Below are 142,925 nucleotides of genomic sequence, written 5' to 3' on the forward strand. Positions count from 1 at the left end.
TGGTGACAAGAAATATCTATTTGTTGCTCCCATTTAATTTGGATCTTTTATCAAAACTTGTCCAATTCACAAATAGCTAGACACACACTTTTTAATCTTTTCATTCATAAAAAGAACGTAGCTATAAAGAGGAATAAAACTAAATACATAGTGCGTAGAAATATAATAATTTTTTTTTTATAAGATCATTAAATAAAAGATTATTTAAATAAAAAATATAATAACTCGAAATGATCCAAATCAATTGAATAGAAATAAATAAATATTCAAAAAAAGTACAGAAGAAGAAGGAGAATAAGTAAATAATCAATGATTATAAGAGAAATTAGGTTGTGGTTCATTCTCTAACCATACTATTATAGTCACATAAACATCAATAAACAGCGCCTTTGGATACTTTATTCCGTTTTGACTTAGAAAAATAAAACCTATACTTCATAGATGACTACATAGCTAGCTCAATATATAGCTACCTAAATAAACACTTTCCTTTGTTAAATTTTTTTTTTAAAAAAATTGTGATTTATGTAAAAAAAAATGTATAGAGGATAAGATATTGCACTCAAATTCTATATTGAGCATAAACTATGAAATAGGCTTATGTAAACAAAAACAGAAATTATACTAAAAAGAGTAATACAAGTATATATAATCTTACATGGGTGTCATTGTTATTGTTGGTGCTTTCATCAAGTCTATATTCATGCATAATCCAATCAGATTTCTGACCATGAGGAGCTCTTCCTTTGTAGAAAACAAGCGTCTTCCTCATCCCAATCCTTCTAGAGTTGCTGTATATCACCTTATCACGGCCAGTAGCCTTCCAAAACCCCGCCGCTGTGGCCCGGTTAGTCCTTGTCCCTGTAGGGTACTTCTTGTCTTTGTGACTAAAGAAGTACCAATCATTCTGTGGTGTAGTTCCTATCTTGCATTTTTCTAAAAGAAACAAAGAACATAATTATTTCACATCTTTTTCCGATATGGACTATACAACAAAGGCTTATATCAGCGGACCAACAATATTCGTACTAATTTAATTAAATAACATATGCGCATGCGTACAAAAATTCATACGTGCTTAATTATTAGAGAATGAAGGCGAAATTTAATTACATACCTTGAATATCCCAAGGTTCAAGCTTGTTGAGATCAACTTCAAGAATGACATCCAAGTCAATCTTCTCACTAGCAACCTTCTTCCTTAGATAATATTGCAAGAGTTCTTCTTCAGTCGGATGAAATCGAAAACCCGGAGGTACCCTTGATTCTCCATTTACAGATATGTTCATTTTCGTTCGCATTACCTAGCAAGAATACTTATTATTGCTAGAATAGTGGCCCAGCTAAAAAAAAAAGTACATAAAAGAATTTTTATTATTTTCTAAAAAAAAAAAAACAAAGGATTCTATCATAAGAAACTAATAAAAATTGAAGATTAAGATTTGTTTTGATGATTAAGATTGCAGCACTAATTAATGTTTATGGGATGATTATAGAGAGAAGAAGAGAGAAAATAAAGGGAGACAAAAAAATAGGAAAGGAGGTTGAAGGGTTGATAGAATGATTAATGTCAACCTTTGTGGTACCCGAACTGGGGCATAGAAAGGTCTATTATTTATATGTGAAAAGGTAGCTAGGGCATTATATAATATAAAGTCCAAAATGTACTACAGTTACTAGCTAACCACTTTACTATTTACTTAGTTCCATATGTTGCAAATGTATTCACAATATATTTAATTATATGATATAATTATGATATATGGACAAAAAATTTGATATCCTAGGTTATTACTATAGAAAAACAGTACAAGTATATATGTTGTATAATGTATAAAATAAAAGCTGATCTAAGTTAGTAATTTGTCTATTATAATGAATCCAAAATTTAAGATTATGTATACATATTATTATCAAAATAGATATATTAATTATTCAAGAGGGAAGTAATGCTAGCACAGTATGGTAGCATGAGACATAGAATATAATGTCACTTTATAAACTATGAATCAATTATGAAAGTCATCTTTTATCTAATAAAATATCAACTTTGTCTTACCATGCTATGCGAAAATACAACCATATTATTCATCATCTGTGCGCTTTTGACTACAAGCAGTAATACTAACCTCTTCGTCTCTTTGTACGGTTTAATTAAACTAATTAACTTTATTATATACTACCTCTATTAATTTTTAGTTGCAAAAAAAAAATAAAAAAAAAAAAAAAAAAAAATCTCGCAAATAATACCTTTTTATTGTAATTAAAAATTAACGGATTTAGTATATAAATATATACTTTGTATTAATAGAATTCAATAATAATAATAAATGACATATCTAGCTATAGAACATTTTAAATATATTAACAATAAAGCCTTTTTCCACATTTTTAGGAACAATATATTCAAATACAATAGTTAATAAGCTCGACTGCTCAAAAAAATGATTCCACGAAAAAGAGTTAATTTTTTTTTTTAGATAAATGTTAATCAGGGTTATTTAATTTGATTTACTAGCTACTAAGATAAACTATAGCATGAAAGTTCAAAATTAGTTCAAATAGGTTTTAATAAATAAAAATCAAGACGGTTAAAAAAAAAAAAATCAAGTAAAAAGCATGTCATAGTTCACCATTATTGGCTTTGTTATTAGAGGACCAAATCAACCAAAATCTTAAGCTAATGGTTAAAGTTCAAGAATATATTTTATAGGATTGATAATCTGATCAAAAAGATTATGACATGCAAGGTACGGTAGCTGCCGCCCTATTATTTTCAATTTTCATGTACTATATGAAATTATCAAATTATTCTCAATTGTAGTTGAATTGTGGGCCTTAATATTATCTCACCACTCTGACCTTGGAAATCACATGTATGAACACAGATAATGGATTAACCAATTTAAGCCAAGAGCAAGAGTAACTTATATTGTCACTCTATAGCAATAACGAACATGCATGATTTCAGGCATGTAATACACTATTATAATATTATTTTAAGTTGATAATATAAGTGGGTTAATATGGTTCAACTTTTTCCATTGAGTTCATTGCGTGTCCACTAAATTGAAGTGTATGTTATTACAATTAACTTGGTAAATGGTAATTATTGGTATCTCATCAGACATATTACACGTTTAGTTGTGAAAAAAAATGAATATATACATAACATACACAAATCATATATCTAAATGTTTTGAGAAAGTAAATAACTTCATATGTATAGGCTTATTTAAAAGAAAGATTAAACAAAGTCACTCAACGAAGAATTTGAAATAGAGAATTAAGTACTTCATTCGTAATATATAAGGAGTAATGAGTGAAGATTAGAGTTTTTATGATTTTAGAGGTATAAATTTGTCAAAATCTAATAACTATTTATTTTATTAAATACGGAGTACAATTTTCCGTTAATATGCTCAAATAATCAATTTTATCAAAGTAAATTCTTAAATGGACCTGGTTCACACTAATTTATTGTGGACCACTAACATTAGAGAAAGTATGGTTGTTTTATTAACAAAAAAAAGGGTCACTATAATTTTAAAAAAAGGTCACTATGTTGAAATAAAAATCATTTTGGTAATATATAGGCCTAAGTGGTTATTTTTGTAATGAAATATTTTATATACTGATCAATATGAATAATAAAGGCCACTATGCTAAAATTAGGGTAATAGCGTCGTATTTCAAGTTCACAATATTATTAAACGTTGTAGTAGTTTTAATAAAGGTTACTATGTTAAAAATAAGGTTACTATGTTAAAAATAATGGTCACTATATTCAAAATAATGTCAGTTGCGTGTGTATAGACCTCGGGTCCACAATAATATTATTATGGACCAGGTCCACGCAAGTAATAAAGAGATCACATTATTCATTTATAGATAAAAAAAATACTGTATACATAGTTACATACTACCTCTAGTGAAAAAAAAAAAAAAAAAAAAAAAAAAAAAAAAAAAAAAAAAAAAAAAAAAAAAACTTGCTACCAATACTTTGTTTCACAATTTATTTTGACTTTTTACACTATCTACTTTTTGGATTATGAATTTTGACTACACATTTTTACATATATAAAAATGAAATCTTTACATGTAAAGTATTGTTAAACTAGCCTCAATGAATGGTTATATATATACCTCGCTTTGACTATACCATCGCTTGCTCGTATATATTACCCTCGTTAAGTGAGGTATGAAATTAAATACAGTGAAAACATTCAATAAACTTATATTACGAAATAGATGAAGTGACAATTAGTAGGAAAATATGAAATATGAACACCAAAGAATGAAGATTTTTTTTTTTTTTTTTTTTTTTTTTTGACACAATCGAACGAAGATTTTAGACATGGTTATTTGTTTTAAAATTTTGCTGGTGGATTCCTTCCAGAAAGGGCCACCAACACCAAACGCTTTACACAAAATGTTGAAAAAAGAGATACAACACACTTAACAGTTACACTCTACACTGCTACAACTACTTGTTGGCTTGTTGCAACTGTTGGACGATTCTCGTTTTGGATTCCTTTTTTTGATGCCATATTATTATTATGCCCTAAAATAAGTTGCCTATTTATCATGCTTCAACCTTTTTTTTTTTCCCGATCTGCAGTGTCGATGTCATCTCAATTTGTTATTTTATTATATTTTCTTGGCCCAAATAAACCACATGTGCGTAACTATTGAGATAATATCAAATAATATATTTTTGGGAATTGTCTTATGGAATACTTCTTGTTAATATTGCAACAAGGAGGAAATTACGCATCCCAAAACACATTTTATATGTTAAATATCTATAATTGTGTAAGAGTAAAAATTATAAAAAGTTGATATTGTGAAAGTATTATATATGAGATGAATCCAACAAGATCCCACTTGGCTATATTTTGCTTAACATATAACTCATATTATATGGTCAAACAAGAGTGATGAATAGTGCAAAAAGTCCATTGTTGCAATATTCATAGAACGGAGGAAGTATTTGCTAGGAGATATTCTTGTATTTTTAGTCGATTTCTATCTTCCTATTATATTGTTAATTTAGGTGTTAGGAAATTATATTTCCATTGAATTTGCATCTCTCGTGTGTTTTACTACTATAGGAAGTGAGCGAAACTATTTGAATAGGGATAAGAAAATGAAATTCCCTGAGAAGTTCTAAGTTATTTGAAGAATGGAATTTTTAAGGACGTTTCACTTTACTTGTTGATATCACCTTAAATAATAAAATCTTTATTTCTCAAAAATACGTAATTTTCATGCATTTTTATTAAGACTTTGCATGTATACCAAACAATACTTGAGTGGAAAAAAAATATCATTAGGCAAAGAAAATATATGAAACTGATGAGCAAGTATTAGACGCATGTTAGTACAGTATAAAAAGTTTAAAACATTTAACAAATTAGTGGTTAGAATAAGAAAAAAAATGGAAAAACTAAAAAGGATGAAAACATATAGGGAAAAAAAAGGGACCACAAAAGGACGTTGTGGAAACAAGAATGTAGGACGAAGGGCGCTATCGTAACGGTGACTAGCAACCTTATGATATCTTGGGAAAGAGAGGCCTTTTCTTTTGTGAATATGAATTATGAATTGTGAATTGTGGGGTCTCTCTAAAGTTCCAATTACCTTTTCTCTTACCGCAACTACCGCAACAACAAGGAGATGATGGGTTGGGAGCCATTTTGCTTTCATTCAAGATATATTGTGGGGTCATACTTCTTCATTTTTTTTTAAAAAAAATAATTTTTTATGTCAATGGTAATTTTTAAAAGGAGATGCTTTCTTTTGTTTATAATTTAGAATTGCAATGTGAGTATGTGACAATTTCATATTTCTTCCATGTTTATATTAATTACATACGATAGATAAATTTTGTAAATTGTAGTTTAAAATTAAGGAATAGGCCAAAGGACTAAATCTAAAAACACTTATATATTTTTCTCGATATATGTATGCAAATATTTTGGATCATAGGCTTCCTGGTGAAAGCTTGTTTCAATAACTCTCCAATGTCTATTTTAAAGCTCATTTTGACAAGAAATAGTTTGAAACTGGAAGTTTTTGAATATAGGCTAACATAAAAAAAAAAAAATTCTATTTTCATTCTCTCTCTCTCTCTCTTTTTTTTTTTTTTTTTTTTTTTTTTTTTTTTTTTCCGGAAATTGTCACCTATTTTCATAGTTTTCTCAATTATTTGTAAAATCAAAGGGTAGAATCAAGGGGCAAGTAAAGCCAATTCAAGTCAAGTTGTAAGTACACTTATGAGATAGAGTTTGCGTTAGGGAGATAATTGTATCTCCTCTACTTCATTCACTCTTAGTTGTTCGTTCCTCCATGTAAACTAGTAAGAAAATATTCATATCCTTGCCCCATGGAGTAGATCATGTTGATCGAACCACGTACATCTATTTTCCATATTATGAAAAAAATGCATGTAAAAATGGTTACAAGTTGCTCCTAGCTGTATAGGAATGGAAATCAACTTTATCTTTAATATGGAAAGTTTGAGGTTGATGGTATAAAATGGGACTGCCTATCTACTGGGTGCAGTGTCTAGTCTAGCTATTAGCTATGCTATGCTTAATGCTTGCACACATGAAACATGAAAATAATATGCATGGCATCTTTCACTACTTTACTTGTTTGATTCTTTTGCGTTTCAATTCTTTCTTATTACGTTTGCGCTAATATTAGTGCAGCCGTTAAGCTATTTATTCTTACCTATAGAGTACAAATCGACCGACAGTTAACACAAACTATTAGATCAGATATTGCGTGTTATTACATGTTTATATTTGTTAATGGCATATATGATATATGGAGTGTTATTATGTTATAGACGAGAATTTTGAATACGCTTGCATGAAAATAGATGGGGTTTTGTGATAAGCAATGAGCTAATTGATGTCTGATCAATTCAAATGAGGATACTAATAATGCATATTCTCTTTGTTCTAGCTTGAAAGTTCGGTTTTTTTTTAATTATAATTATTATTATTATAGTAAGTGGGTGTAAAAAAATTAATTAAGAGAGTTGGAAACTTGGAATTAAAATCATAAGTAATACTTCTTCCGTTTCATATTAGATGACACGTTTCATTTTCATTAATTTAGGCAAGTTTGTCAACACATATTTTTTTATAATGCAAATATCTTTGACTACATATTATAAAAATAAATTTGATATTTAAAAAATAGATATTGAGATGAATCTAACAATAAGATCTCACATAACTATGTTTGTTTTCATACGAAATCACAAAACGAAGTCAAAGTTAGTTATGTGAATATATAATGCACAAAGTCAAACTGTGTCATTTAATTTGAAATGGAGGAATAAGTATAAGAATCAAGTGGATCAAGTTGTAGAAACTGAGATGAAAGGTATGCGGTTAGGATATAAGGTGATAAAAGCCTAAAAGGTAAGAATATGATTGACAAAAATGAACGGAGAGGATTTAGGGCTACTAATTAGCTTGGGTTACCAATCATGAATAGAATAGTTACCACTTCTTAAAAAAGAATGAGCTTGCAAGTTATAAATTGATGAATCGATAGGATTACTATTTTTACTCAATCTGTAATTTGTAATTTAATTTCATCATTTTCACGATTACCAATAATTATTTGATGAGGAAAATAATCACTTTTCATTATATGATAGAGTTAGTGGACAATTTGATATCATGTTAGTGGACCATCTCAACCAAAAGCCTAAAAGGTAAGAACCCGTGACCTTTGTGTCACGCTGGCTCTGATACCATGTTAGTGGACCATTTCAACCAAAAGCTTAAACTGATGGTTGAGACCCAGAAATATGTTATATACTCTATCATTATAAGACTGTCATCTAAACTTATAATATGTACTACCTCCGTTAAATGTTATTTGCAACTTTGGGGTATTATTTGTGAGATATAAAATATTCCAAAGTTGCACATAACATTTAACGGAGTTAGAGTCATTAGAGGGAACCTTAGCTAATTAGCTTGCCAATATATTAAAAAAAAAAAAAAAAAAAAAAAAAAAAAAGAAATGAGGGAACCTTACAGAGCCTTACCAAGAATACTCAGATAAAAAGGTTAGCTTTTCAGCCATGTTTATATTTAAGCTAAAAGTGTGAGTGGATGATATTTAAAGCTCCTTAACTAAAATGTAGAAAGATGAAACCAATAAAGTGTTTAATCTTTGAAAGACATAAATAATGTAATAAGACTGTACACATTACAAGTCTTTTTTTTTATCAGAAAAATTGGCAGTCAATTACATTAATCACTTTTTCTGGAAACACTAAAACAGTACTCGTATTAGACATACACATCTAGTTAATGAAGAACTTTTTGTGGTCACAATTATAATCATAGCATGCCCCCTTTTGCTAAAGAAATTTGCTTCTCATGGTTTCTGTTTAGCCTGATAATCGACTGATTAACCACTAAAGCTCTCTACTGCTAAATTTTTCACAAGATTATTATTTGCACCTAATCTTTCGGGCAAATCACAAGCCTATATTATCATCAATTTTTTTATTTTTTTCTTCAGTTTAATCATGCTGAACGTAAGGCATAAGATTAAAGCATAAAATCTTCCATGGCGGTAGCAACAATATAATGTTCACTATTTCTTAATAATCAACTTGTTTTTGGTGAAAATCTCACAAGTTGATTTTTTCTTATTGCTTTCATACCATAATTAATCTTACATGTTTTTCTTGTTAGTGTCAATATGAACATCAGTCTTTCATGTCAAATAATTCGTACTACCTCCGGTTCTTATTACTCGCAACAAAGGGTATTATTTGTGACTTTGTGAGATATAATATATTTCTTTATTGCTAGTAATAAGAAATCGGAGGTAGTATAATAATATATACTTCGTTACTCGTACTACATAATATATAGTCAAGTATGAATATCAAATAGTACTACGTAGTCTTAAAGTATGAATATCAATAGCACTACATATATAGTCTACGTATGAATATCATATCAGTATTACTCTAATGTCTAAAGAGATTGCGACTCGTACATCAAATCAACCACGCAAAAAGAATGTATATACACTGATTAATTGTATGCAGCCATTCTATATCTTGCGATAATGATTCATCATTTAGCTATAACATTATTCAATTTCATAATAATAATAAGTTAGAAAGAAGTATTTAATGAGCCATTTTATATTTGTCTTCAGATAAATACATAACATTCCCAATTTTGCAAGAAATCATGCAACAAACTAGAAACAGTATAGAAAATGATCGATTATATCGCATTCCAACTTCATAATAAGTTAGAAAGAAGAATCTAGTGAGCCAAATTTATTCTTTTTGTCGATCTACATATAGTATTTCCCGTTAATTATTAATGAATCGTACAATTCTTCATAATTATACGTTTATTTATGTAATAACGTAGATAATGCATGTTTGCATTACATAGACATGTAACAACCTCCTTCTACTTCATGATAATACGATGGAAAAAAGAGTAATGTGTCATTTAAGTTTTGTTTTCAAATAACATTTCTGTTATATTTTGATAAATGTTGTAATATTCATTCAACAACAAAATCTGTAGCTATAAACAAATTCAAGATTCTATATATTTGACGTGGGCCCTCGTCATTAATCTTCAAATTGTAATTAATCACTAATATACTGCTTCCTCCATCCTTAACAATACTGTGTAGGTCATTAGGTAGTCACTTTCAAATTTCAAGCTCCAAGTTTCTTCTTGTTTGTACTCCATACATTTGTCTGATACGAATTTTCTTACACTATCTAATCTTTATTAATTTATTTATGTACTCGGAATTAAACTTTTAAATCCTTATCGAAACTTATTTTTCTTTAAACTTATTTTTACATGACAAGAACAATATGATAGCATAGTAAATATTCCGTATGTAAAGAATATAGCAAATGATGGTTATGAAATTTTAATAAACCACTTTTGAAAAATAAACCATCAAATACTACCTATTTTTAAAATAAAAAGGGTATATTATTACTTTTAGACTCCAAAAATTTCAAAAAAAAATCTTCAAACACAACAAGCCTTGTTAATACCATAACCAAAACAGTATACGCCACGTACCTTCAAACAACGTTGTATCCAATAGCATGAGAACACATAATTCATAATTCCATTATCACTAATTATAATTTGAAAATGACATTAACCTTAATTACCTGTGCAGCAATAGACTACAGAGAAATCAATATGATTATAACAGGTTATAAAGGATATACAGCATAAGTATAGGAATGACTACTATCCCTTTTTGTACGATCATTCAAAACCGAGTAATCGAGTATGATCCCCAATAACAATAATTACTCGATTCATTGGAACAAGTGGCTCAACATCTGAAGCTTCAAACCTTCAATTCAAGTTTATGACTACCCCGTGCACTTGCTTGCTAGCAAGTGTCACTGCCGCCTCTCTTGCTAAGAAATATCAAGTATCCATATCAGATTACTGCACCAGAAGGCTAGATATCATTGATGAGCTCAAAGAGAGATATAAAGAAACCTAAACATGATCAACATCTACAAATGACACATTAGGAAAAAAAAAACAGCTATTTTTACCAAAAAGAAACTGTATAAGGTTCAAATAGGTGAAATACTAAAATGTGGGAAGTACACTGAGGGTCCTGTAGTCAGTTGGTCAGTTATTTCGTTCAAATACTCAAAAGAAGCGTAAGTTCAATACTTAAAAGATGCATTGCATGCAGTCAATGCTACTGAGTTTCTTAGAGCAAGCTAAAGGGATATTGAATAATACTCTGTACGACAATTATAATTGATCAGACCACATCTCCTCCCCCCCCCCCCCCCCCCCCGGGCCCAAAAAAAAATCAGAATAGATGGGGCATAAATTACCAGACAGTTTAGCGTTTATACTGAGGCAAGCCTGTTTGTCTAGCCAAAGATAATCAGCCTGTGGCTAAATGTAGCAACTCTACAAGATCGTCGAGGTGTACATCTAGAAGTTCTTTGCGATAGTGGGTAAGAATCGATAATTTGATACCATGCTAACCATACTTTAAACACTTTACAGTCTTTTTTTTTATTTTACCAATGTCACTGTCTCATTAAGGTTGAATATTTTGAGCTTTACAGCCAACAAGGCTGTGTACAATTGGGAAGCTGGAGTATGGGATAATAGAACCAACCCGTAGTCCCATACAAAAGAAATTTTCCGACAAACATACAAGGGTCCTATTTACTCCACTCAAGTAAAGGAACTTTCCCCACCACCAAATGTCCAAATGACAAGTAAAAGAAGGTCAAAATCATGAAAATCCACTTAAATCTTAATCCATCAGGTATACAGATAAAAAATTTAAGACATATGGACAAAATGACAAGATTAACAAAGGCAGAATTATGTTTAGGGATAGCAAGGTTACATGCCATATCAGATTTTGGGTTGGCACCGACTGCTACTCGGGCAACACCAATACACTAAAAGCTTATCAGTAAGATTTTACAAGTCAGATCAAACATGTTTACTTGCACTGGAGGCAACTATTATAGTGTTATCAAATCTTTAAACAGTCTTGAGCTGATTATTTCAACTCCAACTACTTGTCACTGAAAGCTTCCAGAAGCCTAAAACTACAATATAATGCTCTATGCAGCATGGTCATGCATGAAATTAACAAAAAGTGTAGGTTAAAAGTCACAGTAAAGAAGAAAGAGACAAGCAACAAAAAGAGACACTATAGAAACACACGCCCCTATGAAAATACGTCAACAAGATCAATCAGTTTTTTACTCTTGTAATTGGAGTTTGGTAGCCTGTAGGAAGGTGGTTGCTTAATGACATGCTAACAAGAAAGAATTCAGTTTGGTACTAAAAATACCTCCAATTTGTTTTTAGCTTCCTGATCAAATGCTTTACAAAGGATCTCATAACTCTTTCCCAATCCTACCTGCAAAAAACATAGTAAGGAGGTACTAGCTTTAAGTCTTAACCAGGATTAATTAAACAGCTAACTCTTGTAATAGATTTTTTTTTTTTTGAAACCATAATTCTTGTAATAGATTTACAGGAGTTAGGCGAAAAATCAGTAGCCATACCACTGGATCAACTCTTGATGGGGAAATACGTGATATACAATACCTGCAATGATAATTTGTAAGAAAATCAAGACGTGGAATACACATTTTAAGGAACAAAAATCTCACAATAAAAAAATATATATACTCTTTGTTGGCTTGCACCAGCACTCCAGCAGATATCTAGCTCAACATGCTCCTTGTTTCTAAGTTTCAATTTTTTCACCAAAGGGCCGCTAGATGTTACACTTCCATAAAAAAAAGCCTAAAAACTGTTTGACTGACCACAGGAAGCTCCACTTGTCTTGAGGCATTAGCCAGTCAGATAAGCAATTTCCAAAATATTGTGAGAAGCCTGACTTTCCAGCAATTATAACTTCTTACAATTTAAATTTCCCAAAATTAATGAATAACTTTTAGTATAGCTTCCTGTGGTTTTTCATTAATTGTTCATTGAGTAAAGATAAACTGTATATAAGTATAAAACTAACATGTGGCAAAGTGACAAAATTATTCTCAAACCAAGTAAAGATTGGTGTGTGGTCAGGTGAGAGAATTTTTTGTCTTTATATATTCTATTAGGAATTCGATAACAAATATACTCTTTCTTCCATCAAGATAAATCTGACCCCTTCCCCTGTTACCAAATACATATATCAGATATTATATGAAGTGAACATCTTTCTTATTGGCAGGTCCGGGAAAAAAATAGGAAAGGCAATTAAATTATATTTTTGCCGATTTTTGCCAAGGAACAGGACCTATAGCCATTTTTTTTTAAATCCACAGTTGCAAACTTGAAATCCTGTTACTAGAGAATTTCCTTTATATAAGCTTAGAAAATTAAATAAACAATTAAACCCGTCTTGCATTAACTCCTTTTTACAGTAATTAGCCTCAGCATTTCTAGTAATATAGATATAATATTATGTTGGTGGAGGTCACTAAGATACAATCTGTTGTAAAAAAAAATCACAGGTTGACAGGTTATTTGGGGTCATTAAACATTAATCACATTTACATAAACTGTCAAACATACCAAACAATCAGCGTACAAAACTTACCCTAGTTTACTAGTGTAGAAAAACATAGCTGACAAGTTTGCCTTTTGAACTGTAAGCATTAAAGCAGCCATACAATTCTGCACAAGTGAAAAAGATAGATGAAAGGTTATCTTAGCAAACCAATATTACATGATTAATTACCCAATAGATCATACTGGATTCGTTAAATATATAGACAAAACCATCCAACATTCAGCAGAAACCCCAAAACAGTATAGTTCAAGATCTGGAAACCCAGAAAAGTGCATAAATCACTCAAGTACATATGTAAGTAAGCTTCACAAAACCTTAAGTTTATTGAGATATACTTCGTATGTCATTTCAAATTCTTACTTCCTACACCATTGTGCACAGGGCAGCAAATAGACTCGCACTTTTAGCTGCTTGAGCTAGTATATGCATACTTCCTTTGATATTTAAAGTTTAATATTTACGTAGTACTTCATATTCGTTATTCTCATAATATTATAATTAAATTAACAGTCAGAAATAGAAGATGGAACTTGGAAGTAAATAAACCACCTTATGAGCAATAAGCTCTAGAAGTTGCATCAATAGCTTCCCAAGTCCTTTGCCTTGTATGCGTTGCTCAAGTTGCAACTCATATACATAGAGAACTGGAAGCTCCTCCTCCATTATAAAACGATAGTGCACAAATCCAACAACATCACCCTTGTGCTCATTTGTAGGCATCAATCTCTTCTTAGTATTGCTAAGCACAGTTGGAACTTCATAAACAAAAATGTAACGTGCCTCTGGAGCAACCATTTCTCTACATTTCACCTTTTCTTCTTTGGCCCATTCAGTTCCATAATATTGCTCCATGTTTTGCTGCATAAAAGTTTTAAAAAAAAATCATATTTTGTGCACAATATTCTGTACAGAATAGTAACATTTATAGTGCAGCTTTAGCCTACTTCCTTGTCATTTATTCACATAATGTCTTTAATATGACATGAATAGGTAATACGAAGGCACACTTGAGTGTTAATATAAGGTCATGGCTGAAATCTAGCAGGATTATTTATTTTCCTAACAAGCAAAATGAGGGGATAACATAAGAAAGCAAAAGGAGTCTACACCTTATATCATGTGATTATGTAATGCCGAAATAAATACAAGACACTGCAACACAGTAAGCAGAAAAGAAGTGCCATAGATATATTATGGTGATTACCTTTACCAATTTCTGAGCATACTGCTTCAAGGATCGAGATAACTTGGTCCCACGTGCTCCCTCCAAGCATAAACAGAGACCTTATAGATATAGATATGAAGACACCGATGAGAATCAAAAGTAAAGTTGACAATTTGCTCCATAATAATCTAAAGCTAATCTCAAAATCTACTTCCAAGAAACATCTAATTCTTCAGTATATATAGATTTCACATGAATTGTTCAACAGCACTAATAAACAGACAATGATCTCATTTTAACAAGACTACGCTCTGGAACCTCTCAAAAATAATTATTCTACCAAACATAGACATCAAAACCATAAATGTGCTGATGTGTTAGGATATACAATTTAAACATTGCAGTTGTAGCAAGTATGATTTTTCCAACTTTGATGTGTGTTATCCGAAAAAAAGATGATGATTTTATTTAACTTCTCTATCTCCCCTTGTTGACTTATTTAAATGGGCCTGGGCCGCACCCATCAAGGAGAAGTAGAGCTATCCACTTTTAAGCATAAGAGGAGCTACCCCAAAAAAATAGGCAATCGTAATTACTCGAGCTTATAAGTCAGTTATTATTATCTCTTCTCTTCTCCAAAGAGGGACAACTCACGATGTGAATTTTTTTTGGTGTTATGACGTGCATTTTTTTCATAAGCTCTAGTCACCCTCAGCTTACGAAGTACATCTTAAGTATCTTTAAACAATGTGCTTAATTAATTGCTCCATTGTGCAGAAATATTTTACTTAATTATGTAAACAGCCCAACACATAAAAAGCTATTTCTTCCAAGCGAAATGAGTGTTACTCTAGCATTCATATCACTAAATTAACAAAATCAGAAACCATAAATAAAGCAGAAAAACAGAGATCATGCAGGCTACCTACAGAAAAACAAAGGGTTATGCAGGACTGTAATACCTAACCAACCCATTCATTCCATGGATGAAAAGTCAGATTTGCATATCCAGGATCCTTTTATGTTAGCAAGATTGATGTCTAATACAAAAATTCATCCACTAATTCATCCAAAAATCCATCTTAGTGAATCACCACAAAAATAAATAAATAAACTCCTACAATTAGTCCTCACTCCTCAAACCTTAATCTCTATTGTTTGGAGGATAAGTCATGCCGTAACACAGCACAAGCATAGCTGAAGTTTTTTTTATCGTAAATTCCATATAAAGGACAGATTTTTGGATATAGAATCAGGCATGGAATGGGGTTTTGATTGTTGATTCACAGCAATACTACATAGCAAGCAGTAATGTGATGAACCCTCATTCAATCATTCCCTTCACTAAGAAACACAAATTTCAGCGGCAGAAAGGTAGAAGAAATTGCCTCAATTTATACCAGAGTTAAACAAATCCTGAAGTTCAAACAATGCCTCACTTTCTGTAGTTATTATTAGGTAACAGTTTTCAGGTCATTTGCAATTTGAAAACAGAAAACTCCTGTTCTTGTTCTGAAAGTTATATATTTCAGTAAGTTTCTACCCTCACTATCCAAACTACACTCACTACAAAACCTCTGTAATAATAGCTAGTCTAGGGTCTTAAGCCCCATGGAAAACCCTAATACATCCACATTCATAAGAATCACAAATACAGTAATCTTTTTATAACTCCAAAGCTGAAACAATATCCATCTCATTAAGAATCCCTCGAAATTATACCCTTGGAAAATACTAGCATCCAGTGTAACCAACACCAATCCAACTTCATCAATATTCAAACATTATATTATATACTATCTAAAATTTGATACATCCCCTCCTGGATCAAACCAATATTATTCGTGAGCGAATGCATAACTCCAAGCCAAGTAACTACAAGATCAACACATGAAGTTCACTCGATTTGGTATTTAAAATCATCCATACATCCTATTGCTTCTAGCCTTCTAGTATTCACTAACACATTGAGTTATTCAATTAAAATGCATCTCAAAACTATCTAAGCTATCAAAAATATACCAAGTATATTCTAGTCAATTTCCACCTCTTGTATTGTCTTCATGCAATTCAACTACAATGTTCAGCAATCAATAACAAACAGCAAATTAATTCTTTCAGTAATCCTTAAATTTCATCTACATTTTATTACTAAACTTATTCAAACAATTTGATTAAATTATTAGAACAAAATATGGAGAGATGAATGGTCACCTTGTTGATTATAATGGAGGAATTCAGGAAAAGAAGCAAGAGGGTCTTTCAGGAAAGAAGCTGCTTTGATCAACCCATTTACAATTCTCTTCTTCTCTAAAATCTACAAATTTATACAACACCCACCAAAAATCTGTAAGAAAATTATCACAAAAAAAATCCAAATTAAAAAAAAAAAAAAAAAAAAGTAATCTTTGATGAAAATTGTTCACCTCTTTCCTCTTCGTTGTTCTCTCCTTGTTTCTATAGATATCTACATTTTCTCTCTCCATAACAATGCCCAAAGCTTTGAATTTTTCCTACATTTGTATTCCATGTGAAGCAAGTTAATAATAATCGAAATCCATAAACCCTAATTTCATAATTCCTCGCTAATGCGAATGGTGATTGACAGAGAGAAGTATAATTGGTTCTTCGAAACCAATTGATTAATTTTGAATATCTGATTATTTCTTCATAGAACTCGATAGTCGATATTCACTACTCACTTCCGTATTACTGTAATTTAATTTTTCGGATTTATTTTTCTGATGAAATTGGAGCTGCACGGGAATATTAATAATGTGATTAATGTCAATAATGTACATTATATGAATTATCTTTAAAAAATGATAAAATATGGAGGTAGTGGGGTAGTTGAGAAAATAAAAAATTGTAAAAAGCAAAAGTAGTGGAGGAATAGAAGGAGAGAGACTATTGTGTTGGGTCCACTAATTGTGAGAAATGAATTAAATATTGTAAAAGTTTTCCATAAAATGAAATGGAGCAAGTATTTAAAAACGGCCGGAAAAGGAAAGTGGACCAAGTATTTAAAAACGGAGGGAGTACTTCACAAAATTAACAATGCGTCTTGTGTGTGGCTGCCGGCTGGCTACACCATGTAGGTGCTTTTAAAAGAAAAGGTAATTTTTATGAGTACACCCTATTATAATACCAAAATAACTCCTATAACACTAACGAAATAACCCTTATACATAGTAACACTAAGAGGCCGTTTGGTTGGGGTTAATAATCAAAGGGAATCGGAATGAACTGATATCATTCCCTTTGTTGTTGTTTGTTTGTCACTTTTTTTATTCCCTTTACCCATTTTTATTTTTGAGTTCACCCATTTTTAGTCTACATTGATTCCCCACCCCCCTAGACTTTCCCATTCCCTAGCCACCATACCCACCACCGTCTACTTGCCGGAAGTTGCCCAACCACCTCGCTGCTGACCCAGTCTCATCGCCAGAGCTCGCCGCGCTTCCCCCCACATCTCGCCGGAGACCGTGCACCTCCCCCACCTCTCCCCTCAAAAATACCTCCTCTCCCCGGAAAATCGTCCACCACCCACGCAACAACCTAGAAACACTATCCCTCCTCCGAAAAACGCCGGCCGACTAGCCCGCTAGGGTTTTGAGGATATGGGGAAGGTCGGCCGACGTTTTTCGGGGGAGGGATAGTGTTTCTAGGGTTGTTGCGTGGGTGGTGGACAATTTTCCGGGATTTTTGCGTGGGTGGTGGACGATTTTCCGGGGAGGGGAGGGACGGCGAGGGGAGGGGGAGGTGCGCCGAGGGATGAAGATTCCCGTCGAGGTTGTGGCTGGGCGGTGGGGTGGCTCGTGGTGGCTGGAAAAGTGAAGAAAGGGGGTTGTGCGGTGGTGGTGGTGATTCCCTATGTTTTTTGAAAACAAACAACATACTAGTTGGAAAGGGTTTCATTCCATTCTCCTACATTCCCTTTGTTCATTCCATTCCGATTCCCCTAGACGAACCAAACGGCCCCTAATTGATTAACTAACCCCTACAACCCGTATAGGGATAAGGATCTTATACTAATTTTATCTAGTTTAGTGGAATATATGTATGACAGCAAAACTAATTAAAAGCAATTTAATTTAATTTAAGTCCCCTTCAAAAAAAAAAAAACAAAAAAAAATTAATTTAAGTTTGTATTTAGCTTTATCTCTAACTATGAACAAGTATACAAGAAATAGTACTTGCTAATTGGGTTGATCATTTTGTTTGTAATTTCTAACAATTGACTCTTTAGAATCATTACCATTAAATTTTACTGAGTAGATATGCAGTTGATTAGTATAATTAGCTCCATCCCAATTAATTAACTTCTAAAGTGTTACTAATAAAAGATTTTGAAAAGGGTTTAGTTCATGATGATAAACCTAACAATCAATCATAATTAATTATGACATTGAAATTTGTTTCACTTTTGAAGCTTGACTTGACATTAGTTATGAGCTCAAGACGTAGGAATGATCCATAATTTTGTGTAGAGTAGTCTTTTTTTTTTCGGTAGACGACTCTTTCTTAATTTATGTATCTAAATTTCTTTCCTATTACAGGTATTTTGTAAAGATTCTTATATCCTATGCACGACACAAATTACCAATTTAATGTATTGTGTATATGTTTTAAAAGACTACACGACAACCCCTTAATATGTGATAATTTGTTTATTAATTTTGTTAATTGGGCCCTAAATTCATTTTTGTAAGGATACAAAACTCTGTACGATAACAGATAATTGAATAACCAATGTTAAAAACTAAAAATTGTTACTCGTAGCATACAATTAAAATTTCACAAATTCATATACGTAGGATTAAATTGAAATTGGATTATTATATACATAGGATCTTGTTGATTATTATTTATTTTATTTTGCTACAATTAAAATTTCCCAAATTCATATATGTTGGATTAAATTGAAATTGGATTATTATATACAGAGGATCTTGTTGATTATTATTTATTTCATTATAATATAATTGAGGTAATATATCCACATAAAAACAGAAAGAATATTATCCCCATAGTTGTGTAATCTTGGATTAAATGTATAAAACAATATTGATTGTGATCGTGCACTTTAGGTAATTTTAATTATTGCAATCTTTTTACTGATCACAATCATCACATACATAGTACTATCTTTTCTGATAATACAATTTGCTTTTTTATATTTGTCCCCTAATCCCCTTGATTTTCAATAATGCTAGTAGTTCTTTTTACTTTTATACTCCATGGTATCCACATACTCAAATTTGTCAACTAAAATGACAAAATTATATTAAAAAAAAATTAAATTTTTACATATTGAGCATATAAAGGTTAAAACTATATGGAACCCAAACACTAGAATACCTATTATTTTGAGGTAAGTATTAGAATTTTACATACATTTTAAAGTTTCATCTACCATCTAATGAGACATCATTATCAATTTATCAGATTTTACATTAGCAATCCATATAAAATAACCCTATAATATATAAATAAACCACTATAAATAACGACACATTAATTTTTCTCTTTTGAATTTAATTGTCACATACCTATACAAAATACAATATCAATATCATAAGAACTCGCCATGATTCTTCTACGCTTTCAATTGTATAAAAAAATCCTTTTTAAAAGTACATGTAAATCCATAAATCAAATTAAATAATAATTACTACAAAATTAATAGTAGTAATGTTGTATGTATTAATTTTCCTAACATCTAACCATTTGACATCGACAGACGTCTTACATAATAGTATGAAACAATTAAAATTAGAGATCATGTCATGTATAAAATTCAACTAGACACACTACACTGATCGGAATTATTAGGGGTGCTTGAACTCCCGGCAGACGACGACAACGACAGTGACGACGACGTTTTAGCACCACCATTGGTTGCATTCCCACTGCCACACTTAGCAACGGTCCTAACACTTTCGATCAATTGCTGAGTTTTATTATCCTGTGACAAAATCTCAGACAAATGCTCCGGGTTTATAACCAACCTTACCTTCCAAACACCGGAACCGTTATCATTCCTTGGGACAACATCCGTGTCTGGTTGATTCTTGTACACTACTCTTGTACCCGTCGTATCGACGGACATTCTGTACGGTGTCGATATGTTATAGTTACTTGTGTCGGTCTCTGTCGGGACAGAGGAGGGGAGGTTAAGAGGGAGGAGGTAGTAAAGTTGACCGGGGCAGAGGTTGTCATTGTGTAACATAGGAGGGTTGGAGGCAGGGTTCGGGTTAAGGAATATTCCGTGGTTTGGAAACTCTGAGGTTATTTGTTCAACTGTAATTGGTGAATACAATTCCATGATTCCACCTGTTGTTGTAACAACCTTAATCATAGTTTTTTGCTCTGTTGTCTTCGTGGCTTCGGCCTCGAGACGACGTTGTCGACGGTGGTGATAAACTGGTGTTGAGGTGGTGGTGTTGGTGTAGTAATCTTTGATTGCACACGCGCAATTTCCCATTTTTTTTTTGGGGTGAGAAAAATGTGTATGAAAGTGTTGTAGGATGAAAATGAAAGGAGGAAATGAGAAAGGTTTTAGAGTTAAATACTAAAATGAGTAATTAGCTGGCCGACACAAGAATCCTTTGCTTTGGCAAACAAAATTAAGATCGTATATTAGTAATTTATAATTATAGGTCTTGTCCATTAGCCATTGTGGCCCATTGAGTGATGTTTGGTTTTTGGGCCCACTTCTTTTTCTATGTTGGTTAAATGATAATCTCATATTCTCAGCTAATGCATATAAAAACTAATTAATTTAGATTAGAATTGGGTTATGCTCCAAATGGAAGATATCTCTTGGTCATTAATGCCTTTTTAAGGCTTTTAACAAGAGATTTACAATTAAGTTGGAACGACTTCCTTGCATGTTGATCATCCAAATATATATTATATGGCGTTGAAGTGGTATATGGAACCACTTTACTTGGGATCAAATATTTATCAGGCCCCCTCAATCTATCATTTTGATTATTATAATGGGTAATTAAGTAGTACAATAATTGTGGGATGATCTCATTCATACAATTGAGACATGGACTACCTATTTCTAGGTACATTCGCTTTTGGTGACTAAAATTGCTACTGTACCATTTATTAGCTGCCCAACAAAGTTGATTCACTCATTCCGCATTCGTGCAGATGTTTTTTACTGTATAATTTTATGTTAGTGGATGTTTTGCTTGACACCTACTTCTTCGTACAAGAACACCCCTTTAAAGAGGTCTCATCCTTTGCATTTAGACTTGTCAAAGGTTTTTTAGTGAAGTTAAAATTAAACTTATACAAGAATTGTTACAAATCATGCAATCGGATATTCGGGTGTATCGAAAATGATACGAAGTACTCTGCCATTTCGTATGTTACGAGAGATGGAAATATTTTAGCCCATTCAAATATTAAACAAAGGACTTCAAAAATATCGATCAAATACGAAAATAACTAACCGAAATAAGATTGAGTAATAGAATGTTGAGGTTGACGGCTTGAAGGTACAGGTGAGTCAAATAAGGAGAAGATAACGGTCAAAAGACAGAGATTAATAACGCATGGGTGGTACCAACTACTACGGTATTAACAATCAGCATGAACACATTGGTACAAAATTGACTAAACATCTCTAATTCGCTGAAAAAGCCACTAAAAAGGCCTTTTCCAGACTCCGTATATATGTTTTATGAGATTATCAGGGTCAGCAATAGCTATCATCTATGAAGTTTCCAACTCGTGCGAAGTGTCAGTGTGGAACTGTCGAATGTGGATCCCATTTTGCCGTGTCCAAAATATAAAGCTCTTTTATATGCAAAGGAAATGTTATATGCTCTCATCCAACATCTCTTATTCTGAAAATGACATATGCTAGACACATCTCTAACTATAGACTTCGAACTCATAGCCAATCAACAACGTATTCAGTATCAAGGAATGTTTCATGCTTCCAATTCAAATAATTAGAAAGAGTATTTTGGAAGAAAAGAAGCAACAGTAATGACTTCTGTAAAAAAACTTCCTGCTCGACAACTGCACGAAGCTGTGTGCAAGTTTTGTAATCTCGGGTGAGAGTTTGATCGATGTACAGCTTAGCTTTATAAGAGATAAGTAGGCACATAAAGCCGAGTTCCAGTCTCTAAACTCTACAGTTTCACACACAAGAATTGTGACAAAGCAACAACATATATCCAACGTTTACTCTAAGAATCAATAAGAAAAAGGTACATGTAGAGGAGGGCTAAGGTCAATGATTGATATTATTATAATCAGCACAAAGACTACTATGGAACATGAAAGTGGCCAAAGACTAAATTGTCTGGCAAAGTGTTGGCATCTGAATCTGAACAGATCTATTGAAAGCAAATAATGGTTTGAGAAATCAAAAAGGGATGGGAAGATGGGAGGCCAAGAGAGACCAGCAGAAGTATGCATCAGTCCACACTTGTATCATAAAGCGTGAGAATAAAACTGCAAAAGACAAGAAGACCTCTTAGCAGAAAAACAGGGCATTAACAAAAACAGACAACATGGCCTCTTAAGCACCATTATTTTCTTACATGAACCAGCAGTGCATGAACTTATTGACTATAGAACAAGGAACCCTCTATACCCACAACCAGGGGATCTAACTCATTTAAAATACACTGTCTAATTATTCTCACACATAATCATGAGCGAACAGAAGAAAAAACATGTATCCATGCTGTAGCAAAAGAATTCGAATTTTTTACTAGCCTGATCTACTGTTATATAAAGAGTGGTTATGAAGTTCCATCCAACTGAGTTATGTTCTAGGAACTTTAAAAGTTACAAGCATTGACACATTTGCCAATGCAAGCAAAGGGAGCAAAAATCATAAGGTTTCTAACAAGTCTTTATATTGAAAATTATGATAATATGCATAGTAAAGAACTTCTAACTTTCACTACTGGCATCTTCAGCTCAGAAAAATTTCTCATTATGAAATTTTCAATGTAGTACTCCAAAAAGGGGAAGAATATCTTTATTTGTACAGGAAACATCCTAAACATGTTGTCCCAACTATTACTTTATAAGATACAAAAGTCAACATTCTAATTTATACACCAGATATCGATCCAAGCTGAGAATCAATAGTAATAAAAAGCGGGGGAAGGATTGTGAAGGTAGATTCCCTACTTCAAGTAACTAATTATGAGAAACAAGCAAATCTGTAACAGACCCTCTAGAACCTTGTCTTTGATGAAATGGCAGTCTAACCTCAATATGTTTGGTTCGTTCATGAAGGGCAGTATGAACCAACTGCAATAGTGTGCACACCGATAATATATATATCTCCTGAAAAGGGGGAAGGGGAATTCCTCAAGTGAACCCATTTAACAGCACAAGTTTGGGTGTGTTACTATAACTCAACAATTCTCGTAGGTATGAACACTTGGCACTTCCTTCCTTCTCTATAATGAGGGCTCTTTTTGTAAACCAGCCAAGTTTAATACTTGGAGTCTTGGAGATGTACCCATGGTTGTCACGACTACCTCATTTCAGGTAACATAGGTTGGGGATGGTACCTTAGGAATCAAAATCACAACCTACAAGATTATAAGGGAATGTTATGTTGCTAACAGGATGTAATACTTTATTGGAATTTTTGCCCAACTCCTACAGAACAAAAGGAATTAGGCATAAAACTCACAAGCATTGACTAATTCCCAATTATATGACTCAGGGGTGGGATAGATAAGGGAATGTTATGTTGCTAACAGGATGTAATACTTTATTGGAATTTTTGCCCAACTCCTACAGAACAAAAGGAATTAGGCTAAAAACTCACAAGCATTGTCTAATTCCCAATTACGTGACTCAAGGGTGGGATAGATAAATCATGATATGCACTTTTCTATAAATTTTGCAACCTACACCTAGAAAAAAAAAAAAAAAAGAACACAAAGGATTACAAGAGTGGTAGTTTGCAATTTGACTTTGCCATGATTCTTCTTTAATAGAAACAATTCTACATCCAAAGTTGGCTTTGGAAGCACACGTTTACTCCAAGAAGCGTCAAGGCACCAATTCATGTGACCAGCTAAAATAACTAAGTCATGCCAGGTATGTGTATGCAAGGTGAAAGAGGAAAATCTTTCAAAAATTAAAGTAATCCAAGACTCTCTAATAAAGTTTGACAAACCAATAATGTTTGAGTTACTATTGTATCATGGTGTTTCCCAGACTCAAGCAAATACTATTGTATCATGGTGTTTCCATGGCATTTCAAGAGTACCCAAACTCCAACAACAAGCTGGAGAACTCAGTAAGCATTCAGTTAATATACTTGGTAGTTGGTACTGAATTACCTAACAGAAGAGTTTGAGCTGGCAGTAATCGAATACTTTGTACATTTCATGTCAGAAGACAGCAGCATACCCATTTTAAATACATCAAGAAAACCAATGGAGACTTATTTAAAGTAAAACTCTTGAATCTGAATTTATATCCAATTATTATCTACAAGTCCAAGAAACATAGCTTTAACAATCCACACTAACTTGTCCCAGCCTTCATCCTCCAAAATCCAAATGACAAAAAATAATCCCAAATTCCCAATGTTGGAGGGTTTGATGCTAACATTTAAAAATAATGAACGTGTCAATTATTTTAGGTGTACGAACTACAGCACATTCCTTAATGTACATAGGTGGATGAAGATTTGGCTTCAAAAATGCTGGATTTCATATTGCACAGAATATTAACACCTGTCTTTGCTCCAATATACACTCAGTATAAATCATCCTAAACATTCAAGACATTATCAAGCGAACCTTTTTAAAACAACCCTAATACCATGCAACTGGACCATATCTTTCCTTGAACGAGTACAACCAGATAGACCATCTCAACTGCTCCCTTAGTCCATATAATAATCATCAAAGAACAATCTTTTATTCACATACAAGGGATCATCAGTATCAGTCTATCAGGACTAGGAGTCTAGGACACGAGATGAAATGAGCGTCTAACATCCATTTTGCCAGCATCCATGCTTGCTCTCAACACACTTCCAATAAGCCTCACACAGTAGTCCAACCATAAATAGGACGCAAAACAACATGCTACTACAACTTATTCAGTTATTTGTATTTGCTAGCCAAATTCTTTTCCATAAGCTAATCCTAAGTTCATTTCCTCAGTTACAAGTCTTACAAGAGTTACAACTACGAGCACTTTCAAATAATATGGCAACAATTGGCGAAATAAGAAATCCAACAACGAGCATATAAAGTTCGAAATGCGCATTCACACATTGAAATAAAACATCCAACAAAGAATCATAAAACTTCAATTGCTTATTTATGCAATGCAACATGTAACAATCTTCAACTCAATTTATGATGACAATAAAAAAAATCACCATTTTCATATCATCATACTGTATAAAATAAACAATAACGATAATAATTCTACAATGATTAAAACTTACAAAATCAAAATCATTCCAAAACGACAGTAGCACCAAGCGCCTTCAATTTCTCAATAATAGCTTCACCTTCTTCCTTAGTAACCCCTTTCTTCACAAATGCAGGTGTTTTCTCAACCAAATCTTTTGCTTCCTTCAACCCCAATTCTGTAAAACTTCTCACCTCTTTAATCACCTTTAACTTCGCCCCTGCATCAAACTTCTCCAATTTCACATCGAAGATCGTCTTCTCCTTGGTCTCAGCCTCTGCACTGGGCTGGGCTGACCCAGATGAGCTTGGCCCAGCTGAAATTCCAGCTAACCCAGCATTCTTAAGGCCCATCTTCATCCCAAACAGAATAGAGTAATCGTGAAGTTCAACGGGATTGAGGGAAAGCAGCTCATTTGCGATTCGATCTAATTTCTGGGGTTTGGATTCAGTTGATGTAGAAAGAGAGTGGGTTGAGAGAGAAATTGATGGAATGAAGCGTTTGACTAGGTATTTTGATGGGATTCTGGTGATTACTGAACGCATTTTTCTTCTTTTGAGCTTTGAAAATGGAGGATGGAGAAATTGATTTCTGGGTTTGGTTTGATTTGATTTGATTTGATTTGGTTAGGGTTTATTACAGTGGAAAAACGAAAACTGTTGGGAGATTGAAGAAGACGAAAAAGAGTGGGTTTTTAAAATGGACAATAAAGCCCACCTAATAAAAGGCCAATCTTTGGGTTTGTAAATAGCCTACGGTCCATGATTTTTTATTGCTAGAATTAACAAAAAATCTTTGATCCTTTTGACATTTGTACACTATTTTTACACAATACTTCCTCCATTTTTTTAATTGTTGCAACAAACACTTTATCACGTTATTTAAGAAAAGTGGATCGCACATAATATAATACACTTAAAATGAGATTAAGAGGTTGTTACTCTTGTTAGGAGTATAATCAAGTGGCCCATGAGATTTAAATAAAGGTAATTATACGATTTTCACCATAGAAATCTTCCTTTTATTGTGTGTTGCAATAGTGACATTTTCATTTTAGAGAAGTGTTGTAACTATAAAGAAATGAAGGAAATACTGCTTTATCCATTGAGAACTGATAGGGTAATCATATTATCAGTTGATGTTACACTTTGTATTAACTTATTAAGCTCATAAAATAAAGTAAAGATTATAGAGTTATGCCAACTTCTTATGGGTGATATAAAAGATCTTTTCCCTCGCTTTGGTTTAATTTCCTCCTGTCTTATATATCAAGAAGTCAATTTTATTTCCTCTCGTCTTATATATTGAAAAGACGATTTTATTAACTCTCATATTATATATGGAGAAATCAATCGTACAACAGATTATGTTACACCCCTACGCCATTATATGTTCTAGAGCTATAAAGAAGTAGATTCAATAATTGATTGGCGCTAAATGGACTACTGTAGGGCTTTGTGGCTCCACATAGCGGGCCGCTTGTGCCCCTCATCCATTCGTGTAACCCATTGAAACAAATTACCCATCACAATTAAACTCCCTTATTTTTGAGATTAAAATATACATAATGTATGGTTGGTGCACCCGGGTGCACCATGCGCATGGTGCACCCGGAAAGAACATTAGGTATATTTAAAAGAACATGGGCGAAAAAAAGAACATTATAGATATTTATAAAGAACATGAACATAATATGTTCTTTAAATTTGATTATTATGTTCTTTGAGTTTGAAATATATGTTCTTTATATTATACAATATGTTCTTTAATGTATGTACATTTAAAAAAAAAATAAAAAAATTCACCCGAGTAACTAGAAAAAAGAACATGTTCTTTACTGTATTATCATGTTCTTTTTGTAAAGCCTTTATGTTCTTTGGCTAGAGGTGATCAAAGTTAGACTGACCCGACTTGATTTTGGACGGGTTTTGGGCAGAATTTTTTTGCCCCCAAATCGGGTCGGACCCAGCCCGTAAATTTAAATTTTTGGGCGAGTTTGGGATTGCGTTTTTATGCATTATTTTAGTTGATTTTTTTAACTCAACCCGAAAAGCCCGCACGGCCGGACCATTTTGGGCAGGTTTGGGCACAAAAACTTCAGCCCAAAACTTGGCCCGACTCGAGAAGTGAGCTGATTTTTTAACCTTGCCCCGGTCCATCCAATGATCACCTATATCTTTGTCAAACACGAACATGTTCTTTTTTGTCAAATATAATGTTCTTTTTCAAACACGTTCAACCACCCAAGTAACCATGAAAAATAACATGTTCTTTTTGTACAGACTTTATGTTCTTTGTAATGTCACGTTCTTGTCAAACACAAACATGTTCTTTTGTCAAACACATGTATGTTCTTTTTCAAATACTAGCATGTTCTTTTTTTTTTTCATGTTCTTTAAAATATGCTTAATGTTCTTTCCGGGTGCACCATGCGCATGGTGCACCCGGGTGCACTATACTATTTTCAAAATATACATAGTAGAGTAGTCAGTACTCAGTAGTGTCTATGACATTATATGTTTTTGTTAAATTAAAAATATTTGTTAAAATAGATTGTTTTTGTTAAATTAAAATTATTTTTGTTAAAATAAAAACATTGAAAGGAAGAGTTTCGTACAGGAATAGAAAATAAAAATTGTAAGAAAATCATTATTTCAGTTCTTTTAATTCTAAATTTTTGTTATTCAAAAAATTAATCTTACGGAGTATTATCCTTGTTTGACCCTCATGCCATTCAGTGGAATGCATGCCTGGTAACGTAAGCAGAGCGGACAACAACGTCAATGTTAAGTATTAAATTTTAAAAAATAAAGGTTTAATTCAAGAGTTTGAATTAATTGACAGTAAAATTATAATGAAGCATATTTAATTCCTCAAATTCGGTTTTATTACCGAGGGTACAGCTTTAATAAAAAAAAAAAAAAAAAATGGGAATTATGAAATACGCTTTCCTGATTGGCTTAAGAAGTACATGATTCATGGTTGAATTGATTAAAGCCACGAAATTTCCACTTCCTTCGATTGCTTCACTTCCCCACCACCTTTCCTCTCCAGTCTCCACACACTCACTTACGCTTAAAGCAATCCATACATGTATAAACAATACATTATTAAGCATTTGGAGCAATTTATCATACATATACAAGTGTTATCATATTATTAATCCCGATCACTTGCACAAATTCACAAATGTAATTAAAAATGCCACGTAAATTATAATATAATATAATACTACCTCCGCTACAGTTTATGTGCAACGATTTGACATTTTCCCTCTCTATTTTATGTCAAATCATTGCACATAACCTGTAACGGAGGTAGTAGGTACGATGTACATATTTTGTATAAGTTATTCGCCCTCTTGCTTGTAAATAGAGTAGTACCTTACATATACCCTAATTGACCATAATCGAATGTGAAAACGAAGGAAGAAATGATGGAGGTTGTTTAATAGGGAGACTCAGATCGCAATAAGTTAAACAAAGAGAAAGAAGAAGGGCATTAGGAAAAGAGGCACTAAATAGAAGGAAAATTGGGGCAGCGAAACTGGCAAAGTGCATGTGCAAAGGCAACTGACGTATCTGTCGTGTTTGGCTTTGTTGCCTCTTACTTACTGTATCCTTCTCTTGCTTCTTCCTTCCATTGTCACTCTATAATAAGTGTGGGGGCGTGCTCTGCCTCTGCCTTCTTCTTTCCCCCTTTTTTTATTTTTAATTTCTCCTTCTCACCTTTGCAGTCTTGCATGTGCATTATCACTTCTCTCTCAGCTCCATCAACCATTATATATCTTCCTAAATTATTCTATAATACCAACTACGGAGTACAATAAATACATACACTTTATGTAGGATCTTTTATCAAAATGGTTAATTTGACAAAAGTATTTACCAAAACGGCTAATTATAAAATTTAATTCCCAAGCTAGCTAAATTTATTGATTTGAAAGGATATTATTTATTTTTTATATTCTTTTGAACCCGTTCAATTCACTTTATGTTTTTTTTTTTGGTATTATTTAAAAAGAATTAGTTTTTTTTTTTGGTTTTGTTTAAATTCTAAGGCCACGGTTTAAAATATCCCATTAATTTGAACAATAACAATCAACCTAATATATATGCAACAATTCTCAATTTTTAAAAAACGTTACACAACATAAACAACCACTCAAAAAAATGATCCAAACTTCCAATCAACAAAAGAAAAAAAAATACAACTATTTTTTTTATCACATAAAGATAGAAATAAATTTATGTAAGTTTGATTTATCATACACATTAAACAAAAAATATTCATACTAGCCGACATTAAAAAAGAATATAAAATTAATAGACATGAAAAAGATAGCAATACCTTAAAATTTCTTATCGTCGTATAAATTTGCGGTAGTTTTGATAGAACAATACTACTTGAAATTCCAATTTTTTGTGATTGATATGATCAAGATGAAAAATTAGTGCTTTTAATTTATTTTATTTTATTTTTTGATCGAAATTAGGGTTCTGCGAGTCTGCGATTGTTTACGTTCTTAGTAGTTTTGTATATTGCTTAAATTTTCAACTTACAAAAATCTTTAAGTAAATAAAAATAAAACCAAAAAAACAAAGTTAAAAAATTAAAAAAAAAAAAAGAACTAAACCGGTTCAAAGGAAATAAGAAATAGATAAATTCATTCCAAGTTAATAAATTGGAAAAATTGCTCCCATTAATCTGAACTTTGCCTCGTCCGCCCAAATTAATCCCAACTTTCGTTTATTATCTATCACTCCCAACTTTAGGGGGTATTAATTTTTATTGCACCCAAATGACTTGGAACCGGTTGAAGAGGTCAATTTTGCTGACTTGTCATTAGTTGCACACGTGTCGCAACCTGATTGGTTCAAAAGTAAATAAAAAAAAAAAAACAAAACAAAAAAAAAATGAAAAAAAAAACTATACTAAACCACCCAATACCCAACGGCAGCCCGCAGCCAGCCACCCCCTTCCCCCGGAGCACCGGCCACCCAAAGCAACAGCCCCATGCCCCCACCATCTCTCTTCTCTCGCGCACCAAAGTAGGGGAAAGGAAAGGAACCCCCACGGTGGCAGAGGCCGCGCTCGCGACGAACATGGGCTGCTCTGTTCGAATTGTCGAACACTTGTTGAGGGCGGTTGCGGGTCATGGTGAAGCAGTGGGTTTCTAATTGGGGCTGCTGCGCGCGATTTGTGGTGATTTTGGTGATGATGGCTGGGAGCAGAGGTGGTGCGGTGGCCGTGAGAAGGGTTGATTGCGGTGGTGATTGCTAATAATAGGTGCAACGAGAACAGGGATGGGGAAGATTAGGTGGGTTTTTCAGGGTGGGGGAGTGGTGGGCGTCGTTTTCCGGCAGCGGTGGAGAGTTTTTTGGGGGTGGGGGCAATTTTCTGGCGGGGTGGGGGTGGGGGAGGGGTGTTTACCGGGATAGGGGTGGGGGGGCTGGGTTTGGTAATTTTTTTATTTTTTTTTAAATTTTTGTTTTTATTTTATTTTTCTTTTTTAAAAAAAAATTTTTGGACCTATCACGTGAGGACACGTGTCTGGTGACTTGCTATATCAGGTTAGATGACCGGTTGGGTGCAATAGAAATTAATACCCCCTAAAGTTGGGAGTGATAGATAATAAACGAAAGTTGGGATTAATTTGGGCGGACGAGGCAAAGTTCAGATTAATGGGAGCAATTTTTCCTAATAAATTAGCTAGTTTGGGAATTAAAATTTATAATTAGCTATTTTGGTAAATACTTTTGTTAAACTAGTCGTTTTGGTAAAACATCCCTTTATGTACAACCGGTTACATCTATATTTAATGTGTCTTCGCGACTAGTACGTGCTTTTCTAGGTTGAGACTTCATAAGTGATTTGTCATAATCATGCATGCTATTATTCAATTTGTTACATATGTTGCATTATTTTTTATTTAGTTAATTATACTTAGCTTCATCTTAATTTCGAACCAAAAGCACCTCACATTAAATTTGTTGTCTATAGGAAGTTTAAGAGATAACTATTTCCTATTAGTAACGTACAACCAGTTTATTTTGTAATTAATGCTTCTCTAGTTCCTAGGTAACACTCTTTTTCTCAGCTTTAGAGCAGACTGTATATATTCTAGACAGAGCTTTGTATCAAAAGCAGGGGGAATCGTCATATATCATCCCCAATTTTATCATGGTATCAAAGCCTAGGGTTTAAGATCCAATTTTTCTACCCTCAATTTTTTTTTTCTTTTTCTTCACATATTGAATTTCTAGGTTCCTTCTGTTCAACCTTTTTCACACAAGAGTTTTTATTTCATTTTTTTTCTCACAATGACGGGAGGCGAGACAAATGTGAAGGCACCAATGCTAATTCATGACCCCTCTTCAATTTATTATCTTCATCCTTCTGAAGGCACAGGTATGTCTATTACCAAGTATATTTTGAATGGAGATAATTATGATGTGTGGGCTTTGGCAGTCATGAATGGATTAGAGGGTAAGAACAAACAAGGTTTTATTAATGGTGAAATTGCTAAACCAATTGATGAAACATCACATGAATTTATTGCTTGGCGTTCAAATAATTCGACTATATGTGGCTGGTTGTTTAATTCTATTGACGTCTCTATCCAACCTAGTGTTGTTGGTCATAAAATAGCAATTGATATGTGGAATGATATCAAGGAACGTTATGCTGTCATGAATGGCCCTCGTATTCATCAACTGAAAACTGAGTATCATACACTTCGTCAAAAAGGCTTGACTGTTGTCAATTACTACAATAAATTCAAGTCTCTTTGGGATGCTTTATATGGTGTTGAAGATATAACTTGTGGTTGTAGTTGTGCTGCTGCTACTAAGATTCGACTTAGGGTCGAGCGTGACAAAACTCATGATTTTCTTATGGGTTTAGATGATGAGGAATTTCGTAGTATTCGAACTCAGATTTTAGGGATGGATCCTTTTCCTGTACTTAACCGTGCCTTCTCCTTAGTCACACAAGAGGAGAGACACAAAAATATTATTCGAGGTCGGGATGATAAGAATGATATTTTGAGCTTTGCTGTGCAATCTCCAACACCTGGTGTGGCTACTACTCAACCAAGGTTTGCACCCTTATCACAACCACCTCTAGCTCCTCTTACTTGTACTTATTGTGACAAAATCGGTCATGACTATGACCATTGCTTTGAGCGTCTTGGTTACCCAACAAGCACTCGTGGTCGTGGACGTGGTCGATGGGGCAGTCGTAGTCGAGGGGGAGGTCGAGGACAGCCAAGAAACAACAAGGCTAACACTCTACCAACGGCAAATGCTGCATCAGCGTCCAATGTAGCAGCACCCTCTTCTTTAGCTCCTGCTTTTACTCCAGACCAAGTGCAACGCATACTCCATCTCCTTGATTCACCCTCTGCATCAACTATGAATGGTAAGAAAATGTTTGATAATGGTATTTGGGTACTACATAGTGGGGCCTCCCACCACATGACAAGGACATTGGAATTTTTATTTGATTGTGTTGATTTAACTCATCAACCTGTGAACTTGCCAAATGGAATGCAGACAAATGCAATAAAGCAAGGGAGTGTTCATTTGAGTACAGAAATAGTACTCCACAATGTCTTATATGTCCCAAATATCAAATGCAATCTTATTTCTGTGGGAAAATTAGCTGTTGAATCTCCCTGTGTTGTGACTTTTACTGACAAATTGTGTGTGATTCAGGATTGCAATACGAGGACGTCGATTGGAATGGGTGAGCTTAGAAATGGGGTGTATTATTTCAAGTCTGTGGCACAAGAGGCTCGTGTTTGTGTGACTACTGCTGATACTACTTTGCTCCTTCATCAAAGGCTTGGACATCCTTCTAGTCAGACTATGTCTCTTATTTCTAGTTCTTGTAGAAATAGCAAAATTAAGAAAATGTTGGATGCTTGTGATGTTTGTTATCGAGCAAAACAAACTCGTACTATTTTTCCTATTAGTGATAATAAAAATTCGGAACTTTTTGGTTTGATTCATTGTGATCTTTGGGGTCCATATACAAAATCTTGTTCTACAGGTTCTCACTACTTTCTCACTATTGTTGATGATATTCTCACTGTTTTGGTCTATGTCGATGATATTTTGGTAGCTGGTAACAACTCAGCTCTTTGCTCGTCTTTTAAGCGGTATTTGAATGATTGTTTTAAGCTAAAAGACTTGGGTCCTCTTAAGTATTTTTTGGGTATTGAATGTGCTCGATCTTCGGAAGGAATGTTTTTGTCTCAACGCAAATATACGCTTGACATTCTTGCTGAAACTGGTTTAGGGTCTTGCAAACCAGTAGATACTCCATTACCTCAGAATCATAAGTTGGCTCTTGCTTCAGGTCCTCTGTATCAAGATCTTGCCAAATATCGACGTATCATTGGCCGCCTCATTTATCTCACCATCACTCGCCCAGACATCTCTTATTCTGTCCACATTCTATCTCAATTTATGCAATCTCCACTGCAAGAACATTACGAGGCAGCAATTCGAGTCTTGCGATACCTTAAAACTCATCCTGGTCAAGGTGTGTTCCTTAGTTCAGACAATGATTTGCAACTATATGCTTATTGTGACTCCGATTGGGCGAGTTGCCCTATTTCACGTCGTTCAATTTCGGGCTATTTTCTCACCCTCGGCACTTCTCCTATTTCGTGGAAGACAAAGAAGCAAGCAACCGTGTCCCGTTCTTCGGCGGAAGCAGAGTACCGTTCCATGGCTTTTACTTGTGCCGAGGTCAAATGGTTACGCTCCTTCCTCTCATGCTTAGGTGTTTTTCATCGTCAACCAGTTCGCTTGTTTTGTGACAACCAAGCTGCACTCCACATTGCTGCAAACCCTGTTTTTCACGAACGAACTAAGCACATTGAGATCGATTGTCATTTTGTTCGAGAGCTCTTGGTTGCCGGGGTTATTAGTACAGCTCATATACGGACTTCTCTTCAACTAGCTGACATCTTCACTAAGGCACTAGGGACTGATCAATTTTACTTTCTTATGTCCAAGTTGGGTGTTCGTGATCCTCACACTCCCACTTGAGAGGGAGTATAGGAAGTTTAAGAGATAACTATTTCCTATTAGTAACGTACAGCCAGTTTATTTTGTAATTAATGCTTCTCTAGTTCCTAGGTAACACTCTTTTTCTCAGCTTTAGAGCAGACTGTATATATTCTAGACAGAGCTTTGTATCAAAAGCAGGGGGAATCGTCATATATCATCCCCAATTTTATCATTGTCATATATGTTGCATGTGTAAGATTATTGCGAAAAATATATGCAAATACAAAGTATAACGTGAATCACGTAATAAAGAACATGTTTTTAAACCATTTAGCTATTAGGGTAAATATTAAATACAATTATTAACATTATTTCATTAAGATAACATAAAGTTGGGATGAGATTGCATTATTGATATAAATTGTCAGATGCATGATGTACAATACAAAGTACTTCGTATATGTTACAAACTTATCTACCTAGCTACACCAAAATCCATTCTCATTATCGTTATTTTATTATCATACTTTTATATCCTAGCCTCATTACACGCTCATGGTCATTTAAAAAGTGTTTTTACTACTCTTTTTTTCTTGAGTATTTATTTTTTTTTTATAAAAAGTGTTAAGAGTGTGAGAGTGAAAATACTGATCTTGAGCATACTACTACGTAACTACCTATAACCATAATCTAACAGAACAACCGTTTTCCACTGTCAAAACTCATAAATAGAATTAACTAAATTAATAATAATAATTACTGTACTAAACTCTTGTATGATTTATATTTCTTCTGTTCTAAGTACGGACTATGACTGATGAATCCTTTATTTTATACTAACTTTTCAGTATTAAAAACCAATAATTATGCCTTTTTATGAATGCATGCGCATCTATATAAAGATGATCAAATAACGTCTTAAAAAGTAAATCATGAAAAGATGAGCATAATACGAAAAATAGTCGTACATTAAACTTCCTAATCAACATTATCATATTGTCAGGAATTAGTACTAACAATAAACATTGAGAAATGAAAATCTCAAGTAGTTGCTTGGTTTGCTAATTAATAATAATGCACCCCAAATACATTTGTTCCGTTGTTCGTATGTCTGACCATCATGCAATCACTAAAAGGCGATCTTAAGTTATGTCACCTCGGACACAAATAATTTAACTAACGAAAATATTAGTAATTTAATTAAGGGTTTGTGCTTATGTGAAACACTAATAATTTGACTTCATTATAAGCTCTCCATTTAGGAGTTTTATTTCCTCTTTTCTTATATTCCCGTGTATGGAGTGTGTTATACTTTGATTTAAAATATAACTTGTTTTCAAGAATACGGGCTTATACATCATGTCGTGCATTCATCAGAATAACATGTAATTCAAAATCAAGGTCGAGAATCATTACCTACTAGGGTATGCTACTAATTTAAATGAAATTGTAATTAAACTCATTTAAAAGAACAAAAGTCAAAATTTATTTAGAAAGTATAAACGCATTTACCTAGCTAGTCTTTAGAATTCAACCTAGAATCCTAGATGTGAAATACATAGCTGCTCATGATCATGTATATTTATTTAATAAATATCGTCTCATAATATGAAACACAAAACGCACATATACTTTTTCATAGTGGTCATCATATTGGTCAATCAAGGCTATATTTATTAAGTACTCGTAGTACCATCCCTAGTATCAAAGAGAATATACGCCTGGCTAACAAGCTGCAAAGTACTTCAAATCAAGTAAAATGTGTGATGTCTATAGACCTACACTTTGTTTTGATTCATTATTTAATTTCATGCAGTAGATCGAGACCGATATCAGATGTGCCCATCAAAATTAAAAACTTGAAGCCGATATAGGCATTTAATTTAAGTAGTAATACTCATTCATATATTCATATATAAAATCCGTAGTCCGTAATATATTATAATTATTTGGCCTAATCGGATTACGGAGTAACTAACACTTTTTTTTCCGGTTCTACTAATTTCTACTCGATATCTTTTTTATTTGAATGAATTACAAAAGTGATTTTTTTTTTTTTTTTTTTTTTTTTTTACAATTTCCTAGATTTTTTTGCAAAGAATAGTTGACTAGAATAACACTTAGCATTACAACATTATTTAGTGTATGTTTTTATTTACTGTATGTTAGATTAAATAAAACTACAGAGTATAGATTAAAATGAATACGATCATTTCTAATAATTTATCGTGGTGACTTTGGACGAGGAGGTCGTGGATGGATCATTCTTGCAAGTAACCTGTGAGCTATTTTTCCCAAGAGTACTTCCACCGTCGGAAGTACTACGAAGGATTGAGGGCTTATTCATATTTACTTAATTCCAGTTCAGTTCAGTTCAGGTCGTTTAGCTCCTAATTTCCCTCTCTCATAAAATATTCATTTCAGCTCAGTTCAGTTCAGTTAAGCTCCAATCAGTTCAGTTCAACTCAATTCAGTAAATATAAACATGCCCTAACAAATACCGACTATACTAATAATTGAGTGTAAGACTCCTTAAGACATGAAGTATGCAGCCTAGCCGCAGGCCAATTAGCCGCCAATACAGCCGACAAAGAATGGAAAATCAGTTAAGAGAAAAAATAAAATACGAGTAAAATAAGAAATGAAAAGATGAAAAAAGGACCTGGAATTTTATGTATTTTACGAAGAAAAAATTCAAAAGGTTAAGGTTTGACCGATCTATCAGAGTCATACAGATACTAACAGTACTGTAGTAGACAATAGACAGTGCAATACCGTTATTTGTGGGTAGTGACAGTCATGATTCCTGGTTTTTACTACCTGGCGTTTCTTCTTTTTTTTTTTTTTTTTTTTTTTTTAATTACTGGTAAATCTCATTCTTCTCTTCTCATTTGACCACTTCATTATTCTTATAATTTTATTTACTGTTTCTTTTTTCTTTTTTCTTTTTTAATGTATTTAATTCATTTTTACTAAGATTAGTTTTTGTAGTACATACTAACACACTTTGTATATAATTAAGTGGGGATGAATTTTGATTGTATTGTAGTTTAAAATATTTAAACTTTTTATTTACTAAATTCGAATTTTGAAAATGACTATGAATGATGCATGGCAACATGTGTGTGGGCCTTTGTGTTTGTATCTATGTCTGTTCACGTTTGCATACCTTGTTTATATTAGTCCAATCATATTAGTATGTTACATAAGTTTCCTTTCAACAAAAAAACAAAACGAAGTACATAAGCTCCCATAAAATACAACTGCATAAATGATAGTTTAGTAGTGTCCTTATCTTTGCAATTTTTTTTCTTTTAAGTATAGTAAAATGTTGAAGTATATCCTACTAAATAACACATGTAAGAGTCTCACGTTGATAAAAGAAGAGAGAGTTAAAACACTTTATAAGACTAAGAGGCTACTTCTCCTACTGCCATATGGTTTTGGGTTGAAATCTCATTTGGATTTGTGAAGTGAACTTTCTCTTTTGGTTTGCGGGTTCGGCCCAAACTCATATTTAACGTAAAAGAAGTGATCTCACAGGTATTTATATAGTCATTCAATAGAAATGAAAATTAATAAATGTTGATGAATTGCCCAAGTTGAGAACCAACCAGTGAATTGTGCGCATCCTATCCACTGATATGACAATTCCACCTTCGCAACTTGCTTTTGATTATAAATAAAAACAGTTGTCCATTACATTTTAATAAATAGACTGATCATAAATCTATGCATCTATCTTACATGCAACAAAATTATACTAACGAAGCTAAGCTACATACACCGTATGTTATTAAGAAACTAAGGCATAAAATATGTTATCAAGAAACTAAGGCATAAAATTCGATCTGGTCATGCTTTGGAAATTTGCTTTTTGATCTGAACTCCATCAGTAACTACATGTTGCTATAAATTTGTACGAAGTCTCACAACAACAACAACAACAAAAAAAAAAATGTACGATGTATAGTATATAGTATGCGTATATTTTAGCTCTAATGGTTATTATAGTCATCTCTCACTTTACGATACTTAACTGTTATTCCGTAAAAAGTTCACAATAGGGTATACTCCTTAACCCTAGATTTGGATCTGATGAGCAATTGTGCGTAAATAAGCCATAAAAACATTAGTTGTACCACATAAATCTATCTGGATAATTAGATGACATTATTCTTCCTAATTTTTTGTTATATGGGATGGGATCCCACCTCCAAAAACTTTTATGTCGACCGGAATTAAATTATCAGAGTATCAATTGTCAAATAAATACAGTATCGTATACCAACTTAACCTGACCCATCTCTCTTGTGCTTTTTCCGTTAATGGAACCTCCCACTGCTGTGCTGCATCATAAACATACTTAGAATGCTTAATTAAGGTATTCATTATTTGTGCTTTTATTTTATTATAATTATATTTATAATTTATAATGGGAGTGATTATTGTATAATGGCCTAATGGGAGTGATTTTTTAATTAGTATTCCCTACGTAATATTACTAATAAGTAATAACCATATATATATATATAAAGCATTAACAGATCATATTGTAAACTATTGGACATTAAAAATTACATAAAAAAAAATAAAAATTAGGGGTGAAGTTTGAATACAGCGAAGCAAAAGACCCCTCATTACCCTTTACGCAGCTTTCGTGGTCTATAAATTTGTACAAAAAGTTGGGGTTTAGATTGTTGATAAAAGCAAATATGAAGAGGACTTCTTTAAACTTAATTATGCGACTACTTCGTAATTAGATAGTACAAGACTGTTTTCGAAATAAAAAAGATAGTACTTGTATAAGACAATTCTCGATTGAGTGGCTTCATATCACCGGTTCTCATATATATAAGTGATACAACTATCATTAATTCTCCAAATATTTATGATTGTATGAAGAATAACATAGTTAGGGCATGTTCTCGTATAATTATTTTCAATTTAGTTCATTTCAGCTCTAATAAGTTCAGTTCAGCTCTAATAAATTTAGTTCAATTCGATCAGCTCTTAATTTCCTTTTCTTATAAAATATTCAATTCAGTTCAGCTCTAATAAGTTCAGTTTAGCTCAGTTCAGTCAATGCGAACAAGCCTTTATTGATTACCTAGACTTCAACTCTATCTTTAAAAAGTTCTTAAGTTTGTCGTTATCTTAGAAAGAAAAATATTTTCTCCACATATTATTCCACTTGTTTGTTCATATTACTAAATTGAGTGTGATGTACTCCGTATTTCACATGTATGAGTAGTGTACACTTTGTAATCTTATTGGATACCCTCTAGAAGTTGTACTTTGTGTCCCTTCTCTTGACAAGCTAGATAATTTTTTTTCCCTTTCATATTCATACTTCATACATTAATGTACGAAACTAGCCATTTAAAATACTCCATAGTCCGTACATATGAAGTATGAAGATAGCAAAGATTCTATTGTAATTCACTATATTGGCAAATAGGCTAGAGATAAACACGAGTTAAAAAAATTTCCATATAAACCCTAAATTTAACAAAAATATACTTTATTCAATATGATTTTTATTTTTTAAAATTTCTTTCCAATATACTCCTATACTTTTTTTTATCAAAAATTCTAAAACTCCTATAAAAAAAAAAAACTATTCTTAAGTACTTCGAATCAATTGTAAATATATAGTAATAAATATGCAGTAACAATTTACCATATAAATCGAACTACCCGTATAAAATGAATATTTAAAAAGTCCGTTCAACTATAAAAATACCATACTCATTAAAAAAAATGAGTCGGATTTATATAGAAGAGCCCTAAAAGATATGAATAGACAAACACTCTTTAGGCTGAAGGTGAACCCCAATTGTTGTGGGATCCCAACCCATAATCCCATCTCATTAGTAGCTTTCTCGTCTTGAACAGTTATTCAATTTCCAGCCAGGCATTATCTCAATAACACCATAGTGCGCGCACCCCCTACCCCTACCCGTACCCCCTCCGCATCTCTCTCTGTCCATATTTTATATTTCCTTATATAAATACTCTTTTATTATCCCTCTTCTATTTTTCTCTCTTTCTCTTGTCCTCTCTAACCCTCTTTTTTAGTCTCCTCCTTCAACTAATACTACACACAGTAATGATTTTGTCATTAACAACTTCAATTACTTCATCGTTTCTATGGAATCTCAATCGTGATTCTCATAACAATAATCGGTAGCATCAACCCACCTCGCTCTATATTTATTTAATTATATTTTTCAAGGGTTTTGTTTGAATTGTTATTATGTCTCGACAACAACAACAACAGCAGCAAAGGCAATTTCATATGATGGGAGGAAATTATAATAATAATAATTATTACGGAGGAGGTTCGCAATGGATGAATAATGATACAACTTATACAAAAATATTCGTGGGTGGTTTAGCTTGGGAAACTCAAAGAGAAACCATGAGAAAATACTTCGACCAATTTGGTGAGATCTTGGAAGCAGTCGTCATCACTGATAAGTCTACTGGAAGATCTAAAGGCTATGGCTTTGTAAGATTCCCCTTTTTCTTTCAACCATTCATTCTCTTAATTTCTGTAATTTCAACTAGAGATGTGACAACTAAATCCGAACTGAACCCAGGGTTAGGGTAATAACTAATAAGCAATAGATTGTTTTATTTGTATATGATAGAAATATGATTGTGTTTGTTTAATTTTAGGTGACGTTTAAAGAGCCAGAAGCTGCGTTTAGGGCTTGTCAAAATCCATCACCGGTTATTGATGGAAGAAGAGCCAATTGCAACCTTGCTTCTCTTGGTGCTCAGAAGAATCGCCCACCAACTCCTCAACATGGTTTGCATTTTTTTTATATTTGTAACGATATAATTTTCTCTCTCTAAATTTGAAGTGGGTTTGGGTTTGGTTGGATGATTTTGACCAATTTCAATGCAAACTTAACTGCATAGAAAAAGGCCATCATATGATTTTGGACCACAATACATGTGCTTCGTACATGTACTTAACAGTATTATACAGTATGAGAATGTTTGCATAATAATAGAATTCTAGGAAGTAAACGTTGAAGAATTTGACTGTTTAAGACTGTTACTATTGCATTGTACAGTATTTGACTTTTTGTTAAACATGATTAACATAATTCCATGTGATGATATAATGATCATGATTAGATTAACTGAACCTTTTGGTTTTTTATTTAGATTTTAGAACATGCATGCAAGAAATTTGTAAGAATTTTACTTTAGTTTAATTAATTTCTATTTCATTTCCGGTTTGGTTTGGTTTGAATTCGTCGAATACAGTTGCAGGAGGAGGAAGGTTTAGACCATCATCAGGTTTATTGAATGCACCTGCATATCCAGGTTCATCTTCATCACCATACTTTCATCAGCCTTCTGCTCAACCGCCCTACCCTTATTCAGCTTATGGGTGAGTTATTATGTTAATTACTTAATAGTTTTATGCTTCTAATTATCTTTCCACGGAATTCTTAATAGATTAATAGGACATCCGTTTTTATTAAACATGAAAATCTTAATGGAACGAAGAGAATAATTAACAAAAATAAGTTACTTGTAATTGTATAGTAGCTGCATTGTATATATTGAAATAGGTGTTATACTCATTTGAGGGGTGAGCTTGTTATTGGATGAATAAATGATCAAAATAAAAATATCACGGCCCCCATTTCCAGATACCTCAATGGTACTGATGTTGGAGCCAATAAAAATACCCTGGCATGCAATTTTTTTTTTTTTAATTAAAAAATAAAGATTGGTCAAAGACCCAAACTACTGTATTTGACTGCATAATGGCTGGCAAAGTGTTGCTTCACAGAGAGAGGAATTGATGTGAATGGGCAAATGCTGTTTTCTTTAAAGTTACCATTATTGGAGTCTGTCTAATTCAATTTTTCTTTTCATTTTTACATTATACGAGTATAATTTCTAGCAAACCTTCAACTGTCTACGATTCCACATGTTATTCAAAAATCCACATTTACTTATTCAAAAATCCCACATTTACTAAGTACAAGTATTTTACTATAGTACGGAACTACGATATACAATGAATTGCACAATATTTAGCTGGCATTTAGAAATAACTTGAACAACTTAGTGATTTATTGTAATGTACAACGATTACATATGATATGTGGTGGTTTAAATTTGTTGTCCTAGATCAAATTTCAAAATTTACTAATCCAATATGTTTCACTTTGTTTTTTTGTCATTGATTATTTGCAGATTCACTGGGTATGCACATGATACAATGTACCATCATATGGTAAGTAGTACTAGCTGCATGCATTGTTCTATTGTATGTAATTTCTTTCACTTTTATTTTATTTGTCAAATTTTAATGTAATCTTTTGAGTCACAGAATTACTATGGTGTATATGGACAACAATTTACACCTTACTACCCAACAACCAGAGGAGGAGCAGCAGCAACAGGAGGTGGTTCGGGGGCAATAGGGTACTTTCCCAATTATTACCCATATTATGGACCATATGCCCAAAGTAGCCAAGGTCATGGTTTTGGAGTCCAATATCCTCAGATGGTACAACAATACCCTATATTACCCCGGCATCTCAACTCCGCCGGGATCTTATCACTTCCCTCTTCAACTATGGCTTTGCCAACGACTACTACTTCTGCAGGTACGTATGTAAATATTTTTTTTATCATTTTTACATCTTTCATAGGCAGTCGACCTTATTTTTGGGATTGATTAAGATTTTAATTATTACCAGTATGTTGTTTGCCTTCATCCATTTTCATTCTCTTTTGATTTTTTCAATTTCTATTGTGGTAAAAAATGATGTGGCTTGCCACATGGAACTACCGGTCAAATGGTTATGTTTGGAAATTTAGGTGGCTCCACATCATTTGTTGTGCATTCTGTACTTTAGAGCGCTAAAAATACATGGAGTATGACAATGGTCCTTTGTACCATATGAAATGATGTTTATGCCCTGCCTAAATGGTCAATGTTGGCTTAGTTTTTACTTTGGTCCCGAATATTAAGCTTAGGTCATTTTTTTCATCTTTTGAAAAAGTCTATTTCATTCTCTAAAGTACCTAGATCGGTAAAATAAGAACATATGGCAACATTAACATCCCTAATGACTAATTCAACTTAAGTATGGGCAGTATGGATATTTAACCCCTTATTATTCAATCCTAACTAATTATTTTCATAACTTTTAACTTCATAATAATTATTTTATGTTGGTATAGGAAAGGTAGTACCGAGTAATATCTCAACTTATAATATTGGGTGCAGGTGTGACAACAACCGTAGGGGTACCAGTTGTATCTACAGGTCATCCTCAAGCCATAACCACTGGAGCAACTACTGAACAAATCTCATCTACCTAGCAGTTGTCCAATGTTATAAACACTAACACATTTCGCCATTAGTCATGATATGTGCGACAGCAAGAGCTTCAAGAATGTATGATCGGATTTTGATCATCTAACACCATTGTGCGCGATCACTCTACCGATCAATAGCTAGTATTGTTACACGTCAGCATTCCGTTATCATACATGTTTCATTTTAAGAAATATAGTTAGTTGTAGGAGTCATTTAGGAACATTAGGAAGGATGGTTAGGAGGAAATTATATTGGTTAATTTATTTTTTTTAAGCATATTTTTATAAGGTTGGAATCACATATTGGCATTGGTTTCAACCTTGGATACTCCTATATATGCCATGGAATGCATACAGCATCTCTAGGGCATAATCTTGTTCATATGGTAGGAGCAGAATTTTTAATAGTTGGTTCAAAAGGTTGGTTTTATGACTTTTGAGCCAAGAATTTGTTGGTTTTAATTATTTTATTTATAGGTGAAATTGGGAGGGGGAGATAGGGCTCAAACTCCTTGCCAAATAGTCAGGGTAACCAATGTAGGGCCATTTAAGTCCTTGATTGATCCAATTGTATTGTTAATTGAAAAAAAAAAAGGACCAGCTTGGATGGTTTGTCTACTTTAAATTCTTGTAGCAATTCTTTTATTCGTTCAAATCTAATTTGTATTATTCATAGTTAATATACATTTCGTCGCATTAGCATATGATTGACATATTTCATAGTATGTACGAGTAATATTATCGTTCTTTCCTATTTGATTTTTTTCAAAAGTTAGTTGAGATTTACTCATTACACCCATGTTTTGTTCTCATCTTTAACCCTGATGCCCTAAAGCAATTTTAATTGAAGAAGAAGATTACAAAGTTAAATATAAAAGATAAAAGATGTTAATTATATGAGATTCTCATTTACGAACAAACTATACAAGTACATGAAACCCCTTTTTGGCTGTAAAACTCGACTTCCTTTTTTCTTGTTGCTGTGTAGGATAATTAATCTGTCTTCATGTATGACTTTGGTCTAGTCTTTGTCTCCTTTTTAAGGAGCTACCTGTAGAATGAAATTGGTATCCAAGGGATCTTTAAAATTAAATGTAAAATTTTCAGTGATGATCGATCTCTAATTATAAGTTGAGCATGCAAGTCTACATCATATGTAATGGTCATGATTCCATAGGATTCCTACCACACTTGACAAAGAGGTTTCTAGTGTAAAAAGGGAAAGTAAAGGTATGGTATGTAAGAATCCTAAGCATATAGTAGTATCACAACACAATATACACAATTCATGTATAACTTTTTTTACAAGCTCGTGTCAAAGTATCAAAATCCGACACATCTAGTATCGAATGTCAAATGATAAAGTATGTCATTACAAATTTATACGAAAATTAGATGCATAATTTTTGGCAGTTTGCTAATTGCTAATATTACTACTATTTTTACAAGTTGTTTTAAATTTTTTTATCAATGGCTATGATTGCGGGTAATTGGCACGATTGCACTCAAAATTGAATTGGTAAGGATTCCACCAACTTGACTGAGTTCCTTTTTAAGCACTACAAATAGCAAAGCTAGCTGTAGCTCATACCAAATTTCTTAAGTTTCACTTCATCCAAATGTATAACCGTTTGCCATCATTTGAATTTTGGTCAGCTAACATGTGAGATACTAGCCATTTTCTTTGCTTTTTAAACGTTACCATATCATTATTATTCAATATTCATCATGTTCCTTTTATTTTAATTTGTACGTTCTATCTTATAATTTCACAAATAAGACACCTTTGAAATTTTGAATGGAGCTAGATTTTCTAATTCACTAGGGGATTAAAAATCTATTTAAAGTTTTTTTTTTTTTTTTTTTTTTTTTTTTTTTTGAGAACAACCGGGCATATAATTCATTCAAAGCAAGCTTATCCATCAATACATAAGGTGCAATATCGGGGGGCTATGACTAACCCAGATTTGCTTATCACCAAAAGGGAAGAACCTAGCTAAAAGATTGTGCAACCATGTTGCCTTCACGTTTTACATGAACAAAGAAATGGAATTAAAGCTACAGCTAAGAGCTAGAATGTCTTCAAGGATGGAATCCAGCTCGGTAAAGATCTGATTTTTAATTCTTGATAGACACAACCGATATAGTAGTATACACATTTATTCATTTTGTTGGTTTAAAAAAAAAAATGTATTCATTTTGTTTTCGTAATTTTAATAGTTGTTTACAACGCCAACAGTTGAGAGATATATTATAGTAAGTCCACTTTCTCGTCCTATTTTTTAAATACTGTGAAAAAACACAAACTCAAATATATTATGTGGAGGAAATAGTTTCTAAGTTCTAATTAGTCGAGTAAAAAAAAAAAAAAACTCTTATCCCATTCCTTAATTAGTTTGGGATATACTTCCTTAGAATCCGTCCTTTATAAATCTTGGAATGGAACAATAACCCCCCATTTGTCTTACCAAAGAAATTTTTTATCAAAATCAAAAGGCAAGAATCAACACTTTTTAGGCCCAACCAATAAGTCCAACTGTTGTTTTTTGGTCCTAATTTGAGATACAATATTTCAACTGTTGGGCTCAATCTTTAAAGTTTTGTCATATGCCTGAAACCTCAAATTACGCCTATATATTAAGCCCATCCTAATTAATAGAGTTTAAAATGACCACTAATTGGACAAAAGCCCTGTTCTTCAAGGCTATAACGCCTTCTTTCAAACTAAAACAATTTTTCTATTTGTTTATAGATTTTAATTTTTTTTGCCCTATAATAAACAACAAAAATTTGATAATTGAATTATAATTAGATTTTTAAACTCTAACTAATTTGGACTCTGGCGATGCATTATATAATTAGAAGTAATCAAGAGCATAAAAATTAGAAGTAATCCAGAGCTTAAAAAGTTTTTGTAAATATAAATGGATTCCCTTTAGGTATTCTCCTTGGGTTCTCTCCAGGTTTCTCCGAGTTTTTTTAGCCTCTATTGTTAGATTTTTTTTTTATAGCTTTTTTGAAGGTTTTCTTCACTCTTCTCCTTTTCTCCGGTCTCTTTTCTCCTAGTCTCAATTGTAAATTTTTGGAGGGGCTTCACCAGTGTTTTTAATGGTGGTAATTAAGCCCCAAAAAACCTTTCAATTGCTTTCAATAAATGGATCCCATCTCTATGATAGTGTTTATTCTAGGTTTAATTTATGTGTTTCTTCATCTGCCAATTAAAGTTTGAAGATTTAGGATTTCACAATCTTCAAAAACATCTAGAAGGCTACATGAGTTTTTTCACCCAAATAATTATTCATCCGTGGATCTCAAGTCGAATTAGTGCTAACTCACAGATTGTATTGTTTCTGGTGAAGATTTTTTTTAAGGCAATCATTGATTGAATTTGCGATGTAACTAGTTCTAATATATGTGATTTGTACTTGTAATGGAATTTTAGATTTCCTAGGAATTGTTTGTAAGTGTCGTTTGACTATCTTTCATTAATGAAATCATTTTCTTCTGCAGGGATGAAAAAAAAATCGAGTAATTTTAAACTTGAATTCGCATATTCACTAGGGAGGGTATGTAATAAATGGATGAGAATAAGAATAGGGGGAAAATGACATTTTTGCCATTAATGAAAAGAATGAAATAATAATTTTAGTAAAGGTATAATTGTAAAATTGTTAGTTATTTATTCCCTATATATTCCCACCCACTATCCAAACAAAGTATTGACATATTTTTCATGTATTTTAATAAATTAATTCTCTGTTTCAAAAAAAAAAATTAAAAAATAAAAAAATAATAAATAAAAATTAAAAATTAAAAAATCAATTAATTCTCAATCTCATTCCCACCTTTTAATTCCCAAACTCCCATTCCCACAATCCAAACTCCCATTTGTCTCTTTCAGCCTTCCTCACTCTTTCCCTAAATTAGTTTCTTAGTTGCGGTCTCTAGTTTTTTCCCCCTTTTCTCACTCAGCCACCGCTCCTCCCTTACGGCCTCACCACCGCTTGTCCCTCACCACTCGTTTTTAGGTAAGGTTGATGATGAATCTGAAGTTTTTGATGAGCAAGATCTGATTTTTTATTATTTTTTTTTAATCTGTACGTCTTTTAATGTGACATTATTAGTGGGCAACGGTTTCTTTAGATTGTTATCAATTTTATTTCTGTCAATTGATCAATTTGATTTGATTATGAATAAGAATGGCCTGAAATTGGATTTCGAGTAGTTTCTTAGAGTTGCAGATTTGATGCTGTTGGTTCAATTGAGTAGAGTGATTTTATAAATAGATAATTGGTTGGAATTGATTGCGTTTATTAATTTGTCAATAGAAAGCATCATCGAATCGTTGTTTAATTTTATTGTCAGCTAATTAAATTAACCTTTTCTTGTCTATATATGTCATCAGATCATTAGTCACCCCTTTTCATTCCTTGTAACTAATCAGTGTACGTGTTTCTTGTTTCAGTTGGTTGCTGCAGCACATAGCAATGGCGCTCTCTCTCCAACGTTACACATTGTATAAAAATGATCCAACCACTAGTTTGAATCGTTTACTCAAAGAAAGGTTCTATCTTTATTTCTTAATTTTGTTGTGGCAATCCCAACTTTAATTTTTTTTCTTTTAATTTTGTTGGGTCAACAATCCAGTTACTTTGAATTATGATGAGTGTTTTATTTATTTATATATATATGTTTTTGGGTGAATTTCCAGACTCGCTAAAGAAAATGAGAGATCAATGTCAATTGCAATTGAGAAGCTAGACCATTTGCCTGAAAATCTCATTGTTGAGATTCTCTCGCGGTTGCCAGTCAAAGATCTGCTACAGTTTAAAAGTGTTTGCAAATCATGGTGTTTTATTATTTCAAGTCCTGCTTTTGCTTCCAAACATCTGAAAAACTACTATTATAGCAACAATGATACTGGGCGAAGTTGTCTCCTTGTTCAGTTTCCTATACCTTATGCTGAACATGAGGTGTATGAGTTGTTAGTTGATGAAACTCCGCGAGTTTTAGCTGATGAAGTATTGGCTTACATGCCCAAGTCTAACTCTTATGTGTGTGGCCCTTGTGATGGCATCTATTATATGTTTCACTGTTGCCGTAGAGAGCGCGCTTTGTGGAATCCGGCCATCAATGAGTTTAGGCCCTTACCTACGATAATATCGAGGCCTGATCTTCCGGCTAATCTCACTTATGAAAATTATGAAGTTTATGGTTTCGGGTTAGACCCTATCACTAGAGACTATAAAGTGGTGGTTGTTAAAGGTTATTGGAATACTTTGAATGAGGAAGACTCCTATCTCAATGACCCTATATCGGTCCTTGTCTACTCGTTAAGGACTAATTTGTGGAAATATTGTGGAGATTTGCGTAGGCCTTATAATTTGGAAGTCAATACGTGCTATATTTATGTGAATGGATGTTGCTATTGGTTTGGATCATATGATTCTAGGGATGAAGTGATCATTTCTTTTGACTTGGCTATTGATACATTCGAAGAAATGGATGTTCCAGACTATGCACAACCAAGCTCCAAGTGTCTTGGAATGTATGATGATTCTCTTGCATTTATGTCTCTCCATGAGAGTGAGAAGAATTTTGATGTATGGACATTGAAAGAAGGGTGTTGGACCAAGAAATTAAGTGTCGGGCCGTTTCCTGATGTTTGGCGTCCTCTTGGTCATTCGATGGACAATAAACTTCTACTACAGTGCCATGATGGTGGGCTAGGTTTATTAGATCCCGACACACAAGAGATAAAGGATCTTGCATTTCAGCATACATGGTGTGCAGGAGCTTTTGCATACATGGAAAGCCTGGTTTCGATCAAGGATAAGAATGCTGAGGAGGTTGAAGCAGGAAACAATTGAGCTCAGTCCGTCCTACATTGCCTCTTCAACAACTTTACTAGTGCAGTTTAGTGTTTTGTGTTTGTTGATAAAACCAGTCCTTGTAGTGTTGGATCGAGTGCTTTGGTGATGAGAGTAAAGGGAAGTTGGAATCTGAGGCAACAACTTAGTAATTTACTGAGTAATTCAGAGTTTGCTATGCTGCTATTATAAATGTCATACAAATTAACATATTATGGAATAGTTTGTATAATTTGAGGATTTAGAGGTGCTTGTTGTTTGATATATGTACTCCCTTTATTTGATGAAATAAGATATTCCAAAGTCTATTCAGTTATTACTTGTATTATGTAGTGATCCTGTTGTTATGTATGACAGTATGCATACACCTCTAAACTCTAATTAGTGCTTGATGTTCACACCTATGTAATTTGTATGGTCGCTATTTTAATCACCTACAGTATAGTAAGCGTCTTAATTTCGGAAACTTTTGGTAATATGACACCAATCAGTTGTATGCCTAGTACATATACATAATGGATCGGAGGAGCTTATCTTTAACTAAACTTTTTAGGGTCGAATTTGACCTCAAAACCTTCGATTTCACCATAGAAACCATCGTTTTTGACGGAATTATGCAAATGTCACCAATTTGACCGTGAAATCACCAATATTGCGCGAAAAAAAAGAAAGAACAAAGGGAAAGAGGAGAGGAGATAGAAAAGACGAAGGAGAAGGAGGGAAAGAGAAAGACGAGAAAGAGGAAAGAGAAAGACGAAGGAGAGAGAGGAAAGAGAAAGACGATGGAGAGGAGAATAGGAGAAAGACGAAGGATAAGAGGAGGAAAGAAGCGGCGCCCATACATTATGCCCTTAGGGTTAAGGGTGTTATAAAAAAAATATTATAATGGTTCCGACGGACAAATCCGTCGGAAAGTAATGCTTTCCGACGGATTTCAATTCCGTCGGAAATTTAATTACTTTTCAACGGATTTTCCCGTTGGAAATTCAGACGAATTTTAAATCCATTGTAAAGTACCTATTTTTTGACGGATTTACGATACGTAGGAAATTTTCGACGGATTTTCCGACGGATTTAATGAATTTGTCGGAAATACCCAACGGAATGAAAATCCGTCGGAAAATTTAGTGTTTCCGACGGATTTAAGTGTTCGTCGGAAATAGTTGTTTTCTAGTAGTGATTGTTACTAATAATTATATTTTAGTTCACTACAACTCTATTTAATTTAGTCTAGTTCAATTTAATTATTTTTTCCAACTCTTTAAAATATGCCTTAAGTGGCCAAGTATTATTGTCAAATGTTTTCGTGTATTCAATCTACTCATGGCCTACGATGCTAACTTCATGATAAAACTATTTGTTAGTGTCACACTGTCACAAATTCTAAACTCAAAATTGGCGGAATGAAACCGTGCGAAATTACAAATTAATCAATGATTAGATTACCAACAATGGCATGCAGCACTCAATCTCCAACTCATCAACCACCATCACTCACAACTTAATTTGTTTCCTAAAAAAACCTACACATTCTCTCACCTTCATCGTCATTTTCGACACATATCGATAGTTGAAAAGGAGGTGGATTCTCAGGTTACATATCGTATGTTGTTGCATGCACTCAAAGTATTGTGAATATAATATTCCCCTATTATGAGCGAGTAAAAATTCATTAAAGAAGGTCTTCCATACAAATGAGCTTACCAAAATAATAAATTAGTCCACTATAACAATATTATGATCCCTAATTCTAGATAATATTATAAGATTCCCCTATTATAAGCGAGTAATTAAGAATTAATTAAAGAAGTCCTACAATGGGGTTACCAAAATAGTAAATTAGTCCACTATAACAATATTATGATCCCTAATTATAGATAATATAATAATATTCCCCTATTATGAGAAGTAACGTAGTGATGATAGTTTCAAATGAATGACTAGTGCTCCACTATCTGACAAGATGATCCTTCCTTGTTCCTTTTCTAATTATGGCTTGCAACATATAGTTCATATATGTCATTGTAGCTTGCATTTTATGCTTGTATATATAGGTCAGCCTATTCAGTTGTTTTATTACTACGTTGTATGTAAAAGCATTTTGCACACACACAGAAAAAAATAACACTCGAAAATACATTTCTTACATCTAACACCAAAAGAGCTAATCATGGAGTTGTCAAGAGCCGCAAAATGCATCTGGTGGTGCATGATTATGGCGTCCTTTTTTATTCATCCAACAGCGAGTTTCAATACTGTCACATTTGAATTTTATGAAACCGACTACTCAGACTTCTTAACCCAAGTGCGAAATCAACTCGCTAGCTCGGTGAAAACATGTGAGATACAGACAACGCCAAGTAATCCAGCAATAGGTGTGAAGTACGTGTGGGTGAAGCTCAAAACTGACAGCAAAGAGATCACCTTGGGAGTAAATGTCACAAATGGGTATATTTTAGGGTATCAAGACAGTTACGATGGAAAAATCCGAGCCAATGTGTTTAAGGATATTAAAGCAACTGAAGCTAAGGAGCTATTTCCTAATGCAGCAACAACAGTAACCTTTTCTTTTAGTAGCAGTTATTCTGATCTTGAGCGACCATCAATTTCGGGCACCAATAGAGCGACAATTGAATTAACATTTGAAAGCCTATATGGTGACGTTGAAGCCATTGCTGGCCAAAAATCTGTACAAAATAAAGTGGTGGCTAAGTTCTTTTTAAGAGCTACCCAATTCGTGTCTGAAGCGGCACGTTTCAAGTTTATTGAAACTGCCATTGAGAATCAAGCAATTACACCAGAATTTAGGAATAAAATGATAAGCTATGAGAATGCGTGGGATAATATATCTCAAGAAATTCACACAGCAGCGTCCGAAACTAATTGCGGGCGTTTTGAAAAACCAATTACTGTCAACGGCCACAAGTTGGAATATGTCAAGGATGTGAAAGGGGATATGAGCCTCATTAAATACAAAACTAAGAAGAAAGCCGCAAATAGTTCTACTCTGTAATATTTAGGATTTTATGGATTAATAATAATAATAATAATAATAATAATAATAATAATAATAATAATAATAATAATAATAATAATAATAATAATATGGAATAGTTTGTATAATTTGAGGATTTAGAGGTGCTTGTTGTTTGATATATGTACTCCCTTTATTTGATGAAATAAGATATTCCAAAGTCTATTCAGTTATTACTTGTATTATGTAGTGATCCTGTTGTTATGTATGACAGTATGCATACACCTCTAAACTCTAATTAGTGCTTGATGTTCACACCTATGTAATTTGTATGGTCGCTATTTTAATCACCTACAGTATAGTAAGCGTCTTAATTTCGGAAACTTTTTATAATATGACACCAATCAGTTGTATGTCTAGTACATATACATAATGGATCGGAGGAGCTTATCTTTAACTAAATAACTAGGTTAAATCTCGTTCAAGTATTTTAAAAAATTACCACATGTAGATATATATACAAGTAGCTATAATAAACAAATTTATATTTTAATTAGAAAGTTTAGTTTAATTTTTTATGTAAAGCAAATGTCATAATCATATCATATCACTAAAAAAATACAATATCATGTCACTAGGCCAATTGACCATATTGGTATATAAGTTAACACCCTTATGACATATTGGTATATAAGTTATTGCTGGCGACATATTGGTATAAAAATTAACATGTGGCGACATATTGGTATATAAATTAACAAATTGTGACATTTACCCCTATTTTTTCTTCGGATGAAATAGCGTGTTGTATACTTCGAAATTTTGTTTTAATTACTTTTGCAATCTTATTTATTATCATAATATACTTATTCAGCACCAAATAATAATTTTTCCCTCTTCCCTTCCAATACAATAACTTTGATAAATCAATCAAACGATAAAATGATCCCAAAGAACTAATAAACAATAAACAAAATCTCAATATTAGTTATTTAATTTCAAAACCAATAATTACTAGTAGACGCTAACTTTCATTATTACTTCATTTGTTTAATTATACCCACAACTTTGTAAATCAACAATATAATAAGAAAAAATATATATATGAGTGTTTTTTTTTTTTAAAAAAAAAAAGAAGAATCTACCCTTGTGATGCTTCAATGACCAACGCCCTCAATACATTCAAGCTTATATCCCTTTGCTCAAGCTTTCCTATTCGTTTTCTCCTAGCTTCTTTCTCATCACTTTTGGGCTTTCAACTTTTTTTTTTTTTTTTGGATTTTTACTTCATAATTTTTTTAAATTAATATAAAAAGTAGAAAAAAAGTACTAAAATTAAGCGCGTGTATCATACGCATATCCTCCGACGAGAAAATAGGGGTAAATGTCGCAATTTGTTGACTTTTATACCAATATGTCGTCACATGTTAATTTTTATACCAATATGTCGCCGACAATAACTTTTATACCAATCAGTCATAAGGGTGTTAACTTTTATACCAATATGGTCAATTGTCCCATGTCACTAATAAATAAAGCAGGCGACAAATTGGTATTATTGACTTATTGTGACAAAGAGTTTTATTATCGATATACTTCTAATTATCATATATATACATAATTATTAATTAATCCTAACTTTACTTCCTCCGTCTCTTTATTAATGTCCACTTTCTCTCTATTATGTGAGTAATAAATGATAGGAAGTGGACATTAATAAAGAGGCGGGGGAGTAATAAATATCTTATAACTGGATTCTATTTCCAAAATAAATTCTTTTATACATAATTAATCCTAACTTTTATTAAATATCTTATAACTACATTCTATTTCCAAAATAAATTCGTTTTAAAAAGTTCTTTAAAGCAAGATCCATTTGTTATTGAATTTATTTTAAAAAAATAATAGAGAATTGTTAAAAATAAGTCTCAATTAGTAAAAATATTTAAATTCAATGAATGTGACTTAAGTAAGGGCAAAACAGTTAAGGTTATAATTAATTTCTACCTACGTGGCACGACGACACTTGGTGAATAGCTGGAATGTCAAGTGTCGCTGTCTCATGGCCTATCTAAAAGTTTAGCTTTATATATTAGTTACTAGTTTTGTGCCCCGTGCAATGCTCGGGTTCGTTGTTTATTAAATTTTAAGATAAAGTTTTGATCAATGTGTCAAATTTTAAAATATATCATTGATGCAAAATTAGCTAACAATTGATGTGCTTTTGAAACGATTTAAACTTTGTAGTAGGCATGTAAATGTCTAATAATAATATTGGTGAACATTATTTGATTAATACATTTAAAAAAAAAAACAAAACAAAGTAAGCATGAAATATTAGAAATTTCTATAAATTAGCAAAAAGAAATAAAAAAAATTAAGTAAATCAAATTGTTCTAAGCTTAATTAGTGTGTTACCCGAACCCAAAACTTTGGGATAGGGTTGAACATTTCTTGACTCGTAACTTAAAGTGGCCCGACCCAATTGATTGATCTACATACAGTCATAGAATCATACAAAGTATTATATTGTGAAGTATATTATTTTAATAGATTAGATGAACTACTTCTTTCGCTCCAAACAATATTGTGATATAAAAAATAGATTTATATAATAATTAGTGAGTGTTATAATATAATATTTTTTAAAAATAAAATTATAATTCAACTTGTACATATGAAATAATAGTGGTATTTTATCGAAAATAAAACTCTAAACTAAGAATTTAATCCTAAAACTCTATCTAAATTTGATTGAAAATAAAACTTTATACTAATTTTTTTATCCTACGAAGTCTATATAGATATATCCAACGTGGCACGACACTTGGCGAAAAGTTGGAATGCCAAGTGTCGCTGTCTCGTGACCTTGCTAAAAGTTTAGCTTTATATATACTAGTTATATGAAATGATATGATTTATTAAAAGTTATAATTAATTTTGTATACATGAAATATTAGAAGTATATCAATAATAAAACACTATACAACATTTCTATCTTAAAAAATTTATCTAAAATTCGCTTATTTAGCATCCTATGTGTCACAATAATACCTATTTATTGCCTATGTGGCTCGACACGTAGTGTAACACCCCGTCTAAAATAGAAGGCGAAACATTAGTGGAAATAACGTCAAGACAGAATGTCACTCTAAGGGTTACTAAAACTAAACAAAATAAATAAATAACTGAAACAAAAATTATGAAGAGAAAGAAATCTCAAATGATCAAAGAAAACTTTTAACGAGGCAGAACAACCTCAAATTCGACTATCTCATAAAGAGAGGTAAAGACATCAAATTAAAGAATAATCGATAAAACTACTTGGGAACAACCTAAACACTCTGCTCTCAACCCAGACTCAACAAACGCTACTCTTCACCTGCAAATAACATTTAGGTTCCACAATCAGTGGGGAGTAACTAGCAGTTCTCTCAAAACTTGTAGAAACACAAAGCTAAGCATAGTGTAAAGCATAGAAGCATACATAAAAACAATACAACATGTAGACAAGATAAACAACTACTTCACAATATACTCAAGATAAACATGATAAGATACATAGATAGGAATACAAGTCAAAACATGCAACATGATTACAATATATTGAGGATATATTTTGGGAAGATATATTTATTTCTATCTTTTATATTGTTTCCTTATTTCTAGTAACCTAATTAAGGTAACTCTAGGGATAAGAGTTGTATATATATGTTTTACCCCAATTAATGAAAGTTAAGTCGTAAGTTTATACAATTCTACATGGTATCGGAGCAAGGTTAAATTTTTTTTCTCTGTTTTCTTTTCCGTGAGTTCGATCATGTCCGACGAACCTCCATCTCCTCCCACCAAAATTGAGCTAAATTCACCGTTTTACCTTGGACCGCAAGATCGGCCTGGGGATTACATTACCTCACAACGTTTAAAGCTTGACAATTTTCATGAGTGGTCTCACGCTGTACGGATTTCCTTGTCGTCCCGGAGGAAGTTCGGTTTCCTTGACGGTACAATCACCTCCTTCTCACCGCCGTGCACGAAGGATGATTGGGTTACAATTCATTGTATGCTCGTTTCTTGGCTCATGAACACCATCGATCCCGAGGTAAAATCAATGCTTTCTCAATATGATAATGCTAAGCAATTGTGGGATGATTTACATGAAATATTTTGTTTAGTTAATGGTCCAAGAATACAACAATTAAAATCGGATATTAATCGGTGTGAGCAAACAAAATCTATGACAGTGGCTGTGTATTATAGCAAATTAGCAGTGTTGTGGGATGAGCTTGATAAATTGGAACCTTTAATTACTTGTACTTGTGGGAAGTGTACGTGTAGTGTAGGCCGCCAGCATGCTGATCGGCGTGATGGAGATCGTCTCCAACAGTTTTTGCTCGGTTTGTATTCCGAGTACTATGCCCCTGTTCGATCTAATTTGCTATCTCAGGATCTCCTGCCCTCCTTGCTTAGGGCGTTTCAGCAGGTGTCTCAAGAGGAGAAGGTTCGGAGTATTTCTCGGCAGAAGGAGGACGCTCCTGCTCTCGGCTTTGCTGTGCGAACCGGAGCCGGAAGGGGTCGTGGTGGCGGCTCTGACCGACCACCACCGGTTTGTGAAAAATGCAAGAAAGTGGGACACGATACCTCGCGCTGTTGGTCCGATAAGGTTTGCAATTTTTGTAAAAAGCGTGGGCATGAAGAGTCTCGGTGCTATGATAAGCATGGGTGGCCGGAAGGGGCTGCTAGCAGCCAGGGGGGGCAGCCTTCTGCTGGCCGTGGTCGCGGAGGCCCGGTGAAGGCCAACGCGGTTGTTGGTGGTGGTTCAAGCTCGGATGACTCGACCTCTTTTGCCTCGGGTCGTCTATTCTCAAGTGAACAGTGGAAAGCGATTACTGGATTGATGGGTAATGCTACAATTTTGGATAATCAGTTGAGTGGTAAGTTCGATGATACCTCTTGGATTATTGACACAGGAGCTACTCATCACGTGACCGGAGAAAAACATTGGCTTTTTGATACAAAAAGCTTCGAATGTCCGGTTGGTTTGCCCAATGGAGACACATTGTCGGCTTCTCTTATTGGCTCTGTTTGTTTATCGAACAAGATTACTCTCACCGGAGTACTCTATGTTCCTAATTTGAGTTGTAATTTGATTTCTGTTTCGCAACTCAATGACGATCTTAATTGTACTGTCCAATTTAGCTCTTATATTTGTGCTATACAGGACCAAACGAAGGAGCTGATTGGAACGGGAACTAGGAGGGACGGATTGTATTACTTTAGCAAAACGGATTCGGTGCATCTTGTGAGTGTTGAAAATTCAGAGTTGGAGTTGTGGCATCGTCGTATGGGTCATCCTTCCGAGAAAGTAGTTAAGTTGCTTCCCACAGTTAGTAATAAAGCTTGTTTAGATAAAGGGTGTGAAGTATGTATGCGTGCTAAACATCCTAGAAATAGTTTCCCTTTGAGTGATAATAAATCATCTAGAATTTTTGAGAAAATTCATTGTGATTTGTGGGGCCCGTATAGACATGTTTCCTCATGCGGAGCTCGTTATTTTTTGACAATAGTTGATGATTATTCTAGAGCTGTTTGGATTTATTTATTGAATGATAAAACAGAGGTTTTCCGTATGTTTTTGATGTTTGTTGCCATGGTAGATAGACAATTTTCTCAAACCATAAAAATTGTGCAAAGTGATAATGGTACAGAGTTTAATTGTTTGCGTGATTTTTTTGATACTACGGGAATTATTTTCCAAACCTCGTGTGTGGGTACTCCGCAAAAAAACGGGAGAGTTGAGAGAAAACATAAACACATTTTGTCTGTTGGGAGAGCTTTGAGATTTCAAGCCAAATTACCCATTTATTTTTGGGGTGAGTGTGTTCTTGCCGCGGCTCACCTAATTAATCGTACTCCCACTCCGTTGCTACAAAATAAAACCCCATTCGAAATTCTCTTTGATAAACCCCCTATGTTTGATGCCATACGTACTTTTGGGTGTTTATGTTTTGCACATAATCAGAAAACTAATGGGGATAAGTTTGCTAGTAGAAGTCGAAAGTGTGTTTTTGTGGGCTATCCCTTTGGGAAGAAAGGGTGGCGTTTGTATGATCTTGAGTCTAAGGTGTTCTTTGTGTCAAGGGATGTTAAATTTGTTGAAGATGTGTTCCCTTTTGCTACTCCGGAAGATGTTAATATTGCACCACATATGTTTGATTCGGGTTTTGATGTTCATGATGATTTTGTTGAGTTTGAGGACCCTTACATTGGTGAGGTGCCTAGTGTGCGAGTGTGTGACAATGGGGGTGGCACGGGGTCAGACCCGCAGGTGACACCCGCGGGCGCGGGAACGACAGCAGCCCAGCATCAGCAGGCTACTGCCACCCCGCAGGAAGAGCCCGCGGGCGCGGGGCTGCCAGCAGATCAGCAGCACGAGGCCGCTTCTATTTCACGACCTGTGCAGCAGCCCGTGTTGCTGGTTGATGAGGCTGCCAGCCAACAACAGTCTTCGGCCACTGTGGATGATAGTAATGCAGGGGCAGCTGCTCCCTTGGGGCGCGGGTTCCGAGAAAAATTTCCGAATGTTCGACATCGAGATTTTGTGACTCACTCCGTTTTTGCTAACAATCCGGCTCTCTCCACTCCGTCTTCCAACACTCCTTCAGGTACTCCGTATCCTTTAGCACATTATATAAATTGTGACAAGTTTTCTGTGAATTATTGTAAGTTTCTGGCAGCTATTGTTGGTGGTCATGATCCGAAATCTTTTAAAGAGGCCATGACACATGAAGGATGGAGGAAATCTATGCAAGAGGAGATAAGAGCTTTGGAAGATAATGGTACATGGACCTTAACGCATCTTCCCCCCGGTAAACGTGCACTAGGGAGTCAATGGGTGTTTAAGACAAAATATTTGTCTAATGGTGATATTGAACGACTTAAATCTCGGCTAGTTGTTTTTGGTAATCATCAGCAGGAAGGCATAGATTATGGTGAAACATTTGCTCCAGTTGCAAAGATGACAACGGTTCGGGCCTTTCTTGCAATTGCATCATCAAAGAATTGGGAACTTCATCAAATGGATGTGCATAATGCTTTCTTGCATGGTGATCTTGATGAGGAGGTATACATGAAGTTACCTCCCGGGTTTGAAAGTGAGGATCCTACATTAGTATGCCTCTTGGACAAGTCCTTGTATGGGTTGAAGCAAGCACCGAGGTGTTGGTTTGCAAAGCTAACTGCAGCTTTGAAAGGGTATGGTTTCATTCAATCTTACTCTGATTATTCCCTTTTTACGTATACTAAAGGCACCATTCAGATTAATGTCTTAGTATATGTTGATGATCTTATAATTTCTGGTAATCATTCCGCTGCACTAGTTGGTTTCAAGGCTTATCTTAGTGATTGTTTCAAAATGAAGGATCTAGGTCCTTTGAAATATTTTTTGGGCATAGAAGTTGCTCGTAGTGCTTCAGGTTTATTTTTGTGTCAACGAAAATATACGTTAGATATCATTTCTGAAGCAGGTTTGTTAGGGGCAAAGCCGAGTGGTTTTCCCATGGAGCAAAACCACAAGCTCGGTCGTGCCACAGGTGCGTTTCTTGAGGATCCGGAGGCATATCGTAGGTTGGTTGGTCGTTTGATTTATCTAGGGGTCACTAGACCAGATCTAGCATACTCCGTACATATTTTGTCTCAGTTTATGAAAGAGCCACGCATTGAGCATTGGGAAGCAGCTCTTCGAGTCGTTCGTTATTTGAAAGGCACCCCGGGTCAGGGTATTTTGTTGAGTGCTTCTAGTGATCTTACTTTGGAAGGTTGGTGTGATGTGGATTGGGCGGCGTGTCCTCTCACCCGTCGTTCTATCATAGGTTGGTTGATATTTTTAGGTCATTCTCCTATCTCTTGGAAGACTAAAAAGCAACCAACAGTGGCGACTTCATCTTGTGATGTCGAGTACAGGTCTATGTATGCAGCTACTTGTGAGCTCAAGTGGCTTAAGGGTTTGTTGCTAAGTTTGGGTGTCCATCATCCTAAGGCAATCAAGTTATTTTGTGACAGTCAATCTGCTTTGCACATTGCAAAGAATCCGGTCTTCCATGAAAGGACCAAACATATTGAAGTAGATTGTCATTTTGTGCGGGATGCTATTATAGACGGCTTAATTTCCCCATCGTATGTTCATACGACTACTCAATTGGCCGACATCTTCACGAAGGCTCTTGGGAAGTCACAGTTTGATGGTATTTTGTCCAAGTTGGGCACTTTTGATCCTAGTGCTCCAACTTGAGGGGGAGTATTGAGGATATATTTTGGGAAGATATATTTATTTCTATCTTTTATATTGTTTCCTTATTTCTAGTAACCTAATTAAGGTAACTCTAGGGATAAGAGTTGTATATATATGTTTTACCCCAATTAATGAAAGTTAAGCCATAAGTTTATACAATTCTACACAATACAATACAAAACAGACATGTATATTAAAGAAAATGAATATATTACCATATGATTACAGAGTAAGAATAAATATAACCCAAAGCATAAGCAATAAACTCATAAAAACAATAATTAACACTTATAAAGGTTCTTTAAATAGATTTAGAAAATTCTTGACTTGACTTAAGAAGACCTTCTGAAAGTAGTAAAAATTTTGAAATAGAGAACTTAACTTTTCGGAAACTGATCCATAGTGAGGCAAGCATATAAAATATGAACGCCGGTGCAGTGAATTCCGCAGCCCACCATCAAAGGTTTGTCACGGCGAACCTACAGACGATTCCGCAGCCGTCTGCGTCTGAGAATGGCCAAACTCCCAGTTTTCCTACTCGAATTCCGCAGCCCGAGTAGTTCCGGACGACAACAATTAACCTAGAAAATTACATCTCGAATTCCGCAGCCCAAGATGTTGGCATGTTCCAACCATTGAATTCCGCAGCCCAATGGTTGTCTTACACTCACGAATCAAATAAAGCAGTAAAAATAATTCTTCAAAATTATCCAAACACATTTAGGGATCATCAACCCCAACTTAAAATACTGCAGGTCTTTACTTCTAAGACCAAATTTCAACAAAAATCCTTCAAAAGAGTTTAACTTCGAAATTCTTCAAAGTGTACAAAAAATCATTTATATATCATAACAAGGTGTCACTCTTATTGTCTGGATTTGGGTACGAAGCTAATTATAATAAAATATCACAATACACTCCGTACACAACCCTCGGCGAAGCGGTGCTAAAAACAGTGTTATTCTACTTTAAAGCACAACGACGTCGACAATTCACTTAACACCCAAAAATGGTAGCCAATATACGACATCTTAAATGCTTCATGAACACACCCAAAGCATGCCAAAATGATAAAATAAAACTAGGACATATTAATCCACAATAGGCAATATATACACACAAGATATGATTAAATTCATGCTTTTAACATACTAAAAACTACATGACAATGCAGCATCCCCTAATTAGAATTACAGCAGTACAATGCACAACAATTTCACCGAAACCAACCTTAAAACCCATAATTAATCTTAGCCCATAAACATACATAATATAAAAACATAATAGCTCAGGACAGGCACAATATTAGGCATAAAAATTAGGCAATGCATCACTTAAACACACTCAAATCATACTCCCCTCAAGTTGAATGGCAGCAGCACCTATGCTCACGTTTGGGCAAATATTCACACCCAAACTTACCAAAAACATGATAAATAATCTTAGGGATAAACCTAACATGGTGCTATTCCATTTTAGCATTAAAAAACAAACTTAATCAAGACCAAATGAGGCTGTAAACCCACTGAACAATTACAGCAATTAGAGCAGCAAATTCGTGAACATTAGAGTAAAATTAACGCTTGAAAACCACCACAAAACACGACAATAATATATGGTACCAAACCTATATATATACAGTACTCCTAGGCATGATTAAACAACATAAAAACCAGAAATAAACATGAATATAATACCCTCATTCCTCACACACAAAACAGCAAACAACCATGAGATAAACTACAACAATTTCTAATCTAATCAACTCTAATTTGCACCTAGCCTTAACCTATCCTAGCCATGATTTCTAAAGCTTGGAATAGTGCTAGTTACCTCTTGATGTATAGGCAATCGAAACTCAAAGAAAGGGATAAACCACGCACAAACAGCAGCAACCAATACGAACAACACCCACCCAAGTAGCCTTGTGCCTTGCTTCGTTTCCGTATTGTTTTTATAGGGGAAATGGAGCACGAATTTTGCAGAGTTTATGGCAGTAGTTAGTCTTTGATTTCCCTTTTATTCCCACCTTGAATCCCACAAAAAAAAGATGGGGAGAAGAGAAGTGAGTTGCTGCATCTTTTGGGTGGAGAAAACTGATAAAAGTTAGCCTTGTTTTGTACGTTATAAGAGAAGGAGAGGAGTTGGGCAGCCATAATTAGGTATTATTATCATTGATTAGAGGAGGTTACTTAGGGTAAAATGATCAGCCATATATCCCTCAAACCTGTTGTGTAAATCAGCCTAAATTGGGCTTAAATGAAGCGCATAAACAAGCCTCATAATACCTAGGTTCAAGGATTTTCTTTAGGGCTTGATTAAATGATTACATTAGCTTAAGAATGGGTTTAAGGAAGCTAATAAACAAGTCTATCTTAATCTATATAGTCATGAAATCTTTGAGGAAAAACTCGACCAATATATAAATGCTAGTTGACCCAAAACTAGACTAGGAAAGGAAATTAAAGTAACAAAAGGCATTTTATTTAAAACGCATGCAAAAATGATAATATAGATTGTATTATTTATATCTCAATGAAATATAATATCGATAATAATAATGAAAATAATCATTTAAATCACAATAAAGAAAATATATATATATAAAGTTCATAAGTACTGAAAAGCGACATAAAAGACGAAATGTGAAATCAGTAATATTATTCATTTATAATGACCTTATAATTAACAAAAGGACATTATAATGAGTACAATAAATAAAATAATTAAAGAATAGTTTATAAACAATTCAATTTGATAAACAAGTTGACGGAATCACCCAATACAACTTTATTTATCGATATTGATGCGATTGCGCATAAAACGTTTTTAAAACTCTAAAAATCATTTTATACCTATTAGATTGGTACCTCAGTCAAGGAATCACCCATGATGACCCGTATCAATTGGAATATGTTAAATATTAAAATTACATATAATTTAGTAGCACTTACTAAATTGATGCTTAAGCTTAAGGAATCACCCTGTAAGGCTAGCTAATATCAATTCAGACAAGTCAAATACAATTTGAAATGATTAAAAATCAATTATAGAACCTTTTTAAATAATAACTTTCAAACGTTCTGTCAAAATACTATAATTAGGGTCTAAAAAGGTTGGGATGGCCTTTAAAACAAAGAACAGTCTTAATAATTAAATTAACATTTCAAATTTAGAAATTGAGATTAAAATTTGAAATTAGGCTTTATAGGTTGAAACACACATAAAGTAATGGTTCGAAAATACGGGGCGTTACACGTAGTCTGGCTGCGAGACATACTTTATATATCAGTGATATGATATTATAAGATATATATAGATTAGAGTAAAACTATACTTGAAACTTTGAAAGTATACGTTTTATGATTTTTTTTTTGGTAAACATTTCGCATTTAATGGTTGTCAATTAAAATTTTTAATTGAAAAATATATAATTTGACATATGATCATGAATATTTGAGGCGAAATCAATCATCAATAGTATATACTAAAAGACACACCAGCGATGACACGTGTCATCTCCTGGTGTGTCCTTAGTTATTTTTTTCTTTTTTTTTTAAAAAAAATATTTTAATTTCATAAGCAAATCATTTACAAAAATCATATATATTTTTTTTGTACATATTTCATATTAACACATAATGATTATTAGGAAATTTTAGAAAATAACACCTACAAAATCACAGAATTTTGTTTTTAACACCAGAAATTTTCAAATTTATATTATAACACCACTGAAAAAAATTAAATGTTGGTTTCACCACCAGATAACGGAAACTATGACGGAAAATTTGAAAAGGGCCCACATAACAGTTTACCATCCAATTTTCATCCTCTTCAATTCGATTCTCTCTCTTCTTCATTCAATACCCAACTACTCCTCCTTCATTCAATCAATTCTCTCTTTATACCTTCAACTACTTATCAAGAATTAAACTCTAACAATTACTAGTAGAAAAACTGCTATTTGTAACTGGCGAAATTTACTTTTTGTAACTGGCATTGTTGGTTGCGAATGCCGCCGTTACAACTAATGAAAATTATTCGTAACCGGCTAATGTTAGTTACAAATAATATACTATTTGTAACTGGCTTATCCTAACGCCAGTTACAAATAGTCTATTTTCCAAGTTAGAAAGCATACTATTTGTAACTGGCATTAAGTTATGTCGGTTACAAATAGAGTATTACTTGTAACTGGCGTGGCCTAACTCCAGTTACGAATTGTGTGTTTTTTTTAAAAAAAAAAAATTAATTAGCAAATTCCTATAATGCCACCACATGTACCCCAATTTTTTTTTTTAATGTGAAGACCATAAATATTAATAAACTTTTATAAAATACAATAATTATCTCTAACCAATATAATGTCAAATTTAAGCGAAATCTACATATACATCATCAACTCTAATATAATATTTGAATTGTGTGGTAGTGAATTTGAGTTGCATAGGGAGGTGTCAGAAGTGGAGCGAAACAAGTCAGCGAGTGGGCGTCAGCCATTATCAACAACAAAAAAGCTTGGATTTCTTCGTGGAATCTGACAGAAATAGCAGCAAGATTCCAAATTAAAAGAGGTACCTTTCGAATCTTTTAAAGTTATTTTAAGCATCTTTTGAAGTTAATTATGCTATTTTCATTAGTATTCTAGGGTATTTTGGGAAAAAAATTAGGAACCCTAAATAATAAAGTGAAATTGGGTGTGAATTACTTAGTGTACCGTGCGATTTTCTAATTAAAATAGAATTTACTTAATTGAACTATGCATTAGTGCAATTAGTTTATTGTTTACGACTGTGATTCATTGATTTTGTTGACATGTATGTTCACTCTTTTGTCCTTGGTTTTGTTGACTGAAGTTTGTTTAGTTGGTAAAATATGTTTGGTTTTATTGATTAAAGTAGTAAAATTGACTGTGTAATTGGGTCAATAGATGATGGCTTATTTTGACTTCTTCTGCATATGTTTATTGAGTAGATAAATGGCCAACAACCAAGATGGTTTAATTAATATAAAGTTCAGAGTTGGGGGTGCTTTTGTTCCCAAAAGGGTGTCACAAACAAAACATTTGCTTTGCTGGTGTGGTGGATTGTGTTATTGGAGGAGGGATGTGGTACAGGATAGGATAGATGTGAGTTATTTGAGGGAAGCTGTTGTGCATGGGTTTGTGTACTATAATGTTCATGTCCCTCCTAACTCCTGGGCCTTTTCCTGTTCTAATCTAGCCTTCTCAGCCAAGGCCTTTACCTTTTTATCCCAATTAGCCAGAGCATCCTTAAACACCTGCCCAAGACTTTCTTTCTCCTCTAAAAAAATTACTACTGTTTAGGGCTGCAAACAATCCGGGCCGAGCCGAGTTTTAGTCTGTTCGAGCTAAGCTTGATAAGGAACATTCGTGTTCGAACTATCTCGAGCTTGAACGAGCTTTTTAAAATCTTGTTCGAGCTAGCTAGGCTCGTTAAGAATTTGGCTTGTTCAAGCTTTGTTCACAAACGTACTCGTTTGCATTTCGAGTTTAAGTTCGAGCTTGAACGGGTCTAAATCGGGCTTGATTAAATAAACGAGCCTTAATTTATTTATCATTAAAAAATGGTTTCTTTCAAATTTTAACACATCCATTTAATATTTTATAAAGATTTTTATATTCTTTCTATAGAATAAGGTAATGACGGAGTTTTCATGCTTTTACATAATGAAATAATTAATACTTTTTACAAATATGTATGAATAAAAGATATATAAATTTTTGAATTTTAATTGGGCGTGGAAAAACTTATAAATTGACTTAAACGAGTTGTTCATGAACATCACCGAGTCGAACATGATGTTATTCGAGCTTTGTTCACCTATTTGACGAGCTTAAGATTTTTGTTCAAGCTTGTTTGTTAGCTTAACAAACGAGTTTTGACCGAGCTTGTTCGCGAGTAGTTCACAAACGTATCGGCTCATTTACACCCCTACTACTGTTTCCTTACCTTGAAACCAATCCCACATTCTCAACATGTCCCTATCCCCACACAACTCCAACTTCCTATTAGTCCTAGGTGGCATTACATACAAACTAAAGTAGTATTTAGGAAGGATCACATTTTTCTTACACAGAGTCCTCAAACATAAACTCATACAAGTCCATTAGACTTGTTCTGTCAGTATCATCAACCAGGACATCAAACCCCTGATCTCTGTAATGAACATCAAGCCACACTCTACTCATCTTATCAATAAAAAATTACAGACATATTACTTCACTGAACAACAACACACGAGATTCATATCAACACACCACACATCATAACAGACCAAATCATTACCAACAATGCCAATACAAAAATCGCAAAAAAATGTAATTTAAAGACTTCACAATAAAAAACCATAACAATACCAAATCAATTACACAACAAATAACATTTTTAACTTGAAATTTAAGATTATTTCACACAGTCAAGTCAAGTAATCACATTTAACATGAACATTTCAAAAAACCTTAACCCTAACTCAATTCTCGCAAAAACTGTCAAATTCAAAACGCGAAAACAAGATCGAAAGTGAGAATATTACCTTGTTTGCTATCTCCAACACCCCAAAGTCAAATTCAAGTGTTTTTAGCTTCAACTTCCTCCCCTACTTGTCAGCGCTGTTCTGGTTCGCCCAACAACTTCAATAGCGAAAAAAGCTTCAATTTTTAGGAATGTTTGGTTAAGGTGTTGAAGAAAGCTTCTTGTTTGATTATGGATTTCAGGGTTTGAATAATGGTGAAAGCTCGAAGAACAGAGAAGAAGAATGAGATGACTTTTTTTTATATCAAACTTGAAGAAGTCAGAGAGTCAATGAGGTTTAACGCGCCATTAACCCCAACACAGGGCATACTGGTCATTTCCCAATAATGGACTGTTAACGTCCAAACCTCATTAATGGCACGCCATGTCATTGTACTGTTTGTGAGTGACATTTGGTGAATTTTAAAAAGTTGGATGACATTTGGTGAATTTCCAAAGTGCTCAGTAGCATTTGATGAAATAGCCGCAATTAGAAGTGGTCCCACGCATCTTTCTCTTTCTTCCTTTCTCTCCTTTACATGTGACTTCTAGTATTTTAGTACTCCGTACTTTGTTATAACTATTCAAATTCATAACACTACATTAGCACTCCCTTCCGAGTGATGCTACACATACAATGGTTGTATGTAGTAGCCCACATACAATACCATTATATGCATGCCACATCAAATTTTCAAAAGGGAGGGAAAAAATAAGAGTAAAAAATAGGAAGAAACTAAATGGAAAAAGTGGACATAAAAATGCAAACCAATCAAATGCACCCAACAATAGTTGTATGTGGGGGGTCCACATACAATCATTGTATGTGTAGTCTTTCCCCTTCCGACTACAAGTAATACAGTCGAAGTCTTCTTCAAACGTTAAGACCTCTAATAGTCTAACACTTTAACCCCACGGTCAAGTTTGAAAAACCAAAAAAAAAAAAAAAAAAAAAAAAAAAAAAAAAAAAAAAAAAAAAAAAAAAAACTCCCATCTCGAGACATAAAGCGACGAGTAGAATTCCAAAAGTATTGAAGTTCCTCTCCTTTACTAAAACCAACAGCTTATTGGCTATTGCCACGTTTCATCACTACTTAACTTCAAACCTCCACCAAAGTATCCAATCCCCATTTTTTTTTTTTTTTTTTTTTTTTTTTTTGAAAATAATAAATTTATCATCTTTTCATTAATTATGTGTCGCACGATTTAATTTCATTTTCATTTTTCAGTTTTAGGGTACACAATAGACTGAAGATTTTACCTGGCCTTTTTCCCTTTTTCTTTAAACCTCTATTCTCTCTGTTCTGCTTTAAGCTGCAATACCCAGAACACTTGAACAAGACGAAGATTTTGCATACTCAGCTGATTTTTCAACTTCGCTTTTTACCTCATTAACAAGTAATTTCATCACCCAGATCTTTTTATTGTCTTTTATTTGTTATTTATTTTGTTTTTGTAGTTGTTTATCTTAATTGAAGTTTAAATTTGTGAGTTATTTTTTGTTTACTGCCAGTATTTAGTCTTGGTATATCAGTGCAATGGTGGGTGATTCCTGATTTTTAATTTCTGGGGTTTACAGATTAGCGTTAACTGTATGTCTGTATGTGATAAAACTCGGGAAGAAATTAGAAGTTGTTCATATGGGTTTTGAATTTGGTTGTAGTAGTAATTTTACCCAGAAATTGAATTGGTAAATGCGTGGAATGTTGAGTTTGTAGGCCTTTGTTTTGATTAAGTTACTAAGCAGTCAACGATATTCCTGTTTAAGGGATTAATTTCCCAGAAATGAGTTGATTTATAGATCCGACATTGGCTTGTTCGTTCAATTTTAAGGTAGTTTTTTGGATGGATTGTACTTTTTATCCATTTTTTCATTTTATTTTGTGGTTTGGAATTGTTTGTTTGCTACATATATTTTTTTTTGCACTTCATATGTATTAGAGTATTACTGTTGAGTTGGGGTATGGGCTCAAATCCTGGGAGCATTTTGAAGGTGACAATGGCTATAGCCAATTCAAAGTTTCGATTTATTATTATTCGTGTGCTAGTGGATATGGATATCTTCAACAAAAGATGGTGACAGTTGACAACTTTGTGAATACAAATTTCATGCTATCATTCTTGTACTGTTGCAGATAAGCTTTGTTGTGTTAGATATTGCTTGCTTTTTTTGTGAAAAAGTATCATCATAAAACATGTAATTTGTTACTTATCGACGAGGTTCATGAGTTGATCACAAATTTTAAGCTGACTAGAGTACTAGACTAGGAAGCTAGGATTTTAGGGCTTTTGCTACTTAAGGATATTCTCTTACTCATGAACACTTTAATGCTCTCATTGTAAGAATGTCTTGCAGTCATCACAATGAAGTTTTGCTGCTATTGAATTCTAAATTGTGTTAATGAGAATAATTCCACCTTTACTTTGTTTATGGTAAAATATACACTATTGTTATGCATATTCCCTATAAAGCTCAAACTTAAGCAGCTTTGATAAAGCATGCTTACTTATGAGAAACTGGAATTTCATTAAGGATCATTAATCTCAATTCAGATTATGTTTGAAGCACCTTAACATTCACACATTATTTTTAATGAATAAAATTCCTAATGCACATTGTGTCTCTATTGCTGAAGGTTATTTGTTGGTTTTTTGAACTTCTTCTTTCATCAACTCTTTTCTTTTCTATCTTGTGTCTAAGCAACATTAATTATAGTCATCTTCAGAACTATTTTTAACTTTCTATTTTACCATTATGCTAATGGGTCATTGACTACTTTGGTAAGGCTGTTTAAGCTGACCCTTTACTTTGCCTTGGACAGGAGCCTCTTTAGAGGCACTGGGTTGATTCTTATGCTGATGCTGGTATTCATTAACTACTAAGTGACATTGCAAATGACCATAAACCTTGCAAAATTGAATTTACTATCAACTGTATACAATAACTTATGAATCTTGAGTCCCTTGTATTTGGTGTTTGCCTCCTGATCTAAATCTGCATCCGGTCACAAAACAATATTCACAAGAAAATGACGTGGAGCTATACATCATTTTTCTCTGTGGTTGATAATGAAGTATTTAATAACTGATGATAAATGCATGAACTATTCTCCGTATTGTCACATTTGATGACTCAAGCTTTCCTCATGATAGATGAAAAGAGCTTGGACGAATAGGAGCAAGATATGTAGGGATGTAGAAAAAGAGAGGGAGAGTTCTGTGTACTTTTCTGGATTTCTTGGTAATGGAGATTGTTGCTCATGCTTAGATGGTCTTCTTTGCCTCTGCAAAAATCAGGAAGAGTATGGGGTTTCATTTTTATATGATTTAATATTAATCCTGGAGCATTTTGGAAGATTAAATGGTGAAAGTTGTGTAGCACCACGTCAAGAATTGCTCTCATGGTCCGCTTCACAGTTTGGGCTTTTGCTTTTCTGTGCTGTTTTGTTGAAGCTACTTTATGAAGAAACTTTTTTTTTTAGTTGATCGGTGTTTAATGTCCTCTTATGCCCTCATTGATAAGCATTTATGTTGTATGTAGAGAAATTGCTGCTAAATAGACGCATTACAGTGATGGCTGGCCGTGCCTCCCGCACAATTTATGTTGGCAATCTTCCCCTGGATGTAAAGGAATGGGAGCTTGAAGATCTGTTTTACAAGGTTCTGTTTTCATCTTCAACTCAAATATGTTCAGATATTTTGAACTTATGGTAGTATTCTCGTGTAATCTTTGTATATAAATTCAACAACCTTTAGTTTGGAGATTTATAATTCTCATATTAACCAGAAAGGTTATAATGGACTAGTTCTTGCATGAAGTTTAACATTCTGAGGGATAATGCACCTCTTGCTGCAATGATATGAGTGCAGCATCTCCTATCCTAGTCAAATGTCTAAATCAGTATATATCTCAATGATAAACCTTGATGCTGTTTAGATCTCTGTTGACTATTCTGCTAGTGACTATTATTAATCTCATTGAATTAATTTCCATATATTGCACATGGAGAATGGGACACTGCCAGGTTATTTTTGGCTTTTTGTATCTGTGTTCATATGTGTGCAAGATTTTGCAAATTCTATTGTGGTTATCTCATTTTATTAGTTGTTACTCTTAATTGTACTTCGTAGCATGGAATTCTAGCATGTCAAGTGCAGTGCCAAACTGCCAACCCAAACAAAACTTAATTACTTTTAAGAAATACTGTATTTTTCATTGATGTGCAGTTGTGCACCAATCTGCTTTGCTTTTTTTTTTTTTTTTTTTTTTTTTTTTTTTTTATAAATATATACTGAATTCTTAAGATTTGTTTTCCTCTTACTGCAGTATGGTCGTATCGTTGATATCGAAATGAAGCTTCCGCCACGCCCTCCAGGCTATTCATTTGTGGAGGTATACCCTTCATTTTCACGTACATTCATCGTTGAGCTGATAGCCAGGGTCAGGAATTAATAAAGGGCTTACGCCTTGGCCTATTGGAGGCCTGCCCAGTGTTAGCATTCAGATCAATATCCCAGATGTATCCTTAGCTTGCTATTCTGCAGTTTCTTATTCTTTTGTTTTCTTTCGTACAGTTTGAGGATCCTAGGGATGCTCAAGAAGCAATTAGGGGTCGTGATGGCTATAACTTTGACGGTTGTCTTCTGAGGGTACATGCCACCTAATATACATCTTTACTTGCTGCTACGTTTTCAATATGTTCAGGCCTAAGTAGTTCACTATTCAGGTTGAGTTGGCTCATGGAGGTAGAGGCAGGTCCCCTGTTGGCCGACGTGGTGGTGGTGGTGCTGTAGGTGCAGGTGGTGGGGGTGGAGGTGGGCAGTTTGGTGCTTCCCGTCGCTCTGAGTTTCGAGGTACACCAAATAATTTGGATACTGACCTTTTGCTTTCTATACTTTCTTTTGGGGATTTGGGGGGGGGGGGGGTTGTTTAGAAGTGATAGCAGCATAGCTTGGACTTTTAGTGAGGATATAAAAAAGCATTGGTAATGTGGTCAAGCGTAAAGTTTAGTGTTGTCCAAAAACTTGTTTGCCACATCTTTGAACCTTACTTATTTCTCTCCTGCGTGGGTTGTTTAATACGTGTTCTTATTTATGTAGTAATTGTGCGTGGACTGCCACCTTCAGCTTCATGGCAGGATCTAAAGGTGTGTAAATTGACTTTTTTTTCTTTTTCTTTTCACCAAAGTCTAATTGCTCTGGTGTCAAAGATTCTCACTGTTATTTTGTCTTGTAGGACCATATGCGTAAGGCTGGGGATGTCTGCTTTGCCCAAGTTTTCCGTGATGGTGAAGGTATGCTATATCTTTTTCTAGTTTATCCTTCAGTGTTGTCTTTTTCTTAAAGATTTAGGGTAACCCCTGAAGTTCCATCTAATGGACAACTTGATCTTACTTTCTATATATTTTGACGATGGATCACTGAGTAAAATGTAATGTGTAAATCTTATCATGATTTTATTTCCTGTCTAGACTTGAGGCATGATACGTTATTTTATTTTATTTCTCTTTACATTATTTTAATCCCTCCTTAACCTACCTGAAAAGATTTATAGAATAGCTTTGCTATATTTAAAGGTGAGAGAATGTCAGGAATTACATTACCTATAGTTATGCTCTTGCTCACTTTGAGTCTACTTAAGTTTTTCTCCACGAATTCTGAAAGTTATGCTCAAATTTGCTGTCTGTATGAAGTGTGCTTCAGTCAAAAAAATTATTTGTTCTAATGAGTCTATCATGTGTAATTTGATCCTTATGTTCTTCAACAAGCAATTATTCCAAAATCAGTGCTTGCTGAGGTGTAGGTTTCATTGATAACTATCATTTGTGAAATAATAATATTGTTGCAGGTATGATGGGAATGGTTGACTACACTAATTACGAGGACATGCAATATGCTGTAAGTATCAAGAGTACTCCGAATTTCTGATAGTCAATGGTAATAAAGTCTTGATATTCTATCTTAACACTGGTAAATTTTACACAGATCCGGAAGCTAGATGACACTGAATTTCGTAATCCTTTCTCAAAATCTTACATTCGGGTAAATTTCCATTACTATAGTTGTAATTACAGATTTTAATGATTAATTTTCGAAATAGTTATTTGCCATCAGGCCATTATAACACATTGCTGTCAATAGCAAATGTCTTGTCTTGGTTTTAGGCCTATTGGTTTGGGAATTTTCTTTGTTAAAATTATAACCAATGACTGTATGTCCTTTTGACTGTTATTGCTTTCATTTTACTATGCCTGCATTACCCTTAGAGAGGTTGGGACATGTATTGTGGATTTTGATGTGATCAGGAGAAAACACAAGTGTAGCCACTTAGGCACATGCCTCTTTTAATCTGACATGAAGGATGTTTGTCTATAGGAGCTGATTTAATTCTGTAAGGCATAGTTGAATCTTTACACTATTCATTTTCTTCATTCCCTATTTTCTGAAACCCACTTGACAGATAAAAGCTTATGAGGGTAGTCCACAAAGGAGCAGAAGCAGAAGTAGAAGCAGGACCCCTATCCGAGATAGAAGCAGGAGCCCTATCCGAGATAGAAGCAAGAGTGTAGGAAAGAGCCCAAGGTAACATTCTAATGATATTTTGGCGATTCAGATATATTTTGGCACCCTTGATTGCTTATCAAGTTCATTGTTTGGTGTCTACAAAGAATGACATGATTATATATGTAACCAGACCTGCTCCAAGATCTAGGTCTGCATCCCCTGCACAGCCAACTAGGTACTGTATTTCATTTTTGATCCTAGATAATCAGCATATTATAATAAAACATTGTTTTATTTTTAAACTTCTTTCCTTCTCTTGTTGATCTAGGTCAAAGTCTGCTTCTCCGCTCTAGACAAATGCCTCATATTCAAGGTAAAATACCTACAGTGCTATTAAATGGTATATTACATATAATTTGATGATCAAATAGATCATCTTATTCATATTACTGAGTATTGTAGGCTGCTAAATAGAAAGATCATCTTATTCATATTACTGAGTATTGTAGACTGCTAAATAGAATGTCAGAGTAGTAGAATTAGTAATAGGTATGGATCAATTAATGGATGATAAAAGTAATGTTATTTCTATGCAAACAACAAAGCCTAGTTAACGGTGTGACATGCATTACAACTTTCTAAATGTTCATATAATGTCCAAGAAACCCTAGCTCAGCTTCTGCAGTATCTTGAGAGTACACATGTTTACAATAGAAGCAGACTGGCGTAAAAGACTTGAAATAAGAGCTTGGTACTATATCTGTCGTAGACAGGCATAAAAGCTGCTTTTCTGCAAGTCATGGGTTGCAAAATGATCAAGGCCAACTGGACAAGTGCTCCTGATAAATGAGTCTTGCTATATTTGAGAAACTCTGTTAATTTATAAACATGCTTAATAAATGATTTAATGATGCATAGGTAATTTTTTATTTTGGAACTAATGATGCATAGGTAGTTGAATTCTGTTTTCTTTGACGTTATACTATCTGAAGTATCCACCATCTAATTTGCATATTAACATAGCTATTGTATGTTGCTCTGAACCTTTTTCTGCCTAACAACAGGGCCTGCATTACTATGGATTAACTTTGGTGATTCTCATCAGGAGATGGGAAAAAGGATGGTGAAAATCGCTCTACTTTCAGCTTACCATCTCAGAAAGTAATGTACCTGTAGTAATGTAGTTATGAAGCATTGTTGTGGCAAATGATATGTAGCGTTGTTTTGTACTTGGATATCATGGTGACTTTGTAGCCATGTAATGTAGTTTAGGTATCCTAGTTGTATCGTAGGCAGGTCGTAAGTGTTGTCACTGACAACCTTTGCCTGCATTAGAGAGCTAGCACTTCTAATATGCTAGGTTGTTGAACCTTGCCATTGTACACTATACTCGATTTTATGCCTTTAGGAATTTGAGTTTACATTTTAACTTTGTTTTCTGACTTAACTTTTTAAATGGATTTCGTTGTAGTGGCAAACTTTTCAGTCCCATGATCTTATGAATAAATAATATCAAATTTTTGAGATGTATCATGCTGATGTTGTTTTACTAATTTGTTTCGAAAGAAATCAAATTGTAAGGGTTAAATGTTTGTAATCAAAAGTTAAACTAGTTTATTCTTAATAGCATTAACTATCTTCCTGCCCTCATGATTCAGGAAAATGTGTCAGATATAGTAGACAAAAGATAGAGTGATGCATACAATAGCATTTTTTACATGAATTTCCACCATCAAATTCCTGTATTTTTAATGATCTGCGAAGCAATATAACCAAGAGTTTATCTTTAGCTCATCTTGTGTGAACTAAGTGCCTAATAAGCGACTCTCTGGTGTTTAAAGCCAGCCATTTTCAACTGATATTGTATGTGTGTGTGCGCGCTCTTTGTGTTTATATGTTTTAAGTGATTTTTATAAAATAAACATTACAGGAGTTGAAACAATACGACAGAATAGTGTTATGCTCTAAATTAGCCATGAATTTCGACCTTGGATTTGTCTCTTTATACAAGTGACAAAACAAAGGATCTAACTTCTGCTCAACATATGCTGTTGTGAAGTGAATTCCAACTAATTGAACTAATCAAAGAAAGATGTTATCCTATAGAAGGAGTTGCTTTGATCCTTCTTGAAGCGCCCAAATCTTTAACCTAAAGCATTTTCTCTACATTGTAATGTAGATCCTTCAAAGATGTACTTAAAGACATTAAAGTGATTTTGGGCAAGGTGGAAATGTTTTTTTTTTTTTTTTTTTTTTAATTTTTAACTATACCTCATCCTATCTTCAATAACATTTTCAACCTTGTGACTGGATAGCAACAACTCAACAAGTATAGCTTTTGAATGGAAATTGGACATATGGGTACCAATGTATAATTATATCTCATTACCCATAAAATGTTGTACTCCGTAACAACATGGATGCACATTAGGTTTCCTAACTCACCTTACTGATAAGAGCTATTATAAATTATTTAGTCACTTTCTTTTATTGGTTTATCCTCTTTTGCAAAAAAATAAATAAATAAATTATTTAGTCACTCAAATACTCGCAAAATCTTTCAAATAGCTCATTATACCGATTAATTAATAAAATGTTTATTGAGTTAAAAAGCAACATGTCATACGGTGATACAGATTATACTCCTATAGTCCTATACTCCTATGCTTAACCAAAATTTATCATGGTCAGAACATCCAATTATTCTGTTTAATATGTTTCCATAATAAAACTTAATTGGATTAATGGATAGACTTCCATATATTAGTATTTTTTTTTTCTTAAAAAAAAAAAACCGTGTCATCGAAGATTTTAATGGGCCTAAACATCGTTTAATGGGCTCTGGTTTGTTAAGGCCCTTTAAAAAGTCCACAACACAAAAGAAGACCTACCGCATAAAAGCTTCAAAACCCTGAGAAATCATCTTATAAATAGCCAGTTACTTCTTTTTGCTTCAAAACCCTAGTTGCTCTCCATTGTAGCCGCGTGCAAGCAGGAACATTCATCTTCTTCCTTTGGTAATTCTCTTTCTTCTCTTCTTCAATTTAATCTCCAGTTTCTTTGATTGATCTTCTTATTCATATTTTTGTTTCTTTTTCTGGAAATTGTTTTTGCAGAGATTTTTGTGTTTTTCGTTACAAAACTCAATTAACAATGTCGGTCGGAGAACTCGCTTGCACTTACGCCGCTCTTATCCTCCACGACGACGAAGTCGCCGTCACTGTAATGTTCTGCTCCTTTATTTATTTTCGATTTGATTTTGTTATTTTGACAATGCTTTACGATCGCAATTCATCGTGTTATGTATATAATAATTTTTAGATTCAAATTCTGGAAGACTTTGATTTGATTTTCGATGATTTTGTTGCTATTTTAATTGGAATTTTTTGCAATTTGCTGATTGTATTATACCTGTGTTTTGGTTTGATGATTTTGTATCTAATAATGGTTAGGTATTCGTATGTTCTTGTTTTGCTCGTTAATTTGAGATTTTTTTTTATACATTCTGATCTGTTTGGATCTTCTTATACTGCAAGAGCTTTAACTGGTTGCTTATAAGCTGGAATATAATTTTAAGATTTAATCTACCTTTGTATGTATTAAGAAAGTGTTGTATTAGGTTTTAGCATTTAGGTTATATCGATTTTATTACCTATCTATTATAAGTATTAGGAACTTTCCAAAGCCTTAACAGTTTGTCAGCTAAGTGCGTCTCTTAAGATATCGAAGATAGGATACTGGTAATGGTTTCACTGAATTATCAATAATCTATTCTTTAGTGTGCTAATTCATTTATACTCTGCAAGAGTACTATTCCCCAGTTCTCCCCATAATTGATTACTCTAGCTGTTAATCTGATATAATATTTGGAGTTTGGACTATCGTTGGTTGGAACTTGGAGGATTTTAGCGGTTTAATCGATTGTTTATTTTAAGTTGGAAGTGCAATTTCTCTGTTTGGTGTTGTACAATTTACCTTAGATATTTATCTTTTTATCCTACATTATTGAAATTAATTTAAACTGGTACTTGTATTGAAGAATTATGCAATGTTGGCTTATCTATTACCTTCAGCCTTGTAAAATGTTCTTGGCAATTTTTGATAATTTTTTTGGTCAAGCAGCTTTGTGCGTTCATGTATAAGCTAGCTACATGTGCTCATGGGAATTATGTTTTGTTTGCAGGCTGAGAAGATTGCCACTCTTGTTAAAGCAGCTGGCATTGAATGCGAGTCTTTCTGGCCAAATTTGTTTGCCAAGCTAGTTGAGAAGAGGAGCATTGAGGATCTTATCATGAATGTAGGTGCTGGTGGAGGTGCTGCCCCTGCTGCAGCCGTTGCAGGTGGTGCTGCAGCTGCCCCTGCCGCTGAAGAGAAGAAGGAAGAGAAGAAGGTATATACTTCATGTATTGTTGTTCTGTTAGTTTTTTCCTTTGTGGTGTTGCTTCTAGAATTTTGGCTAATATTTTTGATATTTTATCCTTGCAGGAGGAACCCAAGGAAGAGAGTGATGATGACATGGGATTCAGCTTGTTCGACTAAGCTGCAAGGCACCTGTCTTTTTTCGTTGTCGTAGTTAATTAGTATGATGACATTAGTTACAATTTTCAAGAGATCTATTGTTAATTTTCTTTTATTTGTGTACGTTGGGAGATCAGACATGTTGAGATTTTGCTATTGTTACTATTATGTGGAGTCATCTTTTGAATACAAAGTAATCTAGTGATTTTTGGCCCTTTCATATTATGGTGGCTCCGTTATGTTACTGTGATTTCATGATGCATTTAAGCTTGTTTTATACGAGTAGACATTTTTGCTCTTTAATTTAGTTCCAGAAGGCAATCCATTTCAAAAATGTCTGTGTCTTCTCTACTTACCTCACCAATAAAGCACAATTTGGGAATTTTAAATTGTTTGATGTGGTATTTGCTTGTATACCGATTTTAGTTATTGCGAAACCCGTGAAGTATGTGATCATTAACTGAATTTATTACCCCGTATATGGTTTAGACTTAATGTTTACAGAATTACAGATCTTAATGGTAGAGATTATAGGCAATGAAGCTGCGGTGACATTGAACTTATTTTTGCTGAAACGAAAGAGTTCTTCCACAGTTTTACGTAACCATACAACTATACAAGTAGTGTTTTAGCCAAATTTGACATTGAGACAGCAAGAATTCGACTTCAGGCTCATACGTTCACATGCTGAAATAGGCTGTAATTGCAAGTAGAAAGGGGATTGAGGTCAAACATGCAGAACCTGCTCGACAAGATTGACAGGTCAAAAGCTGATTGCAGCATATAAAATTCATCAGAAATCAAGGTTGCAAATGCAGAAGTGAAGAGAATTTCGAGTACTAGCAATAAAATAAAATGCAAAAGTGAAAATTTTGCCAAAAATTAATGTATTAGAAAATCAACACTAAGAAGATATTACAATGAATTCATTCCCAAATATGGTTTATTAGTCTACCTAACTTGAATAGCTATATACAGGGATACAATTGATTACAAGGACAGGGGGCTTGATGTCTCTACTCTGTACGATATTGAAACAAAAATGAGTTAATCAGAAGGTGGATACTAATATGTGAAAATGTTAATAAATATTCAATATGACCAGTGAAATGTACCGAGCTTGATCCCAACACTAGCAGCATGGTTAGTTGACACGAGTCTTCTCCTTGCCTGCAGCATGTTCTTACCATGCATTAGCAGCGTAAATAGCCAATAAACATGATACGGAGGAATAAACAATAAACTTACCAAATATTTTTGATTTGAGAGGGAACCTAACTGACGAGCCTTTTACTTTGAGATCTCGGAGTTGCTTATTTCTACTAGGCTTTTCAGAATCCATCAAGCCTTCTCTACTTCCCCCTGCTGTAAAATGATTTCTTTTGTTTACTTTTTCGTGGTAAACAGATGGAGGTGCTAACCTCAGCTGGGGCACGGTATCATAAGTAACCAATCTCTGGTTCTTCTGAAGACTATTCAAGATCTCAAACTGCAGTATAGCAAGACAGGATAAGATAATTTGGAGTGCCGGTGAACGACTCAAAATGAGCAAAATCAATGCTAAACAGATAAGCTGCTGTTATAGACAATGCTTCGGGAATAGAGGTAACATAAACCTAGATGAGAATGATTTAAGTGTAAATTTAAATGAGTAATAAATACTTTGAAGTTAAAAAGTAATTATGTTGTAGAAATTCTAGAGAAGATGAGATGAGAAGGATCATAACAGCTATTAAAGGTGTAGCTGGGATTGGAAATCTTGGGAGGGGCTATCTTCTAGATAAGAAGAGGATGTAAGTCTTGAAATGCAATGGATGAAGAGGTAACAGAAACATGGATGAGAATGATTTATGTGAGGATGAGTTCTATTACTTCTATAGCAGTAAATTCTTTTTGATCAGCTAACTATAGCCTGATAGGAATTAAACTAAGACCCAAAAAAGGGGGATGAATTTGTCTGTTCAAGATATACAGTCTCAAGTAGGTAAATACATCATAATTTTTTTTTGAAGGCATTATATTTCATGCCAGAAAAAACACAAGTGAAATGATTGTGGAACTCTTAAGTGAGGTTTATTAATGATCCTTGCATGGGCACAGGACCAATTACATGACAGGTGTAATTGTTACAGGAACATTGATTTGTTTTGGTTCTTATTGTGCAATTGCAAGGTAAGATTCATGACAACTGCCAACTGGTCACAAAAGATAGCTCCAATCAAATTTTGATAGCTTATCATACAGAAATAGAACAGAAAAAACTTAAAGAGGTAGAAAATACACAAAATACGTACTCTTGAAGTTTGAGGGCCAGTGGAGTTTTCAAATACATCCAGTTCACGAGGGTGAAGAATACTTGTGCCCTGCGCTCGTCGGGATGTAGATGGTGAAGCACTCACTAAACCTAGTTCTGCCATCTTACCTTTTGCTTTCCGAATCTTTTTTTTATGCACGCATATTGGACATCCACCAGAGGAACTTTGACTACTTGTAGCATTCTCCTGAACATCACATTGTATATGGGTTGCATGACCACAATTGAACACCCGGATTCCAGAATTTGAAGAGCTCTTGAAGGAGCAATTACATATAGAGCACTGAAGACTTCGAGGGGCATAACCCTTTGAAGCACCTTTCTTGAGTAAACTCATAGTATAGAATGTATCATCCTCTATCAAGCATTTGGCGGTATCCTGAAAGCATTATAATATAGGTGAAAAGTGAATTGAAAGAGAAGTCAGAACTGGAATCAAGTCACGTGTGTTTATTACTCCCCCCCCCCCTCCCCCAACAAAAAAAATAAATGGTAGAAGCATAATGGCCCCAGAAGTTCATGCTTTTCAAGCTAGTGTAAACAAGGACAGCAGGCACAGGTGATGCTGTAATAGAATTAAATTAAGCATCCTTAAACATTTAAAAAAAAAAAAAGAGAGAGAAAGGAAAAAAAATAGATGTTTTAAGCTGACAGAGATGTAAGTGGGCTAGCTATCTCCACTCGAGGTGCTAGATCCCCATAGGTCACTAGGTCAGTAGTAAAAATGAATCCTTATCTACTAGGCCACCTAATAAACGATGAGGATTTATTAACATACCATTCAACACCTGAAACTCTAAGAATCAATCGTTAACAGTCTCACACAAAATTTATGCCTAACAATTCAAAATTCTAAATACTCTTACTACTTTCAATAATCTGAATTCTGAAAGTAAATGTCTTTAATACAGCCACATAAATAGGAATTCAACAACCAAGAATTAAACTTCAAATGGCAAAATGTACTTACCAGAATCCTCCTCTCAAAGCTGTATGTTCCCAGCATTCCTAATATGGTCAGCTTAAAATCACCAAATTCCTGGCTTCCATTATCTGACAGGAGTTTTTCCATGATAGATGGAAGGCGAACATATCCTATCATTCCCTCAACAATTTCCTTGACAAATTCAGAAAATATTCTCTTCAGAACAGGAGCACATTTCTGAGTCCTGTAAATCGTCCATGAGATGGAATTGGCCTCCAAGTCATCTTTAAAGTTTGAAGACTGAGTTGCAATGCCATTTTCAGAGTTACCTTGAAAAATAAGTAAGGGTCTACAAAACCTGAGAGCAAATATAAATAGTTACCGCCTAGCAGATAGCATGTGAAGCTTCTTCAGAAATATAAGGATCATTTCATTTTTTTTTTAAATCTTACAAGTATTTCTTTATTTTATCATCTCCCCTAAAAAACAAAGAATCGCATTTGTACCATCAATTACTTAACACAATTACTAATTGCAATAATTATCTCATTTTTCTTCTCAACAAACCCATCTACTACTGAACGCCCCTCCGCCAAAAAAAAAAAAATTAAAAATCCAAAATAATAGATACTTCTAAGTGCACTATCTCTTTCCTCCGCCTCCCAGACCACTAAGCTCCACCATACAACATAATCTGTAAATTTCTCTTTTCATCCTGTTTCTCCTAATCTATTAATTCATGCAAACAAAATTCAGATCCAATTCTTACTCAACTGAGGCATAACATGCTATTGCTTTTGACTATTGATATATGTTAATTGTTTGCAACTTGCTCTCAATATCTTTTCACAGATCTAAATTTTAAATTAATTATACTATCTCTGCAATGGCTAAGCTGCCCTTACCCGTCGCATATTGATCAGTGTTATTTGAGAATTGAGATGTCCCAATTCACTTATTTTAAAACCATTTAGTCATTTACATGCATCACCTAATGTAATTTTTTTTTCCTCATCTGGCAAGGGAATAGTTAAAATCCAGAGGGGAAATCCTTATCTTTTCTTTTACGAAGTATTGTTTTACTGAGATACTGAAGCAAATTGGAAATAGACCTAGATGCACTAATATAAGTTGCAATATACACTTATTTAGTGCCATGTTATTATTTTTGTCGTGCGATAATAAAAAATTACCTAATCTTACTTGCTGTACAGTTCAGTCATGTCAACAGGAAGGACAAAATGACTTCCACAACAATCAACTTTCAAGGGGAAAAAAAGCATCCAAGGAACCAAACAATTATGAGCTGTTAATAGACAAAAGGATACAGAACTTACGAGTCTAGCACATGGAACCAAAGCGATTCAGACTCTTCCGGATTCAAACGAGGTGAGTTGCGTTGGCAAAGGCCAATACATGAATGTAGTACTTTTTTAATGTCTTGTACCTGCAAGGAAATAGATATCACATTATTAATTTATTATCTGATGCAATAAACAACATTAAGAACATTTTTATATAGAAAATACAAAATCTAACCACCTCTTTCAACCCCAAAGCAGCAGCAAAGCAATCCTTATGTATATATTTGCCTACATCCATGTCTGAAATTGTATTTCCCACTGCCGTACCAAGCATGATGAATTTATCATTGAGTCCAGAGAGGGTAAGCAGAAGAGCACTTCCAACATCACCGACCCTTTCTAATAAAAACGAAGCAGCATCAACGATTTCATATCTTTGGCACAACAACAAACAGCGATCAACTCTATAATTTTCAAAAGTATCTAGGAACTTGAGAACTGAATCAGGTTCATACTGACATAACAGCTGTAGGGAAGAAAAAAAAACACAATCTGGTTAAATAAGAATTTAATATACTCCCTCCATTTTTAAATACTTATGGGAGCCAAAACACTTTGTGCTGAAGGTAGCTACAATACAAAGAACAGTCTGTAGATGCAGAGAAAAAAATGTGGCAATAGTTGGGTAGCATATGATACTTAGTAATGTTAGCCAAATTTGAGTTAGATATTTATGTTACTGAAGAATCCTAGTAATTGCAAAAAAAATTGTAGCAGATAACTCACGTCAAGGAACCTTATAAGAGTAAGTACAACAGATTGAAGAGCAGAAAATAGTAAGTGTAACATTAAGGCCCACAGGCCACAGCAAGCAAGCAAGCAACCGTTTTTTTAATCCATATATTCCATTCACACCCCCAACCCTCCAACCAAAAAATATATATATAAATAAATAAAATAAAGAGGAAGGATGTGTGAACAGACTCACCTCGAGGTATAGTTCAACGATATCATCATTCACTTCAACGGGGTTATTTTGTATTATTTTCGGAAATTCAGAAATTCTTTCTAGATAAGCATCCAGAGTAATATTCCCATCATTTTGTCTGCCCCAGGGACCATCAAAGATACCATCCCCCTCTATACAAGAAAAGTTGAGGGTGCCTGAATGATAAACCTCAAAAAGAGTCTTAAGATAAAGGAAAAGGCTTCTTGGGGTTGATTGAAGATTAGAGAGAATATGTCCCCTTTCTTTGTTCAAGTGATAAATCACCAAGCAAAATGTGCATTCTCTGAAAATGCCAGATCAAAAAACAATAAGTAAACAAACAAAATTTCTTTTTTCAGCTAAAGAACAAACAAATGGTTGTTTAATTCCACAACATCAAAACATTTCACATGCTCCACAAAACAAAGTGAGATAAACTTTAGGATTCCATTATAAGATCTACCTGCTCAAAGTGACTAGCTCTGAAATCCGAGAAATGACTGATGATTGGAAAGCAGCAGACTCAGTTTCACTGAGCTGCAGTAATATACCATCAATAAATGAAAATGCGTGCACTGGTTCATCCACATCTTTCATATAGCAATCCAAAGCAGCAAGATAATTGTGTCTGATGGTGTGGATTAAGCCACAAACCTGAAATAGGGAAGATAGTCAGCACTATACAGCTATATTGTGTAATTTCAAATGTCAAGCATGTTTCTTTTTTTACTAAGAAACCACATAAAAGAACACAAAGCGTATACACACCTGGTAAAATTGAGCTTTTTCACACAGGTGCAGGACATAGGATGCATTCCACTCTGTTTGAGGAACTGCGGCCAACAGAGCAAGTACTTTTTTCTCCCTTCTTTTTTTAGATTCATGTTTCTGTTCACAGTCATCAAGTGCAAGATGATTCTCTGAAGTGAGGTATTCCAATATTTGGCTCAACACACTCTTTGATACATTAGCTCTTTTAGATGCAACATAACTAGCCACAAACTCAATGAGAAAACCTATATCTTTCTTTGAAGGCCATACAACCATGCTAGCATCATCATTGCCCGTAGATCTGAGTGACTGAGAAATATCTACATCAAGAACAATAACTAGAGCATCAACAATTTTCTGAACCAACATATCCTGATCACCAGCAATTAATTCATTTTCAATCGGATTGTCATCAGTAGCATCTGAATAGTTAGGCAGAGAATTATCAAGCCTGGATTGCCCATCCTCCAGAAACGACATTCTTAAAACATCTAATGTAGCCTCTGTATCCAACTCTAGTAGATAATGCAAGTTCAGGAAAGCTCCAGTTGAAGTTAAGCTAGCGCCTGTCTGTGACTTTGGGCCACCAGAATCCTGCAGCAGAAATTGCAAAAGCTCCATCCTAAGAGAAGGGAGCCGCTCAGAAGGGAGTTTTCCATGTCCTGCATAACAGACACAGATATATTTCATGATACACGGTTGAAGTCATGTGATCACAAGAAAATTATAAAAAGAGCCAAATGGGGAGAAGAAACTTTAAATCATCACAAGATTGTTGGAAATTCCCCAGAAATTTCTTGAGGATGTCAACTGTTAAACTAAATATATTAACAAGAGAAGATTATTATAAAATATCCCATGTTTTGTTACCCTATATCTGTCATTAATTTTATCTCTGAATATTAGGAAATCAATATCATTTATTCAGCAGAGTCTGGATGCAATAGCTGAAGTGACAGCCATACACGGAGTGAAACCTTACATGACAGCAATGAGAAATGAGAAAAAACAAGTGAAGTCTAACATAAACATAAACCATTCTTTTCTTTAGCAGCAATGAATATCAACTGTGTGAGAAATCATAAACAATGAAGCTATCATAGTATTTTGTCAATACCGAAAACATATTCAGACAGTATCACAAAGTATCCCATTGAATAGACAAAAAAGAAGAGTGCCAGTGGTCATTATTTGGATGATGTATTCCTTGAAACAATACTCCATCCTGAGACAATCATCCCAGTGAAACATAAATTCATTAAGTCCAATGAGAAGTGCGGGAAGGAAATCTATACTTATCTATTAAAAAGCGTTCCTAAAACAGAATATGTGCCACACTGCACCTTTCAGGCCTTCACATGTATTAGATGTATGCCACATCACCTTTCACATGTATTGTATGACACATCATCCATTATACTATAAACATGTTTTAATGGCAACAAAAATATTTATTACGGAGTATAAGGTTTGAACACGACCAATAAGAAAATAAATTAATGTTTTTACAATCTTTGCTATCTTGTAATTATGTTTCATATTCAATTATAATATACTAGATACACTGTATTTAACATCAATTTGAGAGCACTTAGTTTCATAGTTATTAGTGTACACTTTTATTTTAGTTATATAGTTTATATTATATAGCTCAAATAATAATTATTGATATTCAAAGTAAAACCCAGTGCATCACCCAGGCCACACACTAGTTGTAATTAAAATGTGTTTTTAGTTTTTAAAGAAACCCCGTGCATGAAGATTGAAATTATTATGAAGCAACAAAATCGATAATCACAATGACCATGATAATCACATGAGTAAACAGCAATGCCCAATCTTCTTCAGTACATCTTTATGACAACCCTGCAGATAATCAACCAATATATACCTGGTGGAAAAGCAAGGCCCAAAAAGCAGTACTTCAGATAAACTAGCATTCGGTACCTGCATTTTATAATCTAATTAATGATAGATAATACTCAAAACGTATAACAAAATCAAGGGAATGCATCTCCAAGCTACACACCCAACAGCAGCAGTAGCAGCATCTCTTTTATGATTTCTTAACACATTCAATAATTCTTCCAAAGGAGTCTTGAAATCATCTAGCCCTTTGTTGAAAAGGTATATCAGGGCACCATACAAACCATTCTCTCTACATAGCCTCACAACCTAAATTTTTTGCAATTCAAATCAGTACAAGATCTGGTTTGTGACAACATAAGCTACCAAATGAAGTTAACTGCTTCAACTATCTGCAATATAGAAGATGTATATGACCTGATTAAAATCCAAGGATGAAATATCCATGTGAAGAACACATTGCTCCACTCGCTGCAGCCATCCTTTGCTGTTGTAATGCTCTACTAGTGCTTGCATAATCTAAGGAAGGGAACAAAGATCAATCAAGATTATTATTCTTTTTCTCAAGGAAAGGCAATTTTAAAAAACTAAGTATGAAAAGGTATTTAAATTTGGGATTAGGAATACCTCAGGAGGCAGTGATCCAAGCATATCCTTCAATATGTAGGGTTCCAGAAGCTCCAAAAATGTATCTTCATAAAGAAAATGAAAAAGAAAACAGCAAATGTCAAAATACTACTATCCAGGCCAGTTTAAACATTGAACTTGTAATCTTGTATCACATTTTGTTTTCTCTTTTACAGAGGTGAGAAAGGAAGAAGTAAACGAATATAATATTGCGATTCAGCAAAGCAGCAAACTACATCAGGAACAAGAAACAAATCTCCGAGTCTCCAAAACAAACTCTAGGATATTTTACAACTTACGACTACCTGTATGCACAATATCAAAAACTAGCAAACAAAGAAAAAATGTCTATTGCAAGAAAGCCTAAAATTTCCAGCTGTTCCGCCCACAAAAAACTGTTGTGTTCCATCTCCTACATTGAGCTTGACCACATTTTATTTCCGGAATTCTTAAGTAAAATTATTATGAAAAACTTACTATAAAAGTAGTATTTGATTATTAATCGGATTACATTAATATATATATTTCATGTGTATCATTTTTCTTTTCACAAGTAGTCAAAGTTCAACAATAAAAGCAAACATGAACGTTATTTGTGCATGAAGTACATTTCATGTAGCAGCATAGCATTACAATGAACAGTCATCAACAAGAAGCTTTGGAACACATTGCAGAATATATCCAAAAAAAAACATGGTGTCAACATACCTCTATGCTGAACTGCTACAAATTTTGAGTATATTTCATCAAAAAGAATGTCAGTCCTTCTAATATGAACACAGAATTCAACTGCTACTCCACCAACACGGGTAAATTGCTCTTTTATTTCAGAAGATGCAGTATTGCCATTTGTGAGAGAATTATCCGCCTCTTCTTCTTTGTCAATCTGGTTGAAGCAGGCAACTGAAATATAGGAGAAAACCTCATCTACATATGAAAAGAGCAACTCCACCAGATAGGGCATAATAGCTTCCTGTATAGCGTCCAAGTCTCTGGGAAGGTCAATAACACCATGAGCCTGACCATCATATAATGTCATAGCCATGTTAAAGGCACCCATCCAGTCTCCTGCATTGCGCAACACCTCAATACGTTCTCGCCATAAAAGAAGGCGAGAAACAACAACATGCCTGGGTGCAAGTATATAGATAGATGCTCCTCTGACTGCTAGACAATTGTGATACGCTTTCTCAGGGTTGCCAAACACATTGGTAAAATACGTGTTAAATGAAATAAGATCATCTCCTCCAGTTTCATCGCTAGCATAACTAGTTTGGTGGATCAAGGTCCCATCTCTTGTATACAAGCAAAGTTGACCAGTCAATGTAAGAATCACCAACATCTGTGCCAGAAAAAAAGTCATATTTCCGGCAACTTCCACGGCCAGTACTCCACTTATATATATGCCTCCAACAACAAAGAATGAACTAAAAAAAACATGCCTAAAATGTTCTTATTTATTGTTTATAAATAAATAAATAAAGCCTTCTGAATGAGGAGAGACATGTACCTGATCATCAAGCCATGCCAAACCTACAGCTGCGCTCTCAAGAGTCCACTTTCCACACACTCTAAGTGTCCACTTTCCACTTTCTTTAAGTTCTGGCTTTTCAGAATCTTTCAGTTCTGACCTTATTAGCTTGGCAACTTGAACCTTCCGGTCCCATGCTATAGCAAGCAGTGAGATCCTCTCCAATGCTTCAGGATTCACATTTTCTGCAATAATGTAACATATTAACCACCTGTCACACAATAGTAAAAAAGACATCTTTGCATACCTGTGGAGGAACCCCGTGACTTTGTGGTACATTTCCAAGCAGTGTATGGCATAGAACCCTCCCGAACGCCTTCTGGCCTAGAAAGTTGTGCATAGACTTCCAAGCTAGGTTTAAGTCTCACCTGCATCCCATACTCATCACTTCAACATAATGGAAAAGGAACAAAAAGTAATGCAAGCATGAATGTATGAATAAATAGTACACGGAATTTGTCCAGCTATATGAGGACTTCATACCACCAGAGCAGTCTGATGGGTGACAAAGATGACCACACCTTCTTCAGACAAGGAGGAACCTTCATTGAAGAATTTCCAAGGGGCTGCTCCCCCTACACCACCCATGACACCACCTATGCTGCTTCCTGAGCCTGTGGTATTGCCTGAGAAAGTAAATTCATCAGGTAGAAGTGGTGAGGCACACAACACTGTGCCTGTCCTTTGACCATCAAGAAGACACTGTTTCAGCAACAGCATAAATGTCAATTGTCCATCAAGTCAAGAAGACACAATAATGTGCCTCAGTTTTCAAGAACTAATTTCACAATCAAATATTGCAAGGCACTTTCAGAACAAATACATATGCTTAAAAAAAAAGTGCTCACCAGTGTTTTGACTGTCACCCCAATTATTGGCATATAGGAGAATTCATGTAGCTGAACATATCCTTTACAATCACCAGTAACGGCTTTAAATTGGCGAGTCACTTGAAAATCCTGCGCCAGAAATAGTGTATGTACCACAGGTGCGGCATGCTCTCCAGTGACAACCCTAGCTACAGTTCCCCTAGGTATATTCCACAATGTAATAAGACCATCACCATACCCTGCTAAAAGAAGATCCCCTTGCTGATTGAAACAAATAGAAGTTACAGGAACTTGGGATCGGTCAGCATGTGCACCAAGCAACAACATCTGAAAAAGTTAATACAATATAGGATAGGATGTTAGCCAAAAGGATTCCTTCGTGAAATAGGTAATTAGGTCATTAAATTTCTCAAATCAATGAAAGAAGTATGATCAGAGCACTAAATGAACCCAAGTATGAAATCAAATATTCATTAACAAATTACAAGCAAATTTATCATATTGCAGGGTAAGCCAACAAAAAAAAATGTATCACACTCAAAATAAACTAAACAAGGTGCATAGATCATAACAAATTCATAGATCATCAGAGCATAATACAGGTAACAGAAACAAAAAGTAAGCAGGCATCCCTCAAGGTAAAACTTTGAGACATGTAATAAATTAACACTGAGGTGAAAGATAAAGCAGGAACCTTTGGATCCATGTTATCAGGAAGATGTGCAGAATATTTACTTGGCACAACAACGACGACACCCTTAGACATCCCCAAAGCAATGTAATTGAGATGCACTGCAATGACCTGTGAGGTACCATAATCACGAATAAATGCTTGAGATTTAATAGCTCGACTAATTGGATTATCAGCATTTACATCAAAATATCCCAGAACAGTCGAACCTCTGCGCACACCTTCCAACCTCATAGGCTGCGCAGCAGCCCCTTCCTCCCAATCCTGACCCGTAGAAGCTTGTTTTATCTCAAGTTCTTCTGCTAATTCTAGTTGCTTCTTAACAGGAAGCAATTTCTCCTCTGTCTTTGTACTATCAAACTCGCTCTCTAGTTCAGCAATCCTATCCTCAGCAAGCCCAAGCTCCTTAACCTCGTCACTTACAGAGCCCTCATTTCTTCCAGAACCAAATTCATCACTATTTAAAACCACACTCTTCTCACTTTCCTGTACTTGCTGCACCCCAAACCCAAAATCCTGCTCTTCTTTATTCTCATTCTCAACTTCTAAAGACAAACCACCTCCCTCATCAACAGAATTCTCATGCAAACCAACCACATTCTTCTCCTCATTCCTTTCTTCCCCTTCATCATCTAACGAATGCCGAATTCTCTTCTCCCCAAACTCCACACTATCTTCCCTCTCCACACCCCAACACTCATGAATATCATCATTCTTCTCAGAACAAGACACTAACTCCCCATCCTTCTCTAATTCACTGCCTACCTTTTCATCATCCTCTCTCTTTTCAATCACCTGTTCGACACTCGAATCCTCGAATTCCGAAACTTCTTGCTTCTCCAGTGAAGCAATCATCTCCCCATTTCCAACATCCATCACAGTGCCAGACTCATCACCATCCTCCCTCTCCTCAATCACTCCTCCAACAACCTCACTTACATTGTCATCACCATCACCACCCTCGGATTTCACATCATCCCTAACAAACCCTAACAATTCATCTCCATCCGACACCTTCCCCTCCAAACTCACACTCAAAGCTCTCCTCGACTTAATCACCGCAGCACGAGGCATCCGAACATTCCTCGATGCCGCAGCAGCAGCAGCAAACGCCGCCCCAGGCTTCCTACTAACTCCACCGCCGAAAATCGACGAATTCCGCACATTTTGCGTCGGAATCGGCGGTCTTCTACTAGAACTTCCAGCAAATTCATCAGATTTTAACCTTTGAATTAAACAATACTTACTTTGCGTCGAATTCAAGTGTTTATTGTCGGAATTTAGGGTTTTAGTTTGAGAAACAGAAGAAGATACCGAAATTGCGTCCACATTTTGCGTCGGAATCGGCGGTCTTCTACTAGAACTTCCAGCAAATTCATCAGATTTTAACCTTTGAATTAAACAATACTTACTTTGCGTCGAATTCAAGTGTTTATTGTCGGAATTTAGGGTTTTAGTTTGAGAAACAGAAGAAGATACCGAAATTGCGTCCACATTTTGCGTCGGAATCGGCGGTCTTCTACTAGAACTTCCAGCAAATTCATCAGATTTTAACCTTTGAATTAAACAATACTTACTTTGCGTCGAATTCAAGTGTTTATTGTCGGAATTTAGGGTTTTAGTTTGAGAAACAGAAGAAGATACCGAAATTGCGTCGTGATCAGAATCGGAAGAGGAATCGTTGAGGATGTCATCGATTGAGCGATGAAGAATGTCGGAATTTCGATTGTCTCCGCCGTCGTCTTCGTCGGAGGAGGCGGCGTTGTGTCGCCGGAGAAATGAGTCGAGGTCGAGTTCCTCCGTCGCCGGCGGAGATTGTGAGGTGGGTGAATAATTAGCCATGTAGAAAAAATTAAAGGTTTATTATTGTTATGGTAGTTCATACGATTGAAATTGAAGATGAAATCATAACAGAAGATGAAATTGAAGATCAAAGATTGATGAATTATTGACTGATAGATCATACGAAGTAGATGAAATCAATAGTAGAACTATTGAAGAGTTTATTTTAGTTTAGGGGCAAAGAAAAAAATAAAATACAAAATAGGGAAAAAAAATTAAAGAGAAAAAAGATAAATGGAGATGCGGGGTATCGATCCCCGTACCTCTCGCATGCTAAGCGAGCGCTCTACCATCTGAGCTACATCCCCAATTGATGATATTTGTAATATTTTTATGTATTAACAACTTAATATGTACTTGTACTATACCTAGATTTCTCCTGCTCCGTAAATTTTTGGCTCAATTTTTTTTTTTAAAAAAACCAAGATGAAGGATCCTACTGAAGCGGCACCTTTCACATGTTTAGCCAGCCCAATTTCGCAGGTCATCGCTTGAGAGTAGAGGGAGGAGTTAAGAAAATCTCCTTACTCCCAAGCATTTTGTAGTTGGTGGGGCTCGAACTCGTGATCTTAAAGTCACAAGGTAAGCTCCCCACCAACTCTAAGCTTTGTGGCTCAAAAAATTGAATACAGGCTAACAACAACAATATTTACAATGAATAAATTATAATTTATAAAGCATCACCCTCTTTTCTTGTTGGTAATGATAAGGGTCTTATTAGTTCAGTATGGATCTCTCGTATATACACCCGAAATGGGGTAGTGAGTTAGGTCCTTTGGAAATCCCACCTCAAAGTGCTTTTAGTGGGAGTTATGATCGAAATGCAAACGTACACAATTATACGGACTATTGACTTTTCACCTGATTTTTCCTATCTATCGATATATCACACTCTTAGGATAGTTGTTAGGACAATATTAGCCATGCACTAGTCCCCCGCCCCCCGATTCTCACAACGTAAGACCACATCTTATTCCAACAAAATCAAATCATTGCAATTACCAATTGCTTCAACGTCTTTCATGGTCAAGTGATGACCGAATTATCATTTCCTTCCACCTAAAAGTTGAGCTCAAGCAAATTATGTTGATCATTAATCAAGAGTGAAGAGTGAGTCTACATTCGAATGACAACAAATAGATTAGAGGAAGAAGTAGATCAAAAGGCAAGACGATGAAAAAAAGGAAGGAGAGATTTTATGTTTCCTATCAAACATGTTTTTTAGTATGAGTTAAATCACGTTTAACAAAATTAAAAAACAAAACAGGGCCCAACCGGGTTCGAACCGGTGACCTCTTGATCTGCAGTCAAATGCTCTACCACTGAGCTATGGACCCACTTATTATTAAATCACTGAAAATTAAATATTTAATAAATTTTCCTACAAGCACTAGATATTGTGTTCAATCCAAGACATGATACGGAAACTTTTCTTTTTTTTTTTTTTTTTTTTTGTCTCAAACGGAGTAATGAAACTAAAATATACAAAGTACATTTTTCTTTCTTTCAAAAAAAAAAAAGTACATTTTTCTTCAAAATATTTTAGAGTTCAATTGACTAATTGATTTGCCTAATTTTTTTTCCTTAATAAATATTGTGTGGGATGACATTCCAACTCCCCTTTTCCTCAAAAAAAAAAAATATATATATATATACAACTCCCCTTAATTCCTCATTATTTTCCCATCAACATTTAATTTCGATTTTTTTTTTTTGTCGTTAAAAATTAGGAAAATTGTAAACTAATAATCCCACCTTTACCCCGTCTTCCATAAATAATCCCACCTTTTGAAATTTCAGAAACAATCCCACCTTTAACAGGGATCTTCCACTAATGATTCTTTTGACCTACAACCTGTTAAACCGGTTAATAATTTTTTTTCTTAGTCTTTCTCCTTGGACCACCAGTCCACCACCATTCCACCCACGCAGCTCCTTCACTCACCATACCAGCCTACCTGCTCACCACATTGACACCTCACCTAGCACCAACAACATGTTGTTGCCCTTCTCCCACTTCACCACCAGCGGCAACCGAAAGCAGTCGCGCTACTACTGCAGCCAACAGCCATCGCACCAGCCACGACTCACGCACCTTTCTCACAACAAATTCGCAACAGAAGCTCACAACAAGCAACCAGCTTCTGCAACAGCCGGTAAACCACCGCCTAACCCACCTCACAACGCCGCATCAACGCGCCACCAATGCAGCCCACTTACAACCGCCGGACCTCCAATTCAATAGCTGCAACATCAATTCACACCCACAATTCAGCCCCTAAATTAGCCCCAAAAATAATTTAAAAGAAATATCAAGGGTCGATTTTAGGCTTTGAAGCCTGAAAACTCCATCCCCAGCCCCTAAAAACCTGACCCATCCCTGAAAACCCAAACCCTAGCCTCGAAAAACTCGACCCCAGCCACCTTCCTCAAGTTAGTGAAGGAGAAGAAGAAGATACGAAGAGATCATTGAGAAGTTGAGATTAAGTCGGATGCCTAGGTTGGGTTGCCGAGGAAGGGAGGCGGCTGCGACAGTGATATGGAGGGGCGGGGGCGGGGGTGGGGCTAGCCCCGATAACAATGGCGGGGGTTAGGGGTTTTGTTTTGTTTTTTTTTTTTTTTTAATTATAAAAAATAGAATAAACCAACTAAAAGTCCACACGTGTCTCATAACCTAGTAAAACCGGTTACCAAAATAATTTAACCGGTTATGGATTGTTAGTGGAAGACCCCCGTCAAAGGTGGGATTGTTTATGGAATTTCAAAATGTGGGATTGTTTATGGAAGATGGAGTAAAGGTGGGATTATTAGTTTACATTTTTCCACTTTAGAATATTTTGTTATAATATTTACAAGTTATAATATTTTAAATTGCTCCTTCCACTTTAGAATAATTTACACACTTCCAATACCAAGTAATTAGAAAAAAAATAATAAATTCTCCATAATAGTTAAGGACCTTAAAAATAATTATTTTAATGTATAGAGAAAATTATAACTATTATTTATAACTTAAATAAATAAAATTAAAAAAATAAAAATAAAAAACAAAAGAAACAAACGTGAGAGTGAGAAAAGTTTGTGCACATTAATGAGATATTGTTTGTTTGATATGGGAACTTATTTCCTATAGGCAACTGCAATTCATCAAATTAAAATTCTCACTTTCAGCTTAAGAGTAAAGTCATGTTTTTTTCAGCTTAATTTCAATTCACTTTAGTTTAAATTCTAATTTTTTTTTATTATCATAAACAGTTTTGTTCAGGCCCTGTCCATTTTTAAATAATTGCTCCACTTTTTTCTTTTTTTTTTTTTTTTTTTTTTTTTTTTTTTTTTTCCGGCCGTTTTTAAATATTTGCTCCATTTCCTTATTTAGAAGGCTATTACAATATTTAATTTATTTTTTTCACCTAGTGAGCTCAATATAAATCATATTTTATTAATTTCTTATTTTCTCTCGTCTAATTCTCTCCACTAGTTTTGCTTTTTATAAATTTTTTTATTCTTTCACCTACTCCACTAGCTCTATATTTTATTACTTTATCTAATTTCTCTTAAAACTCTGCTTATGGAGAAATGTAGTAAGTATTTAAAAACGAAGAGAGTAAAGACCTGTTCTCATTGACTGAACTGAGCTGAACTGAACTGAACTGAAATGAATATTTTATAAGAAAAGGAAATTAGAAGCTGAGCTGAACTGAGCTGAACTGAATTGAGCTGAACTGAACTGGGCTGAGCTGAGCTGAGCTAAGCTGAACTGAACTGAAGTGAACTGAATTTCAACGTAGGAGAACAAGCCTTAATTACAACTTACAAGTAAAAAAAACAAGTATGCTACGGAGTTAAAAAAGGGATTAGTCATGAGATTTCTTCGGTCTTCCCTCGTCCATTTCAATTTAAAACATTAAAGGGAAAAAAGATTTAAAAAAACCGCGCCTTAAGGTCAGACAAATGAGAACCACTAATTAAATCAAATGATTGAAAAAAATAGCCCAACACGTGTCACAATCATGGCCAAAGAAGCAAGTACCTTGGTTGACGTAACCATGTGCGAGAAAAAAAATATCCTACTCTGGGCCCGAGCTACCAATCTTGCATGACACGTGCCTCAATGCTGAGCCCAACAAATATTACACCATCCTTTTTAAGATACGGCAGTATATTTATGGGTTCATAAAAATGATGGACCGAAAGATCTCACATTTTCACCGGACTCAGCTTCGCACTACACTGTTTAGTCACAATAAATTGACTGACACATCTAATCTACTATGGAGTAATATCATATCATATAACTAATATATAAAGCTAAATTTTTAGACAGGCGACGAGGCAGCGATACTTGGCGTTCTAATTTTCGCCAAGTGTCGTGCCACGTAGGATAGAGTTATATAGAATTCAATTTGTAGGATAAAAAAGTTAGTTTAGAATTTTATTTTCAATCAAATTTGGATAGAATTTTAGGATAAAATTGTTAATTTAGAGTTTTATTTTCGATAAAGTACCAATATTTCATATGTACAAATTAAATTATAATTTTATTATAAAAAAAAACACTCATAAATTATCATATAAATTTATTTTTTGTATCATAGTATTTTTTTTGGAGCGAAGGAATTAGCTCAAAATGCACCACATCCATTATTTATAATATATTATAATCAATTAAAACAATATACTTTACAATCTAATATAATTTTGTTATTGTGTGTAGACCTGTCAATCGAGTCGAGTCACGAGTCATTTCGGACATGGTCATTATTAAAGGTTACGGGTCAAGAAATGTTTTTCACCAATGTTATTATTATTAGTCATTACATGCTGACTGTATAGTTTAAATCATCACAAAAACACATCAATTTCTAACTAATTTTGTATCAATGATATGTTTTGAAATTTGACATATAAATTAAAAATTTATCTTAAAATTAAATAAACAACCCGGATATCGCACGGGCACAAAACTTAAATATGTTAATATATTCAAAGTATATACTCCTTCGGTTGCTAAATATTTGACATGTAATGACTCTATATGATAGTAAATTAGTGATGATTGTTGAGATTTTTTTATAGTAGCAATTAGATGGCTTGAATACCATACCAAAATCTTTTTGTTGTTTTGAAATTTAGATGATATAAATAACTTAAAGCCCGTTTTGATTTATTAAATTGAAGTGAATTAAACTGAACTAGTTGGAGCTAAAATGAATTGAATTGAACTGAACTAATTGAATCTGAACTGAACTGAAATTAAGCTCAAGAAAACAGACCCTTATCGGAGTTCAATAAGTTGAAAGATGTTCATCTAACTTTATAAAAGAGCTATTTGAGCAATTATTACGATAAGCTATTTTAATGTTTGGTAAAAGAGTTAATTTAAAGTGTTGTTAAAGTATCTACTATTTAATTTATTTAACTAGACAAATAAATTAATTAACCAACTACCAGTAAAGTAAAATCGTAATTAATAAACCCTTAAATCATTGTAGGTGAGTCCTCCTATAACCTTATATTGAAACATATCAAATTTATTGAACTAAAGTACTCTCGTTGTATATAATCATATGGTAATCCAATCAATAACCGTATCAAATTAATTACTTATTTCTCTAATATTCATTGGTACCCTACACTTGCATTTCTAGTAATTTCATTTGTAAATCAACAAACAAAGCATAGTAATAGTCTAGTAATAAGAAAATTATATTCCAATCTTAAGAATCAATTCAATCCTCACAACTATTATATTGTCTAAATCGTTAACTTAACTTTACCTTATATATGAATGGTAATCTCACTTCCACGTAAATTACCACGCGATCTACTAATAATGTTACGTGTAACAAGAGTGACATAAGGGTCATATAGTGCAAATCAATACATCATTTATAGTCATAAGAAGATCAAAAAACCTTCACTCAGTAATTCGTACGCTTATAAAAAATAAAAAAAAGATAAAAATAAAATGAAAGCATGTGCGATAGAGAAGAAAACTAGTGATCAGGAATAAGACAGCTCAGCATCAACCAACCAGAAACCAATGGCGGCCCCGCTTTTGATTTCTGTCTCATATTCTCTCTCCTCTTCTCATCAGATATTTTCTGCGGTTTTTGCGGCTCAAATTTAAAGTCTCTTCCTTTCTTCTTCTTCAAACTTCAAACTACAACTCTCTAAAACTTCTCTATTTTTTGTTTTTACAAAAATTTACATCATTTAGCTGAACAAAGATCGTTTATTACCCACTAGATATTTCGAGAATTTTTCCAAAAAAGGAAATTAATTATTAAAAAAAGAAGACGAAGAAGATGATGGGTCAATGTACAGTGAAAGAAAGAAGAAAAGTGAAAAATTAGCTGGGTTTGTAGAATGGAGAATCAAGGGTTTATGATTAGGTTTTGTGGGTATTTTGTAGAAGATAAAGGGGGTGGTTAAATTTATTTATTTTTATTTTTAATTGATTTTTGCATTTAAATTTAGTGGGGGTAAATTGGAGGAAGACATGGATGTGGTAGTAATGGAGGTCGAAGAAGAAGAAGAGGAGAGAGAAAATGGGTCTGAAAATTTGAAATGGGAGAATATAATGCCAAGAATGGTGCTCAGAGTTCTTCTTGTTGAAGCTGATGATTCTACTCGTCATATTATTGGTGCCCTCCTTCGCAAGTATAATTACAAAGGTATAAATTAATTAATTGAATTGATTTTTGTAGTTTAGATTGAATTTTGTTGGGTTTATTGAATTGATTGTTTTTTCATGTGATTTTTGAAAGGATGGTAATTTTTTGGTGATGGGATAGTTAGAATGGTTAATTACTATGAGATATTTATAGAATTTGATGAAAATGACTTGTAGGTTGAGTTGAAGTTTAGCATTGGATGTAATTGAGTTTTGATGTTGTGAAATTTAGCTGGTGAAGTTTCAATTCTGTGAAAAAATTGTTAATTTATTAGATTGCTGATTTGTTTAATTTTTGAATGATTATGGATTAGTGAAAATGGGGTAATCTGTTTATGAAAATGGTGGGAGTCAAACTGAGATCTACATTTCAAAAATTCAAAACCAATTGACATTTGACAATAAGAGGAGTAGCCCCGGACATTCGGTACGGTTATCTCATCTGACCATGATAAGAGACTATTGGGTGGTCCATTATGTTGACCTCTCTTCCACAAACTGGGGGTGAGGAATGGTTAGGTTTGTGGAGTTTGTGAGCAACATTCTGATGTTTGCAAGTTCTCAATTGTTTATGTTAGGATATTTTTTTGCTCAGTGATGCTTGAAATAGAGATGGTACCAGGATTTAAGATTGTAGACTGAACTTTAGTGACTGGATTTTAGATGCTTCTGAATCTAGTGCTTTAAGATTCCTATATATTTTGTTAAACCTTTTTGTTGAATGTTGGAGATTGAGTTTTACTTTAAAAAGCTTTTGTATGCTAGTATCCTGGTAGTAGCAGTAGTTTTGGACTACAGTGTATTAGTTAGTAGCAATGGAATTGTTACATACTTACATAGAAGTGATGAAAGCTTTATGTAGTGTATTCGTAACAATTATTACGTAGTATTAGTATGTGAACTCTTTACGTAGTAGTAGACTAGTAGTAGGTGGTGGCTGCATGTTTACGTAGTGGTTTTAGTACGTGGAATCTTTACGTAGTAGTAGTAGTAGTAGTACGTGGCTAGATTGCATTTTGTTGATTTGGTGTGTGGTTGCTCAATCGCTAGTTGCTAGATCTATATGAACACAAGGTTTGCTTTGAAGTTAAAAAAACACGTTCAAAACAATCATTTTTAAAGTGAATGTAATAAGAGCATTTTATGTGGGCACCAAACTCCCTTGGAGTTAGCTGATATTGAAGCGATGCAGCTTAGTACTATATCCGTACATCTTTTATCTGTCCCCCTTTCTCCACCTTCCTCGTATTTTCAAGCTTAAAAACTTGTGTTATATGCTGAGATTTTATTTTTCCCTTTTACTCTTTGCCATCATGTTTCATTCAACCTTTATACTATTTTTCTGATTGCACCAGCTGAATATTTTGAAGCAAATGGGCTCTTATTCTTTTTTATTTTGCAGTTGCTGCTATTTCAGATGGATTGAAGGCTTGGGAAATCCTCAAGCGCCGGCACAATAGCATAGACCTCATATTAACTGAACTGGATTTGCCATCAATATCTGGATATGCTCTTCTCACATTAATCATGGAACACGATGACTGCAAAAATATTCCTGTCATAAGTGTGTCTCATGAGCTCAATTAATTTTGTTCTTTTGTTGGAATTTTCCCTCACTCCAGCAAATAACCTTTAATTAATGATCATGCAGTTATGTCATCACAGGATTCAATAAGTATGGTGTTAAAATGCTTATTAAAGGGTGCAGCTGACTTTCTTGTAAAGCCTGTCAGGAAAAATGAACTGAAAAACCTGTGGCGCCATGTCTGGAAGAGGCTTGCTGTATCATCTTACCTTCCATACCTTTTTTTGTTGAATTTTTTCAACTTTCTAGTGCTGTTTCTGATATTTTATTGCTCTTTCCTTTCACAGAACAACGGTGGGAATAATCCTCAAAATTTAACAATTGGACAACATAAAGCTGAAGCCCCATTTGAGAACAATCAAGCAACCAATCACTCTGGTGATAATGTCTCTTCCAGCTGGAGAAGTAGCGACTTCAGTGAAAAAGCTACTGATGCCCAAGTGAGTGTCAACACATGCTTGCTACACTGCTGATCCTTTTTGTTATTTTAGTATTGCTGAATTGGTTCTGGTATGAAGGATGAAATCCGAGCTTACCCAAATCATAACTGAAACAGTAATACCCACCTAAAGCTCATATGGCTTAAAAAGATTTTTTTTCATCAAATATATTTGAAATAGATTATGGCTGGATACAATGCGAACCAATGGACTCATTCACCAAATGCCCTGAACTGAATTCACTCAAGCCAATCCCAAAGACCCATTTGCCACCTTTACATTAGCTTCCATGCAATCAGTTATGTCTGCAATATTCTACGCACATGTTGCACACCATCACTATTTAATCTGTTTTAAAAAAAACCCGAGTCCGACTATTTGTGAGTGAGGCCAATCTTGCGGAAATGTCAATCCCAGCTCAAATTAGTTTTACAAAGAGGTTGCAATTTTGCATCGTTTCCAGATACAATGTGTTCCACAGAAGCTAAGCATGTATTCATGATAATTTTGCAGTGTCTCTTACGGATGAAACATGGAGAAGAAACTGAAGTCAGCGGCAGAGAAGATAAACATCAGGCCAAGGATGTCAAATTGGAGGAGGGATTGTCCTTACATACCAATGTCATAGATGGTATGTTTATTTGTGGCAGATCTTAGATCACTGATCAGGATCCTATATGGCTTGCTGACATCAGCATCTCATCATCATTTTGTTGCAGACAATACAGATAAATTAGGATCTAATGTTCAACTATCAAAAGAAGTTAATTTTTCAACTTCTCCAAGAGTTGAAGATGGATCCTGTGCTGGTATAGCAACTGATGATGGAGGCAAAGGCCCAGGAAATCACACATATAGAGCTAAAATCGCTGGCCATGATCTTCCTCAACCTTCAATTGAAGCTGTTGACTTGATTGGGAGAATAAAGGAACAAGAAGGCGCAGCAAGGGAAAAGAGTGTCAATGGAGAGTTTAACAAACACAATTCTACTCCTGCACTAGAACTTTCTTTAAAAAGACCTCTCAATTCAGAAACCAAAGAGGTACATGAGAGGCAAATACTGAATCATTCTAATGCCTCGGCCTTCTCATGGTAAGTTACTCTTTCATGCTCCCCCCCCCCCCCCCCCCTTCCCCTTACAGTTCATGTTATACTGATTCAATTGTGAAAAATAGGAAACTCTCGTATCCCAAGGAGATATGGTCAATAAAATTGAGGGTTAAGGATTCTAATGGATTTTGGCAACCCCTGATGAGGAAATTGTTATGGATTTAGGGAACTAATTAAGGATGTGAGTTGACTGTCGATTTAGATTAATGCAAGTTTTGTGATATCAATATAAGCATCAGAATTACTTACAATATAAGCATGAGTGGGGCAGTGGATACATGCTTTGTGTGTGGTTTATTATTTTGGAGGGAAAGGGCCAAGGGGAGTGGATGCTATTTTTCTCATATATTTCCAGTTGTGGAGGTTTGTATTCATTTGTCTTTTGCTGATGTTCAGGCTTCCGTATTAATAGTAGTGTGGTTATATAACTGGTGCATGATACTGTTGTAGGCGTGTAGCATTTATGACTGTTTTTTGGCATTACTTGCTGTGAACCTAATCAAGTAGAGCTATCTTTTTCTGCAGGTATAGCAGTATCAAGAAGCCTCGGACCTCTGTCCCGTCATCAGGTGATGAACTGCCAAAAATCAAAGGTACTGCTGATTCTCTACTGTGGCCTAAGCCTTGCAGCAGCGATTTGGAAAACAAACCCAACATCCTTGCTCCTCAATCTGCAATTTGTGACCCAGTTTCCCCTCACCATCAAATTGGGCCTGTTCCCCTACCAGGACTTGCATTTGATAGTGGTGTTTGGGCTAGCTATGGTGCTGTATTCCAGCCAATATTTAATCCATACACACGTCCAACAGCAAGAAGTCCGAACTCGGCATTGCAAAGAGAGGAGTCACCTCTTATGACTAGTCCTTCAAAATTCTCTGACCCAGGGACTCATAGCTCTATTCAAGGGTGTGGCCAAGCTGGGGACGAGCTTAAAGCTAAGGAATCAGCTGATCAATCTGGGTACAGCAGCTCACAAGTCGTGGATCCAAGTGGCAGTATCACTCAGTGTAATGATTTTGGTAATCAACAAAATCTCAGTGCACATGGAAGTGCATCTGAGATTACTGATGTTAATGCCACTGCCCCTGGCATGAAGGAATCGAGCCTTGTTGAGGAGACTGAAGGATGTAAGCCCTTAGTACATGATCAGTTCAAGTTAAAAATGGGTCTTCATTCTGCAGAAAGAGAAGCAGCTCTAGCTAAGTTCCTACAAAAACGGAAAAACCGATGCTTTGAGAAAAAGGTGAGCAAACTTCAGGTGACAAATATTTGTGGTATATGAACTTGACCTGAACTATTTGTGTGCACCTCTAGATTACCATAAGCCAAAATGTTTACATGTCTTGATCTTTAATGTCGATTTGTGGATCATCTCACCAAGTATTTGATTAAATGCAGGTGCGGTATCAAAGCAGGAAAAAACTAGCAGAGCAGCGGCCTAGGGTGAAAGGACAGTTTGTTCGCCAAGTCCCAAGTGATCAAGTGGTAGCTACTGATAAACTATAGTTTTTTTTTTTTTTTCATTTTTTTTTTAACAAACTCTTGTTTCTCTTCTCTTTTTTCATCCATTTATATCGAGTGGAAGGAAAACAAAGATCAAATGAAAGAAACCAGTTCTCTAGAAATTGTTGATGATGCGGATACCTGTAGCTTGTAGCAATTTAGGAACATGGAAAAAGTTAGGTTGTGGTAGCTTAAAATGGTCTAATATGTAAGCATTTGTTTATCTTCACGAGCTTCTGATTCTATATATTATATACATACCTGTATTACATGCATTCTTTATCTGATCAACTATAAGAACGAAAATTGTCTTGTAAATTTGTAATATGTACATGGCCTTCACCCTTTATTTGCACGATTTTGGTGTTATATACACTAGTAGAAAAATTGCATTTGGCACCCCCCCATATGGCACCGGTTCAGCCCAAACCGGTGCCAAAAATCGGCCCAAAATTGGGCGGGTTTTTAAACAAAGGGAAAAGGCACCGGTTCAACTCAAACCGGTGCCAAAATTGTAAAAGGCACCGGTTTGAACCGGTGCCAAATGAACCGGTGCCTAATTCAAACAATAAAAAAACCGCGTCTTTCTTTCTTCATTCTCTTTCTCTTTCTTTCATTTTCGCTGTTCCATTCTCGTTCTCTTCTTCACTGTTCCATTCTCTAAACCCCTCACCTCACCTACGAAACCCCTCACCTCACCTGCACTCTTGCCGCAACAGTCGCCGGCCACCATCACCGCCGCCACCCCTGGCCTTCTCTTTCTCCCCTGGCATTCTCTTCTCCCCTGCCGTGGTGTTTCTCCCCTCAGCTCAACCCCCTCCACGCCGACCTCATCTCTTCGACGCCGCACCACCGCCCTGCTGAAGGTTGCCGCCGCACCACCGCCCTGCTGAAGGTTGCCGCCGCACCACCGCACCACTGACCACTAAAATCTCAATTTAAGTGTTTTAGGTATAATTTTTTTTTATTTATTCTCAATAATTTCCCATTTATGAACTTATATTAATTTGTTTTGCATGTTGAAGAATTGTTAGGCAAATTAAAATTTAGGTTAGAATATAATTTTACTTCAATTTGTTTCAATAATTGTTTTTTTTTTTTTTTTTTATTGGGAAATTGTGAAAATATTAGAAATTAGTAACTTTGTTACTCATTTAGTTGGATATTAGTATGTTTTAATGGTTAATTTAATTTGTTTTGATGTGTAATTTTGAATGAAGTAGAGAATATTAGCCTTGTTACTTAATTAGTTGAATTTTGGTTTGGTATAATGGTTAGAGATTAGTAACCATTTTAGTTTAGCAATTTTGAATAATTATAATGGTTAACCGGTGCCTATTTCACCCTATGGCACCGGTTAACCGGTGCCTATTACACCCTATGGCACCGGTTTTGAACCGGTGCCAAAACCCAAGTTTTTGGCACCCCTCACATAGGCAGCGGTTCAAACCGGTGCCTTAGATCGGGTTTGAACCGCTGCCTATTGCCTTTTTTCACCTAGTGATAGCCTTCATACTTATTGCTGATGTATACATTATTTGAACCTTGCTGTTAGCATCTTGGGTTCGGGAATACTGTCTTACTGATTACACATCCATGAGTTCAGGGATAGCTGGACGTTTTTTTTCGAAATGTTGAGTTATTTGGTTACGAATCCGCCTATCAAGTACGATTACTGCCTAAACTTGCCCATTGTGAAGGACGAATAGCCTATTAAGTACGAGTTCTCCTTAATTATGCCATTTTGAAGGACTTGGATTTTACTTTTTAATTTTGTATGCACTATATATGCCACCCTCTAACCTCACAGTCACAACAAATAAAGAGCGAGTATTTGCTCAAACGATTAGAGCTCCCCTCCTATTTTTAAGAGATCTTGGGATCGATTCTCATTGTAGCTCTAAAAAAAAAAAAAAAAAACCAATCAGAACAATGAACTATTATATGGACTTTAAATCATGACTATAACTAATATTTATTTATGATTGAATAAAGAAAAGAAAATTGATATTCTGGTTAAAAGCAAGAGATGAGAAAATAGATAGATACCCAAATAACTGTAAAATGGGGAACATTGAAATATAAAAATAGAAGAAAAGAAGGATTAAAAATAATGCTTTAGTAGTTTGTACTATAAACATGAGTAGATAGTCAATTAAGCATATATTCTCATACCATGCCAAGATTAATTGTCAACCAACCGACTAATATTAGTGTGTTTGGGGGGATTCCCTGATGCTTATGTACTGTTTGTTTAATTTTGCAATTAGACGGCCGCCACCAATCTGTATAACTTTCAACTTCATAATTCGTTTCATCATATGCTTATTAGACTCTTAAAATTAAAATTGGAGGAATTAAATTTCAAAGTAGGATTATATATGGCAGTAGATCTTGAACTCCTCTACAATCTTTCTTTGTTAATAATAATGGAGTTAGGTTATTCATTTAATTATTTACTTGTATTATCCATTATGCAATTTATTCATTTACTTATAATATGACTAGCTATTAGATAATTAACATCTTAGAGTAATAGAGCAATCGAACCCTCCCAAAAAAAAAAAAAAAAAAGAAGAGCAATTGACTATTATCACTTGTACTCTGTTAGATACAAACTATTTCTTATCTCCGTCTTATTTTTTTAGTTCGCCTCTTTAAATTTGCTCCATTATACTTTTAATTGTACGATTTTTATTTTCACAATCACTACATCAATCTCACGAACTTTTTCTATCATCGACTCCATCTAACCATTTTTTTTTAACTTCCTTTTAATGGGACTAAAAATAAGAAACGGAGGAAGTAGCGACTAAGGTTACAGTGATTTGGCGCATGGACACTACCTAGTGAGAATTGGAATGCAAAAATGCAGCCACGTGTTACTTTTCATGCAGATGAGTCTCCATTCAATTGTCGGTGCTCATCCTTTGCTATATCCCTTTTAAAAAATGAAGAAAATGATGGGGGCATAATAATATTGTAGTACTCTGTATTAAACTAAAACTAATTTTTATATTAGTGTAACATTAATATTAGTATTTTTAATTACTATCTCCGTTAGTTATTATGTGCAACCTTGGTGTATTATTTTTTAGATATAAAATATTTTAAAGTTGCACATAATAGTCAACGGAGATAGTATATCATAATCTAATATTCTAATATACAAGTATGAAACTAAAGTTGATGTTTCATTCTTTTTTTGAAAAAGTGTTTGTTTGGTTGATTTTAAGGTAAAACATTAGGTTTGAAGTAAATGGAAAACTAGTTGAGGACTTGAGGGTTACTTAGTCAATTGTCTCAATAATCAATAGAGAGAAGAGCAAGAGGAATTACTCCCAACTTCCTCTATTCCACTTAATTTAAATCAGGATAAAATACTTTTATAATTGATATGAGAAAAATTAGAAACAAAATGACAATATTACAATTAATTTGTGACAAAGAGAGTAAAAAATGAAGAAAAAGGATTCGTTTAATAATACTCCGTAATTTATTACGAGTACAATATTTTGACTTTATATTGTACATCTATATAAATATTTTTTTACAACTTTAAATCAACTAGAGTACTATGTTGGAAGTCTTGGGATAAATTATGAAACTAGAAAATTAGATAAAGTTTTGTAAAACATAAATTGTGAAAATACAAATTTCAAAATGATCTTAGTTATCGAATACAAGTAGCTACTTAATAACCAAATTATTGAGCAAAGCAAACTTTAATATTCCACCCATATAAAGCATGCATATGCCAACTTGAGTTTAACACACACACACACACTCACTATTCCCTACACTAATAATAATAACTTTTAACTTCCTCCTTTGCTTCCACACTCCCTCCCCTTCATCCCTCCTCATCTCCCTACCTACATGTATCCGGGAGAAGAGCCACCCCGCCATCACCACCTTCCTAAGATGGACGATGAAGACGACGACGATGATGACGACTATGACGATCACCAACCACCTTACCCTAATGTAGTAACCCATCACCAACATCCACCTGCCACCCCACAACAACCTCTTCAACCACCAAAGCAATTATTCTCTCCTGGTGGCTCTCACCCTCCTTCCCAAAAACGCCCCACCCCTTCCGCCACCCCTCCGCCGCAACCTCAACCTCAACCTCAATCTCCAATGCCACCTCAGCAACCTTTGCAACCACCTCAACAACTTTCACAACCACCACCTCAACCACCTCTTCAACCACCTCAACAAATCTTCCTCCCCACCTCACCTCCTCCTAAATCCCGGGCCCCACCTAAACACAACCGTAGCGACGACGATGACGATGACGACGACGACAACAAAAGTGGACGTCTACTATGTGCTGTGATCACCGCCTTATTAATACTCATAGGCATAACCGTCTTAATATTATGGCTGCTCTACCGCCCGGCGAAACCCCAGTTTACCGCCGTCTCCGCCGCCGTGTACTCCCTCAACACCACCTCCCCGCCGGCGACATTCATCACCACCTCCGTTCAGCTCACTATCCTCACTCGTAACCCTAGTAAACGTACCGCCATCCACTATGACCGCCTTACCGTGGCGGTTCACTACCGGAACCACCCCATTACACCGCCGGCTCCCCTCCCTCCGTTGCACCAGCGTAGAAGGAGCACCGTGATGATGTCTCCGGTGATCGGTGGTGGTGCCGCGGTGGCTACACCGCCCGAGGTGGTGGAGGGGTTAGCGGCCGATGAGGCGTATGGGGTGGTCGGGTTGAGTTGGGTGTTGATGGGAAGAGTGAGGTATAAAGCAGGGTGGTTTAAGAGTGGACATAGTAGGGTTTATGTAAGATGTGATGTTATGTTAGGGTTTAAGAATGGTGGTGGTAGCAATCCCAATGGTCAAGTACCTTTGCTTAGAAATCCTCCTTGTTATGTTGATATTTGATTACATTTATTTTAATTTTGCTTCTTAATTCTTGTGTTTCTTGAGTGGATTAGTATTATAATTACTACACTATGTGAAGGCCATGCAAGAAGAAAAAGGGGAAAATCTATTAGAGGAGTGCAAGTTTAAGGTTTTACATAGGTTTATGTAATAAGTATTTTCTTGGCTAAAACTCAATAGTGCAACAGTAATTGTAAAGAAAAATATTGATGCTTTATTATCTCCGGCAATTTATGTAAGGTGTTGAATTTGTGATATTTTTCATCTAAATACTTATATATTTAGAGGAAATACAAGACAATCAGCCTGATTGTCTTGTTTTGCACATCAGCTGGCAATTTCAGTAAATACTACACATGGGTTGGGGTATATGTGTAAATTTACGTGGATGGTAAATTTTTGTAAAAACGGTAACCTCAATTGCTGACTAACGGTTGACTGTTTCAAACACATAACGGAAAGTGCGACTGTTAATGTGTTTCACTTTCCCAAATCTCAAATTGCCCCAATTGCATCATGACCTATTTTCATCTTCTCCAATGATATCAAAACTAAAAATCAAAATGGGTTCTTCTGAAGGAAGTAATTTCATTTCGGTTCTTCTGAAGAGGAAGTAAATTGAATTTCGCATTCAAATTGCTAGTGGGGATCTCAACACTTCAATATCGAGTGAAGAATATGCTACCCAGGTGGAATCACTGTAAGTACAACTCTACATCTGCATTGCAATGTTGTGGTGAACAATTGGGGATGACAATGGAGGAAAGCAAAGAAACGCGTATTTGGAGTGAATTAAGATCTGATCGGCTAAGCTTTTAATCAGATTTGAAGTGAAATCCTCTTACAAAGGGGATGACAATGGAGGAAAGCAAAGAAACGCGTATTTGGAATTAAAAGCTAAAAGTTGCCGTTTGCATTGTTTGTAACGCCGTGTATTGCGACTTCGGTTGGCCCACATTAACGGCAATAATATCCGTCAGTTAGCAAGAGTATGACAATTGAATAAAAAAACAATATCAGGTACAACCTGGGCCCACAAGGACAACTGATTGACAAAATTTTGCCAATCAGACTGATCGACCTGGTTTGCCTCATATATTTATCATTCCAAACTTTAAATTTCGCTTGAGTGTTAAACTGTTAATGAATATTATATAATTACCCAATCTTCCATTTTAACAAAATACTACACCTTTTCAATTTTGAATCTTTATGCTTAAGAAAAATACAATATTGTATTAATTTATCTATTAATCAACATTTTTCATCATCTTTTATGAATATGTAATTTACGGTTGGGATAAAAGTTTAATATGGTTTGAAATATTGGAATAAAACGTACCCCAAGTAAAAGCAAGTAAACAAAATAAGTTGGATAGTGATAATGATGGGAGTATGGGAGTGACTGCAGATGAGGTGGTGAGTATTAATGAATAGCATCATATCATATTATCATATCACACAATTTCAGAAATAATTAAACGGTGCATAGTAGATGTGGACAAGCAAAGTTTTCAATGAACCGAATGTCGAGCAACTAATTTTGGAGTTTATATAAAAGTGGCCTCATTTTTTATCATTCATTGACACTACTTGCGCACACGTTCAACAAGTGTACACTTACGTATGTACCTATCTTCTTAATATCACTCCTACTCAATAAGCCCAACTTCGTCTTTTTGGTTCTGCTTCTCGTCAAACTTTTCCTATCTATATGCCAAAATTGCCCAACTTCATTAAAGGATATTTTTTGGATGGAAAATATGTACTTTTCGCTAGTTAAATGAACTTCTAGTTCAATTTTTAAGTTCAAATATAAGTTTTACTTGTTACTGTAACGTTTATGCGTGTATTATATATACATACTCATACTAAATACTAATTTTATTCTCTTATTGTTTATACATGCGTTATATATATATGGTATTGTCGTATTGGTACATTTACATGTTCTCCATAGACGTTGTTGTTTAACAAATAAATCTAAATGTCTCCTTTTACAGTTAGAAAGGTTTAGTAACCCAGTTTAGATTGGTTAAACGAATCCTTTAAATTTGATAAAGCTTCTGAGTGATCACTTTTTGTCAAAAAGAGCATATATATGCACCTCAAAAAAACATAAAAAAGGAAGAAAAAGAAAAAGGAACTAATCCAGAAAACTTTAGCTTGGAAATTCATTGGTAATTCGTCTTAGGCCCTAGAATAAGATGCTTATATTTCTCACTTTATTCCTAATTAAATAATAGTTATGCAAGTTTCTTTAGGTATGATGTATGAATAGTATAAGTGTAAATCAAATTAATTTGATTTAATACTGGTGCAAATTATTGACACCTTATTCCCCCGTTGAATTTAATACACAAATATTAATATTATTATGTACAATTCTTTAAATCATGTTAAAACTTTGTGTATGGACTAGTTTCTACCATTGAAATTAACCTATACTAGCTAATTCGCTACGATATTGCTAAAAGATGAGTCAATTATTCTAAAAATAATAAAGACATTAGGATATGTATTTATAATTGTTGTCATCCAAAATTAATACATAGTATATAAAAATTTCATATTTTTGCCTCGATTTCTTATACTACGTATAGAACCGTATCTTACCAACTCGTGACATAAGGAATAATAATTTGTTTAGTTACAATTTCAAGTAAATTTGTAACTATGACATAAGAAATGCTAATTTGTTAAGTCACAAAATTTCAAATGATACCTGATAGTCTGATACATAAAATCGTATCTTACCAACTTATTACGGAATAAGAAAAAATTATAAATTGATATGACTAGATTCAATTAACGGGAGTATAACTGTTTTCAAACCGATTAAAGCCTTAAAAGGTACTCCGTAGTTTAGTTTCATATATACGGACCAAGCCCTCGCAATACTTTTCCTTGCACATCTGGGCCATCTGGCCTCATTGGTCTATAAAAAGCTACATTATTGTGAGTTTTTGGCCCAACCAAGAACAAAATAAGTACACTTGAATTGAGATTTTGAGGCCCAACCAATGAGGTTCACTAAAGATATAAGGGCAAAGTAGGAAAGTGAGCTATGGGCTTATTGGGGTATGAATATGTGGTCAATTACTGTGTTATTATAATATTATATGATCAACAATATCTTCATAATGACATCAATCTATCATCTTTCATGTGATTGTGATATATATACATGCTTATCATGGTCTTAGTGGGAATAATTTCTTTGTTTTGTGAGGTTACACTTTTCTATAACCCCATAGTGTCAATCTATTGTCAATATATGTCAAGGATTCAAAAGTGACAGAGATTTTAATAGTAAAGCTAATTTGTACGAACTAATAATAATTTTTACACCGTTAATTTATCTTGTACAAACCAATATTAGTTGCACTTTATTTATCTTTAATCAATCACACAAATTTATCTTTAATCAATCACACAAATTTGTGTTCCAACTAATTTGTATGGGCTAATTCAAAGTTAATCATCTTTGATGCTTTCCCGATGGACCTTAGTCCGTTTAATTAGAGGATTTAAGGGGAGTTTCGAGAAGTAGGATGGTTCCGAATAAAGCACATTGACTTATATGGTGCCTCAGTAGCCTTGTTGTAGGCTGTTAGTTTCTTTTTTATTTTGCTTTCAGTTTTTTGTTTTTCCTTTCTTTGTAGTTTTAGCTTTCTTATTCTTTTGGGGCTAGCCCCTTGTGTGTACCAAAAAAAAAAACTTCTAATATTACAAGATTCCTAATTACTATATCTCCTAATAAAATCTATCTACCTTAATCTTATTACCTACTATAATACTCATAGAATCCCATATGATATTATTTTCTATGGGCCTGTTCATATTTACTTATTTTCAGTTCAGTTCAGCTCCAATCAGTTCAGTTCAGTTCAGTTCAGTTCAGCTCCAATCAGTTCAGTTCAGTTCAGTTCAGTTCAGCTCTTAATTTCCCTCTCTCATAAAATATTCATTTTAGCTTAGTTCAGTTCAGTTCAGTTCAGCTCCAATCAGTTCAGTTCAGTTCAGCTCCAATCAGTTCAGTTCGGTTCAGTTCAGTTCAGTTCAGTTCAGTAAATATGAACAGACCCTATATTATAATAATATATCATACCCTTAAATCTCAATGAAACTCAATAACCACGCACAAATATATAGAGCCCAGCATATGATGCATTGATTTTTAGTAATTCCACAATATGAAAAGTGTAAACTTCTAAATCTAACCGTAAAGTACAAATCAAATTTATTTACATTATTAGGTATTTAAACCCGACCCAAAATCATGGAGAAAATCATAGAAGTCGGGTACAAACCTTGAATCATTAGATAAGACAACTCACCAAAACATCCCTATTTGGCCATCTCATTTTAGCACAAGCTAAATTGGTACGAATATATAAACAACAAAATAATAAACAGTGAAATGGCCACATCCTATTAGTCCAAGTGTCCAACTTAAACTTTATATCTCAACCAAAAAGTAAAAAAAAAAAAAAATATTACAAAAAAAATAAAAGAAGAAAATATCACAAGGCCCATTAATAAAAGTTCGAAATAGGTTTTCTCTCATTGGCAATTTATCAAACAGTTAATGTGCATTGATATCTCTGACTCAGTGGGTCGGTGACTCGGTCACTTTTACCTAGGCTTTAAATTTTGTTTAAATTATTGCAAATTTTGTTTTTTTTTTTTCCTCAGTATATTATTATTGCAATTACGGAATCTTGAGTTTTTTTTAACCCAGAAGGCCAGAACACGAAATCTGGGTTCTTCTCTCTCAAGGCTCCACCATCAAACATCAAATTTTAAATATTCATCTTCTCTGTAAGTTTTTAATTTTATAATTTTCCCCTGAAATTTATTTTCTGGAAAATATTTAATTAATTTTTTGTTTGTAGTTAATGCGTTTACGAATTCAATTATTGTTTGTTTATAATTATTGTCATGTTTAAATCGTTGAAAATTCAGTTAATACCTGCTGTATTGAATAATTCCTGTACTTAGTGTTGGGCATGTTTTATTATTTGTTTTACAAGTCCTTATCGTTTCATTCTTCATTTCTTCCCTTTATTAATTATGTTTTCAGATTTTATCTCTTGGATATCTGTTTAATTGGCTCATCGGATTATGTCGAGATTCTTAATTCTGGGTTTTTGCTAGTTAAGTGTTATTTCTAGGTTTGTGGTTTGATTTTTCGGTATTGTTAATTTTATTTATTTATTTTTGTTATTGCTCTGTTTTAATTGCGTTTCTGGGTTTTTGCTGTAGATTTGTTTAATTCAATTGGTGTTGTTGTAATTAATTCTTTTGATTATTCTGGAATTTTCGAAGGATATTATTGGGTAGTAATAATATGATTAATTCATTGTTATTGTCAATTAGTTGCCTAATCATTTGAATGTGGGAATCTTCCAATTGTCTAGAATTATTAATTGGGATTCCCCTTTTATCTGTTAAGATAAGGGGTATCTATGCATTATGCCATTAAAGTTGCTTTACATATCTCCAAAAGCTGTAAATATTATCATTTCTCTTATACCCTCCACCTCTTATTATTCTAAACCTTTTTCATAGATAGATTCATGATGTAGCTCTTAATTTTACCAGTCATTTGTATCAATCGATCAGATGCACTGCCATGCACACGCACACGCACATAGTAGCATTATCGGGGCTGCTTAGCCCTTTTGGCTTCTCTTTAAGTAATTAGTCTGTGTCTTGAGTATTGAATTTATGTATTTCCTTTCTTTTTTGTCGTTTGAGCGTAATTCTTATTCTTTTTATAAGTATGCTCTATAATATTTGATCTGATATTTTGATACTGCCTGTATTTGTTTTTTCTTCAGAATTCGTCCTCTTGGATTCTTTTTGCCATTGCTTGGTTTGTTTAGTAGACTCTTGAAGACAATTGTACCAAGGTATTGCTCACATTTTATATGCTACTAGTTTAAGTTTTAATGGTTTAGTTTTGAGAATTCAATGGAAGTTGTGTTCTTGTATGATTTTATCTAGCTTTAAGATTGTATAAATTGATCTTAATTTTGTTTGTAATGACTTTGACAAAGCAACTTAGAATCTATTTGGTATTTCCAATAGTTCATTATCCTTGATTATGTTGGTTGTACTTTTATAATTGTGGTTGGTTTATGTGTACTTCTTAGTGCGATTTAATCTAATTTTGTTCTCTGTAGTGGATATTAACATTACTTCGTGGTTTATTTTTGACGCTCTTGACGCACTTCTTAATTTTTGTTAAATGCTCTTTCGTTTGCTCACTTTACTCACCTTATTTCAAACTCTTCAAATGATTTTTTTTTTTTTTAATATCATACGATTCCTTATGACGATTCATGTTAGTCGACCCTAAATCATTTTGGGACTAAGGCGCAATTTAGTGTCGAGTCTTGGTTGTAGGGGCAATGTTCTATGTGCAATGTAGAAATATTCTTTTTAAGAGTATGAGTTTTAAGTCAGGATGGGATTATGGGTTTCTTAAAGTAGGATTTTGAATTTGGATAAGCATTGCAGCTTTCTTTTTGGCCATTGGAATTTAAAATTTGTAGGGGTTAAATATCTTTGGGCAGTTATGTGGATAATTTTTCTCTCTTAAGTATGGTATTTACGGTTGGTCTTGGATAGAAATACTTTGGTACTGTATTATTGATATTCTTTTGGGCGAGAGAGAAGAAACTCTAAGAGGGAAATGTCCTACCTGTTTAAGCTTAAAAGTTTCAGCGGAAACAGATTATTTGCTCAGCTTAACCATGGGTGTCAGTTATTTCTTTCCGGGACCATGAACCACCTCCTTTTTTTGATGTCTCCTTTCTGAATGAGGAAGAACCATGTGCTTTCTGTGACCTCCCTTGCCATGCTTAACCCTATCATGATCTTTTAACTAGGTTAGATGAACATTTCTTCGTCTACTCGCTGGGAGTATTGTTTATTCCTTGATTATGTCTGAAATTTTGCGTCAATCATTTGAATTTTTATATGGTCAATTTTAAAAAATAAATGCTTTATGCACTCGTACATTAGAGTGTGAATGTGTGATAACGTCACTGTTTGGTTATGTATAATAACAAAATTTGTAAGAAGGAATTAGAGGAAAGTGGTTAAGTGGACAATTATCAAGTGATGAAGTTTTGAATAATATTGCACTGATAAGTTATTTCATATAGGAAATTTTATATCTGCAAATTTTATTTCATGTGGCATGTTTTTCTTGCTTGGAATGATTGTTCCTCAGTTTTTGTGGTCAGAATAAATGAACAAATCATGCTAGCACACAATCTGCTTTGTTGTATCAAATTTGTTGATTATGAGGTCTGGATTGTTCTGTTTGTTTCTAAGATGCGTTCTTAGGAATGTATTTGAATTCTATTTTTATCCTGCAGATATTATGAATATAAATACAAAATGCTGATTTAGTTTATTTGTGCTGTATTTTATGTCTCAAAGAGCTAATGAAATAAGCATATTTAGATACCATTCGAAAAAGCAGAATCAGTTTCAGGACAACTTTGAGGAAAGGCTTAAAATAGATGTTTGATGAGTTTCTTTTGTGGTGTATATCTCTAAGTAGTTCATGCGACTTTCGATGCTTTGAATATGAATTTTTGTTCTTATCGGCTTATTTAGTTTTTTAGATATCATGGAAATATTTTTTCTTTATGCTTTCATAAGTACGGAGTAGCTCACAACAATCATAACTGTTGTTCTTCTCAAAAGTTGATCTAGAATGAATCATCAACTCACCATATTTGTGACGCATCATTGCACTACCGAGCTGTTTGTTTCCTGGAATGCTTTCTTGCTACTGTTTTCCCTTGACAAATTTGTGCGCACCACCCTCGTTATAATGCAATTATTCGTGTGCCATTCACAGTCCATTACTGAATTCATTTGATGGCTCCTATAGGCAGAAGATACAACTAGTTTAAGTATTGTAATTTACGTGTGTTGTAATTTAAATGTGTGATTACTTCTGTCTCATCTTGGATAGTCTGAGACAATAGGGCTGAAATTCTGAATCCTTTTGTTCTTCATGCTATCTGGATTGCTCATGGCTGTTACATATGATTTTTTTTCTCCATAGTTATTAAATATCAACTTCTGTGGTCTGATAATTCTTATGTATTTCACCAAAAAAAAAAAAAATTCTTATATAGGATATGGTGGAATACTTTGGAAAGGTTGATATGAGTAGATTATAAGTACTTGATTGTTATTATTATTTCAATTTTCAAATATGTCAATAAGACTGTCTTTAATTTTTATTGATTTCTGATCTTTTATTTTATGTAGATGGAACCAAATAATTGTCACGATAGCCACATTGTTGAAGTCCAAAGGGATCCTGTTCTTGAAAAGAGACGATTTGGAGGAGGAAATAAGTTCTGTGGGGAAGTACATTGTGAATTTGAAAATGCTGGAACAAGCTCAGCAGATGCTGCAGAAAGATCAGCTTCCATGCGGAAGCTTCTTATTGCTGTCGTTCTTTGTGTCATATTTATGACCGTAGAAGTTATTGGTGGGATCAAAGCCAACAGTCTCTCCATTCTAACCGATGCTGCTCATTTGCTCTCAGATGTTGCAGCTTTTGCTATTTCCTTGTTCTCTTTGTGGGCTTCAGGCTGGGAAGCTACTCCTCGTCAGTCTTATGGGTTTCTGAGGATAGAAATTTTGGGTGCCCTGGTGTCCATTCAACTTATATGGCTTCTTGCTGGTATATTGGTTTATGAAGCTGTTGTCAGGATCATACATGAGACTGGTGAGGTTAATGGCTTTTTGATGTTTGTTGTTTCTGCCTTTGGTCTGGTAGTGAACATAATAATGGCTCTTGTATTGGGTCATGACCATGGTCATGGGCATGGACACGGTCATGGACACGGTCATAGTCACGGACATGATCATGATAATGGGCACGGGCATGGGAGCGAGCATCTGGAGCGCAGTCATAGTCATACTCATAGCCACGGAGTGATAGTGACTGCAAGTCCTCGTCATCAGCATACAGAAGCAGAACATAACCATGCTCATGAAGATAATCATGCTGAGCCGCTTCTGGAGAATTCACATGTTCACAATGAGCACAACCAGAAAGAAGGTAGTGGGAAGAAGAAGAAGAAGAGGAATATAAATGTTCAAGGTGCTTATCTGCATGTTCTTGGTGATTCTATCCAGAGTGTTGGTGTAATGATTGGAGGAGGAATCATTTGGTACAAGCCCGAATGGAAGATAGTTGATCTGATATGCACTCTTGTATTTTCAATTGTTGTTCTATGGACAACTATCAAAATGTTGAGAGATATACTTGAAGTCTTGATGGAAAGCACTCCTAGGGAGATTGATGCAACTAAGCTGCAAACAGGATTGCTGGAGATGGAAGAAGTAGTGGCTGTTCACGAGCTTCATATATGGGCCATTACTGTGGGGAAGATTTTGCTGGCTTGCCATGTGAAAGTTACACCAGAAGCAGATGCAGACTTGGTGCTGGACAAAGTGGTAGAATACATAAGGAAGGAGTACAACATCAGCCACGTTACTATACAAATAGAACGTTAACTTGTTCATTGAGGATCTCAGAGTTCTTAGCTACCCTGTCAATTAATAGTTTTAATTTGGCATTTTAAATTAGCCGTTTAGCAACATGTAGCCTTTTTCTAGGGAGCAGTAAAATCTGCCAAGTCTTTTGGCTATTGTACATGCTATTGCTAGACATACAATCCTCCCTATTTCTTGGGTGGATACCTCATTGTGGAAGTTTAACAAATGAATGAGAAACTCCTTTTTTTTCTGATGTCCACTCTGTCCTCTGTGATCTACTTTGGTAGTATAGCTTCAGTCTTTCCTTTCAATCTGGTATTCCCTCAGTATTTTTTTTTATACTGAATTGAAGCTGCAGACAGCCGGGAAGGCGGGAAAAGAGTCAACTGTATATGCTGCTTTCACTTGCATCATACCCGTAGATCCTTGGGACCTACAGCAGCTAGTCTGATGGTTATGGATTTAAATCCGCTCCTCATCAGGTACCTCTCATTCAGTTACCAGTCACAGTTAATGATCTCTTTTCTTATGTTATTATTTTTGGATGGTAGTTTGATGGTGGCAGATCTGCTGGCGTTGTTCCATGTGATAAATCAAAATCCAGGAGATACCATCAATGAGCTTGAGTTTCCTCATTAAAAATCATTCTCAACCAATTTACAGTACGTATTTGTTCTGTTTCAATTAATATTACTATTAGGATTTGGAACACGTCAATTTGTGTTGAGCTCTATGACCAGAAATGGAATCTTTTTTTTAAAAAAATAAATAGAATCCTTTTTTTTTTTAATGTTCTTAATTGAAATTAATATTCTGTTTTTCACTAATTTGTGTTATGATCTATGTTTGAATAGTGGAATCCTTTTATCTTTTCATGTAACTTAGTGTGAGCATTGTATTTGTATACTTGTATTAGTACTTCTGATAACATGCACTCAATCCTGTCCTTATCTCGGCAAAATGAGATGTTATATTTTCATTTCGATAAGCCTGTGCTTATTGAAGGGCTAATTCTATTTCTTCGTACATTGGCTCATTCTTGTCGTTGTTCATTGTACAGCAAAAGCATGCTGATTCTCAACCAGAAGAAAGAGGATAAGAACCCAACGGAGACACCAGAAGTCACACCTTCTTGGTTAGAGGATAAGATATGTTACCCCCCCCCCCCCTCTCCCTCTCTCTCTCTCTCTCTCTTCAAGATATACTTCGTAATGACTTGTGTTATAATATCACGCTTTAGTTGTATTGTTACTTGCTTGTATTAATCTGTGGTAGATGGACATTTTAGTGTCATTGTCAATGAAACAAATGGGGGAAGAGGGAAAAAAACATATCTTACATATAATGTGTTACCCTTCCCATGGTAGGTCCAAAGTTCAAACTCTTACAGATTAGCTCTAATAGAAATACTTGCCTGCTTTAGTAGGGCAGTTAATAGTAGTTCTTATTATCAGCCCTTGGCCCCCTGTCTGACTTGACAAAGATTGGCTTCGGACATGCCCCTTGACCTCTGATTAACATCCCACCACCTACCTAGTCTTTAAATTTAAGAGTATCCTCTTTTGGGCTGACCTAAGTTATGGAACTAGTGAAGGAATAATTATTACTGACTACTTTATTCTGCATTTCTAGAAAATTTATGCCATTATTTTGATTGTATTTCTTACTCATTTACTAACATGAAGCTCACATAGCCACAACGTAATGTATCATAGTTATGGTTGGCTGATATTCTAGAGAATGAAGGGAACAAATGAGATTCTTTTAGTTTCCAAGATAATATTTTTAAACTTTGTTACAGTGCCTAGAATTTGGCATCTGTTTTTTTGTAACCTTTGTTCTTGAGGTCATTATCTTACTAATGCTACCAGAAATTTATCCATCTGCCGGATAACATACGCGGACACTTGCTCACCGACTTTGACTGCCAATGTGATAGGGACGAGTTTTAGGGTGTAAGAGGTAATAACTAATAAGGTTGTTTAGTTGGATGTAAGAAGTAGGAGGTGCTTAAACTAGGATAGTAGTTATCAAGAAGAAAGGGATGAGTGGAAGAAATTTAAGACCTGCCTTACAAGATATTGATACTGCCTAATGTATGTGTTTTCCTGCAACATGCAGCAGTTACTGGTGGGGTGGCCGGTTGATAGTAACTGAGTTTTTGGAGCAATTATGATAAAGAACAAATTTATCAATAAAATTGTGTCCTTTTAGAAAAGATTTGTCTTTATTAGGCTTTATTATCAGAATCCAAGATTGCTGTTTTCATTTTTGAATTGGATTGATTAATTGTAGTGCTATTATGTCATCTTTGGTTTGATTATTTGTTGATTGCTGCCATAAGTGGCAAATGGGTTATTTAGGTTGTATTCCTCGAGTCTCTCTTGGTCATTTCTCTTCTGTTAATTTTTTCCGGGGTCTATTGTTAATTAAAGTAGCTTATTACGTATGTTTATTACTTATTTTGACATGTCACGTTTGATTTGAGTCAAAATTGGATCATGTTGTTTCTAGTTTTACTTTGGATTAGAGTTAGATAATTCAAATTTAGTAATCATGTCAGTGGATATTATACTCCATAAATGGAATTGAAGGTGGAAATGTTTATATTTTGATTATTTTTAAGGCAAAACTCTGTATTGGTTCCCTGTTTCTTTTTTCTTTATCTTGAAAAGTAGTTTTCATAATAATGGATTTTCCTGTCGAGATACTTCGGGCATAAAAAAGATCAGCTTTGAAAGTGCTTGGGTTTGTCACTGTAATAGTGCCAAATACTATTTGATTTAACACCAGTTTTCCTTAATTTTCTTTTTAAGTTTATTGGTCAGAGTCTTTATTAGTTGACTTTCTTAAAGGTCAATACCCTTTGTGTGAGGTCTTGTTTGTTCTATAATTCTCTTGCATAACAAGGTCAAACTTTGGCCGGCTTTAATAAATTAATCCTGGATAAGATTTTTTTGGAAAAGTAAGGAAGCAAGTCTCATCATCTTAAATACTTTTCCAATTTTTTTTTTATTTTTTTTAAAAAAATCCTCCCACTTATACTCTGAATAAATTGTAACAATATGAATTTAATTTTTTTTTTCGATCTTACCTAATCTTTTGTATGTATAAGTATTTGACTAAAATTTGGACTTGATTTTGATGATAATGTATATATAAAAAAAAACATTATCACATATGGAGCGTGAGTTTGATGTACATATTTCATGAATTATTTGTAATATGAGCTTGGCTTTAATACAATTTTCATAAATTATCATATACGAGCTTGTTTTTAATGTACAATTTTCATAAATTATCATATACAAACTTGGTTTTAAATGTTATTTTTGGAATTTAAATCTTTTCATTTTCTTTTAAAAAAAATTAAACAAAATATCATTTGAAAGATGTAAAAATTCTATAATTATTTTCAAATTTAAAAAAAAAAACACTAATAATTAAAATTTCAGAAAAAAAAAAAAGTACACAAGTGATTTGATTGTACCTAGTATCGGGATCTACACGAAAGTGTACAGTAACATGCCAAAACACTATTTACAGTAGATGTTTGTCTTTCTTCTTCGATCTTCAACGACTACTAGTCTTGAGTTTATAGACATTTTATCTATCTATTCTATTTATCTTGTTCATTCATTCGTGGCACCCATTAATCCAAGCTTTTAAGGTCCCATCTTCTTCTTGTTTTTATTTACTAGTATATTTTTTTATACTAGCTCACTCCTTGTATATTTGTATACTTTGGCTCTTACCCCTTTTTTTCACCCTTATTACCAAGAATGGCAACAAATTCAAGTTAAATTATTGATGTAAAAGTCCAATTTTGTATGAAAAGGGTTCTCATAATTGATGGATATTCACTGTATATTGGCATCTTTTACTGTTCAAAATCACTTGATTGAATCCTTCATTTTTATAATTGCAGTAAGTGACATTTAAGTTTATATACTGTAAATAAATTGTGTAAAAAGCAAATTATTGCAATTAGTTTGAAATTGGGGAAGTACTTGACAAATAGTGATTTGCAGCTTTGTTCATGCAAATTTGATTGGTATGAATTATTGCTATCAAAAACTAATTTTCCTGTTTTTGGCTGTTGATATCAAAAACCAAACTCTACTTGATAGAATATAACACATTACATGCAAAAGGAAATTTTAGAGAGAGTGTATTTCACTACAATTGTTTGTTTCTAACTTGAAGTTTTAATTACCCTCATTTGTTTTTGACTATGTTATGCAATCTTCATGCTAATCATGAAGGCTTAATTAAGATAGTTGATATTTTTGTTAGACATGGATGATTTTTGGTTCGTTCCTATGAATAGTCTTATCTCAAGTCCACCCCCTTATAAATGAGATTTGATCCTAACTAACACAATGACCTCTTGCAATAGAGTGATGCATAGAAATTTAGAATCATAGACGTCTTCCTGAATTTTAAATTTCTTCTTTATTTTATTGTGAATATTTGATTTATATATTGTTCACTTAATACTCCGTATTACTTTAACTAACTTTAGTGATCAATTTTTGTTAAAACAAAATGTAGCAAGCATTTTAGGTAGAGGTGCATTGTAGATATGATTTGCATTAGAAAGAGAGGTGTATGTACAAAATCTATAAGAATATGGTTATGAACGGTCTAAATAGAGAAAATGATGTATGAGTAATTCATCACCTGTAGATAAAGTGGACTATAGCAAGAAAATAGCAAATTGCTGAGCATTTGGGCAAAGGAGGAAACTACTATTAGTACTATATAACAAATTAATCAAATACTACTGTAAAAGCGAAAATGCAAAAGAAAATACTCCATTAAATTATCTATAGAAAAGTACAGAAGGCGTCCAATCTACACGCAATTAGAGATTAAGCTTATGAAATGCAATGGCAGCTTATAACAAGTACATTAAGCACCTATAGGTTGTTTATACTCCGTACATGAATAAAGTCAGTACTTATCTTTTATTGATATGATAATTAAGGACCTGTTTTCTTCAGCTTAGGTCTTGTGTGGCAATTGACTGCTGGCTGTCGGCTAATTTAATTGACTGATTTGACTGGTTGTTTGTATTGACTTTTTTTATTAGCTATTTGACTTTTTATTAGCCAAAAAATATGTTTGGTAAAATTGGTTGTTAGATATTATTAATAACTTAGGTAGCCAAAAGTCAAAATTCAAAAGCTACTCCAGGTAGCTTTTTCATTTTGGCTTAAAAGCCGGCTTTTGGATGTTTGACTAAATGAAAAAGCCAAAAGTCAATCAAAAGCCTATTTTCCTTCTCCCATAAATAATTTAATGCAACTCGATTCAGTTCAATTCGGTTCAGTAAATCAGAATAGGCCTTAAGCTCGGTTCTTTTCACCGTAAAGTAATTATAGATGTCGACCAAATTAGAACGATTACCGGTAATGGAGAGACTAGGAAAAAGCCCTAGAGTTTAGAGAGAGAAAATAGAGAGAGAAAGAGTGTCCCCACAAGAGAGAGTGTCCCCGGTGGTGGACAAATCTGCCACGCCAATAATGTTTAAATGGGGGGACCTTCTTTTTGCAGATCAGACAACTCTACCTTTCTCCTCTTCTTCTTCTTCATCTTCTTCTTCCTTCTCTCTCTTCACCAAATCTTTCAGAACTCCCCAAATATATCTTCTTCACCATTATCATCTTCTTCCTTTCTCATTCTCTAATTAATAAATATTTTCTTCTTTCTTTAAAATTCCTATGCAAAATTAAAATAAAATAATACTAAAAACTTTATACTACTATATTGGGAAGGTAACATTTATTATTATGGCATTATACTAGTCAAGAATATATGCTGCTTTTCTAGAAATAACCATCCACTCTACTCCACTGCACTCCACAGCTCCACTGCACAGCACAGCACTGCACCCCCCAAATACCAAAATCAGTTTTTTTTAGAGAGAGAAACTCAAGTTAGAGAGAGAAAATTTATCAATCATCAAAAGAAAGGATTTGTTATTTATTGCAAAATTGTACTTTGGAGTTTCACCAAACCCACAACTTTGGCTATAATGGAGAAGCTCCAAGGTCCCATTAATCCCTGTGTATGTTTTTTTCTTCCATAATTTCTTCCCTTTTTGCTCTTTTTAGTACATTTTATTACTGTTTTTTTACTACTTATTTTATACACTATACACCTTTTTTTTTCTTTTCTTTTTTTCATTTTGATAGTTATAGATGTAGACCTTGTTGCATTTACTCCTCTTTTGCATTTATTGCTTGTTAATTACAAGTGTTATTATATCTTCCTAGAATATGGAAATTCTCTGCTCTTTTTTTATTCCCTATTAATTCCATTCTATGACAACCTTATTTATTTCTTCCATAATTTTATTTTCTATTTTTTATTTTTTTGCAGTTGATTGCAGAAGATATGGAAGTGGGTAATTGGTTAGAGGAATTTATAAGCAGTACAACAACAACAGCAGCAAGTATGAAATATGAAGATCCATATAATTATTATTCTGAAGGAGGTGGTGCAAGTTATTTTCCAAGTTTAGAAGATAAGGTGCCATTTTTACAAATGCTTCAAACTGTTGAACAACAGCAACAGCAACAACAACCATTAATTCATCATTTTGAACCAACAAATTTCCAGTTTCTCCTAAGACTACAACATCAGCTAGTTGAGAGTTGTGTTACTACCAATACCAATCATCATTTCCATAATAATCATAATCATGGTATTAATGTTGGTGGTAATGATAGTATTAGTAATGATGGTATGATTATTATGGACATACAACACTCTCCTGGGGTGAAATCTGAGACAACTGAAATTGGAGAAAAAGTTGAGAAATGTAATGGTAGATCTACTAAGAAAACACACTTCTTGAAAACAAGGACTACTGCACCGGCGCCGGTGAAGGAGAAGAGAAAGAGGAAGAGAGCGACGAGGCCGGCGAAGAACAAACAAGAGGTTGAGACTCAAAGAATGACTCACATTGCTGTTGAGCGCAACCGCCGTCGCCAAATGAATGAACATCTTAATGCCCTTCGTTCTCTCATGCCTCCTTCCTATGTTCAAAGGGTTAGTTTATCCTTTGTCCTTGTTTTTTTTTTTTTTTTTTTGTGTGTTTTTCTTTAGTTTTGGGGTTTTTTTTATTATTGAATCTATGTGAATTATGAACTTCTTGTTTGATTTGTCTAAAACTCACCATTCTTTGTACTTGTGTTTATCTGTGGGGTTCCGGTCTGATAAGGCACTTATGTATCTTTAACGAGATATAGAGCAAAAGGAAAAATTGATTAGTAGTACACTAGACTACTAGCATATAACTAGTGTAAATTTGTTTTCTTTTTAAGGGATGGAGTGTAACAATTTGTAATGTTATTAAAGTAATTGTACATTTATACTGATTAATTATGAACCTTTTTTTATAAAATGAAATGCAGGGGGACCAAGCATCAATCATAGGAGGAGCAATAGATTTTGTAAAGGAATTGGAACAAATGCTACAATCTCTCCAAGCACAAAAGAAACTGAGGCAAATTGAAGAAAACGGCGACGTTTCAGTCAGTCCATCCTCTACATCATCCTCTTCTAATTTGAACAATCTAAGCAATAATGGTAACATGTTCATGGCATCGCCTTCATTCCCATCCCCGGAAGACGGGAAAGGGAAAGGGAAAGGGAATGGGAATGGGGAATCAGGAGAAGGAAGTCTAAGGAAAAGTAATGAGGAATTCAGTGCAGAAAAGAAGACAGGAATAGCAGAAATAGAAGTGGTTGTAATTCAAAATCATGTCAACTTAAAAATCAAATGTCAAAGAAGACAAGGTCAACTCATTAAAGCAATTGTTGCATTTGAAGAATTAAGGCTCACTGTTCTTCATCTCAACATTACTTCTTTGCATACCCTAGTACACTACTCTTTTAATCTCAAGGTACGTACATTACATTTACATTATATTATATTTGTCTCTTTTAATTTAATACAAGTATGTTTTTTTGTTATACAATATCAAAATTTTGGATTGTTTTTGTGATATATATATGTGGCCCTTATGTACATTAATGTACATTTATCATGTATGGTCATGGTTGAGGATTTTATCTGCATGTTGGTTTGAATGGCTTAGATATTTAGTTTAGATCTTCTGTCTTATATTGTGTCTTATTCTATGTCTTGTCGATGTGCTATAATTTTAGAATTAGTCATTCTAATTAATGTTACTTCGTACTTAATTAGTTTTGTTTGGTTTATGTGAAAAAGAAGAATTAAAATGTACTCCGTATAATGGTAAGAAGATCGTATGATGATTGATGAAAAACACCTTCAGGCCGAGTTTGTGTGTTAGAGGATTGACTTTGCTGCTCTTGACTTATTGTTAGCCAATTAGCCGGACTTGTTAGCAAAATGATACAGTAGTTTGTATACATACAGGACTGGTGTTTTGCTTGTGTTTTCATAGTATTTTGTAACATAGTTATAATGCAATATATCATGTTGGCTATGTCTTTGATACGAATAATAAATTAGCTTATATAACTAAACAGAAATTGGAAAAATATACAGTTGACGATATCTTCTTTTCCCCAAAAAATTGCAGATAGAAGACGATTGTAAACTAGGGACAGCAGATGATGTAGCCAGAGCAGTGCATCAAATATTCAGCTTGATCAGCGGCCCTCAGCTAAACTAAGTCAAGTGATTTTTTTTTTTTTTTTTTTCCCTTTTTAGTGTGAATATTTTGGAATATAGTTAGTTTAGATGATTAGATGATAAACAATTTGCATCCATGTTGTTAAGTAGTAAATGATGTTCTTTGTTTTTTTTTTTTTGGGTTACCTTATGATTTAGGTTTAAATGGAAATACCATTTTTTTTTTCTTGTGATATTTAATTAGATAAAATTTCTCTTAATTTGTTGTATATAGTGTAGATGGATTAAGAGGGTCCCATGTAAGATTTGCTGAAAGGTTTGATTTCTCTTCTAATCTCATGATTACAAAGGGAATGATGCATCTCTTTTTATATTGACTTTTGAGAGGTAAAGCTTTTTTTTTCTAGTTTCATCATTCTAGAATGGTCCTTATGCTTGTCTCCCTCAAAAGGCATCAATTTTTTGGAATTGGAAATTATAATTTCGAACTCAAAAGAAAATAAATAAAATAAATAAATGATATTCAATTTTTTTTGGACTTTTCCCTTGATCTCTATTCTCACTTTATTTTTTTCCCTTCTTTTTGGTGTTGACCCTACAATATCGTACAGTCCTTTTCTTTTGTGTAAGTAATCGTACTAATTTTACGTTGAGCTTGCTTGTGTAAATGCTTTGAGCCCAAGTTGAAATCCACTTGGCCCAGCCCATATGGTCCATCTTCTTGTGGACCATTGCTCTGTATATGTCCATTTCACAGAGGTCTTGGCTTTTTTTAAGGCCATTTGAATTTTTGTAACACAAGGTAATGTAAAAATAAAATTTGAATGGAAAGAAAAGTAACAATAGTTTACTTAAAATCAAGCTTTTAGTTTTATAAGATAGTTACACTTTTTTTTTTCTTTTTTTTTTTAAAAAATACTACCTCCGATTTTTTTTAGTTGCAACTTTAAAATATTTTAAATCTCTCAACTAATACCCTAAAATTGCAACTAAAAAAAAAAAACAGAGGTAGTACTACGTATAGATTAATCAATCAAATTATCAAATGAAATAAGTTGTGTTGGCATTGCCGCATTGGTACATCAATCAAACGAAATAAGTTCAAGTATAAAAAGGATTACACACATATTTAAATGTGAATGCACATAAAATTACTATAGTTGTGCTAAAAAACAGTCCTGTACCCTCAAACTCTGATTAAGGTTACTTTTGTGTTATTAAACATTAACAATGTCATCTTTTTTACCCAGCTATTATCAATCAACATGACTATTCAGTAGTCCGTAGTACAAAATTATTAAAAAGTAAAGTTTTCATATTCCCAAAATAATTAAAGGGGATGGAGAAAATGAGAAATGCATTGCATTTGCATATGCATGCATGTTGATCTTTATAATTTTTGGAGCGTTACAAATAAATAAATAAAATGAGGGAGAGAGTCAAAATAAAAATGGTCAAGGAAAGCAAGGTTCTGATGGGATTGGAAGTCAAAGGAGTGAAAAAAAAAAAAAGAAGAAGAAAGAGAAATTATAAAAATTGTCAGAAATATGGAGATTCAGAAACAAACACAGCAGCCATCCCCATGTGCATGTTACAGTGAACCACACCACATCTTGTCAGATTTTAACCCTCCTTTATTTACAGCATGGAAAAAAAAAAAAATTATTTTGATTTTGAATTACTACAAGTATTTCTGTTAATTTTACTCTAAATTAAAATAATTGATGAGTGCTAAACTTAAAGTTGAGTTTTTAAATAAAATAGTTTCACCAAAGGTTTTTGCGAAATGAAATGGTTTCACTAGAGGTTTTTGCGATAATTGTGTTAAGGCTATATAATATGTATAGGTTACGAGCCCTAATCTCTCTAGGTTGTATATATACTTGTGCATATGCTAATACAAACTACACTACTCTATTCTCTTTAAACTCTCTATATTGACATGGTATGCCGATGTTAGGTTACGAGCCCTAATCTCTCTAGGTTGTATATATACTTGTGCATATGCTAATACAAACTACACTACTCTATTCTCTCTAAACTCTCTATATTGACAAATTGTGTAAATAATGATCAAGGTGTATATGTGTAAATGATGTCTCTTACGAAGTATCCCGTAATAATGTTTAAGGACTGCTAGTGTTTGCTTAAGGACTGTGAATGTTGATCTTGTGTTTAGTCAATTTGTATGGTCTTTGTCTTTACGGTTTATGAACAGGTTGTCTTCTTTTGAATTTACAATCACTGCTTTACAATATGGGTTTATAATAACGCGTTTATTTCAAAAAAAAAAAAATTATGGGTTTATAACAATACGGAGTACTCCGTATTTGTTAACAAACATGAATATCATTATATTCCTGATTCCTCAAGTAAACTATTTTCACAAATTTGTGCGCAACTATCATTTGAAGCTAGTTAGCCTTGTATTTTTTGTTGCTTTCTAAGTACTATAGATTTTTGTGTACACTTGCAAGTAGGTGTACGGATGCACCTAAGGGTATGTTTCACTTGTATGATGATTTAATACCTTTATATCAATTATCAAAAGAGCAAAAAATACAATTAGATGTATTTTATATCCGAATGTATATGACTTTTTATTCAAATACAATATGTATACGTTCTATAGTACATACAAGTAGTAATGTAGTATACAGTAGCTGGTACGGAGTATAAAGTAGTAATGCTGTAGAAAGTCCCAAACGCTTGGCAACAACAAAAACAGCATCTATCTCTAAATAAGAGCCGACATAATTCTAGTAATCTCTACAAAACTACAACCTTGACCGCAGTAAAATTTAGGGAATATTTGTCCTAATTAATTCTCTTCTTTCAAGATTAAACACTCCATTTTCTAGGGAGTCTTCTCTTCTCAAAGTTTGGTTTTAACTTAAAATCTCTATTATTATGATTATTAATCCGGATTATTTTACTTGCATCAACATATGATCTCAAAAAGGCTAGTTACTTTATCTTAGATTAATGTAATATCGATAAATTAATTAGCTAATCTTTCTGTCAGAAGATTTTGTACAAATAGAGAATCATATGATCTTCTGGCATCTCATTAATAAAATATGTTCGTTTGTTAAAAGGATCATTTCTACTATATCTTTAATAATGCTCCATATCTCTTATGCATTACATAAGAATTGTGTAGCTATCTACACCTCAGTGTCATTCCTCTAGTTCCAAATTATGATTGCAAAGAACAAAGGCGTGTGCAATCAATAAATGACTACTATACCTCAAGTCGGATCTTGATACAATTCCCTACTAGTAAAATGACAAGGTATAATATGTATTCAGCATAATGTCATACACTGAACTAGTAGATGATCACATTAGGAAGATTAATTAAACAGATAATACTTCGTACACAAAATGATGAAAGATGATATTGACAATATGACTAGAGCCGTCAAAAGTTGACCCGATCCGAAATACCGACTCAAACCGGATTATTAACCGACCCATCTGAACCCGATAAATGGTGACCCAAACATAACCTGACACGACATGAAACCAACCCTATACCCGAGTTGACCCGAGTATGTGAGACCCAATCCGAACATGAACTGACCTGGAGATGACCCGACCCGAATGTAACCCGTAAATTATAGACCTGAACCAAACCCGACTTGAACCGAAATTGACCCATACAAGTTTTAACCCATCAAAACCCGAATTCAATCCGACTTGTTACTAACCTGACCTAAATTCAACCCGACCTGTTCCTAACCCGACCTGAATTTAACCCAACTTGTTACAAACACGACCCGAAATCAACCCGACTTATTATTGACCTGACCCAAATTCAACTCGACTTGTTATTGACCCGACCCGAATTTTACCAGACCTATTACTAACCCGACCCAAAAATTAAACCCAGTTACTAACCCAACTCGAAATCAACACGTACGACTTGTTATTGACCCGACCTAAATTCAACCCAAAATGTTCCCAACCCGATTTCAAATCACCTTAAATATAATTTAGACCACCTTATTATTGTTGATCAAATCATTTGTCTAGGGAGACCAAGTCGATCCAGACCAGTAAAAGAAAGGAGCATCATCCTCAAATTTAAGAGTTAAATATAGTATATATTTGTTGTATGGCCAAAGGAGATAATTATCTTCCTAAATTATAAACTATAATTCCCAAGTATATTGCCATATATATTATAGTCAAAGGAAATAATTAGCTTGATAAAAAATAATACTCCGTAATTATATATTTATAGTTAGTTGAACTCGAATATGACCTGACTTGAAATGACCCCACCTGATTGTAACGTGCAAATTATTGGCTTGAACATAACCCGACTCGACTCCGAGAATGACCCGACTTGGAAATGACCCAACCTGATTATAACACGCAAAATATTGACTTGAACCAAACCCGTCTTGAACCCGAGAATGACCCGACCTGATTATAACCCGCAAATTATTGACTTGAACCAAACCCGACTCAAACCCGAGAATAACCCGACCTGATTCTAACCCGCAAATTATTGACTTGAATCGAACCAGACTCGAACCCGAAAATTACCCTAACCCGTTTTAACCCGAGAAACCCCAAATTAAACTCGCCTGATTGTTCACCCAAGCCGAATGTAACCTGACTTGTTATAAACCCGACCAAAACCTGACCCAAACCCGATAAGAAGTATGACTCGACTTGACCCGACTCAAACATGATCCAACCCAAAACCAACCCGCATAAGTTATGGAATTAATCCGAATTGACCCGACCCGAGTTCACCTGACCCATTCTTATCGACCCAAACCCGACCAGTTTACCTGAATTGACAGCTCTACCCGAAATCTCAAAAATTTCTCAAAAAGCGTGGATATTAGCCTTCAAATTTGGAATTTTTTTTCTTTTTTTCACCCGAAAATAAAAATTGCCGAAATTTTTACCATGGTCCCTGATACCCTCCGGGGTCCACTGGGTGGAACCATCCAATTTGGCTTTAAACGACCATTTACCGGTTTACAACTTACACCGATTTCATTAACTCAAGCTTACCACGAACATTTATAATAACATATAATTATTATATATGGATCAAACGGCATTATATGACCCCGAGATGTATCCCCTAAAATCTCAATGGTTTTTGACACCGGGCCCCAAAACATTCGAAATTTCTCAAAAAACGTGTATATTAGCCTTCAAATTTTGAATTTTTTTACTTTTTTTCACCGCATATAAAAATTGCCGAAATGTTTACCATGTTCCCAAATATCCTCGGGGAGTCCAATTGGGTGGGTGGAACCATCCAATTTGCCTTTAAACGACCAATTTACCGGTTTACAATTTGTGCCGATTTCATTAACACAAGCCTACCACAAATATTTATGACAACATATAATGATCATTTATGGTTCCAAACGACATTATATGACCCCGAGAAGTATCCCCTAAAATCTTATGACTTTTCGACACCGGCCCCCTAAACCTCCAAAATTTCACAAAAAACGTGGATATTAGCCTTCGGTTTTGGAATTTTTTGACTTTTTTCTTCTGGAAATGAAAATTGTCGAAATTTTTACCATGGTCCCTAATATCCTCCGGGAGTCCAATTGGGTGGGTGAAATCACCCTATTTTCCTTTAAACAACCAATTTACCGGTTTAAAATTTTCACTAATTAAATTAACTCAAGCCTACAACGAACATTTATGACAACATGTAATGATCATATATGGTTCCAAACGACATTATATGACCCCGAGATGTATCCCCTTAAATTTCAAAACTTTTCGACACCGGGCCTCGAAACATCTCAGATTTCTAAAAACGCGTGGATATTAGCCTTCAATTTTGGAATTTTTTGACTTTTTTCGCCCGGAAATAAAAATTGCCGAAATGTTTACCATGATCCCTAATACCCCCTGGGAGTCCAATTGGATGGGTGGAACCATCCAATTTACCTTTAAACGGCCAATCTACCGACTTACAACTTGCACCGATTTCATTAATTCAAGCCTACCACGAATATTTATGACAACATATAATGATCATATATGGTTCCAAACGGCATTATATAACCCCTAGATGTATCCCATAAAATCTAATGGCTTTTCGACACCGGGCCCCGAAACCTCCAAAATTTCTCAAAAAGCGTGGATATTATCCTTCAATTTTGGAATTTTTTGACTCTTTTCGCCTGGAAATAAAAATTTCCGAAATGTTTACCATGATCTTTGAAACCCCCTGGTAGTCCAATTGTATGTGTGTGTGTATGTATGTATGTATGTATGTATGTATGTAGTAAGGTTAGAAGAATTTGGATTTCTTCTTTCTCATTTTTGTTATTGATGTAAGTCATGCAAATTATAGAAAAAGGAAAATAAAAAGAAAAGTATGGAGGGTTGTTCATATTGCCAACCCAGAAGTTCATTAATCTTCGATATAGGGATTGCTTCCAATAGTTGGTTGGTACACATGGATCAATTGTTCTTAGGGTTCTTCTGTCAGTACACTTTCTCTCTCTTCATCTAGAGCGTGAGAGATCGATTGGCAGATCTTTCAAGAATCCATTTTGGAGGGAATTTGCTGTGCTCTTTTGCTCGAAAATTGATAGAACTGGTATCACTGCGGAAGACTGCAAAGAAAGAGCTAGATTTTTCGAGGATAAATTATGTGACTATAAGGTTAAGATCTATGTGAAAATGCTTATGTCCATTTCAATTGTGAATGATGAGTGTACATGTATATGTGAAATGGTATGTGATGAGGATTAGTTTGAGTAGACATGCTTGCTGCCCAGTTTTCGGCCACAATCGAGTGGTCTAATACTCTAATTCAAGTTGCAGTTATGTTATTTTAGTTTAGAACGATTATTTGCGATGTAATTTAGTTATAAGCGTAGTTTGGAGTCCATGAGTGTAAGCTTAAGTAGGTCCGAATAAGTGTCAAAGTAGTCTAATTCACCTGCATGCAGTTTATGTGTGTGATAAAGTTGTATTTCCTAGTTTAATTTGGGTTAGGAGTCAGATGTAAAGCCTGTAAACTAGGTCTCCTAGTTAGTTTAGGATATTATTGCTTCCACTATTGTACTGTATATATTCATGCTTAAATAAATAGGAGAAGCAGAGGGTTTTTTCATATTTGGCTTAAAAACGTGAGTTCTAGGTCCTCTAATCTTCTAGCAGATAACTCATCAAGGTCATCTTCCATAAGGTTATATATTCACTCCATCCTCCACCCTTCATCCCCTCCTAATACCTCGATTGCGCAGTTCACAAAATCAGATTGAAAACCCTCATACAATGTTTACCATAGTACCTAATACCCTCCGCGATTCCAATTGGGTGGGTGGAATAATCCAATTTCCCTTAAAACGGTCAATTTACCAATTCGCAACTTGCACCGATTTTGTGAACTCAAGCCTACCACGGACATTTATAACATCATTTAATAGTCATATATGGTTCCAAACGGAATTATATGACCCTAAAATGTATCCCTTAGGGTCTCAACACTTTTCGCCACAGAGCTCGTAACCTCAAAAATTCCTCAAAAAGCGTGGATAGCCTTCAATTTTGGATTTTTTTGACATTTTTCGCCCGGAATAAAAAATTGCTGAGATGTTTACCATGGTCCCTAATACCCCCCGGGAGTCCAATTAGGTGGGTGGAACCATCCAATCTGCCTTAAAACAGTCAATCAACCAATTCGCAACTTGTACCGATTTTGTAAACTCAAGCCTACCACGGACATTAATTACATCATTTAATGGTCATATATGGTTCCAAACGGCATTATATGACCCTAAGATGTATTCCCTAGAGTCTCAACACTTTTCGCCATCGGGCCCCGTAACCTCAAAAATTCCTCAAAAAGCGTGGATAATAGCCTTCAATTTTTTATTTTTTTTACTTTTTTGTCCGGAAATAAAAATTGTCGAGATGTTTACCATGGTCCCTAATACCCTCCGGGAGTCCAATTAGGTGGGTGAAACCATCCAATTTGCCTTAAAACGGTCAATATACCAATTCACAACTTGCACCGATTTTGTGAACTCAAGCCTACCACTGACATTTATGACATCATTTAATGGTCATATATGGTTCCAAACGACATTATATTACCCTAAGATGTATCTCCTAGGGTCTCAACACTTTTCGCCACCGGCCCCAATTACCTCTAAAATTCCTCAAAAAGCGTGGATAATATCCTTCAATTTTGAAATTTTTTGACCTTTTTTCGCTCGAAAAAAAAATTGTCGAGATGTTTACTATGGTCCCTAATATCCTCCGGGAGTCCAATCGAGTGGGTGGAACCATCCAATTTGCCGTAAAACGATCAATTTACCAATTCACAACTCTCACCGATTTTGTGAATTCAAGCCTACCACGGACATTTAAGACATCATATAATGGTCATATATGGTTCCAAACGGCATTATATGACCCTAAGATATATCCCCTAGGGTCTTAACACTTTTCGCCACCGGGTCCCTTAACCTCTAAAATTCCTCAAAAAGCGTGAATAATAGCCTTCAATTTTGGATTTTTTTGACTTTTTTTTCACCGGAAAATAAAAATTGCCGAGATGTTTAACATGGTCCCTAATGCCCTCCGGGAGTCCAATTGGGTGGGTGGAACCATCCTATTTGCCTTAAAAACATCAATTTACCAATTCGCAACTTGCACCGATTTTGTGAACTCAAGCCTACCACAGACATTTATGACATCAATTAATGGTCATATATGGTTACAAACGACATTACATGACCCAATGATGTATCCTATAGGGTCTCAAAACTTTTCGCCACCGGGCCCTTGTAAGGAGGGTGTTCCCATCGTAGGGTATCCTTCTCCTTAGATGCCCATGGCCCCTTAAAGCCTAGGACTTTACACTTGTTATGGTGGATTAGGATTTGAATTCTTGACTGTTTGGGAGACCTTTGAATTAGAGGTGATTTTATCATATATGCTTTTTTGTAAGAAACAAGTATGAGTCGCCAATGAGTTTTAGGAAACACTAGTAGAAAAAAAGCATTAGGCACCCCCCATATGGCACCGGTTCAGCCTAAACCGGTGCCCAAAACCGGTCTAGAATTGGGCGGGTTTTTTCCAAAAGAGAAAAAGCACCGGTCCAGCCTGAACCGGTGCCATAAATAAAAAAGGCACCGGTTTGAACCGGTGCCAATTGAACCGGTGCCCTTGTTAGATTTTTTTAAAAAAAAAACCGGTCAACGTATCTCTCCTTATATTATAATTGTATTCCTAACCCTAGAGAACTAACTCAGCTTCATTCAGCTGCCTCTCTCCTCCTTCTCTCTCCTCTCTTCTCTATCATCTTCCTTCTCGATCTCTCCGACCACAACGCGCACACCTCAGATACAGTGCTTCCTTACTCTAACTTTTAAGTAGTAAACTACCTTTTCTCGACAGATGGTTGATGTCAAGGATTTGTTGGGAATTCCGGATCGAAGAAGCCAAATCGATCCTTCTCTGTCTGATCTCGCTCTCCTCTTCTTTCCCCCCTCTTCTCCGACCTTTCTTCTCCCTTCTGTCTTTTGCCCACCGTACCACCGCTACTAACCACCGCCGCCACCTGCATGTTTCTGGGTTTAATATTCGAGGTAAGGGTTTCTGGGTTTGATTATTTTTGGTAAATGCCTTGATTTTTTTTGGTTTGATTGTTGTAATATTGTTCGAAATTGATGGGGTTTAATTGATTTTTGAATTTTCTGGGATGATTTTGAATTTTTTTTGCGTTTAATTGATTTTCGAAATTGATTTTTCTGGGTTTTGAGTTTTAATTGATTTCGAAAATTTTGGGAATAATTTTAATTGATTTTTCTGGGTTATGAGTTTAATTGATTTCGAAAATTTTGGGAATAATTTTAATTGATTTTTCTGGGTTCTGAGTTTAATTGATTTCGAAAATTTTGGGAATAATTTTAATTGATTTTTCTGGGTTCTGAGTTTAATTGATTTCGAAATTGATTTTGAATTTTTTTTTTCGTTTAATTGATTTTCGAAATTGATTTTCTGGGTTCTGAGTTTAATTGATTTCGAAAATTTTCACTTTAATTGATTTCGAAAATTTTGTGGTTAATTGTGTTTCGATTTTTTTGCGTTTTGTTTGGTTATTTATTTATTACAGTAAATTATTTTGATTTTTGAGTTCGTACATGAGTTTTCTAGTTTTTTTTTTTTTGCATTTTTTTTGTGAGTTTTATTGATTTATGGGTTTTAATTGATGCAGGTGTTAATTGATGCACAACGATTCAAGACTTTGATTTTGGAATATTGTTTTTGATGTTGTAATTTTTATTTGTATTTTTCAATATCAATTTGTATTTTTTTATTTTTTTTTTGTATTGTACAATAACAGTTTAATATATTGATATACTCCATTTCATTATCTTTTGCACTTGTTCTAATTTATATTTTGATGGTCTAATTTATTTTAGTTGATTTAAAGGCAACAAAAAAAAAAAAAATATTTTGGGCAGTTTTGGCACCGGTTAACCGGTGCCAAAACCAATGAAATAAATATTTTCTTACATTTTTGGCACCGGTTAACAGGTGCCTAATTGGATATATGGCACCGGTTTTGAACCGGTGCTATAAAGGGGGTATTTGGCACCCCCCCACATAGGCAGCGGTTCAAACCGGTGCCTTAGACCGGGTTTGAACCGCTGCCAAACCACTTTTTTCTACTAGTGAAAAACCCATAAACCTCGTTCATGCCTTTCTCCCAAGTAGAGTTCAAGGGATATTTAGCATGAATCATAAGTTTACCCATGCCCAAATTGGTCTAGAAAACCAGAAATGAGTTCGGGAGCGAGGGTACTAAGATAACGTTCCCTTTAGAGGGGAATCGCGATCCTATCCCTAGTGCGACCTCTACTAGCTCTTCCTTTGCACAATTTCATTGCCAAACAATATATGCAACGTGATACCTAAAAACTATGTTAATTGATTTTATTTACACACATTAATTCACATAGGAATTACATCGTAAGGTCGTTATTCTTATTTAATCAAATTCGTGAAAAGAACAATAAAATAAACAATATTCGCCTTGACTTAGGTGATCAACCAACAATTATTTTATTCAATTCTAATCTTGATTAACGAAAGAATACTATGTGAAATCAATTAATTTATTATTTTAAGGCGGTCAAACAACACTAATTAATTAATTAAAGTTCTTTTAAACAATAAAAATAATGGTGATTTAACTAAGTGCTCGGGAATTTACCACTTCTCTTTGCTAGATCTCCGTTTAGAACACTTATGGACTCCTTCTTGTTGGGGAACCTCCACCGTAGTAACACAATATCGAAAAGGGTGAGTGTTTAGGACAAGAGGGTTTGGATGCACAAGTTCACAAGTATTCTGCCAGCGTTTAGGTTAATTTTCTGTGTCTTGAAGCCTCGGATTAGGGTCTTATTTATAGGGAATGATTAGGTTTAGGGTTTCGAGCATTGTGTCGCAGCAGGTGTCGCGCGGAACTGAGTAGGTTGCGCGATGCTGTCGCGCGCAAGTGAATAGGTCGCGCGCGGTATACGCGCGCAACTATTTGTCTTGCGCGTAGATCTATGGTAAGATTCGATTTTCCAATATTTTAATATTTTGAATCTTACGCGAGCGCATCTCAGAAAGTTGCGCGACCTGCCGCGCGCAACTTAATTAGTTGCGCGCGACTGCAGCGCGACTTTGTGAGATGCGCGCGATATTTTCCGCGGCAGCATTTATTATAACCTAGACGCTCCTAAATCCGTCATTATTGGGTTTTAAGCACGGGCTTAAACCTAATTATGATCAGGTTTAGTTAATTTGGACGTTGTGTTGGCCTTGTTCTTTTATCTGGGCTAGTCTTTTGTGTTTTGTGGCTTAACCAGTTGTCCATAAGCATTCTTTACTTTGATCCAACATGAAGATGGTTTTATTTATCGTTATTGCACTTCCTGTCGGGACAGGAGGCTAAAAGTAGATGTCTACAACCCTTAATGTCAAAAATTCCACAAAAAACGTGGATAATAGCCTTCAATTTTGGAATATTTTGACTTTTTTCGCCTGGAATAAAAATTTGTTAAGATGATTACCATGGTCCCTAATACCCTCCGGGAGTCCAATTAGGTGGGTGGAACCATCCAATTTGCCTTAAAACAATCAATTAACCAATTCGCAACTTGCACCGATTTTGTGAACTCAAGCCTACCACGGACATTTATGACATCATTTAATGGTCATATATGGTTCCAAACGGAATTATATGACCCTAAGATGTATTCCCTCAAGTCTCAACATTTTTAGCCACCGGGCCCCGTAACTTCAAAAAATTCCTCAAAAAACGTGGATAATAGCCTTCAATTTTGGAATTTTTTGACCTTTTTTTTGCCCTGAAATAAAAATTGCCGAGATGTTTACCATGATACCTAATATCCTCCGGGAGTCCATTTAGGTGGGTGGAACCGTCCAATTTGCCTTAAAACGGTCAATTTACCAATTCGCAACTTGCACTGATTTTGTGAACTCACGTCTACCACTGACATTTATGACATCATATAATGGTCATATATGGTTCCAAACGGCATTATATGAAACTAAGATGTATACCCTAGGGTCTTAACACTTTTCGCCACCGGGGCCCTTAACCTCAAAATTTCCTCAAAAAGCGTGGATAATAGACTTCAATTTTGAAATTTTTTGACTTTTTTCGCCCGGAAATAAAAATTGTCGAGATGTTTACCATGGTCCCTAATACCCTCCGGGAGTCCAATTAGGTGGGTGGAACCATCCAATTTGCCTTAAAACAATCAATTTACGAATCCACAACTTGCACCGATTTTGTGAACTCAAGTTCACCACGGACATATATGATATCAATTAATGGTCATATATGGTTCCAAATGGAATTACATATTTACATGACCCAATGATGAATCCCATAGGGTGTCAAAACCTTTCGCCACCAGGCCCGTTACGTCAAAAATTCCACAAAAACGTGGATAATAGCCTTCAATTTTGGAATTTTTTTACTTTTTTCGCCCGGAATAAAAAATTGCTGAGATATTTACCATGGTCCCTAATACCCTCCAAGAGTCCAATTAGGTGGGTAGAATAATCCAATTTGCCTTAAAACAATCAATCAACCAATTCGCAACTTGCACCTATTTTGTGAACTCAAGCCTACCACAGACATTAATGACATTATTTAATGGTCATATATGGTTCCAAACGGCATTATATGACCCTAAGATGTATCCCCTACGGTCTCAACACTTTTCGCCACCGGGCACCGTAACCTCAAAAATTCCTCAAAAAATGTAGATAATAAACTTCAATTTTGAAATTTTTTGACCTTTTTTCGCCCGGAAATAAAAATTGCCGAGATGTTTACTATAGTCCTTAATATCCTCCTGGAGTCCAATCGAGTGGGTGGAACCATCCAATTTGCCTTAAAACGATCAATTTACCAATTCACAACTCTCACCGATTTTGTGAACTCAAGCCTACCACGGACATTTAAGACATCATATAATGGTCATATATGGTTCCAAACGGCATTATATTACCCTAAGATGTATCACCTAGGGTCTTAACACTTTTCACCAACGGGCCCTTTAACCTCAAAAATTCCTCAAAAAGCGTGGATAATAGCCTTCAATTTTGGAATTTTTTGACTTTTTTTTCACCGGAAAATAAAAATTGCCGAGATGTTTAACATGGTCCTTAATACACTCCGGGATTCCAATTGGGTGGGTGGACCATCCTATTTGCCTTATGTAGGGAATAGTTTCAAGCCTTTAAAATCCCACTAGCTTGAACCCCACTGTGATCATACACTAAAGTACGGTGGCGTCCAAAAGGGAAGAAGATAGAGCAAAAGAGTCGCCAACAAGTTTTTAAGGAACTTGTAAACCATCACGAGGTGAAGGTTACACCCCTTAACGATCCAAGAGATCGTCAACTCCATAAGGTCATGAACCAAATAAGGGTTCGGGGATGAAGGTACAAATCCAACCTAAAAGAGATTGAACCTGCCCTAATAATAGGCCTCTACTTTATTCTGCTCGTATTCATGTGCGCTTTCTGACTAACATACAATTAATAGGATTAACCCTAAACCTGTTTAATCTATGTTGGTTGAATTTAATGCACAAATAAACTATTATTGGAGATCACTTGAAATTATAATCACAATTAACCCTAAACAAGATTATTAATTATCTTATTAAGCATTATTGCAAGTACCAATTCCCTTTAAACATGCATAAAAAGGCGATCAAGCAATAAATAAATAAATCATCAAGCAACATAATAAATAATCAATATCATGAATAATAATTATAATAATAATAATAACAATCATAATCATGTTAAAGCATAGCAAGATCCTAGGCATGATACTAACAAGATTAATAACAAACCCTAGCATGTCACTAAGCAATAAAAATCAAATCTTTAACCCTAACATGATACTAACAATGAATAAATATTAGGAAGAGAATAAAAGGCATCATAACAATCATATTTAAAAATACCCTAGACATGATACTAGGAATATCATAATAACAATATAAACATGATATCTACATCATAATATCAATTAAAACAATTAAAGTACTTACTTGGATGCCTCGTACCTCTTTCTAATAACAAAATACACACGTTAGTAACTTCAAGGAAAATAATAATCAAAACAATTAAATTAAATAATTTAAATAGAGATTTGGGACCAAACCCTCAGAAATTAAAACCTTTCACGTCTAGGGCGAAGGCAATTTCGAATATGGCTAGGTGTTTCTAGATCTTGTGAATGCGGAATTTTGTATTTGAGAAAAGGCTAGTTTAGAAAAGAGAGAGAGAAAGAATAATCAAGAAAATCTTGATGAGAGTTGGTTAAGACTTAAGAATAGAGAGAATTGGTGAATGATAGATGTAGATGATGAAGATAGTTGATGAAGACTTAAGAATAAGGAGAATTCGTGAATGAAAACGGAGTTTTTGATACGATATTTATAGAGAAAATCATCCAAAAAAGATAATTTATCAAAACAGAGTATGAAGACCACAAATCCACCTTGGCGCCAGACCTAGCTCATTGGCGCCAGGAACTGTGGCTAGCGCCAGGCGCCAATTCTGGCGTCTGGCGCTAATCTTGATTCCAGGCGCCAAGGCCTGGGGTTGGACGCCAAACCGGATTTTAACGCGTTTTCGAAAATCTGATAATTTTACCGTACTGGAAGATAAAATAATATAATTTCGGTCGAAAATGCTATTTGATCTAATTAAAACTCTGAAGAATCCTAATTGAATTAAAAATGATAAAACCTTCTAGAATGTTCTAGAAGACCAAAACCATTCCTAATTACATTAGGAATGATAAATCATATTAGGCCCTCCCCTAGATCATTGGGCCGTACTTAAAACTCAAACCGGGCCCAGTTTAGTAAATTGGCCATAAGTTCCTCAATATTCATCGGAATTGGGCTTATAATATATCGTTGGAAAGGTCTTTGCAAGCCCCATCCAACTACACCACTATTGGACCCATATTATGGACCAACCAAACTGGATTGGCTGTTTTCTTAAAAATAAAGTTTTCAAAAACAGGGAGAAGAGAAAAGAAAAGAAATAAAACTTTCCGCAACACTAGACCTTTCCACACTTTCGTTTCATTCGATTATGATTCAACGTGAAAGGTACTCATCACTAGGTTTGGTTTTGGGGAGACACAAATGGGTGTCTACACCTTACAACGATCAATTTACCAATTCGCAACTTGCACTGATTTTGTGAACTCAAGCCTACCACGGACCTTTATGACGTCAATTAATGGTCATATATGGTTACAAACGGCATTACATGACCAAATGATGTATCCCATAGGGTCTCAAAACTTTTCGCCACCGGGCCCTTAACGTCAAAAATTCCACAAAAAACGTGGATAATAGCCTTCAATTTTGGAATTTTTTGACTTTTTTCTCCCGGAATAAAAAATTGCTGAGATGTTTACCATAATCCCTAATACCCTACGGGATTCCA

The 142,925-nt window shown here is 34.3% G+C and overlaps 15 protein-coding genes and 2 non-coding genes across 28 annotated transcripts in view; 11 read left to right on the plus strand and 6 right to left on the minus strand.

The window, feature by feature from the left end:
• The window catches only part of LOC145638649 (NAC domain-containing protein 43-like), a 2,742-nt gene extending 1,169 nt beyond the window's left edge, over positions 1-1,573 (minus strand). Inside the window, exons 1-2 of the mRNA XM_081689638.1 lie at positions 1,118-1,573; positions 659-936 (exon numbers count right to left, since the gene is read on the minus strand). Of these exons, the coding sequence (XP_081545764.1) occupies positions 659-936; positions 1,118-1,301 (462 nt within the window). The 5' untranslated portion in view covers positions 1,302-1,573. The remainder of the gene's footprint in view (positions 1-658; positions 937-1,117) is intronic.
• Positions 1,574-10,112: 8,539 nt separating this feature from the next.
• LOC145638650 (uncharacterized) lies at positions 10,113-17,027 on the minus strand. Of its 2 annotated transcripts, none has more exons than XM_081689639.1 (8): positions 16,717-17,027; positions 16,505-16,607; positions 14,330-14,409; positions 13,675-13,983; positions 13,153-13,229; positions 12,110-12,152; positions 11,893-11,961; positions 10,113-10,468 (listed from the first exon to the last, which is right to left on the minus strand). In XM_081689639.1, the coding sequence occupies exons 1-8, from the start codon at positions 16,774-16,776 to the stop codon at positions 10,451-10,453; spliced, it is 759 nt and encodes a 252-aa protein (XP_081545765.1). In that variant the 5' UTR covers positions 16,777-17,027; the 3' UTR covers positions 10,113-10,450. The 2 variants fall into 2 exon arrangements, with proteins under 2 accessions (XP_081545765.1, XP_081545766.1); XM_081689640.1 differs by having other exon boundaries at positions 10,113-10,499; positions 16,717-17,025.
• Positions 17,028-22,600: 5,573 nt separating this feature from the next.
• LOC145638651 (uncharacterized) lies at positions 22,601-26,377 on the minus strand. Of its 2 annotated transcripts, none has more exons than XM_081689642.1 (2): positions 25,761-26,377; positions 22,601-22,774 (listed from the first exon to the last, which is right to left on the minus strand). In XM_081689642.1, the coding sequence occupies exon 1, from the start codon at positions 26,269-26,271 to the stop codon at positions 25,771-25,773; it is 501 nt and encodes a 166-aa protein (XP_081545768.1). In that variant the 5' UTR covers positions 26,272-26,377; the 3' UTR covers positions 22,601-22,774; positions 25,761-25,770. The 2 variants fall into 2 exon arrangements, with proteins under 2 accessions (XP_081545768.1, XP_081545769.1); XM_081689643.1 differs by lacking the exon at positions 22,601-22,774 and adding an exon at positions 23,742-23,874.
• A 5,672-nt stretch (positions 26,378-32,049) lies between these two features.
• LOC145640716 (uncharacterized) lies at positions 32,050-34,788 on the plus strand. Its single transcript, XM_081691946.1, has one exon. The coding sequence runs from the start codon at positions 32,050-32,052 to the stop codon at positions 34,786-34,788; it is 2,739 nt and encodes a 912-aa protein (XP_081548072.1).
• A 5,938-nt stretch (positions 34,789-40,726) lies between these two features.
• LOC145638652 (uncharacterized) lies at positions 40,727-44,936 on the plus strand. The gene is made up of 6 exons (XM_081689644.1): positions 40,727-41,263; positions 41,434-41,566; positions 42,034-42,160; positions 42,979-43,018; positions 43,115-43,394; positions 44,021-44,936. Exons 1-6 carry the CDS (start codon positions 41,009-41,011, stop codon positions 44,113-44,115), a joined length of 930 nt encoding a protein of 309 aa, XP_081545770.1. The 5' UTR covers positions 40,727-41,008; the 3' UTR covers positions 44,116-44,936.
• A 3,068-nt stretch (positions 44,937-48,004) lies between these two features.
• On the plus strand, positions 48,005-50,354 carry LOC145638653 (F-box/kelch-repeat protein At3g23880-like). Its single transcript, XM_081689645.1, has 3 exons — positions 48,005-48,140; positions 48,578-48,676; positions 48,824-50,354. Exons 2-3 carry the CDS (start codon positions 48,600-48,602, stop codon positions 49,980-49,982), a joined length of 1,236 nt encoding a protein of 411 aa, XP_081545771.1. The 5' UTR covers positions 48,005-48,140; positions 48,578-48,599; the 3' UTR covers positions 49,983-50,354.
• A 1,798-nt stretch (positions 50,355-52,152) lies between these two features.
• On the plus strand, positions 52,153-52,995 carry LOC145640717 (protein synthesis inhibitor PD-S2-like). Its single transcript, XM_081691947.1, has one exon. It carries the CDS (start codon positions 52,153-52,155, stop codon positions 52,993-52,995), a length of 843 nt encoding a protein of 280 aa, XP_081548073.1.
• A 3,781-nt stretch (positions 52,996-56,776) lies between these two features.
• On the plus strand, positions 56,777-61,246 carry LOC145640719 (uncharacterized). The gene is made up of 3 exons (XM_081691948.1): positions 56,777-58,258; positions 58,979-59,983; positions 60,080-61,246. Exons 1-3 carry the CDS (start codon positions 56,777-56,779, stop codon positions 61,244-61,246), a joined length of 3,654 nt encoding a protein of 1,217 aa, XP_081548074.1.
• A 7,708-nt stretch (positions 61,247-68,954) lies between these two features.
• On the plus strand, positions 68,955-75,715 carry LOC145639695 (serine/arginine-rich splicing factor SR34A-like). Of its 5 annotated transcripts, none has more exons than XM_081691009.1 (14): positions 68,955-69,180; positions 70,605-70,647; positions 71,324-71,442; positions 72,110-72,175; positions 72,358-72,432; positions 72,510-72,636; positions 72,883-72,929; positions 73,019-73,076; positions 73,631-73,680; positions 73,768-73,824; positions 74,243-74,364; positions 74,477-74,521; positions 74,615-74,659; positions 75,351-75,715. In XM_081691009.1, exons 3-13 carry the CDS (start codon positions 71,356-71,358, stop codon positions 74,637-74,639), a joined length of 759 nt encoding a protein of 252 aa, XP_081547135.1. In that variant the 5' UTR covers positions 68,955-69,180; positions 70,605-70,647; positions 71,324-71,355; the 3' UTR covers positions 74,640-74,659; positions 75,351-75,715. The 5 variants fall into 5 exon arrangements, 4 of the variants coding, with proteins under 4 accessions (XP_081547135.1, XP_081547136.1, XP_081547137.1 ...); XM_081691010.1 differs by lacking the exon at positions 70,605-70,647 and adding an exon at positions 70,936-71,198; XM_081691011.1 differs by lacking the exon at positions 70,605-70,647 and adding an exon at positions 70,936-71,186.
• Positions 75,716-77,178: 1,463 nt separating this feature from the next.
• LOC145639697 (large ribosomal subunit protein P1-like) lies at positions 77,179-79,024 on the plus strand. Its single transcript, XM_081691012.1, has 4 exons — positions 77,179-77,303; positions 77,403-77,508; positions 78,470-78,676; positions 78,772-79,024. Exons 2-4 carry the CDS (start codon positions 77,440-77,442, stop codon positions 78,823-78,825), a joined length of 330 nt encoding a protein of 109 aa, XP_081547138.1. The 5' UTR covers positions 77,179-77,303; positions 77,403-77,439; the 3' UTR covers positions 78,826-79,024.
• A 644-nt stretch (positions 79,025-79,668) lies between these two features.
• Positions 79,669-92,688, minus strand: LOC145639698 (uncharacterized). 3 transcript variants are annotated; one of them, XM_081691014.1, is made up of 20 exons: positions 90,655-92,688; positions 89,979-90,287; positions 89,614-89,832; positions 89,378-89,498; positions 89,110-89,315; positions 88,308-88,941; positions 87,600-87,664; positions 87,390-87,491; positions 87,136-87,281; positions 86,998-87,053; positions 85,104-85,768; positions 84,799-84,989; positions 84,336-84,639; positions 83,586-83,873; positions 83,381-83,490; positions 82,089-82,401; positions 81,099-81,497; positions 80,053-80,293; positions 79,920-79,974; positions 79,669-79,825 (listed from the first exon to the last, which is right to left on the minus strand). In XM_081691014.1, the coding sequence occupies exons 1-19, from the start codon at positions 92,491-92,493 to the stop codon at positions 79,949-79,951; spliced, it is 6,234 nt and encodes a 2,077-aa protein (XP_081547140.1). In that variant the 5' UTR covers positions 92,494-92,688; the 3' UTR covers positions 79,669-79,825; positions 79,920-79,948. The 3 variants fall into 3 exon arrangements, with proteins under 3 accessions (XP_081547140.1, XP_081547141.1, XP_081547139.1); XM_081691015.1 differs by having other exon boundaries at positions 79,669-79,974; positions 89,617-89,832; XM_081691013.1 differs by having other exon boundaries at positions 79,669-79,974.
• Positions 92,689-92,728: 40 nt separating this feature from the next.
• On the minus strand, positions 92,729-92,801 carry TRNAA-AGC (transfer RNA alanine (anticodon AGC)). Its single transcript has one exon. It is a non-coding gene; the product is annotated as a tRNA-Ala (tRNA).
• A 957-nt stretch (positions 92,802-93,758) lies between these two features.
• On the minus strand, positions 93,759-93,830 carry TRNAC-GCA (transfer RNA cysteine (anticodon GCA)). The gene has a single exon. It is a non-coding gene; the product is annotated as a tRNA-Cys (tRNA).
• A 4,758-nt stretch (positions 93,831-98,588) lies between these two features.
• Positions 98,589-104,082, plus strand: LOC145639699 (two-component response regulator-like APRR5). 2 transcript variants are annotated; one of them, XM_081691017.1, is made up of 8 exons: positions 98,590-99,170; positions 100,572-100,733; positions 100,821-100,951; positions 101,042-101,194; positions 101,708-101,825; positions 101,914-102,286; positions 102,830-103,547; positions 103,703-104,082. In XM_081691017.1, the coding sequence occupies exons 1-8, from the start codon at positions 98,996-98,998 to the stop codon at positions 103,808-103,810; spliced, it is 1,938 nt and encodes a 645-aa protein (XP_081547143.1). In that variant the 5' UTR covers positions 98,590-98,995; the 3' UTR covers positions 103,811-104,082. The 2 variants fall into 2 exon arrangements, with proteins under 2 accessions (XP_081547142.1, XP_081547143.1); XM_081691016.1 differs by having other exon boundaries at positions 98,589-99,170; positions 100,821-101,194.
• Positions 104,083-107,610: 3,528 nt separating this feature from the next.
• LOC145638654 (NDR1/HIN1-like protein 12) lies at positions 107,611-108,935 on the plus strand. The gene has a single exon (XM_081689646.1). It carries the CDS (start codon positions 107,687-107,689, stop codon positions 108,713-108,715), a length of 1,029 nt encoding a protein of 342 aa, XP_081545772.1. The 5' UTR covers positions 107,611-107,686; the 3' UTR covers positions 108,716-108,935.
• A 4,342-nt stretch (positions 108,936-113,277) lies between these two features.
• On the plus strand, positions 113,278-118,514 carry LOC145639702 (metal tolerance protein A1-like). Of its 2 annotated transcripts, XM_081691018.1 has the most exons (3): positions 113,280-113,539; positions 114,562-114,633; positions 117,020-118,514. In XM_081691018.1, the coding sequence occupies exon 3, from the start codon at positions 117,020-117,022 to the stop codon at positions 118,277-118,279; it is 1,260 nt and encodes a 419-aa protein (XP_081547144.1). In that variant the 5' UTR covers positions 113,280-113,539; positions 114,562-114,633; the 3' UTR covers positions 118,280-118,514. The 2 variants fall into 2 exon arrangements, with proteins under 2 accessions (XP_081547145.1, XP_081547144.1); XM_081691019.1 differs by lacking the exon at positions 114,562-114,633 and having other exon boundaries at positions 113,278-113,539.
• Positions 118,515-123,758: 5,244 nt separating this feature from the next.
• Positions 123,759-127,267, plus strand: LOC145639703 (transcription factor bHLH57-like). Of its 2 annotated transcripts, none has more exons than XM_081691022.1 (4): positions 123,759-124,041; positions 124,649-125,320; positions 125,686-126,177; positions 126,844-127,267. In XM_081691022.1, the coding sequence occupies exons 2-4, from the start codon at positions 124,664-124,666 to the stop codon at positions 126,934-126,936; spliced, it is 1,242 nt and encodes a 413-aa protein (XP_081547148.1). In that variant the 5' UTR covers positions 123,759-124,041; positions 124,649-124,663; the 3' UTR covers positions 126,937-127,267. The 2 variants fall into 2 exon arrangements, with proteins under 2 accessions (XP_081547148.1, XP_081547146.1); XM_081691020.1 differs by having other exon boundaries at positions 123,832-124,334.
• Positions 127,268-142,925: the final 15,658 nt, after the last annotated feature.

This window comes from Chenopodium album, chromosome 7 (genome assembly GCF_948465745.1).
Source record: "Chenopodium album chromosome 7, dcCheAlbu1.1, whole genome shotgun sequence".
Lineage (NCBI taxonomy): Eukaryota > Viridiplantae > Streptophyta > Magnoliopsida > Caryophyllales > Amaranthaceae > Chenopodium > Chenopodium album.

Excerpts from the sequence above, each read along its gene's own strand:
- LOC145638650 (XM_081689639.1), bottom strand. The coding sequence starts at position 16,776 with ATGGAGAGAGAAAATGTAGATATCTATAGAAACAAGGAGAGAACAACG. Across the intron at positions 13,984-14,329 it reads ATGCTCAGAAATTGGTAAAG|CAAAACATGGAGCAATATTA; the intron begins GTAATCACCATA and ends ACTTTTATGCAG. Across the intron at positions 13,230-13,674 it reads TAGAGCTTATTGCTCATAAG|AATTGTATGGCTGCTTTAAT; the intron begins GTGGTTTATTTA and ends TCACTTGTGCAG.
- LOC145638651 (XM_081689642.1), bottom strand. The coding sequence starts at position 26,271 with ATGCGTTCAGTAATCACCAGAATCCCATCAAAATACCTAGTCAAACGC.
- LOC145640716 (XM_081691946.1), top strand. The coding sequence starts at position 32,050 with ATGACGGGAGGCGAGACAAATGTGAAGGCACCAATGCTAATTCATGAC.
- LOC145638652 (XM_081689644.1), top strand. The coding sequence starts at position 41,009 with ATGTCTCGACAACAACAACAACAGCAGCAAAGGCAATTTCATATGATG. Across the intron at positions 41,567-42,033 it reads CCCACCAACTCCTCAACATG|TTGCAGGAGGAGGAAGGTTT; the intron begins GTTTGCATTTTT and ends CGTCGAATACAG. Across the intron at positions 43,395-44,020 it reads AACGACTACTACTTCTGCAG|GTGTGACAACAACCGTAGGG; the intron begins GTACGTATGTAA and ends TATTGGGTGCAG.
- LOC145638653 (XM_081689645.1), top strand. The coding sequence starts at position 48,600 with ATGGCGCTCTCTCTCCAACGTTACACATTGTATAAAAATGATCCAACC. Across the intron at positions 48,677-48,823 it reads AATCGTTTACTCAAAGAAAG|ACTCGCTAAAGAAAATGAGA; the intron begins GTTCTATCTTTA and ends GTGAATTTCCAG.
- LOC145640717 (XM_081691947.1), top strand. The coding sequence starts at position 52,153 with ATGGAGTTGTCAAGAGCCGCAAAATGCATCTGGTGGTGCATGATTATG.
- LOC145640719 (XM_081691948.1), top strand. The coding sequence starts at position 56,777 with ATGTCCGACGAACCTCCATCTCCTCCCACCAAAATTGAGCTAAATTCA. Across the intron at positions 58,259-58,978 it reads AAACGGATTCGGTGCATCTT|AAAACTAATGGGGATAAGTT; the intron begins GTGAGTGTTGAA and ends GCACATAATCAG. Across the intron at positions 59,984-60,079 it reads CAGTTGCAAAGATGACAACG|GTATACATGAAGTTACCTCC; the intron begins GTTCGGGCCTTT and ends CTTGATGAGGAG.
- LOC145639695 (XM_081691009.1), top strand. The coding sequence starts at position 71,356 with ATGGCTGGCCGTGCCTCCCGCACAATTTATGTTGGCAATCTTCCCCTG. Across the intron at positions 71,443-72,109 it reads TTGAAGATCTGTTTTACAAG|TATGGTCGTATCGTTGATAT; the intron begins GTTCTGTTTTCA and ends CTCTTACTGCAG. Across the intron at positions 74,522-74,614 it reads TCCCCTGCACAGCCAACTAG|GTCAAAGTCTGCTTCTCCGC; the intron begins GTACTGTATTTC and ends TTGTTGATCTAG.
- LOC145639697 (XM_081691012.1), top strand. The coding sequence starts at position 77,440 with ATGTCGGTCGGAGAACTCGCTTGCACTTACGCCGCTCTTATCCTCCAC. Across the intron at positions 77,509-78,469 it reads ACGACGAAGTCGCCGTCACT|GCTGAGAAGATTGCCACTCT; the intron begins GTAATGTTCTGC and ends TTTTGTTTGCAG. Across the intron at positions 78,677-78,771 it reads AGAAGAAGGAAGAGAAGAAG|GAGGAACCCAAGGAAGAGAG; the intron begins GTATATACTTCA and ends TTATCCTTGCAG.
- LOC145639698 (XM_081691014.1), bottom strand. The coding sequence starts at position 92,493 with ATGGCTAATTATTCACCCACCTCACAATCTCCGCCGGCGACGGAGGAA. Across the intron at positions 87,665-88,307 it reads TGTAGCAGTTCAGCATAGAG|ATACATTTTTGGAGCTTCTG; the intron begins GTATGTTGACAC and ends TTCTTTATGAAG. Across the intron at positions 87,492-87,599 it reads TTGGATCACTGCCTCCTGAG|ATTATGCAAGCACTAGTAGA; the intron begins GTATTCCTAATC and ends TCCCTTCCTTAG.
- LOC145639699 (XM_081691016.1), top strand. The coding sequence starts at position 98,996 with ATGGATGTGGTAGTAATGGAGGTCGAAGAAGAAGAAGAGGAGAGAGAA. Across the intron at positions 102,287-102,829 it reads AATGCCTCGGCCTTCTCATG|GTATAGCAGTATCAAGAAGC; the intron begins GTAAGTTACTCT and ends CTTTTTCTGCAG. Across the intron at positions 103,548-103,702 it reads ACCGATGCTTTGAGAAAAAG|GTGCGGTATCAAAGCAGGAA; the intron begins GTGAGCAAACTT and ends GATTAAATGCAG.
- LOC145638654 (XM_081689646.1), top strand. The coding sequence starts at position 107,687 with ATGTATCCGGGAGAAGAGCCACCCCGCCATCACCACCTTCCTAAGATG.
- LOC145639702 (XM_081691019.1), top strand. The coding sequence starts at position 117,020 with ATGGAACCAAATAATTGTCACGATAGCCACATTGTTGAAGTCCAAAGG.
- LOC145639703 (XM_081691020.1), top strand. The coding sequence starts at position 124,302 with ATGGAGAAGCTCCAAGGTCCCATTAATCCCTGT. Across the intron at positions 124,335-124,648 it reads AAGGTCCCATTAATCCCTGT|TTGATTGCAGAAGATATGGA; the intron begins GTATGTTTTTTT and ends ATTTTTTTGCAG. Across the intron at positions 125,321-125,685 it reads CTCCTTCCTATGTTCAAAGG|GGGGACCAAGCATCAATCAT; the intron begins GTTAGTTTATCC and ends AATGAAATGCAG.